This window comes from Nicotiana tomentosiformis, chromosome 4, assembly GCF_000390325.3.
Source record: "Nicotiana tomentosiformis chromosome 4, ASM39032v3, whole genome shotgun sequence".
Taxonomy (NCBI): Eukaryota; Viridiplantae; Streptophyta; class Magnoliopsida; order Solanales; family Solanaceae; genus Nicotiana; species Nicotiana tomentosiformis.
This window is the reverse complement of record NC_090815.1, coordinates 104694719-104814001: the sequence shown is the minus strand read 5'-3', so window position 1 is coordinate 104814001 and position 119283 is coordinate 104694719. Positions and strand designations below refer to the sequence as shown.

General features: G+C 37.2%; 4 protein-coding genes, 1 long non-coding RNA gene and 1 pseudogene across 7 annotated transcripts in view; 4 read left to right on the top strand and 2 right to left on the bottom strand.

The window, feature by feature from the left end:
* Positions 1-20839: 20839 nt before the first annotated feature.
* On the bottom strand, positions 20840-89949 carry LOC138910279 (purine permease 1-like; annotated as a pseudogene).
* On the top strand, positions 86882-88556 carry LOC117275960 (uncharacterized). The gene is made up of 2 exons (XR_011415561.1): positions 86882-87842; positions 87986-88556. It is a non-coding gene; the product is annotated as an uncharacterized lncRNA (long non-coding RNA).
* A 5475-nt stretch (positions 89950-95424) lies between the features above and the next one.
* On the top strand, positions 95425-104596 carry LOC104092956 (protein DETOXIFICATION 27-like). 3 transcript variants are annotated; one of them, XR_004506186.2, is made up of 9 exons: positions 95425-95915; positions 101669-102210; positions 102320-102406; positions 102493-102549; positions 102760-102998; positions 103271-103389; positions 103507-103597; positions 103704-103839; positions 104124-104596. XR_004506186.2 is itself a non-coding variant. In XM_009598646.4 (8 exons), exons 1-7 carry the CDS (start codon positions 95628-95630, stop codon positions 103591-103593), a joined length of 1419 nt encoding a protein of 472 aa, XP_009596941.1. In that variant the 5' UTR covers positions 95425-95627; the 3' UTR covers positions 103594-103597; positions 104124-104596. The 3 variants fall into 3 exon arrangements, 2 of the variants coding, with proteins under 2 accessions (XP_009596941.1, XP_009596940.1); XM_009598646.4 differs by lacking the exon at positions 103704-103839; XM_009598645.4 differs by lacking the exon at positions 104124-104596 and having other exon boundaries at positions 103704-103978.
* A 2840-nt stretch (positions 104597-107436) lies between these two features.
* LOC104092955 (protein DETOXIFICATION 27-like) lies at positions 107437-112013 on the top strand. Its single transcript, XM_009598644.4, has 8 exons — positions 107437-107848; positions 108095-108636; positions 108862-108948; positions 109168-109224; positions 110956-111194; positions 111301-111419; positions 111604-111693; positions 111814-112013. Exons 1-8 carry the CDS (start codon positions 107540-107542, stop codon positions 111874-111876), a joined length of 1506 nt encoding a protein of 501 aa, XP_009596939.1. The 5' UTR covers positions 107437-107539; the 3' UTR covers positions 111877-112013.
* A 2921-nt stretch (positions 112014-114934) lies between these two features.
* LOC117275961 (uncharacterized) lies at positions 114935-115987 on the bottom strand. Its single transcript, XM_070201860.1, has 3 exons — positions 115648-115987; positions 115322-115566; positions 114935-115133 (listed from the first exon to the last, which is right to left on the bottom strand). Exons 1-3 carry the CDS (start codon positions 115946-115948, stop codon positions 115035-115037), a joined length of 645 nt encoding a protein of 214 aa, XP_070057961.1. The 5' UTR covers positions 115949-115987; the 3' UTR covers positions 114935-115034.
* A 1589-nt stretch (positions 115988-117576) lies between these two features.
* LOC138909058 (uncharacterized) overlaps positions 117577-119283 on the top strand; it is a 2994-nt gene continuing 1287 nt past the window's right edge. The window contains exons 1-2 of the mRNA XM_070200099.1: positions 117577-119019; positions 119111-119283. The exon at positions 119111-119283 is cut by the window's right edge and continues 270 nt beyond it. Coding sequence (XP_070056200.1) covers positions 117836-118879 — 1044 coding nt within the window. The 5' untranslated portion in view covers positions 117577-117835 and the 3' untranslated portion in view covers positions 118880-119019; positions 119111-119283. The remainder of the gene's footprint in view (positions 119020-119110) is intronic.

Sequence of the window (119283 nt, the reverse complement as noted above, 5' to 3'; positions counted from 1 at the left end):
AACACTGGGCACTTTAAGGAAACCTGTAAGGCTAAGTTTAAATCTCAACAGAAAAACAAAGTGTTTGCTTAGAAGGTAACTACTGCTAGAGAACCTGGTCCCTCATATAAAATATGCATGATGCCTGCTTGGACCAAAAGAACTCTCATTCATCCCTTTCCTCATTATAAGGGACCCAAACTTGTTTGGGTTCCTAAATCTAATCCTTGATTTCCTTATGCAGGGAGCAGTGAAGGGGAGCAGCCAACAATGGTATATAGATAGTGGTTGCTCAAAGCACATGACTGGAAGTACAATCGATTTCCTTTCACTAAAGGCCCTACAAGGAGGGAGTGTATCCTTTGGAAATGGCAAAAAGGGATACATTCTGGGAGTTGGAAGGATTGGGAAGTCACTCTCTCATTCTATTGAAAATTTGTACTATGTCAACGGATTGAAGTACAGCTTGTTGAGTGTTTCCCAAATCTGTGACAAAGGAAACAAGGTGGAATTTGTGTCAAAGGTATGCACAGTCACAAATCTTGTGACTGGTGAAGTGGTGCTAATGGCAAAAAGATACAAAAATATCTATGTTGCTGATTTTGAGTCCCTGCAGAGTGGTGATCTCAGCTGTCTAAGTGCTGTTGATGATGATGCTGAGTTATGGCACAGAAGGCTCGGTCATGCAAGTTTCTCACTGCTGAACACACTGGTCAAGAAGGACTTGGTTCGTGGTCTGCCCAAGTCAAGCTTCAAGGATCACAAGATGTATGATGCTTGTGCTAAAGGAAAGCATGTCAGATCCTCTTTCAAGCCCAAAAAAGAAGTTAGTACCTCAAAGCTACTTGATCTTCTCCATATGGATCTATGTGGACATATGAGAGTGCCAAGCAGAGGAGGAAAAAGGTACATCTTCGTCATTGTGGACGACTACTCCAGATTCACCTGGACTTTGTTTCTCAGAACCAAGGATGAAGCATTCCAAGTATTTGTTGCATTTGTCAAGAAGATCCAAATGAAGATGGGTAATAATGCAGTATGTATTAGGTCTAACCATAGGACAGAATTTGATAATGCCAAATTCTATGAATTCTGTGTTGAAAATGGCATCACTCACAATTTTCAGCTCCAAGAACACCACAACAAAATGGCGTTGTGGAGAGGAAGAATAGGACTGTTGCAGACATGGCAAGAACAATACTGATTGATAGTGGTATTGCAAAAGGTTTCTGGGAAGAAGCAGTCAACATTGCATTCTACTTGATAAACAAGTGCATAATCAGGTCCCCCCTGAACAAAACACCATATGAACTGTTGAACGGATGGAAACCCAAGCTAACCCATTTGAGGACTTTTGGCTGTAAATGTTTCGTTCTTAACAATGGCAAGGAAGCATTTGGGAAATTTGATGCCAAAAGTGATGAAGGAATCTTTCTGGGATATTCATCACAAAGCAAAGCCTACAAAGTATACAACAAAAGAACTCAATGTGTTGAGGAAAGCATACATGTGATCTTTGATGAATCTCTTCACTCTTGTGAGAAGGACTTGCATGATAAGAATGATTAAGACAAAGAACACTCATCTGTTCCAGGTGAAGTCATTGACATGGCAAATGGAAAGGCTGACATGATGAGTCACATCAAGGAATCCAATGAAGATGGTGCGACTATGTCTCCAACTGATGGAGAGGAACCTGGTCCCACAATCACGACAACTGAAGCTGAGAACAAAGTTGTCGATGCTGTCCAAGGCATCCTATATGCTGAGATGAGAAGCGGCCAAGAACCACAGTCAGATATACCTGGATCTTCTTTAAATGAGATTCAGGTACCAAATTGGAAGTACAAAGGTTCACACCCTCTTGAAAACATAATCACCCCTCTTGATTCAGGAATTCAAACCAGATCAAAGGCTAGAAACACACTTGCCTTCTCAGCCTTTCTTTCTCAAATAGAGCCCAAAAATATTAAAGAAGCATTAAAAGATGCAGACTGGATTACTGCCATGCAAGAAGAGCTCCATCAATTTGAGAGAAACAAGGTATGGCACCTGGTTCCACGACCTGTGGATCGTATTGTTATTGGAACCAGGTGGGTATTCAGGAACAAATTTGATGAGTTTGGAAACACCACAAGAAATAAGGCAAGACTAGTAGTTCAAGGCTACAATCAAGAAGAAGGGGTTGATTATGATGAAACTTTCGCTCCAGTCGCTCGAATGGAGACTATCAGAATTCTTATTGCCTTTGCATCACATATGGAATTCACATTGTTCCAAATGGATGACAAAAGTACATTTCTGAATGGATTTCTAAAAGAAGAAATCTTCGTCAAGCAACCTCCTGGATTTGATAATCATGAGCATCCTGAGCATGTCTTTAAACTTGACAAGGCTTTATATGGATTAAAGCAGGCTCCTCGCGCTTGGTATGAAAGGTTGTCAAAATTCCCTCTAGAAAATGGCTTTACAAGAGGAAAAATTGACAACACCCTTTTTATGAAGAAACACGGGAGGAACCTGCTCATTCTGCAAGTTTATGTTGATGACATTATTTTCGGAGCAACAGTCAACTTTTTGTGTGAGGAATTTGCAAAACTCATGGGAAGTGAGTTTGAAATTAGCATGATTGGGGAATTGAATTTCTTCTTGGGTTTACAAGTGAAGAAATCTTAAAAGGGGACTTTGATAAGTCAGCAGAAGTACATCAAGGAGCTGCTGAAGAGATTTGACATGGAAGCATAAAAAATCATTGACACTCCTATTGCCACAGCCACTCGTCTAGACATGGATGAACCTGGTTTCCCTGTGAATCAGACCATGTATAGCGGTATCATAGGGTCACTATCTCACATCAAGCAGACCAGATATTATCTTCAGTGTGAGACTTTTTGCCAGGTTTCAATCTAATCCAAAGGAATCTCATCTGAAGGCTGCCAAGAGAATCCTGAGATATCTCAAAGGAATACATGACCTGGTTCTCTACTACCCCTCAGGAGATAACTTTGACTTGATAGGATATGCTGATACTGACTATGCTGGTTATCTGGTAGATAGGAAAAGCACTTCTGGTGTGGCACATTTTCTGGGTTCATGTCTAATCTCATGGGGTACAAGAAAACAAAACTCAGTGGCCCTTTCAACTGCTGAAGCTGAATATGTGGCAACTACCTTTTGCTGTGCTCAAATGCTATGGATCAAGCAGCACTCAACATGGCCAAGAATCCAGTTCAACATAAGAGAACGAAGCACATTGATGTGTGACACCATTTCTCAGAGACAATGTTGAAAAAAAGCTCATCTGTATGAAATTTTGCAGCACAGAAGATCAAATTGTAGACATATTCACCAAAGCACTGAGCAGAGAACACTTTAAAAGAAATCGCTTGGCGCTAGGGCTAATAAAACCAAGCTGAGGACCTGGTCCCTCGATGATTGGCTATGATAGAAATGTACAGGTTAAACATCTAAAAAGTGTTTTCTGGCAAAGTATAACTCATTTCTATACCGTTACAGGTAAACACACATGATGATTATAGAGCAAACAAGCAGCTAATGCATCACACGATTGGTCAAAGGATGAGGCTTACATTTGCAAAATCTGTTAGGGAACCTGGTTTTCCTGACACAAGTTAGTAGTTCCTCTGTACTCTCATGCACAATCTTTAAACGGTTGAAACGGTGCCACGTCATTACACTGTCAATTTCTTTTCTTTTCCGATTTGTGAACCCAAATGTCTCGCCCAAATGAAGCGACCCGACTACCCAAATTGCCAGCTATTCTAACTGGTCCCTTACCCCTCTTGAATACATCCATTCACACTCACTTTCACCACTGTTCACATAAAAAAATCCAAAATTCCTCTTTTTTCTTCAAACCAAACTCTCTCTTCTTCAACTCATTGCACTCTACCATGTCTAAACACCAAGAAACATAAGATGTTCCAAGTGTCATCCCCACTTTGTCCTCACCTGTTGAAACGTCAGTGTTAGAACCCACACTCACCACTCCGACCAGTCCAAACCCTAAAACAGAGTCACAACCACCCTATGCTTCCTCCCCAACCCAATCGAGTACTGGTTCTCATCGGAGTCGCAAAACTTTGACTCCTAAGAAATTTGTGGTTGTGACCTCTCCTCTTGCTTCGCCAGAAAAATGGGTTAAAGAAGATACAGTAGAAGACGAAGAGAATCAAGAAATTTCCAGTCTACCAATGGAAGAAAATTCTGGCAAAGACCAAGATATTGGTCCTATCCATGATGAATTGACAACGACAACCCCTAGCCTTGAGTCTACATGTAATACTCCTCCTACTTCTGGGTTTACCATGGGGTTACAAGAATAAGAGGCCATAGAAAATATGTTGTCAATAGCTACTGAGGGATGTGTTATTAAGGTTGGTAAAGGTGTGCCTGAGTCTCAGGGGGGAAGAAAACAGTACACTAGTAGAGAATAGGGAACTGGAGCCTACTGAAACATCAGCACTGGACAATACTACCGGGGCACCAACTGAGGGACCTAATCCCTCCACCCAAAGAGGAGCCAACCCTTAGTTCCTCACAAGCACCCCAAGTCAGTACTGATCTGTCATGACCTAAACATCCCTTCGAGACATGTCGTGATGGCACCTAGTCTCTATGACTAGGTAAGCCTAACAGATTGCGAAAATATAAATAATGTAAGCAAAACTAAATAGCTAACTGCATTAGATACTGAATGACCAATAATAATACCGCTCGGCATATACAATAACCAAAACACTAGACATACACGGTTTCCCAAAACCTAAAATATCGTGAATCACAAAATACAGAAGGAAACTTAGTATCTCTATACATCAGAGTCTAACAAAAGAAATACAGAAGATAATCGACATGGGGAAGAGTAGAAATGGACTCTGAGGTTTGCAGACGTGGAAGATGTACCTTGAAGTCTCCAAAGCTGTCTCGACTCACTGATAATGTGGCTATTAAGAAGTACCTGAATCTGCACACGAAAAAACATATGCAGAAGAGTAGCATGAGTACACCACAATGGTACCCAGTAAGTGCCAAGCCTAACCTCGATCGAGTAGTGACGAGGTCAGGTCAGGCCCACTAGTAAATAATAAATAAGGCAGGAGAATATACAGTGTAATAAGAGACTAGAATTTAACAAAAGGATAACACAACAAGGCAACGGTACAACACATAGGGGTAAACAGCAGGGGATCTCCCGAGATACCGTCTCATAGTCCTAAAATAAATATGCAGGGAGAACTTTCGAGGTACCGCCTCGTAGTCTCAAAAATAAATATACAGGGAGAACTCCTGAGGAATCGTCTCGTAGTCTCAAAAGCAAATGTGCAAGGAGAACTCCCAAGGAACCGCCTCGTAGTCTCAAAAGTAAATGTGCAGGGAGAACTCCCGAGAAACCATCTCGTAGTCTCAAAAGTAAATGTGCAGGGAGAACTCCCGAGGAACCGCCTCGTAGTCTCAAAAGTAAATGTGTAGGGAGAACTCCCGAGGAACCGCCTCGTAGTCTCAAAAGTAAACACAGAGCTCAAACCGATAAATACAAACAGTTAACAACAAGATTTCTATATTTATACTAATAAAGAACAAGAAAATACAGGAAATCAACTAGGCATGCTTCACAGAGTTCAAATAAGCAGTTAAAGCACGTAGAAATGAGATATTAGACTAAACAGGATAACTACACATATTGGGATAGCTCAAATAAGAATGAAAACAGACTAATACTCATTTAAACGGTATAACTCAAATTAAAGAAAAAACAGGTTGCTACTCAGTAAAATTAATCGGGTTTTACAACAAATAGCCCGTGTACGTACTCGTCACCTCACGTATACGGTGCTCACATATCACAACAGTACCAAATCCTAAGGGAATTCCCCCCCCCCCCCCAACAAGGTTAGGCAAGCCACTTACCTTGAACCAAGCTCAAATCAATCCCTAACAATGCTTTTTCCACGAATATCCGACTCCGAATGGCCCAAATCTAGCTAGAATCAATTACATATCATAAATATAACTATAAGAAACTAATCTAGTTAATGAAATCAAAGATAAAGAGAGAAATTAGAAAATTGCCCTAGTCGAAATTGGGTAAAAATCACAAAATACGAACACCCATTCACTCACGAGTCCAACCATACAAATATTATCCAAATCTGATGTCAAAATCTCAATCAAAACCCAAAAATCTCAGTTGAAGAATTCCTTCCCATTTTCCCAACCCAAATCCGAAATTAAATGATGAAATCAACCATAGATTAGTGGAATATAACCATAAAAGAGTTAAGAATCATTACCCAAAAGCTTTCTCTGAAAATCCCTCACATAATCGCCTAATCCGAGCTCTCAAAGTCCCAAAATTGGAAATGAGAAATCAACCCTCGAAATCCTATTTTCTGCCCAACAAACTCGCTTTTGCGAGCCTTCAACCGCACCTGCGGTACCGCACAGTTCCGACTACGGACAAAATCCTAAGACTTAAACTTTTGTTTAGGGACTAAGTGTCCCAAAACACCCCAAAAACCAAAACAAAACCTCCCGACAAGTCACATAAGCTGAAACAGATACGGGGAAAGCAGTAAATAGGGGATCGGGGCTATAACTCTCAAAACGACCGGCCGGGTCGTTACATCCCCCCGCCCCCCACTTAAAACAATTGTTCATCCTCGAATGAGTATAGAGACACACCTGAAATGGTGAAAAGATGAGGATAACGGCTGCGCATATCCTGCTCGGTCTCCCAAGTCGCCTCCTCGACTGGCTGACCCCTCCACTGAACCTTCACGGAAACAATGTTCTTTGACCTCAGCTTTTGAACCCGCCTGTCCAAAATAGCCACTAGCTCCTCAACATAAGATAGATCTTTGTCCAACTGGACTGAGCTGAAATCCAACACATGAGCCGGATCACCGTGATACTTCCGGAGCATAGAAACATAGAATACTAGATGGACCTTTGCAAGACTAGGAGGCAATGCAAGCTCATAAGCAAACTCCCCAACACGTTGCAACACCTCAAATGGTCCGATAAACATTGGGCTCAGCTTGCCCTTCTTCCCGAACCTCATAACGCCCTTTATAGGCGAAACCCAAGGCAAGACCCGCTCTCCAACCATGAATGCAACATCGCGAACCTTCCGGTCTGCATAACTCTTCTGTCTGGACTAAGCTGTGCGAAGTCGATCCTGAATCACCTTCACCTTATCCAGGGCATCCTGAACCAAGTCCGTACCTAATAATCTATCCTTGCCTGCCTCGAACTAACCCACTGGAGATCGACACCGCCTACCATTCAGAGCCTCATACGGTGCCATCTGAATGCTCGACTGATAACTGTTATTGTAGGCAAACTCCGCAAGTGGCAAGAACTGATACCAAGCACCCCCAAAATCTATCACACAAGCGCTGAGCATATCCTCCAGTATCTGAATAGTGCGCTTGGACTGTCCATCCGTCTGAGGGTGAAATGTTGTGCTCAGCTCAACCCGAGTACCCATCTCCTGTTGTACAGTCCTCCAGAATCGTGATGTAAACTGCGTACCCTAGTCAGAGATGATAGATACTGGTATGCCATGAAGCTTGACAATCTCGCGGATATAAATTCGAGTCAACTGCTCGGAAGAATAGGTAGTCATCACATGAATGAAATGAGCTGACTTGGTTAGCCTATCCACAATCACCCAAACTGCGTCAAACTTCCGCTGAGTCCGTGGGAGTCCAACAACGAAATCCATAGTGATCTGCTCCAATTTCCACTCCGGAATCTCTATCTTCTGAAGCAATCCATCTGGCCACTGATGCTCATACTTAACTTGCTGGAAATTTAGACACCGAGCCACAAACTCCACTGTCCTTCTTCATCCTCCTCCACCAGTAATATTGTCTCAAGTCCTGATACATCTTTGCGACACCCAGATGAATAGAGTACCGCTAATTGTGAGCCTCTTGGAGAATCAACTCACGCAAACCATCCACATTAGGCACACATAGTCTGCCCTGTATCCTCAATGCACAATCATCCTCAATAGTGACCTCCTTAGCATCACCGTGCTAGACCGTGTCCTTAAGGACAAGCAGATGGGGTCATCATACTGACGCTCCCTGATACGATCATAAAGAGAAGACCGAGAGACAACACAAGCCAATACTCAACTTGGCTCAGAGATATCCAATCTCACAAACTGGCTGGCTAAGGCCTGAACATCCAACGCCATGATCCTCTCTACTGCTGGTAGATATGCTAAGCTCCCCAAACTCTCTGCCCGGTGACTCAAAGCATCGGCCACCACATTGGCCTCCCCAGGGTGGTATAAAATGGTGATATCATAATCCTTAAGCAGCTTTAACCACCTCCTCTGACGCAAATTAAGATCCTTCTGCTTGAACAAATTCTGCAAACTCCGGTGATCAGTGTAGATCTCACAAGGAACACCGTACAAATAGTGCCGCCAAATCTTCAGGGCATGAACAATAGATACTAACTCAAGGTCGTGGACATGATAGTTCTTTTCTTGCACCTTCAGCTGTCTGGATGCATAGGCAATCACCCTACGATCTTGCATCAACACCGCGCCGAGACCAACCCGCGACGCATCACAATATACAGTATAAGATCCTGAACATGAAGGAAATACCAATATTGGGATTGTAGTCTAAGCTGTGTTGAGCTTGAGAAAGCTCTCCTCACACTCCTCTGTCCATCTGAACAGAGCACCCTTCTGGGTCAGCCTAGTCATAGGTGCTGCAACGGATGAGAATCCCTCTACAAAACTGCGGTAATACCCCGCCAAACCAAAAAAACTCCGGATCTCCATAGCTGATGACGGTCTAGGCCAACTCTACACTGCTTCCACCTTCTTTGGATCCACCTGGATCCCATCACTCGATACTACATGACCCAAGAATGCCACTAAGTCTATCCAAAACTCACACTTTGAAATTTACGCATATAACTTCTTCTCTCTCAAAGTCTGGAGCACAGTCCTCAGGTGCTGCTCATGATCCTCCCGAGTCCGGGAGTACACCAGAATGTCGTCAATGAATACAATGACAAAAGAGTCAATATAAGTCCAGAACACACTATGCATCAAGTGCATAAAAGTTGGTGGTGCATTGGTCAGCCCAAATAACATCACAAGGAACTCGTAGTGACCGTACCGAGTCCCCGAGTCCTGAAAGTAGTCTTCGGGATATCTGACTCCCGAATCTTTAACTGATGATAGCCTGAACGCAAGTCAATCTTGGAAAACACCCTGACACCCTGTAACTGATCAAACAAGTTATCAATACGAGGTAATGGATACATGTTCTTCACTGTAACTTTGTTCAACTGGCGGTAATCAATACACATCCGCATAGAACCGTCATTCTTCTTCACAAATAATACGGGAGCACCCCAAGGTGACACACTGGGCTAAATGAAACCCTTATCAAGCAACTCCTGTAACTGCTCCTTCAACCCTTTCTACTCAGGAAGAGCCATACGATATGGAGGAATAGAGATGGGCTGAGTACCCGATAACAAATCAATGCCAAAATCAATATCTCTATCTGGTGGCATGCCCGGAAGATCAGCTGGAAACACATCTGGAAAGTCCCTCACTACTGGAACTGACTCAACTGTAGGGGTATCAATACTGACATCTCTCACATAAGCTAGATACGCGTCACACCCCTTCTCAACCATTCGTTGAGCCTTAAGAAATGAAATAACTCTGCTGGGAGTATACTCTAAGGTACCTCTCCACTCTAATCGTGGTGATTCTAGCATAGCCAGCGTCACAGTCTTAGCGTGACAATCAAGAATAGCATAATGGGGTGACAACCAGTCCATTCCCAAGATAACATCAAAGTCTACCATACTGAGCAATAATAAATCGGCTTTGGTCTCAAAACCACTAAGAGCAATCAAACACGAGCGATACATGTGCTCCACAACAAGAGAATCTCCCACATGAGTAGACACATAAATAGGGGAACTCAAGGAATCCCGAGATACGCTCAAATACGGGGCAAAATAAGAGGACACATAGGAATATGTAGAGCCTAGGTCAAATAATACCGACGCATCTCTATGATAGACCAGGACAATACATGTAATGACAGAATCGGAAGCAACTGCCTCTGTACGAGCAGGGAGAGCATAGTATCTGGCCTGTCCTCCCCCTCTAGGGCGACCTCGATCTCCCCGACCTCCACCTCGAGCTGGCTGAGTATGTGGGCAGTAGCTGGTGCTGGAATCATAGCCTGAGGACCCGGTGGAGCACGTTGTGCTTGAAAAGTCTGTGGAGGTGTACCCCTCCTAAGTCTGGGGAAATCCATCACCATATGGCGAGTGTCTCCAAACTCAAAACAAGCTCTCAGAGGGCGTGACTGGCTCGGGCCAGGTTCTCTGGACTGGCCGCTGGGAACACCCCGTGTAGGAGGCACACTAGATACCGGCGGTGCATAATAAGGCTCCTAGGGCCTAGAAGGGGATGGAACACCACTGGCGGCTGGAAGAGCTGAATGAACAGGGCGACTCACATAACTCCTACCATGGCGATCTGATGGGGCACGAGCACCATAATAAGAACCAGTCTCTCGAGACCTCTTGGCCTCTTTCTCCTCTCTATCCCGAGCAAGCATGCCCTCCAATCTCCTGGTGATACTCATAACCTACTGATAAGAAATATCCATCTCCAACTCCCTGTCCATACTAATCTGGATACTGGGGTGGAGTCCCTCAATAAACTGACGAATCCTCTCTCGAACTGTGGTAACCAAGGTCGGTGCATGTCGGGCTATATCACTGAAGTGGACTACATACTCTGACACAGTCATAGCACCCTGGCGCAGCTGCTCAAACTCCGCGCGCCATGAGTCCCTAAGGCTCTGAGGAACATACTCTCTCAAAAATATGTCCGAGAACTGAGTCCATATAAGTGAAGTTGCCTCAGCCAGACTATCCAACTCATAAGCACGCCACCACTGATAGGCTGCTCCTCTAAGCTAGAATGTAGTAAAAGAAACCCCACTCGACTCCGCTACACCCATAGTACGGAGAATACGGTGACACTCCTCCAAAAAACCCTGGGCATACTCTGACGCCAATCTACTGAAGGTAGGAGGGTGGTACTTCTTGTACCTCTCAAGTCTGAGCTGCTCCGCCTCAGAAGCTGCTGCCCTAAACTCAGGCTGAGCTGGAGCTACCGGCTACATAGGTATAATCTCTGGAACCTAGTCAACCTGAGCCCACTGCTCTGGAGTACCGGCGACGGGAGTCTGTGCTCCTCCCCCGGCCTGAGATGTGGTAGGACCAAGTGGAATCAATCCAGCCTGAGCTAAGGTACCGAACATGCTCAGAAATTGGGATAGAGTCTCGAGGATGGCTGGTGCAACAATAGGTACCTCAAGTCTCTGCCCTCCAGCTGCAGCTACTGGGGGCTCCTCTGTGGCAGCTCGTGCGGGTGCTCTGGCTGCACCGCATGGGCGTCCTCTACCTTTACCCCGGCCCCGGCCTCTAGCGTCTCTAGCAGGGGCGCGGGTGCCTGGTTATCAGATCCTTCAGTACTGGTCCTCACCATCTTTGAGAAAGAATAGAATACAAAAGTTTAGAATTTTTTATGTCAACAATTTTGCACGACAAGGAATCAAAGATGTGAAATTCTTTTCCTAACAGTTCCATAGCCTCTCGAAGATAAGTACAGACGTCTCCGTACCGATCCGTGAGACTCTAATAAACCGGCTTGTGACTCATGACACCTATGAACCTAGAGCTCTGATACCAACTTGTCACGGCCTACACATCCCTCCGAGACATGTCGTGATGTCACCTAGTCTCTATGACTAGGTAAGCCTAACAGATTGTGGAAATATCAATAATGTAAGCAAAACTAAACAGCTAACTGCATTAGATACTGAATAACCAATAATAATGTCACTCGGTATATACAATAACCAAAACACTAGACGTACACAGTTTTCCAAAATCCGGAACATCGTGAATCACAAACTACAAAAGGAAACCTAGTATCTCTATACATCAGAGTCTAACAAAAGAAATACAGAAGATACTGGACATGGGGAAGAGTAGAAAAGGACTCTTAGGTCTGCGGATGCGGCAGATGTACTTTGAAGTCTCCAAAGCTGTCTCGACGCACTGATAATGCGGCTGGTAAGAAGTACCTGGATCTGCACACGAAAAAACATGTGCAGAAGAGTAGCATGAGTACACCACAATGGTATCCAGTAAGTGCCAAGCCTAACCTCGATCGAGTAGTGACGAGGTCAGGTCAGGGCCACTAGTAAATAATAAATAAGGCAGGAGAATATACAGTGTAATAAGAGACTAGAATTTAACAAAAGGAAAACACAGCAAGGCAACAGTACAACACATAGGGGTAAACAGCAGGGGATCTCCCGAGATACCGTCTCGTAGTCCCAAAATAAATATGCAGGGAGAACTTTCGAGGTACCACCTCGTAGTCTCAAAAATAAATATACAGGGAGAACTCCTGAGGAACCGCCTCGTAGTCTCAAAAGTAAATATGCAAGGAGAACTCCTAAGGAACCGCCTCGTTGTCTCAAAAGTAAATGTGCAGGGAGAACTCCCGAGGAACCACCTCGTAGTCTTAAAAGTAAATGTGTAGGGAGAAATATCAAGAAACCGTCTCGTAGTCTCAAAAGTAAATGTGCAGGGAGAACTCCCGAGGAACCGCCTCGTAGTCTTAAAAGTAAACACACAGCTCAAACCGATAAATACAACTATTAACAATAAGATTTCTACATTTATACTGATAAAGAACAAGGAAATACAGGAAATCAACTAGGCATGCTTCACAAAGTTCAAATAAGTAGTTAAAGCACGTAAAAATGAGATATTAGACTAAACAGGATAACTACACATATTGGGATAGCTCAAATAAGAATGAAAACAGACTAATACTCATTTAAACGGTATAACTCAAATTAAAGGAAAAACTGGTTGCTACTCAGTAAAATAAATTGGGTTTTACAACAAATAGCCCATGTACGTACTCGTCACCTTACGTACACGATGCTCACATATCACAATAGTACCAAATTCTAAGGGGATTTTTTCCACACAAGGTTAGGAATGCCACTTACCTCGAACCAAGCTCAAATCGATCCCTAACAATGCTTTTTACACGAATATCCAACTCCGAATGGCCCAAATCTAGCCAAAATCAATTACATATTATAAATATAACTATAAGAAACTAATCTAGTTAATGAAATCAAAGCTAAAGTGAGAAATTAGAAAATTGCCCCAAAAGTCTCCTCGGGCCCACGTCTCGGAATTGGGTAAAAGTCACAAAATATGAACACCCATGCACTCACGAGTCCAACCATACAAAAATTATCTAAATCCGGTGTCAAAATCTCAATCAAAACCCAAAAATCTTAGTTGAAGAACTTCTTCCCATTTTTTCCAAAATTTCAACTCAAATCCGAAATTAAATGATGAAATCAACCATATATTAGTGAAATATAACCATAAAGGAGATAAGAATCATTACCCAAAAGCTTTCTCTGAAAATCCCTCAAATAATCGCCCAATCCTAGCTCTCAAAGTCCCAAAATTGGAAATGAGAAATCAACCCTCGAAATCCTATTTTCTGCCCAGCAAACTCGCTTCCGCTTTCCTTCAACCGCACCTACGGTACTGCACCTGCGGAAAACTCATCGTAGGTGTGAAAATGGCTGGGACCGCATTTGCGAGCTTTGGGCCGCACCTGCGGCTTGACTTCCGTACCTACGCTCACAGACCTTCTTGACCAACAGCACACCTGTACCCTTCACTCCGCACGTGCGATCCCGCACTTGCAGTTTCCCCATTGCAAGTGCGAAAATACCAGAAACTAGAAGCTTCAGCCATTTGCCTAAGTCCAAATTCAATCCGTTAAGCATTCGAAACACACCCGAGGCCCCCGGGACCTCAACCAAATATACCAACAAGTCCTAAAATATTATACAAACTTAGTCGAGCCCTCAAATCACATCAAACAATGCTAAAAACACGAATCACCCTCCAATTCAAACATAATGAACTTGAAACTTTAAATTTCTACAACCGATACCGAAACATATTAAACCACGTCCGATTGACCCTAAATTTTTCACACAAGTCATATTCAATATTACGGACCTACTCCAACTTCCGGAATCGGATATCAAAAATTCTACTACCGGTCAAAATCTCAAAAAGTTTGACTTTCGCCATTTCAAGCCTAAATGAGCTACAGACCTCCAAAACACAATCCGGACATGCTCCTAAGTCCAAAATTACCGATCGGAGCTAATGGAACCTACCAAACTCTATTCCGGAGTCATCTTCACAAAATTCTAAATACGAACAAAATCCTAAGATTTAAACTTCCGTTTAGGGACTAAGTATCCCAAAGCACCCCAAAAACCAAAACAAAACCTCCCGGCAAGTCACATAAGCTGAAACAGATATGGGGAAAGCAGTAAATAGGGGATCGGGGCTATAACTCTCAAAACAACCGGCCGGATCATTACATCCTGCTCCTCTCCTCATTTTTACGCTGAGTCTCTGTCCACGGTTGTTCCTGAAATGAGATCTTTATCTGAAGAGGAGAATGAGGACAACGAAGATGATTATGATAATGTGGCTATTTTTAGTTTTATCAGGGCTAGAAGTGGACATGCCACTACTCAAGCGCCAACTCCTAAGAGACCGACCACTAGGTTGCAACAGAAGGAGGCTCTTGAGTCTGTTATTAGGAAAAGCCAAGAACACCGAAAGAGGAGAAGATTGGTAAAGGATGGAAAGATTGTGAATAAGAAAGCAGTGCATGTTGTCAATATTGATGATGAAGTGGACGAGGAACCTGATTCCTTAACTCGCAAGTTCTCACAGAAGCACACTATCTCCAAGTCAAAAAAGGAAGTCCTCTGTGAGTACGAAGAGTTTAAAAAAAGTTGAAGGTGACAACTCTGGTAAAAAGGTATTTGAAAAATCAGTTGAAAAAGTGTCTGAGAAGAGATTGTTTGAGAAATCTGCTGAGAAAGGAAAGAGTGCTCGCAAATCAGTAAAAAGGAAGGGTGATTCTAGTGAGGAACATGGTTCCTCCAAAAAGACCAAGATTGATGATACCCAGGATGCTAGCAAGGAAAATTTGAAAAATCAAAAGGTGTTGTGGGGATGTACATTTGCCCCTGATATTCTGGATATGGCTGGCATGCGACAATTGGTGGAGATCTATGAAGGATAAGGCAGTTCAGCAGGGGAAACGGGTACACAAGAAGTCCCTCCTTCCAGTGTACCAATTGCTATTTGAGATGGTGAACAAGGTTTTGCTCCCTCGTGTTGAGAGAAGGTCAATTACATCTCGAGCAGACCTAGTTCTCATGGAACCACTAGATGGCTACACCACCATCAACCTGCCTGGCATTATGATAGAACACATGCAGAAGGTGGCAGAGTTTAAGGATGGTAATCATGGGCTGCCTTATGGGTTGCTTCTAACCAAGGTGTTTGAGTTCTTCAAAGTCCCTTTGGGAAAAACTAAGGTGGGTACTCATAAGCAAACCGTCTCCAAGACCACTCTAGAGGAGTGTGAGTGCATTGATAAAGTTGGAGGGGTTGGTAGCACTTCTACTATCTCCCAGTTGATCAACGCCCAAAACAGTGCCACTGATGAGATCAGGAAGCTGAAGGCAAGGAATGCCATTCTTGAGGGTCAGCTAAGTCAGCTTCAGGAGGCACCTGGTTCTAGTAGCTCTCAAAGCACATAGGTTGCCCGTCTGACTAAGGAGAATGCCGATCTCAAGAAATAGGTTGAGGACCTGAAGGAGAAACTGCTCAATAAGCAGATGTCAGCTAATGCTCGCATGGACATCCTTCTTAAAGCCCTTTCCTATTCATCTAAGCCTTCCCCCTCCAGTGCTCCCTATAAAGTATTCCATTTCCAGTGTTAAATCTTAGTGTCTGTCTTTTGTTTTAGTTCTGATGATGTTTATAACTGGTGCTTCTATTTTTTCTGTTTTTATTTTGTGGATGTGTTGGCAACAATGGAACTGCTCCCTGCTTAATATCCAAATATTAATGAAAGCTTCCTCATTTTGCTATATATGCCTTGCTCATTTGCTCTATTTTTAGTCATGATTGTGTGCACACTTGTGGCATGAGTTAACCAAGCTAGACTTCTTTATGCTTATTGCTTGCTACTGATCTTTTTATGATGCCAAAATGGGGAAAATAATTGAGGGGGAACAGATTCAAGGGGAATACAGGTTATGTGTATGTCATTCTGGTTCTTAGGGGGAACTCCAATTATAAGTTTGTCATCATCAAAAAGGGAGAAATTGATAGGTTATATGTACCTTGTTATGTTTTGATGATCTAACAAACTTAATGACAAGAACCAGATAAGGAACATGATACACATCCTCAAGTATGTAAAAACAACAAGACTTAAGCTAGAATTGTAAATCAACACTTCAGGAGTCAAAGAATCAACACGGGGAACAAATGGACATCAGTTCCCCTGGTGATCATACTAGTCAACTCTCCAACAACTGTAAAGTTACTTCCTGCACATGCAACAGTGCGAAACAGTGCAGCAGTCAACTTCATTGGGAATGATCCTGTACCATCCATGCTTGCATCATTCAAGTTATGTCACCAATGTTATATTAACATTAAACCAAAAATAAAACATCACTTGAACTTTTGAAGAATCCATCAAGCACTCTCTCAAGTGACCCAATCTGGCAAACGATTCTCAAGAGCATCAAGAACAAAGAACAACATAACAACGGACCAGTTCCCTGTATTGAGTTATTATATGTCCTTAGTTGTATTGCACCTTTGTTAAAGTTCTTTACTTGTAATTCCTACTTAGATTAGTTATAAGCATTGTGTAGAAAACTTTTGTAAATCATAAACCCTTATGTTTGTGTCTTGGCTAGAGTTAGTCGAGTTGTAAGTCTTTGTAATAGAGTTATTACAAAGTGGCTTATAATAGAGTTGTTACAAGTTAGTGAGGGATTAAGAGGTTAATTCCTAGATTACAATAGGTTGTAACCAAAGACAAAACATCACTTGAACTTTTGAAGAGTCCATCAAGCACTCTCTCAAGTGACCAACCAATCTGGCAAGCGATTCTCAAGAGCATCAAGAACAAAGAACAACATAACAACAGACCAGTTCCCTGTATTGAGTTATTATATGTCCTTAGTTATGTTGAACCTTTATTAAAGTTCTTTACTTGTAATTCCTACTCAGCTTAGTTAGAAGTATTGTGTAGGAAACCTTTGTAAATCATAAACCCTTGTGTTTGTGTCTTGGCTAGAGTTAGTCGAGTTGTAAGTCTTTGTAATAGAGTTATTACAAAGTGGCTTATAATAGAGTTGTTAAAATTTAGTGAGGGATTAATAAGTTAATTCCTAGATTACAATAGATTGTAATTTAAAGTTTTCTCAGTAGTGAGGTTGAAATCCTACAAGGGTAGGTCGTGGTTTTTAATCTCGTGAGCTGGGAGTTTTTCACATAAAACTTCTTTGTGTCATTTACCTACTGCAGTGTGCGTGTGTTCTGTGGGAACTAATAGTGAACCTGGTTCTCTATATAGTTTGGTGGACCCTTAAATTCTATTACTCTGTGTTCCTTCTATCAACAAAAATTTATTTAGTGTCTCTCAAATTATTATAGATAATAATGTTAGTATGAAATTTCATCCCTTTGTTGTCTTGTGAAGGATCCTCAAGAAATAATATTGCTTCGAGGGACAATTGATCATGACTTATACCGTCTGATTGGCGAGGTTCATGTTGTCTCTTCCAAGTCCTCCTCATCCATGGCTCCTTGCATTTTTGTTTGTTCTCGTGCATCGCTCCAAGTTTGGCAGGAACATCTTGGGCATCCTCACGAGCAAATTTTATGTCGTTTAGTATCTACTTTTGGTCTTCCATTGTCGTCAAATGAAGTGTTAAGTGTTTGTGGATCATGTCAATTAGGAAAGAGTCATAGGCTCCCTTTATCTTCTTCTGCATGTCGTAGTTCATATCCCTTTGATTTGGTGTATTCTAATGTGTGAGGACCTTCTCCACATCTCTTAATTAATATAACTAAGTGTTTTATTCAATTTCTTGATGACACCACGAAATCCGTTTGGATATTTTCTTAGCGACTAAATCTCAAATACTTGATGTCTTCAAATACTTTCATAAAATGGTTGAAACTCAATTTGGTAAGAAAATATAAAATAATTACAAATTGATTGTGGTGGGAGTATCTCAATGTGTTTTCCTACACTTAATCTATTAGCATTAAACTTCGTCTCTCTTGTCCTCACACACATGAAACAAATGGGGCTCCTGAAAGATGCAACCGTACAATTGCTGAAAAAGGGCCCACTCTACTTGCTCATTCATGTCTTCCTTTCCAATATTTGGGACATGATTTTGCCGCTGCTACATACTTAAATAACCGAAAATTCACTCCCATACTGTCTTTCAAGTCTCCCTACTAAGCTTTATACCACCATTCGCCAGACTACATCCTTCTCTGAAAATTTGGTTGTATGTGATATCCTTTTCTTCGTCCTTATAATAATCATAAACTTGATTGTCGGACATACATTACTTGCCATGTGATATCTGACTAAGATAAAATTCCTTATCCTCACTACAACACCTCCACTTCACGTTCCAATGAAGATTCACAGCCACCATCCTTAATAATTTTACAGTCCATCTCAAATTCCATTGGCTCAAATGTCAACTCATCATCTCAGATCCTACCTCCACACCCTCCCTATCCTCTCCCACTACCTACTGAAGCATTGCCCACAACTTTTCCACCAGTAGCTTTCCCATAGCTTCTCCCATGCCAAACACCTCAAACACCTCTACTGCTATCTCGACTCATATTCCTCTACCAAACCCTCCTCCCACGTATTTTTGGCCAGCAACCTCTTCTATTCATTATATGACTATGCGAGCTCAAACAAATTCCCTTAAGCCTAAAGTACTTGTTGTATCTTGTCACCCTATTCCAGCCTCATCTTCCCTCCTGAATGAGCCAAAAACCTACAAGCAAGTTGCTTCCTCCCCTGAGTGGCTTCGTGCCATAGATACTGAATATCAAGCACATAGATACTGAATATCAAGCACTGCTCCGTAACCGCACCTGGATACTCACTACTTGTCCCTCCAATTGTGATGGATTGTATATAGGTGTATCGTATTAAGCATCGAGCCGATGGTTCCATTGAAAGGTACAAAGCTCCCCTAGTTGCAAAAGGCTTTCATCAAAAATAAGGTATTGACTTCCATGATTCCTTTAGCCCTGTTGTGAAACCTTCTACCATTCAGCTTGCCCTTTCTCATACCATATCTAAAGGGTGGGTTCTTAAGCAATTGGATGTCAATAATGCATTTCTAATTTTTTTTTATCTTTCGGAGGTTGTTTATATGACTCAACCGCTGGTTTTTATTGATAAATCCTGGCCACATTTTGTATGTCATTTGTCTAAAACTTCATATGTCAAACAAGCCCCTCGCGCTTGGTTTCTCAAGCTCAAAACATTTCTCATCTCACATGGATATACATTTTGTTACTCAGATTCATTTCTCTTTGTTCATCATACTATCTCTTCTACTACTTACCTCTTGATTTATGTTGGTGATATTATAATAATGGATAGTGACCCCTAATATTAATCCTCATTTACCAAAGCACTCGACCTTCAATTCTCCCTTAAAGATATGGTGAATCTCTTTTTTTTTTTCTTAGGCATTGAAGTTAACCGTGTAAGCTCTGGGATATACCTTTATCTAGCTAATTACATTCGTGAACTGCTCACTCCAACCAAGATGACCGACTGCAAACTTTCTCCTTCTCCAGCGGACAAAACTATCCAATTAACTAAACATAGTAAAACCTTTGCTGATCCTTTCGTATATAGGAGCAATGTTGGAGTTCTTCAATATGTGACTATCACTCGACCAGAAATATCCTTTTCACCGAGTCGTGTATGTCAATGTATTCACAATCCTACATTGGATCATTGGAACACAGTGAAAAGAATTCTTTGCTATCTGAATGGTATCCTTACACATGGCCTCTCCATCACACCATCCACTTTTTCCTCTATGCATATTTATTGTTATGCAGGATAGGCTGTTAATCCTGATGATCGTCGTTCTCATCATGGTTTTGCTATAATATGATAGTCGCTCTCATCATTCCCTCGTGCCCCTATATTTTTTTGTGACAATATCAGTGCTATTTATCTCACAACCAAACTTGTTTTTCATCAATTGTCGAAACATATTATAATTGACTACCATTTTGTCCGAAAAAAGATTGATTGTGGCCAACTTTCTGTTCGACATGTTCCTTCAATAGATCAAACCGCTAATGTATTTACCAAGTCTCTAAGCTCCTCTCGATTTGCTCAGTTACAGTCCAAGCTCAATGTCTCTAAACCCATCATGAGCTTGTCTGGGGTGTTAGATGACCAGCGTATCTCATGGATATATTAAAGATTAGATACGTATCTTTTTAATATATTAGATAAGGATTCAGATTACATTATAAATTTAAATTCCTTCTAAATAGGTTAGTTAGTCTAATTTTGATATCCTGTAATATCGGGTTTCAGTTCCCTCATTGCTGTACATTATTTGTTATATATAATCTATCTACAAACTTGGTGAAAACTTAACCAAAGGATTTACATATTCACTTCCACTTCAATCTTAATTATGTCTAGCGTCACCGTGTCTCATTTTTCCTCCAAGTGATGAATTTGAGTGACTTTTGCAATACTTAGATAAAATTGAAGGAATGTTTCATTACAAAAAATAGCTCAATAACTTTGAAGCAATAAAGTAAAAGTTGAGCGATCATCGATGAAATTATATCGCTTCTCCTTCTTGCTTTCTTCATTTTCACCATAAAAGTAGAAAACAAATCCGCATAGAGCTAGAAAAAGAGAAACTCCTTTTTCAGCTTGAAACTTTTCACCGAGTAAAATTACAGTTAAGACTTCAGTGACAGGAAGTGAAAATGTGCCTATAATTCCAGAGAGCAAAGATGAAGAGTAGAAAATTACTCCAACTAATTGTCACGAGCCAAAATCTGCATGTCGTGATGGCGCCTATCTCAATACTAGGCAAGCCGACAACCTCAATAAAACCCAATATCTTTTAAGCTTGAAAACATAATATTTGAATTCAATAAAAAAACCTCACAATTACAGATACAAAACACTCCCAAAATCCGGTGTCACTGAGAACATGAGCATCTAAATGATAACAAAGTCTAACTGATAAAAACATTGTTTGAAAATATAGAACAGTACAATAACTGAAAGAAAAAGAGTCAAGGTCAACGGACGCCAAGCAGCTACCTTGATGGTCTCCAACTGATAACACTCTGAGATCTAACAGTCGCCCTATCCGGAAGCACCTGGATCTGCACACGAGGTGCAGAGTGTAGTATGAGTACAACCAACTCAATAAGTAATAAGACTAACCTTTGGGCTAAAAGTAGTGATGAGCTCAGCAGGTACAGTCCAGTATAGCAATAACGATACAAAAATGTAGGCATGCTTTCAAGTTCAACAGTTAAACTTAGTACAAGTAAAATAGACCAATTCTGAATAATATGAGGAATATGACATCTCAGTGGAAAAACCTCGTGTACTCACGATCACAAATTACTCGGTCACCCAGTGATATATATGGTCAATCCAGCCCAGGGAAGATCTATCCCATATATATATATACATCAACTGACAGTCAACCACTAGTACCGTATAAGACCAATCCACCACAGGGGTAATTTATCCCCTAAATTATAATGATTCAGACAAAATCCATGTCCAGAAAAATTTATCACAAATATAAATAAGTAAGGCAAGTCCATGCCTTGGGAAGTCCATCCCGAATATAAATCATCTATGCTCATTGTGGGGGGTGTAGACTCAGGAGGGGCTCCTTCAGCCCAAGCGTGATATAAAGCCGATATGGCATGCTACAGGCGGGCAGCCTCGATCCATATAATGATAAAGCCTATAAGGCCTGCTGCAGGCAGGCAGCCCTGATCCCATAAATATCCTCACAATGGATGAACATGACTGAGTATGAAATATATATTTTAAAATAATTAAATTCAACAGCAACACGACCTTGTGGGTCCTAAAATATCAGCACATAGCCAAATCATGATCTTTAATACGAGTCGCAGCTCAATTTCCTAACACGTGGAGAATATGCGAATAATAACATGATTCTTTAATTTTATAACTTCACAAAATTTATTCAAGTCATAATTTCTATGGTACAGGTCCACACACTCGTCACCTATCGCGTGTTCACCTCCAAACAATTTATATAACACCAAATTCGGAGATTCATACCCTCAAAACCAAGTTTAGAAGTGTTACTTACCTCAAACAGTGTAATTCTTTATTTCTCTATGCATTTGCCTCGCGAATTGGCCTCTGAACGCCTCGAATCGAGTCACAATTAATTCCTTTCAGTCAATACAAATCATTGAAATTAATTCTATATGAAAATAATAATTTTCCAATAAAATCCGAAATTTAACTCAAAAATCATCCATGGGGCCCACGTCTCGGAACCCGACAAAGGTTACAAAATATGAAAACACGTTCAACCACGAGTCTAACCATATAAATTTTATCAAATTCCGACATCAACTCGACCTCCAAATCATCAAATCTTATTTCCAAATCCCTAGGTCCAAATTCCCGATTTACACCTGTAAAACACGTAATCTAGTCGGATTATTCGATGATAATTCAATATTATGAAGTGGAAATGATCACAAGTGACTTACCTCAAGTTTTCCGTGAATTCTCTTTGAAAAGCGCCCAAAACACTGTGCTTGAAGGTCCAAAAATGGCAAAACTCGGAACCCCTTCGAAATGTATACTGTCCAGGGGTTCCGCACCTATGACTCACTTAGCCGATTTTGCGGTCTCGCAGGTGCGAGAAACCAACTGCTTCTACGGACAAGAAATCCGCTTCTGCGGACTCGCTTCTGCGATTTTGCCCAGCCTCCCTTGCCTCTGTATCTGCGACCTTGGTGACGCTTCTGCGGACTCGCTTCTGCGAGATTTTGTCTGCTTCTGCGATGCCAGGCTTGCTTCTGCGAGCTCTCACCTACGAGCCAAATTCCGCAGGTGCGATTGCATCAGAAAGCAAAAATTTCCAGATTTCTTCCAAGTCCAAAATTTAGTCTGTTAACCATCCAAAACTCACCCCGAGGTCCCCGTGACCTCAACCAAATACACCAGCAAGTCCTAAAACATCATACGAACTTAGTTGAATCCTCAAATTACATCAAACAACACTAAAACCACGAATCATATCCCAATTCAAGCTTAATGACACTAAGAAATTCTAACTTCTATATTCGATGCTGAAACCTATCAAATCAAGTCTGATTGACCTCAAATTTTGCACACAAGTCAAAAATGACATAACAGACCTATTCCAATTTCCAGAATCGGATTCCGAACCTGATATCAAAAAGTCAACTTCCCGGTCAAACTTCCAAACATAAATTTCTATTTTAGCCATTTCAAGCCTAATTTAGCTACGGGCTTCCAAATAATTTTTCGAGCATGCTCTTAAGTCCAAAATCACCATTTGGAGCTATTGGAATCATCAAAACTTTATTTCGGGGCCGTTTACCCATAGGTCGACATCCAACCAACCTTTTCAACTTAAGTTTTAAACTTTGAAACTAAGTGTTCCCATTCATTCCAAAACATCACCGGACCCGAACCAATTACCCCGACAAGTCATATAACAACTGTAAAGCAAAAATTGAATAGTAAATGGGGGAGCATGACTGTAATACTCAAAACGGCCGGTCAGGTCGTTACACTAACCCCAAAAATGCGAGTTGCCAAAGGATGGCACACCTTACTAGTACCATATAATACTTAGCTTCTCCAATCTGATATTGACTTGCCGCCCTTGGAATCGCCTGTCAAAATCAGTCGTTAATATGTTTTGTTTATTGGTTCTTCCTATCCAAGTTGAATAAATTAACTTTAGGCATGTGATAAAATTGATCAATGAAAGAAAAGGAAGCATGGGAGGGACTATGAAGGAGATATAGAAAAGAACAAACCAAAAGAATTTGTTCACTTATAAAGTTTAACAAGAAAGTATACACTAACAGTTTGTTTGGATGGTTGTTACCCATTGTATCGTATTGTATTGTTATCCCAAAATAATGTTTGTTTTGATTGTTTATTTAAAATTGATTGTATCGTATTGTTAAATCCATTGTTCCGGAACAACCAAAAGCCCTATTTTATGAAACAACCAATTTGGTGTTGTGGGATTGTTTCCTATTTTCTTTTTTAATTATGCCCTTACTTATTACTCCATAATTCTATTTTATTATTTAATTTTTTTTATTTTAACTCCAAATCCCCAACTTATTGACATACTTTGTCTTCTTTCATCTTTTCTAGAGTTGGTTTGTCCCATTCTTTTTATTATTCAAGTCACCGTTTGATTCTTTGTCTCTTTTCATCATTTTAATTTTATTTTTTTCTATTGCTAATATTAGTTAACCTTTTTTTTCTAGGTTTTTGCTCTTATTTCCAACCAATATAATTAATGATAAATTAGTAGAAAAAGGTTTTCTTAAATTATTTTTATGTGTAATTTTTGATAAATTTTATTTAAAATAATTGTGGGTATTTTAGTGAACTTATCAGTTACAGTATTGTACGATACAATCAAACCAAACAACAAAAATATTATTTAACAACAGCAAACGCTACAATCTATTCAAATGTTGTATCCATAAAATAATACAATACAGTACAATACAATATATTATAAAACGATGGATAACAATGATCCAAATAAAATAATTTATTGTCTACTCTTTTAAAAACTTTTTCTTACTGCAAATATCTAAGTGGGCGTTTGGACATAAGATGTCACGACCCAAAACTAACCCCTGTTGTGATGGCGCCTATCGTGGAACTAGGCAAGCCGACTCATTTTCAAAATAAACCGATATTTTTATTTTAAAGATAATTTCAATGTTATATACCATAAAAACCTTCGTAAAGGAGTTCAAATCAAAATAAAAGTGTGGAAGGAAAAGCCCGACATCGGGGTGTCACTAGTCATGAGCATCTACTATAATCTGTCTAACAATATCAAGGCTAACTCAGCCTGAAAAATAGCTAAATACAACTAGAGGAAGATAAGAGGAAGAAGAGCAGGGGCTGTGATCGCCAAACAGCTACCTTGCTATCTCCAAGAAAATCTGCAACTAGAATACTCAATAACCGCTACCGTGTCCAGCTACACCTGAATCTGCACACAAGGTGCAGGGAGTAACGTGAGTACACCAACTCAGTAAGTAACAATAATAAATAAAGACTGAGCAGTAGTGACGAGCAATAAAGCATATAACGTTCATATCATGAAATCTCAGTAAAGTACAACATGCTCTAAAAATCAGTGTTTGAATCAAATCTTCTCGTTGTCACACCTCATTTTTCCCGCAAGGTTAGGGGATAGGGAGTTTTTCCAATTAAGGTGACAATATTCGAAATGGAATTATTTATTTGATCAGAGTCGTCACTTGGGATAATTTATGGTGTCCCAAGTCACCGATGTATTTTAAATCCCAAATTGAGGAAATTGACTCTTATTTATGGTCTGCGAACACAGAAGACCAGGTAAGAAATTCGGTTAACCCGGGAGAAGGTGTTAGGTATTTCCGAGTTCCGTGATTTTAGCACGGTCGCTCAACTATTAATAATTGGCCTAATTATCTGAATTATTACATGTTTTAGAACCTTTTGTGCATTACCGCTTTTATACCGCTTTTAATATTTATGAAATTTATTTAAATAAGTCGCGATGTCGCGCACCTATTATTTTTGTACACATTGTGAATCGCGTCACGTGAAACGCACCCGCGGCTTACAACATGTTTATTTTTATTATTATTGTTTGAAGTTGAGGCCGAGTCACGTGAAACGCACACTCGAATTGGGGTTATGTATCGTGACCATGCCACGGAAACCGTACCCATGGCCACAATGATTTATTAAACGCGCCTAAAGCAAACAACGATGTTCAAGAATTGTTCATATTCCTTAGTCTTGTAAAGTCATTGGTTATGAAGAAGAAGTATGGATAAAGTATATAACGTCTGAGATGGATCCAAAGCCAATTGATAAGAACATTATTGGGATAAAGTGTTGGCTAATAAGTTTACACTTGAGGATTGCAAATTTGGAAAGCCACTATCTTAACTTAGTTTGTTCAAATGCTTTATGAAATATTTTTATATTTTTACAAAACCGACTATATTGTTGAATAACTGGACGGCAATGTTATAACTCAACAAATAAAAGTAAATGATAGAGCGATGAGCTTCTATCAGTTTAAGCATTCATAATTTGCACGAATAGCCATCCAAACAACTATACTGTCGATCATAGATTACCTTGCTAAAATTACAACATTCATATTCCACTAAAGAATACAGCTTTGGATAACATTCACTATGATCTCAATTCTAACTGATGTCTAATTGCTACAAACCCAACAACACTGTCCAACAGAGGTAAAACTTCACTCAGGTCTTAAACTGTAAATCAGACCAACCTGTGGCCAGATCTGCAATTATTGACCTCTGGAACCCTTATTTTGATCATCATTAGACTAGCTATCAGGTGATTACCAAACATTCATCAAGAGAAAAACAGTAAAAGGAAAACTATCATTAAGATATTTTAAGTTACTTTAGTGTACATATACTAATCCATTATGAACCCCGAATCAAACAGATATTTACACTTTCAATTCATATGAATAACCTAGAATATCATCATCCAAATAATCTATGGAAGTATAGAATTGGCATGCGACTTATTCAAATTTGAACAAGCAAAACTCAACAACATCGTGAACTTTATTTAACCAAGCTGAATTACAAAGTTGAAATCGAACAGTACCCTTAAGACGAAAGTGAATGTAAATGCAGAAGATAGAAAGTGATATGAAGCTCAGACTTTAGCTAGAAATTTTGAATTGCAGAAACCTTTCTCAGCTACTCATGAATTTTTCAATTTTTTCCAGATCTCTTAGCTAAACAGAGCAACATGTACATTTTCCGGTACAGAAACAGTAACAAACAGCCATAAAATGCGAGATTCAAACAACCTTTTATAGATCCAAGGAAGAGGAAATAGAACTTTGAAAATTCAGCAATAAACTACTCCCCAAATCTTGTTCGAAATCCCAGTTTTCTATGTGTATCTATGTGTGTGTATCCATGAATCCAAGAGAGAGGTGAGAATTATGTGTATATCCAGATGAGAGTGAGGTCCCTCCCTATTGCGTGAGAATCCGAGAGGTGGGGGTGGTTGCTCTTGTCTGTGTGTTGAGAATGGGTATAGGGATTTTTATTAAAGGGGAGGGGGAACGGTTAGGCCTGGCAGGTGTGGGCTTGGATGGGTTTGGGAGGGTAATAAAGCAATTGGGCCAAGAAAATTGGCCCAGTCCGAATTAGATTCAAAAGTAACCTCTTTTGTTTTCCTTTGTTTGTTTCTTTTCTTTGAAATTAAAATCCTAACTTGAAGTCAACTTTCAAAATTAAACCTAATTTACTAATTAATTAACTTAACACTAATGAAAGAAAATCACTAAATTAAAACTAAAACTAAAAATGTAAAAATGATTTGTATATTTGTTTTTGTGATTTTCTTTTGATAATGCATGTAATTAAATTCTAAATGCAATTAAGGTCTAATATGATATGAGACGAAAAATTAAACATTTTCTTATGATTTTTTATGGTTTAAAACACTCTAAATATGCATGAATAACTCTAAACTATTTTGGAATATTTTTAGGAGTGATTTGCATTAGGGAAAAAATTAGGTGCTCACACTCGTTTAAACCCAGTTCCAGTAAAAATCATTTAAAGATATTTTTTCAAACAAAGGCTCAATGCAAAGGTTAGCAAAAATGATGAAATCATAAACAGCCCCTCGGATAAAACATCACTCATATACAGCCCCTCGGGCAAACCTCACAGTCACTCATTCCACTCGGGCATACCTTACAATCACTCATGCCTCCCAGTCACTCAGCACTCGCCGCTTGTCACTCACACTCAGTAGGTACCTGCGCTTAATAGGGGTGTGTACAGACTCCGGAGGGACTCCTTCCGCCCAAGCGCTATAATCTGCACGGACAACTCACGTGCTATAATAATAAAGTATGTTGTAGGCGGGAAGCCCCGATCCACACTCATCCTCACAATCAGGCCCTCGACCAATATCAACATGTTGCGGCATGGAGCCCGATCCCATAAATATCCTCACAAATCAGGCCATCGGCCTCACTCAGTCATAAACCTCTCAAGCCACTCGGGCATTTCAGTAAAACAGGGCATTCGGCCCAAAAACATTTATATGCATCAAAATAGAGTCACAAAAACTGAGTTATGCGGTAAACAAGTATAAATATGACTGGGTATAGATTTGCAATCGAAAACAATGAAAGAATAGTAAGAAAAAGGCCCTAAGAGTCCAAACAGCACTGGCGCAAGGCCCAAACATGGCATTCAGCCCAATTTACATAAATTCGTTCTAAAACATATAAGTATAATATAATTTTCATAAAATTTGCAACTTTATAGTTGCTACGGGACGGACCAAGTCACAATCCCCAACAGTGCACGCCCACACGCCCGTCACCTAGCATGTGCGTCACTTCAAAATAGTAGAATAATACGAAATCCGGGGTTTCATAATTGTTACTTAATTCAAGCCGCGAAATTCTTATTCTGCAATGTCCTTTCCTCGTGAATTTGTCTCCAAACGCCTCGAATCTGGTCATAAATAATTCGTTTCAGTCAATAAAATTCATAGGAATTAATTCCACAAGATAATAATGATTTTCCATAAAAATCCAAAAATTAGCTCAAAAATTCCCCGTGGGACCCACATATCGGAACTCGACAAAAGTTACAAAATCCGAAAACCCATTCAATCACGAGTCTAACCATACCAATTTTACCAAAATCCGACCCTAACTCGACCCTCAAATCTTTAATTTAAACCAAGAGGGTTTTTAAATTTTCCCAACTCAATTCACCAATTAAATGATAAAAACAACCATGGATTCGGGTAATTTAACGAATATTGAGTTAAGAACTCTTACCCCGTTGTTTCCTCTGAAAATCACCCAAATTCGCCTCAGATCCGAGCTCCAAATCATCAAAAACTGATTTCAGAACTTAAACTCACTGCCCAGGCTTTCCTTCTTCGCGAACGCGGTCAGTGCCTCGCGTTCGCGAAGCACAAAATAGCTCCCGTCCAAATTCCTCCTTCGCGAATGCGACATCACCCTCGCGTTCGCGAAGCACCAAATGCCTCTGCCTCAATGCCTTCTACGCGAACGCGTTCAACCCATCGCGAACGCAATGCTTCGTTCCCCCTCACTACGCGAACGCGACACCCCCTACGTGAACGCGTAGACCAATTGCCTGGGGTCTTTGGCTGCTTCCCTCTTCTTCGCGAACGCGTAACACCTCTCGCGTTCACAATGCACACCCAGTCCACCCTTTGCGAACGTGAGATTCTCTTCGCGAATGCGAAGAGCAAATATTGCCAGCCTCTCAGTTCCTCTTTGCGAACGCGAGGCTCCACTCGCGAACGCGATGAAGGAAACCAGATGGTGCATCAGAAAAATTCCAGCAGAGTTCAAGTCCAAAATCCAACCCGTTAACCATCCGAAACTCACCTGACCCCCTCGGGACCTCAATCAAATATACCAATAAGTCCTAAAACATCATACGGACTTAGGCGAACCCTCAAATCACCTCAAACAACGCTAAAACCATGAATTACACCCCAATTCAAGCCTAATGAACTTTGAAATTTCAAATTTCTACAAACGAATCCGGAACCTATCAAATCATGTCCGATTGACCTCAAATTTTGCACACAAATCATAAATGACGTAACAGAGGTATTCTGATTTTCAGAATTGGATTCCGACCCCGATATCAAAAAGTCAACCCCCGGTCAAACTTCTCAAAAATTAAACTCTCGGCATTCTAAGTCTAATTCCTCTACGGACTTCCAAAATATATTCTGGACACGCTCCTAAGCCCAAAATCATCATACGGAGCTATTGGAATCATCAAAATTCAAATCCAAGATCGTTTACACATTGGTCCATATTCGGTCCACTTTTCTAACTTAAATTTTTCAATTATGAGACTAAGTGTCTCATTTCACTCCGAGTTTCTTCCGGACCCGAACCAACTAACCCAATATAACATAATATAGCAGAATAACACAAAAAGAAGTAGAAATGGGAAAAACAGGGTTATAACTCTCAAAACGACCGGCCGGGTCATTACATCCTCCCCCTCTTAAATATTCGTTCGTCCTCGAACGGGTCTAGAAACATATCTGGAGTCTCGAATAGGCGTGGATATCTGCTCCGCATCTCCCGCTCGGTCTCCCAGGTGGCCTCCTCCACATGCTGACCTCTCCATTGCACCTTCACTGAAGCTATATCCTTTGACCTCAACCTTCAAACCTGCCGATCCAAAATAACCACCCGCTCCACATCATAAGTCATATCACCCTCCAACTGAACCGTGCTGAAATCCAAAACATGGGACGAATCTCCAATATACTTCTGGAGCATGGAAATATGAAACACTGGATGCACACTCGACAAGTTGGGTGGCAAGGCAAGCTTATACGCCACCTCCCCTATTCTCTGAAGCACCTCAAAAGGCCCAATGAACCGGGGGCTCAATTTGCCCCTCTTCCCAAACCTCATAACACCCTTCATGGGTGATACCTTTAGCAAAACCTTCTCCCCAACCATAAAAGACACATCACGGAACTTCCTATCCGCGTAGCTCTTCTGCCTAGACTGCGCCGTGCGAAGCCGCTCCTGAATCAATTTCACCTTATATAATACATCATGGACCAAGTCTGTACCTAAGAGCCTAGCCTCACCCGACTCAAACCATCCAACCGGAGATCTACACCTCCTCCCATATAAAGCTTCGTACGGAGCCATCTGAATACTCGACTGATAACTGTTGTTATATGCAAACTCCGCGAGTGGCAGAAACTGATCCCATGAACCCCCAAAGTCAATGACACAAGCACGCATCATATCCTCCAATATCTGAATAGTGCGCTCAGACTGCCCGTCCATCTAAGGGTGAAATGATGCGCTCAATTCAACCTGAGTACCCAACTCTCGCTGCACGGCCCTCCAAAACTGCAATGTGAACTGAGTGCCCCTATCTAAAATGATGAAAACTGGGACACCATGCAGGCGAACGATCTCTCGGATGTAAATCTCAGCCAACCGCTCTGATGAGTAAGTAGTACCAACTGGATTGAAGTGCGCGAACTTGGTCAGCCGATCCACAATAACCCAAATAGCATCGAACTTCCTCGAAGTCTGTGGGAGCCCAACTACAAAGTCCATGGTGATCCGCTCCCACTTCCACTTTAGGATCTCTAATCTCTGAAGCAAGACACGCGATCTCTAATGCTCATACTTAACCTGCTGACAATTGAGACACCGAGCCACAAACCCAACTATATCCTTCTTCATCCGCCTCCACCAATAGTGCTACCTCGAATCCTGGTACATCTTCGTGGTACCAGGATGGATGGAATACCGCAAGCTGTGGGCCTCCTCAAGAATCAACTCTCGAAGCCTATCTACATTAGGCACACATATCCGGCCTTGCATTCTTAGCATGCCGTCATCACCAATAGTCACATCCATAGCATCACCTCTCCCAACCCTGTCCTGAAGAAAGAGCAAGTGGGGGTCATCATACTGACGCTCCCTAATACGGTCATAAAGAGAAGACCTGGAGACCACACAAGCCAATACCCGACTAGGCTCCGAAATATCCAATCTGACAAGCTGGCCCGCTAAGGCCTGAACATCCCATGCCAAAGGTCTCTCTGCTACTGAAAAATATGCTAAACTCCCCAAACTCTCTGCCCGGCGACTCAAAGCATCGGCCACCACATTGGCCTTCCCCGGATGGTAAAAAATAGTGATATCATAGTCCTTAAGAAGCTCCAACCATCTCCGCTAAAGCAAATTAAGATCCTTCTGCTTTAACAGATACTGCAGACTATGGTGATCAGTATAGATCTCACAATGAATCCCATACAAATAATGACGCCTAATCTTCAAGGCGTGAACGATGGCTGCTAACTCAAGATCATGGACAAGATAGTTCTTCTCATGGGTCTTCAACTGGCACGAGGCATAGGCAATCACCCTACCCTCCTGCATCAAAACACAACCAATGTCTATCCTCTAGGCATCATAATACACGGTGTAAGAACCTGAAGCTGATTGCAGAACCAATACTGGAGTTGTGGTCAAAGCAGTCTTGAGCCTCTGAAAGCTCTCCTCACACTCATCTGACCACCTGAATGGAGCATCTTTTTGGGTCAATTTGGTCAAGGGAGATATAATAAATGAAAATGCCTCCAAAAAGCGACGGTAGTAACCCGCCAAACTAAGAAAGCTCCTAATCTTCGTGGCTCAGGACGGTCTGGGCCAACTGTGCACCGCCTCTATCTTCTTTGGATCCACCTGAATACCCTCACTGGACACCACGTGCCCCAAGAATGCTACTGAACTGAGCCAAAACTCACATTTGGAGAACTTTGCATAAAGCTTCTCATCCCTCAATCTTTGTAATACAATCTTTAAATGCTGAGCGTGCTCCTCCTGGATACGAGAGTACACCAGGATGTCATCAATGAATACAACAACGAATGAGTCCAAATTGGGCTAGAATACACTGTTCATCAAATGCATGAATGTTGCTGGGGCATTGGTCAGCCCAAAAGACATCACCAAGAACTCATAATGGCCATATCGGGTCCTGAAAGTTGTCTTAAGAATATCTGAATCCCGAATCTTTAGCTGGTGATAACCAGACCTCAAATCAATCTTGGAGAACACCCTCTCTCCCTGAAGCTGGTCAAATAAATCATCAATACGAGGCAAAGGATATTTGTTCTTGACTGTGACCTTGTTCAACTACCTGTAATCAATACACATTCTCATGGAACCATCCTTCTTCTTCACAAATAGAACCGGTGCACCCCAAGGTGACACACTAGGCCGAATAAACCCCTTATCAAGGAGTTCCTGAAGTTGTTCTTTCAATTCCTTCAACTCCTTCAGTGCTATACAATACGGTGGAATAGAAATGGGCTGAGTGCCCGACACCAAATCAATACCAAAGTCAATATCCCTGTCAGGCGGCATGCCCGGCAGGTCTGCAGGAAACACATCCGGAAAATCACGTACCACCGGAATAGAATTAATGACAGGAGTCTCTGCACTAACATCCCTCACAAAAGCCAAATAATATAGGCAACCCTTCTCAACCATGCGCTGAGCCTTCAAATATGAAACCACCCTACTTGGTATATAATCTACAGAACCGCTCCACTCAACCCTCAAAATTCCCGACATAGCCGCAACGTCACCGTCTTAGCGTGACAATCTAGAACAGCATGACATGGAGATAACTAATCCATACCCAATATCATATCAAAGTCGACCATACTAAGAAAAAAAAGTCCACTTGGGTCTCTAGACCCCTAATAGTCACCACACATGACCGGTATACGTGGTCCACAATAATAGTATCGCCCACAGGAGTAGATACATGTACATATGAAACTAAAGACTCATGGGGCATATCCAGAAAATGGGTGAAATACGAGAAAACATATGAATACGTGGAACCAAGGTCAAATAATACTGAGGTATCTCGGTGACAAACTGAGACAATACCTATAATCACAGCATCTGAATCAATAGCATCTGGTATGGCAGGGAGAGCATAGAAATGGTCCTGACCACCCCCTGATCTGCCTCTCCCTCTAGGGCGACCCCCTAGCTGACTGGCCTCCACCCCGAGCTGACTGGGCAGGTGGCGAGGTAACTGGTGCTGAAGTCGGAGGCTGACTCCTCTACTGAGATAGACCTCCATTACGACGAGAACACTGCCTCCACATATGCCCAAGCTTCCCACACTCAAAATAACTCCCTGGTGCTAGCGGCAAAAACTGAAGGGAACCCCTGGTACTGGGATGACTGGTAGAAGAACTTGGCATAGAAGAACCCTGAACAGGTAGAGCACGGGACGAACTCTGAACTGGAAGGGCACTAAGTGATGAGTGGCCCTGATGAGAACTGTGAGAACCATGGCCAGATGATGCACCCCGATAAAATGGCCGAGTTGACTGAGCCTGCCTGAAATGATGACCTCTACCGTGCTGGAACAGACCCCCAAAAGGCGCCCCGCAGAATCCACCCTGACCACGAGGCCTTTTGGCCTCTATCTCAACCGTCTCCTGACCACGAACCATCTCAATCTACCGAGAAATGTCGACAACCTCATCAAAAATTGCACCCAAAACCCTCTCTCTGGTCATGAGCAACTGTAGCTGATAAGTGAGACCATCAATAAACCTCATGATCCTTTACCTGTCCGTGGGAACTAACCAGATCGCATGACGGGCCAACTCAGAGAACCACATCTCATACTGTGTCACAGACATATCACCCTGGCAAAGCCGCTCAAACTGTCTGCGCAGCTCCTCTCTGCAAGATCGAGGCATGAACTTCTCCAAAAAGACCTCGGAGAACTGCTACCAAGTAAGGGGTGTTGCGCCAATAGGCTTAAGCCTCTCGTAAGTCTCCTACCATTTGAGTGCATCCCCAAAAAACTGAAAGGTAGTGAATGAGACCCCACAAGTCTCCAGAATACCAGAAGTACGGAGTATCCTCTGACACCTGTCCAAAAAGTCCTGAGCATCCTCCCTCTCTGTGCCACTGAAAGGTGATGGCTGAAGTCTCCCAAACCTCTCCAACCTACGTTGATCATCCTCAGGCATAGCAGGAACCACATAATCGTGAGCAGCAGCAACCGGTTGGGCCGGTGGTGCCTCCGGTGTCTGAAGTCCCTGAATAACCTGCTCGGGTGTGTGATCGACGGGAGTCTGAGTACCTCCACTGGCCTGAGAAGTGGGTACAGCCGTCGAAATAGAGACCGCCTGAGCAAGGCCAATACACGTTGTCAGAATCTAAGCTAGGGCCTCCTGAAGGCCTGGAATCACAATAGGCACAGGGATGCCTAAGCTGGTGTATCAATAACTAGAACCTGGTCCTGATCTGGGACAACCGGTGGATCTGCAGGTACTGCCCCAGCTGTTGTACGGGCTGTACCTCTGCCCCTACCACGGCCTCTACCGTGGCCTCGGCCTCTCGTGGCTCTGGCTGGTGGTACTGGTGGCTGGCCCTCTTAACCAGTAGCACGATTCCTCACCATCTGGGAGAGAATAAGACAACAGAAGTTTAGTTACTAGAATCAACAGATTCGCACGACAAGAATTCAAGAATGTAGAGTTTCCTAAAGGTTCTGCAGCCTCTCGAAGATAAGTACAGACGTCTCCGTACTGATCCGCAAGACTCTACTAAAGACACTCATGACTCGTGAGACCCATGTAACCTAGGCTCTGATACCAATCTGTCACGACCCAAAACTAACCCCTGTCGTGATGGCGTCTATCGTGGAACTAGGCAAGCCGACTCATTTCCAAAACAAACCGATATTTTCATTTTAAAGATAATTTCAATGTTATATACCATAAAAACCTTCGTAAAGGAGTTCAAATCAAAATAAAAGTGCGGAAGGAAAAGCCCGACATCGGGGTGTCACTAGTCACGGGCATCTACTACAATCTGTCTAACAATATCAAGGATAACTCAGCGTGGAAAATAGCTAAATACAACTAGAGGAAGATAAGAGGGAGAAGAGGAGGGGCTGCGATCGCCAAACAGCTACCTTGCTATCTCCAGGAAAATCTGCAACCAGAATACTCAATAACCGCTATCGTGTCCAGCTACACCTGAATCTGCACACAAGGTGTAGAGAGTAACGTGAGTACACCAACTCAGTAAGTAACAACAATAAATAAAGACTGAGGAGTAGTGACGAGAAATAAAACAAATAACGTTCATATCATGAAATCTCAGTAAAGTACAACATGCTCTAAAAATCAGTGTTCGAATCAAATCATCTCGTTTAATCCTGGTTCCAGTAAAAATCATTTAAAGATATTTTTTCCAATAGTTTTTCAAACAAAGGCTCAATGCAAAGGTTAGTAAAAATGATGAAATCATAAACAGCCCCTCGGGCAAAACATCACTCATATACAGCCCCTCGGGAAAACCTCACAGTCACTCGTTCCACTCTGGCATACCTTACAATCACTCATGCCTCCCAGTCACTCAGCACTCGGCACTCGCACTTAGTAGGTAGCTGCAATCACTGGGGGTATGTACAGACTCCGGAGGAGCTCCTTCAGCCCAAGAGCTATAATCTGCATGGACAACTCATGTGCTGCACGGATAACTCACGTGCTATAATAATAAAGTATGTTGTAGGCGGGCAGCCCCGATCCACACTCATCCTCACAATCAGGCCATCGGCCGATATCAACATGTTGCGGCATGTAGCCCGATCCCATAAATATCCTCACAAATAAGGCCCTCGGCCTTACTTAGTCATAAACATCTCAAGCCATTCAGGCATTTCAATATAACAGGGCATTCGGCCCAAAACCTTTATATGCATCAAAATAGAGTCACAAAAACTGTGTTATGCGGTAAACAGGTATAAACATGAGGATTTTTGGAAATCCATGTTGATGTATGGAGTATTATCATAGAGATTACATGTACATGAGTGTATGCATTTAATTGAGACTTTAATTGCTGCAAAAAAAGCCTTTGTTACACTTGATGAATTCGAAAAATATTAAACAAGATCGAAAAGGATATATACCTGGAAATCCTTGTTAATAATTATTAAAAATATGCTTTAGAAGTTGCTCTCAGTAAAATTATTTTACTGTTCCAGCTTAAGAGTTATTTACTGCAGTAATTTAGTTTGAATTTGAAATAATTTTGAACTAGTCTTTAAGAGTGAACTAGTCTTTAGGAGTTTGTTATTTTTAGCAGATTTTGCGCTGATTTTTAGGTCTTTTAAGTTAGTATTTCTCTTATAAATTGTAGTCCAAATGCAGTAAAATAACATAGAATTTTCAGCTTCTGTTCCTTTTACATTTATTCCAGTATACTCTTTTTTATTTTCTTGTCATCTTCCCCTGTTATTTCCCTTAGTTTCTTTTATCAAGAACCAACAATTGGTATCAGAGCCATTTCTTAAGGGACCTAAGTAAAATCTTTGCTTGAGTGAGATGGAGACTGAAACGAGTTTTTCTAAATTGGCTCCTCCAATCTTTGATGGTGAAAATTACCAATTGTGGGCAGTGAGAATGAAGGCTTTAGATATTTGGGAAGCCGTGGAAGAGGATTATGATGTTCTTCCGCTGCCTAACAATCCCACCTTGGCCCAGATCAAGAGTCACAAGGAAAAGAAAACCAGAAAATCAAAGGCGAAAGCAACTTTGTTTGCTGGTGTGTCTGCAATAATTTTCACGAGAGTTATGGCTCTCAAATCAACAAAAGAAATTTGGGATTATCTGAAGGAAGAATATACAAGAGCTGAAAGAATACGAGGCATGAAGGTGTTGAATTTAATAAGGGGATTCGAGTTGCAGAAAATAAAAGAATTTGAGACCGTTAAAGAATACTCAGATTGGTTGCTTGGCATTGTTAACAAGGTAAGGTTGCTTGGTACTAAATTTAAAGATTCAAGAATTGTTGAAACAATTCTTATTACGGTGCCCGAAAAATATGAAGTATCCATAACTACCTTGGAAAATACAAAGGATCTATCCAAGATTACCTTCACAGAATTGTTAAATACATTGCAGGCACAAGAGCAAAGGAGGCTTAAGAGGCAAGATGGTATGGTTGAAAGAGCCTTGACAGCCAACCACAAAACTCAAAGCAAGGGTAATAATGCAAAAAATAATTACCCACCTTGTCAGCACTGTGGCAAAAACGGTCATCCACCATTCAAATGTTGGAAGAAGCCAGATGCAAAGTGTAAAATCTGCAACCAGCTTGGTCATGAAGTTGTAATTTGCAAAGGCAAATCTCCAAAGCATTAAAGTAGATGCCCAAGTCGCCAATGAATAAGAAGATCACTTATTTGTGGCAACTCTTATTTCAACCAAGAAATTTGATTTTATTGATAGTGGTTGTACAAACCACGTGACATATGACAGAAATCTTTTAAAAGAATTCACGTCTATGAGAAATAAGAAAGTTAGAAGTGAGAATGGTGATTACATTCTTGCTAAAGGAAAAGGAACTGTTGCAATTGCAACAAATTCAGGTACTAAGAAAATTTCAGATGTTCTTTATGTTCCTGATATTGATAAAAATTTATTGAGTATTGGACAACTAATGGAAAAGGGATTTAAAGTATCCTTTGAAGATAAACATCGTTTCATTATGATGCAACTGGACTTGAGATTTTAAAGGTTAAAATGAGAGGTAAAAACTTCTCATTTGATCCAACAGAAGATGAAGAATAGAGCCAAAAGAATCTACAAAGTGCAGATAATCCTCCAACTGAGGACATATGTGAAAATGAGGCAAGGAAGAAGTTGTCAATATTTCAGAAAAACAAAATCTAGAAGAAAGTTGACAAGCCTCAAGGGAAAATGCAAATCTGGAAGAAAGTTGACAAGTCTCAAGGCAAGATGCAAATGAAGCCGAAATAAGAGCCAACTTATTTTATTGACAATCATGAGATGCAGCAAAATAGAAAAGTGAACTCGATTTACTACAAGTTCAAAGATCAGTTGGCAGATTTACGTACAAAGTCGCTTCCAGTTAAAGGTTTACAAGGCACAAATTCAGAATTTGTAGCTTCAAAAGCAAGGAGGAGTGTTATTAGAAATATGTTTTAGAAGCTGTTCTTAGTAAAATAATTTTACTGTTTCAGCTTAAGAGTTATTTACTGCTGTGAGCACCTAATTTTTTACCATACTTAAATTTTTTTTTTATCATTTTTAGTATTTAAATAGTTTTTAAGTTTAATTTTGATATTTTAGTTTTTGTTTCACCTTTTTATAGGTTTTATTTGAGAAAATTGGAAACCAACAAAAAATTCACATTTTTAGAATATTAGTTTTTGTTCATTTGCAAAAGAAAATAAAAACTCACAAAAAAATATGTTCTCTTTTAAGAGATACTTTAGCAAATATTTCATCCTTGTATTTTTCGTTATTTGTCTTACAAAGAAGAGAATTTGAAAATGAAACAAAAAACAAGAGCCAATTAGAAATGGCCAAGTTGCAAAGATTCTTTTTTAATAACAAACTTTGCACTTGCACCCTTTTTTTTTTCTCCCCAAGACACACACGCAGCTCACACCCGTCTCCCTCCAACTGATTTCTCTCCCTCGACTCTTTTATATAAACACATACATAACACATAAAAAAGGATAGGGGTGGATATAGATAGGGAGAGGACGAGAGATAGAGAGATAGAGCAAATTGGGGGGAAAACAGATCTGAAAAGAGAGCACAAAAAACGAGCTCACTTCCTCTCCCTCCTCTAAGAACAAGCCTTAAAAATCCCAGCAATTCAGCCACCAACAACCAGCCACCATCCTCCATTAAGCCGGTCTCAAAACCACCACAAATAACCTGAAATCATTCTCCAAAATCCAGTTGTTAAACTTGCTTGAAACCAGCCCAAACAGCCATGAAAACTGACCAAATATTATCGCAAAATCACCCCCAAAAAATAGCTCTAAAGGCAGCTGAAAAATAGCTCTTAAATCCATGGAAACTGGGCTAAAAATAGCCACAAATCCATCAAAATAAGCTCTTTAAATCTCCCCAAAACAGACCCAGAACAGCCCTTTTTTCGCACAAAAATAACAGTTCCAAAGTTGAGTTCGAGTCCGCCGGCAAGTTTAGGTTCGAGCGAGCTTCAGTCTTGGTTCATGAGTCCCGAACAAATTTTGTTGATATGATTGTTGTAGAGACTTTGTACCGATTTTAACATTGGAGAATAGATTGGTTGAAGTTCTCTTTAAAAAGGTCAGTTCCTATTTCTATATTGCCTTTTTGCTTTAGTCATTTTCTCTTTTCAATTAAATGTTCCATTGTTTTTGACGTGTTTGGTCTGTTTGGTCTGTCCCATGTGATCATTCTACTGCCTTGATTTATTTGTTTCATCATCTTTTCTTTAGTTTGATTTAGTTCAGTTTGCTATCTCTCTTTGATTAACTATGGAGATCAAGTGAATGGTATTGATTAATTAAAATTTGAATTAGTCATGAATTGTAAGAATAATAGTTCATCTGTTAAATGGGCAGTATGGGGGGCCAATTAAGAACATTAAATTTGGGCTTTAACGTTTATTTAGGCAATGGTAGTAACTAATAGTTTCAGCAAAAGGATTTAGGCCATAATTTTGTGCAAATGGATTTCAAGGTAGTAGACCATCTAACTTTGGGTGGGCCGCTTGGTTTGGAACTAAATGAGCTGCCAGTTGACCTTTTGGATATAACAACTACTTGGGCTCAATTTGAATCGTGCTAGCCTTTACTTAATTGATATGTTAGTTTATAGTCAAGAATTCAATAATTTGGCTCATTTCTATAAATGGTTAGTCAACTAACTCCTCAAAAACACTTTGTTCATCAAATAAATTCATATCCATAAGTCATGACCTCACAACAAATCTCAAATCTTAGGAAATAAATAGTTCATGAACCTCGTAGTTTACTTTAGGCGCGATCAATAATAAATCATTGTGACTATGAGTACGGTTCCCGTGGCATAGTCATGATACATAATCTCCAATTCGAGTGCGCATTTTACGCGACTCGACCATAACTTTAAATAATAATGATAAACATGTTGTAAATCGTAGGTGCATTTTACGTGGCGCGATTAGCAATGTATACCAAAATGACAAGTGTACGACATCGTAACTTATTCAAAATAACTCCATAAATATTAAAAGTGATTTAAATACATAATTAAAAGCGGTCAAAGGTAAAATACACAACAAGTTCAAAACATGTAATAATTCAAATAATTAAGCCAAGCATTAATTGTTAAGCGACCGTACTAAAACTACTGAACTCAGGAGTGCCTCACCTTTTCCCGGGTTAACAAAATTTCTTACTCGGTCTTCTGTGTTCGTGGACCATAAATAGAGTCAATTTCCTCGATTTGAGATTTTAAAATAAACCGGTGGCTTGAGACACCATAATAATTATTCCAAGTTTCGACTCTGAATTAAATAAATAATCTCATTTCGAACAATGTCACTTTAATTGGAAAAACTCCCTTATCTTCGAAAAAAGGAGGTGTGTCAACTACAGTAATTTAGTTTGAATTTGAAATAATTTTGAACTAGTCTTTAGGAATGAACTAGTCTCTAGGAGTTTGTTATTTTCAGCAGATTTTGTGCTGAATTTTAGGTTTTTTAAGTTAGTATTTCTCATATAACTTGTAGTCCTAATGCATTAATTAACATAAAATTTTTATCTTCAGTTCCTTTTACATATATTCCAGTATACTCTTTTTTATTTTCTTGTCATCTTCCCATGTTATTTACCCTACTTTCTTTCATCAAGACCCAACAATAATCATTCCCACGGTGCAAAAAGCAGAAGCAGAAATGCCAATAATCATATGAATTTCCAGAACTGTAGTATAAGTAATAGTTTGCTTTGCTTTCATGTAAATCAACTTAATAAGCGGCAACATCAACCCAAAACAAACCGCACCTAAAAGCGTCATTACAAAACCCCATCACATAATCTGTAGAGATTGAAAGACAAAATTTAGGAGAATTTTCTGTATATCTTTTTCACCACCCAAAATCACTATAGGTCGTGATGGCGCCTAACGCCATCGTCAGGCAAGCCAACTGTGATTTATCAATTTAATTACTCATTTTATTTCTTTCGAAAATATAGATTTTAATAAGGAAGGAGATTTACACTTCCAAATCTACAGGAACGTACAACATTTGTAGTTTATAAAATAAATGGAAGGTGATAATAACATACGAAACTATAAGCATCAACTAGTATAACTCCAAACCTCGGTGTCACAAGCGCATGGGCATTTTGTAAGGAGTACAATAAATAATACAGCATTTGTCCAGAATATAAATAGACAGGATAAAATACATAGTAAGATAGAGACTATGTGGACTGCGATGCGTAGCCTGGAATGCAGCTCACATAAAGTCCCCTCAACAGGTACGCCTACGCGCCAAGATGATAACCAAATGAACCTGTTAGATTCTGCACATTTAGTGCAGAAGTGCAGCATGGGTACATAAATCAACGCGTACCTAGTAAGTATCTAGCCTAACCCCGGAGAAGTAGTGACGAGGAGTCGACATCGACACTTACTAGAGGTCCAATAAAGCAATATAATAATTCACAAGCAGATATGAAGCACACATCAATAATGGGGTGAATCTGTAAGTTACATAATCTTCCAAATAATTTTTTTAAAGTATCAATTTCTCAATCTTGTACTCTACCTTAATGACTCAGAAAATGTCAAGTGCCAATATCAAATGAATAAGGAATACCATATAAAATGCTGGGCATCAGTGAAAAGATAATCTCGTGAATGTTCGGCCCGATCCAGAATAATGTGTACACTGCCGAGGGTCGAGCGACATGAACCATAAATTCATCTATTATACTACCGAGGTGTCCGGCCCGCTCCACAAGAAAGGAAGTAAGTTATCGAATTACGAGATACGTGCTTACAACAGAGTATATGGGTACAATAATAAATTGTCATGACCCAAAATCCAACTAGTCGTGATGGCACCTAACCCATCCCGTTAGGTAAGCCAATTACCAACTATCCAATTTTAATAATAATTATTAAAGCAATTTAAGTGAATAAAGGTCTTAATCTTGTACAATCTCCAAGAACTGGTAGTACAAATCATGAGTTACTAAGAATAGAGTATACAAAGCGGAAATAAAATAAATACATAGTCTGTTTGGATAATACATAAACAGAGCTTTTATAAATCTAAGGCTACCCTGAACAAGAGGCAGCTACAACAGGAACGCAGGTACATCTTCAAGTCCCGCAACCATCGAGCACATCAACAACAATAACTGACATCTGCACGCAATATGCAGAAGTGTAGTATCAGTACAACCGACCCCATGTACTGAGTAAGTAACAAACCTAGTCGTAGGTTGAAAGTAGTGACGAGCTTCCACCAAGGTCGGGTCCAAAACCAATAGTCCACAACAATCCATAACAACATAAAGCAAATAATACGAGAAGTAACTCGGGGATAAAATACTCAGCCAAATCATGATTTCAAAAATAATAGTTCTTACTTTCAAATCCATCAGTGAAAACTCAAATCTTTTGCCGGAGTTGTCAAAAATATGAATAGTTTGAAAACAATAAATTCCTCCCAAAATCTTGTCTATACTAAATAAAATGTTTCATTTTCCTTCCGGATAACCCATGTAAAAACAAATGCATCACTATGCCTATCTGTCAAAAATGTATAAAAATCATGAATGATGTGATGCAGTACAGCACGAGGAAATACATCTCTATGCCTGTATGTCATGTGTGCATGCCAATGCGATGCAACTCAATGATAAAATCATAAACATCCCCTCTGGCAGAACATCACTCATATACAGCCCCTGGGGCAAACCACACAATCACTCATGCCTCCCAGTCGCTCAGCACTCGGCACTCGCACTCAGTAGGTATCTGCGCTCACTGGGGGTGTGTACAGACTCCGGAGGGGCTCTTTCAGCCCAAGCGCTATAATCTGCACGGACAACTCACGTGTTGCACGGACAACTCACGTGCTATAATAATAAAGTATGCTGCAGGCGGGCAGCCCCGATCCACACTCATCCTTACAATCAGGCCTTCGGCCGATATCAAACATGTTGCGGCGTGCAGCCCGATCCCATAAATATGCAACATGTTGCGGCGTGCAGCCCGATCCCATAAATATCCTCACAAATCAGGCCATCGGCCTCACTCAGTCATCAATCTCTCAGTCTCTCGGGCTCACAATGTCATGAAAAATAGCCCAAAATGATGATATGATGCATCAATAAATAACAATAGAGAATGAGATATGATATGCAATGAAATGAATATGACTGAGTATGAATTTTCAATTTTACAAAACAATTCACAGCAATATGACCTCTGTGGGTCCCAATAATACTGGCACATAGCCTCAACATGATTTTTAATATGCTTTTCAGCTCAATTTCTTTAACACATAAAACCGCATGGAAAATGCCAAGATTATTTAACTATAAAATTCTACAAAAATAATTATGTCACAATTTCTATAGTGCACGCCCACACGCCCGTCACCTAGCATGTACGTCACCTCCCAACAATTAACAAAATACATATATTCAGGGTTCATACCCTCAACTCCAAGATTAGAAGAGTTACTTACCTCGAACAAGCTGAATCCAAAGTCGAGCAAGCTAAACAATGCTCCAGAAATCCCATTATGCGTGTATCAACTCCCAAACGGCTCGAATCTACCACAATTAATTTGATTCAGTCCACACAATTTATAGGAATTAATTCCATATCAAAATGCTAATATTTTCCACAAAATTCAAAATTACGCCCCAAAGGTCACCCGGGGGGCCACGTCTCAAAATCCGACGAAACTCACAAAATACGACAACCATCCAATTACAAGTTCAACAATACTAATTTCACTCAAATTCGACTCCAAATCAGGATTCAAACTTGAAAATTTTGTTTTGTGACATTATAAAAATTTTCTTCTATTTCTCTTGAAGATTCAATAATCTTACACCAAAAATGAAGATTAATTCATGGAATATAATCACAAGGGAGTTAAGAACACCTACCCCAAGTTGTGTGGAAACTTTCCTCTCCAAAATCGCCCAAACCGTGCTCCAAAATCCAAAAAATGAGAAAAATTCTCGGAACCCTCGTTTTAAACACTGCCCATGCATTTCCGCACCTGCGATGCATGGGCTCGCACCTGCGCATCCGAATTTGCGAAACAAATTGCGCGCCTGCGGACAATGCCAACCTCTCAAAATCTCGCATCTGTGGTGCCCTCCTCGCATCTGCGGGCTCGCAGATGCGCCAACCCTTCGCACTTGCGTTCGCCCCAGGCCAGCCCTAGTCCACATCTGCGCCAACACCTTCGCACATGCGGCCTCGCAGATGCGGAAAATTCCTCGCACCTGCGAGCACTGCCCAGTCCCACTCTTGGCCACTTCTACGACTGATCTCGCGCACATGCGGCTTTGCTCACACCAGTAGGCAGCAGTTCCAGCATTTTCTTAAGTCCAAATTTGATCTGTTAACCATCAGAAACTCACCCGAGGCCCCCGGTACCTCAACCAATTGTATCAACAAGTCCCATAACATAACACAGACCTACTCGAGGCCTTAAATCACACCTAACAACATCAAAACGATGAATTACACCTCAATTCGAAATCATTGAACTTTGAAACTTCAAACTCTATAACTTGCACCGAAACACATCAAATCACGTCCGATTGACCTCACATTTTGCACACAAGTCACATTTCACATTACGGATCTATTCCAATTTCTAGAATCGGATTCCAACCCCGATATCAAAAAGTCAACCCCCCGGTCAAACTTCACAAAAATTCAACTTTCGGCAATTCAAGCCTTATTCCACTACGGACCTTCAAATAATTTTTCGGACACGCTCCTAAGTCCAAAATTACCATACGGAACTATTGGAATCATCAGAATTAAATTTCGAGGTCGTTTACACATAAATCGGCATCCGATCACTATTTTAACTTAAGCTTTAAACCTTGGAACTAAGTATTCTAATTCATTCCAAAACCTCACCGGACCCGAACTAATTGCCCCGGCAAGTCACACAATAACTGTAAAATCCAATTTGATCAGTAAATGGGAAAACAGGATTGTAATACTCAAAACGACCGGTCGGGTCGTTACATTCTCCCCCACTTAAACATACGTTCGTCCTCGAACGTACCAAGAGTTGTTTACAAGCCATCAAATCACTGTTCCATCTTACCACACACGTACTCGGGGTGAACCCACGTCACCCTATTCCATATAGGCTTGACAACATAATCCAACTAAATTCATTAATTTAACTCTAGCCCATAAACCTTGAAATTTAATTTCCAACCTTTAGAATTTCTTTCAAGACACGAATCTTACATTTACATACTTTATGAGTTTGAACAAGCTGTATCAAGCCATAACTATCACCATAACCACGAACATAATCACCTAACATATTACACAACTCGCATACTAGTATTAAACCCATATCGAACCAAACCTCATCCCAAAACCTTCGTACACTGTTGATAATAAAAGAAACACGAAATTTCATGACCACTTACCAGATCAACAAGTCACGGAGCCCTCTCGCCCCAACCAGAACCATAATCCCTTTATGAGCCGACTTTCAATATTATACTCCCGAATATACCGAAATCAAACCTGATAGTACCCATTCTAGGTCCAATGACCTTATATTATTAAACACAGATGTTCCATAGACATGCCTCACCAATATAACTCAGAGCCACAACTCGTGCCATCCGTGTACCAATACGCAACAATTCAAATGTACTCAGTCATGAAAATGACTCAAATGAGAGAACTGCCTCGCAAGATTAACAAGTACCGCCACAACGAAATACTGAAAATTCATCATATACCGTAGAACCATCACCCGATTCTAACACAAGGTTCATACCTTAACATAGCTCTGCTGCAATGTGTGTCCCCATCCAAACGTTGGTCCATATTATATACCCCGAGCCACCCTGCTCAAAATCAATAACCACGGAGAGGCAAATGACAAAAATGCTACACAAAAACCTGAAAGAACATAACCATTACCCAATCGATCATGCAATACCTAAATACTCATCACGCTTAAATTACACTATAAATCTCAAATAGAACCGCACCATCTGTGCACATAACCAATGAATCACAACTCCTCGTAGCATACAATAGTAACTCATAGATCATCTTAGAACACAAATAAGCTCAACATTAACCGAATGATACATCCCTTAACAATAGCAGTATGGAGCCAACCATTTCGGCTCGATGTAGAATACACATCTTAATTGGGCCTACCTATGGACCCCAAATCAACTCGGGTTACCCACAAATAGATAAAAAATCCCTCCGAAAATCCATAATGACTGAATCATGACACATTTCATCATCCGGCTAGCTCCGGCCACAACTTCACAGTCCACAACCATGAAATAATCTACTCCTGGGAACTCCCAATCTCCAAATCCATAGAACACATGAATCACCATATTTGATTCTATCTCCACCGCCCGAATGCCTAACACCTCTCGCATACACGATCATCTCACGAGAAATACTTTAAAAGTTCTTCTGTACCACTTGACAAAATTTGAATATCAACAGTCTATCAACCATGTGAGTACCGCAATACTAAGTTATACATCTGTAAGTCAAAATACAATGCGCCTTCTGAAGTCTGCCCCTTTCTCATACAACACCAAGTAGTAATAGTATTCGTCTAGTTATTTGAAACCGTCTATGTTGTACCTTGTCATGAAAATCTAACTTTCGTACAACACATAATATCTATCTTGCCATCATGTGAAAAGCAAAAGAATCTTATTATCAACTTTGAGTCACCAATAATTTACATACCATTTTAGTTAGAAACCTTTCTCTTGCTTCTTTCCAGGAGGAAATCACAATACACAACACATTCTCCACACCGGTAGAAACCATCAAGAATACTTGGGAATCCATTTGCACATAATCAAGCCCTTAAAACTAAATTCCTCTAACTCGACCAAGCCACGCAAGTCGCCAAGTCCAAGTGTATTGCCACAAATCACCTGTAGAAAACCCCCACATCATAAGCACCCAAAGAATATATCATACACATTACCATACTGATCCAACCTACTACCCAGTTGTCCTATTTTCTCCGAGTCCCTTCCGAATTTGTCTTCAGATTGATACTTCTTCTTGCTAAAATACCATGAGCTTTAACCACAACTCACCCTACAAACCTTAGCATAGAACCACAACGCCCTACGACCCATAAGCAATTGTATTCTTCTTAAGCACCTTCAAAAATACCACAACTATATCAATCACTCTGAGAATACCTTATGTAAATTTGAAATTGTTCTCCTTACCTTCCTTACACAAAAATGTAGAATCCATACACAAGTCCGAAAACATTCTCAATTGCTATATATAATTCTCAAACCCACTAGAATTTTCTCGGAAGTCATCCACTTTGCTCCAATCTAAATTGCACTGCCCAAATGGGCCAAAAGACACGTGCCTCATTAGCACCACAACACTCAAAGAAGTAATTCTACTTTAACACCACATATCAAATTCATACTCTGTGCACACTACATCATTCACCAATAACAACTCACTCATCCCGCGAATTTCATTTACTCATACGTGCAATATAATCCTTAACCAGGAATTTCCTTATTCGAGTCATCCTCGATCTCAACTTTTGCAAGTCATAGCTAACCCACAAGTATGCCTCAGACCAAAATTAAAATTTAACACCTAACCATGAAATCAAATTGTCAATAGCAGACTCCCCCACTTGGCTCAAAGCCATAGATTAAAAAATTCCATAACTCACAATACCAATATTCTCTTACTGCCATAATACCACAGTCAGTCCAATGAAACTTCTTCCCAAGTTCATACAACGCCAACCATAAAAATACCTCAATCATCCGCTAAGCTCATATGCATCCTCTTAACACACAAGTCATCTTTCTCAACCGGATTCAGATTCAAATCTCCACCCATACACCCCGTCGGCAGAAAAGAAACTCTTTACTCACATCATAAGGAATACTCCTACGTAGATTACTCCGTAGGGGATAATCCACATGCTTAGCCTCAATCTGGTATCTTGTTATACCCTTTCGCATTCACAATTACTATGCAATCACTTAGTCTATCTGAGTCCAAACTTATTAACCAGACGTGAGAATTTAGTTTTACCCCAAAATTTAACAATGTGAAAGATCCTTCAAAACATTCATACTGGAGACTGTATGCCACATCAATTCGAAAATCAAGCACCCAATAGCCTTTCCTTTACATTTCAAGGAAACACTTCTCTTCATATTCAAATCGTCTTAACGCATCCCGTATTTACATCATACTCATCACAAAGCCATTTCGCCGCTCATCGAGCCACAACTTCCACTCATAGGGATATTATCGGACATATGAGTCCAAATATACAGGTTACAACTGAAGCTACCGAGCCTAAGCTGTGGTCTAAACCTGGCCTCAAGTCCTCCAGACTGGCCCGACACTAAAATACAGAATACATATCTTAAACCTCGTTCATAAAATTACAAGACGGCGATGCATAACTGATACCGAGCGCTCATGTGCGCATACGAATACGTGAAAGGAATTCAAAAAGTTATATTTTAAGCTGAATCAATTCCACACGATAAGGAAGGAAAGATGGGAAGTATATATCCTAAATGCCCTGTAGTCTCTCGAAGATAAGTATGGACGTCATCAGACCGATCCGCAAGACTCTACTAGACACTTGTTCATGACTTGTGGAACCTATGAACCTAGAGCTCTGATACCACCTTGTCACGACCCAAAATCCAACTAGTCGTGATGGCACCTAACCCATCCCGTTAGGTAAGCCAATTACCAACTATCCAATTTTAATAAAATTATTAAAGCAATTTAAGTGAATAAAAGTCTTAATCTTGTACAATCACTGGTAGTACAAATCATGAGCTACTAAGAATAGAGTATACAAAGCGGAAATGAACTAAATACATAGTCTGTTTGAATAATACATAAACAGAGCTTTTATAAATCTAAGGCTACCCTGAACAAGAGGCAGCTACAACAGGAATGCAGGTACATCTTCAAGTCCCGCAACCAACGAGCACAGCAACCAACATCTGCACGTAATGTGCAGAAGTGTAGTATCAGTACAACCGACCCCATGTACTAAGTAAGTAACAAATCTAGCCGTAGGTTGAAAGTAGTGACGAGCTTCCACCAAGGTCGGGTCCAAAACTAATAGTCCACAACAACAACTCACGTGCTATAACAATAAAGTATGTTGCAGGCGGGCAGCCCCGATCCACACTCATCCTCACAATCAGGCCCTCGACCGATATCAGACATGCTGCGGCGTGCAGCCCGATCCTATAAATATGCAACATGTTGCGGCGTGCAGCCCGATCCCATAAATATCCTCACAAATCAGGTCTCGGCCTCACTCAGTCATCAATCTCTCCAGTCTCTCGGGCTCATAATGTCATGAAAAATAGCCCAAAATGATGATATGATGTATCAATAAATAACAACAGAGAATGAGATATGATATGCAATGAAATGAATATGACTGAGTATGAATTTTCAATTTTACACAATAATTCACAGCAATATGACCTCTGTGGGTCCCAATAATACTGGCACACAGCCTCAACATGATTTTTAATATGCTTTTCAACTCAATTTCTTTAACACATAAAACCGCATGGAAAATGCCAAGATTATTTAACTATAAAATTCTACAAAAATAATTATATCACAATTTCTATAGTGCACGCCCACACGCCCGTCATCTAGCATGTACGTCACCTCCCAGCAATTAACAAAATACATATATTCAGGGTTCATACCCTCAACTCCAAGATTAGAAGAGTTACTTACCTCGAACAAGCTGAATCCAAAGTCGAGCAAGCTAAACAATGCTCCAGAAATCCCATTATATGCGTATCAACTCCCGAACGGCTCGAATCTACCACAATTAATTTGATTCAGTCCACACAATTTATAAGAATTAATTCCATATTAAAATGCTAATATTTTCCACAAAATTCAAAATTACGCCCCAAAGGTCACCCGGGGGGCCCACGTCTCGAAATCCGACGAAACTCACAAAATACGACAACCATCCAATTACAAGTTCAACCATACTAATTTCACTCAAATTCGACTCCAAATCGGGATTCAAACTTGAAACTTTTGTTTTGTGACATTATAGAAATTTTCTTCTATTTCTCTTGAAGATTCAATAATCTTACACCAAAAATGAAGATTAATTCTTGGAATATAATCACAAGGGAGTTAAGAACACCTACCCCAAGTTGTGTGGAAACTTTCCTCTCCAAAATCACCCAAAATGTGCTCCTAAATCCAAAAAATGAGAAAAAATCTCGGAACCCTCGTTTTAAACACTGCCCAGGCATTTTCGCACCTGCGGTGCCTAGGCTCGCACCTGGGCATCCACATTTGCGGAACAAATTGCGTGCCTGCGGACAATGCCAACCTCTCAAAATCTCGCATTTGCGGTGCCCTCCTCGCATCTACGGGCTCGTAGATGCGCAAAACCTTCGCACTTGCTTCGCCCCAGGCTAGCCCCAGTCCGCATCTGTGCCAACACCTTCGCACCTGCGGCCTCGCAGATGCGGAAAGTTCCTCGCACCTATGAGCACTGACCAGTCCCACTCTTGGCCTCTTCTTCGACTGATCTCGCGCACATGCGGCTTCGCATCTACGATCAAAATTGTCGCAAATGCGATCACACCAGTAGGCAGCAGTTCCAGTATTTCCTTAAGTCCAAATTTGATTTGTTAACTGTTCGAAACTCACCCGAGGCCCCCGGGACCTCAACCAATTATGTCAACAAGTCCCATAACATAACACAGACCTACTCTAGGCCTCAAATCACGCCTAAACATCGAAATGACGAATTACACTTCAATTCGAAATCATTGAACTTTGAAACTTCAAATTCTATAACTTGCGCCAAAACACATCAAATCACGTCCGATTGATCTCATATTTTGCACACAAGTCACATTTTACATTACGGACCTATTCCAATTTCCAGAATCGGATTTCGACCCCGATATCAAAAAGTCAACCCCCCCGATCAAACTTTCCAAAAATTCAACTTTCGACAATTCAAGACAAATTCCACTATGGACCTCCAAATAATTTTTCGGACACGCTCCTAAGTTCAAAATTACCATACAGAGCTATTGGAATCATCAAAATTAAATTTCGAGGTCGTTTACACATAAGTCGACATCCGGTCACTAGTTTAACTCAAGCTTTAAACCTTGAAACTAAGTATTCCAATTCATTCCAAAACCTCACCGGACCCGAATCAATTGCCCCGTCAAGTCACACAATAATTGTAAAACCTAATTTTAACAGTAAATGGGGAAACGGGGTTGTAATATTCAAAAAGATCGGTCGGGTCGTTACATAAATATACCCTTTTACATTTATCAAATATCTTGGCAACAACTCAAGGTGATAAAACTCGGCCTAATATATTTATATTTTTCTAAATCAATTTCAGTTAAAATTTTAATTAATTAAGCTAGCAAAATGAGTCCAAACAATTCAAATATTACATGATAAAGTCCTAAGTCTACCCAGACCTAAACATGCTTTAGCTACGTACGGACTCTCGTTACCTCATGCGTATGTAGCACCCACAACTAGTTGCACATAACAATAAATATCACCCAGGGGTAGTTTCCACTTCACAAGGTTAGACAAGAGACTTACCTCACTCTGAAGTTCCATAACCGGCTCCAACACCACTCTAACACCTTAAATCGATGTTCGTCACTCCAAAACTGGTCAAACAATGTGCAAACCAATAAAAATATACTCCAATACTCGTAATAAATCAAGTTATAACAATTTTGAACTCCGCTCGAAAAGTCAATAAAGTCACCCCCTGGGACCACAAGCCTGGAACCCGACAAAACTCACAAAATCCAACAACCCATTCCGATGTAAGTTTAACCATACCAATTTTATCAAATTCCGACAACGAATCGACCTCCAAATCTTCATTTTTTTGTTTTTGAAAGATTTTGCCAAAATTCTCATTTTCTTCCAATTGATTCACTAATAATTGATGAATATAACCATGAAATCATGAAATATAATCAATTTAGGATATAGTACACTTACCCAAGTCAAAGTCGTGAAGAACTCCTCAAAATCGCCCAAAACTCGAGCTCCAAAATACAAAACGAAAATGGAAAAATGACAAAGTCTCGATCCTTAAGTTTTCTGCCCAAGTTCGCATTTGCAAATAAACAGTAAACTCTAATGAACAGTATTCACAATTGCGATGAACAGTGTTCGCAATTGCGCATGAACAGTGCCTCGTCAGAAACCAGCAAACCCAAACTTCTCCGAAATGATCCGAAACCACCCCAAAACTCATCCGGAACCTCCAGGACACAAATCATATATAAATTGCAATCATAAAACACGCTTCGGACTTGCTCGCGCACTCAAAACACTGAAAAGAGGTCGTCTTGACCCAATATTGACCATGGTCAAACTCCAAATTTCTTAACTTTACTAGTCTCTCAACCAATTATCCAAAATACACCCAAGCTGGGACCCCGTCAAATCATACCAAAAAGTCCCAAAATATGATAGAAACTTAGTCGATACCCCAGATCACGCCAAACAATATCAAAATTATGAATCGACGATCGAAAACTTTCTTTGAACTTTCAAATTTTAAATTTTGCCGAACGCGTCTGAATTATTTAAATATCCCGAAATGATGCCCAACTTTACGCACAAGTCACAAATCACGATACAAACCTATTACAATGCTCGGTACCCCAAATGGACATCGATAACACCAAAGTCCACCTCAAACTAAACTTAAGAAATTCTAAAACTTTCAAAATGCCAACTTCCACAATAAACGCTAAAATGCTCTCGGGCCACCCGATACTCAACTCGAACATACGACCAAGTGAGAAATCATCATACTAAGCTATTCGAACCTTCAAATCCTAATTTCGAGGTCGTCTACTCAAAAGTCAAACCTTAGTCAATTCCTCCAATTTAAAGCTTCCGAAATTAGAATTTTCTTTCCAAATCAACTCCAAGCTTTCCGAAATTTAATTCAAACCACACATACAATTCGTAATACATAAAGTGAAGCTACTCCAGGCTTCAAACCGCCGAACAACACGTTAGAGCTCAAAATGACCGGTCGGATCGTTATAATCTTATTGATATAAGACTCTAGTATTTATACAAGTATTGTAACATATGAGAGCAAAAGAAAAGATTTACACTTGCACTACCTATTGGATATGAATTATAGCTTTGTACAATATTTGTATACTGTTAGAAATATCCAAATTTGTATTACATCTATCTTTTGTTTCCAATCGGACAACTATTATGGTCCTCATCAGCTTTCAATCTAACAGTTTTGGTGTTCCCACGTGTCCCTTGTCCAGAATCAGAATCTGGGCTTGGGTCTTCAACTTTTGGACCATTTTTCTCTTTCTGGACCCTGTCCCCAAATCCATCTGCCTCTTTCCTCTTCATAGTCGACTGGTCTTCTTTCTTATGAGAAGTGAAAGAAGAAGTAGGCAATTGAGGCTTCATAGATGCTATTCCAACACCCCCTTCCCCTCAAGTTGGAGGGTAGTGTAGCGACGCCCAACTTGCCGAGAATTGAATTGTTGGGTGGCCTAGAGAGTGGTTTGGTGAAGATATCGACTAATTGAGAGGATGATAGCACAAATGACAGAGAAATCAAACTAGAGAGAAACTTTTGACTCTCAAAATGGTAATCAAGTTCAATGTGCTTTGTTCACTCGTGGAATACGGGGTTCCGAGCGATGTGAATTGTAGCTTGTGAATCATAGTCAATAGGAACCAGGAGAGGAGGTGGTGTAGTTAGATCTGTCAGAAGTCAAGTTAACCAAGTTACTTCGGCAACTACCCCCCTCATAGATCGATACTCTGACTCTGCGGATGAGAGAGACACTAAAGCTTGCTTCTTTGATTCCATGAAATTGGAGATCCACCGATAGTGACAAAATAACCACTGATAGATCTTCATGAATCAACACAAGATCCCTAATCCGCATCGCAAAATGAAAGTAGTTTGAAGGAAGGTCAGAGGACATGAAAATACCCTGTCCAGGGTTGGTTCTGAGATATCTAACGACTCATAGGACAACATTAAAATGAGTTACACGGGGCTGCTGCATCAATTGACTGAGGTGTTGTAACGGATAAGAAAGGTCCGGTCTTGTGTGAGTGAGATAGTTTAATTTGCCCAGTAGTCGGCGATAGATAGTTGGATCAGAAAGAAAGTCACCAAATTCACCACTAAGCTTGCATGAAGGGTCCAATGGAGATGTCATAGAGGGCAACCTACTACAATCAAATTTTTCGAGAACATGAAAAGTGAATTTCCATTTTGACTCTAAAAGGTGTCTATGCTTCCTCTCAACAACTCCATTTTGTTGAGGGTTAGCAGTGCATGAAGTTTGATGTATGATCCCTCGAGAAACTAAATATTCAGAGGTTGTTAAACTTGCACCCAATTCTAGTGCATTATCGGATCTGATAATTTTCACTTTGGTGGAGAATTGTCTTTCTACCGTGGCCATGAAGTCCTTTAATACTGAAAAAGCATTACTTTTTGTGCTTAAAAGAAAAGTCAAAGTTCCCCTACTATAATCATCAACTATGGTAAGAAAGTACCTATATTCATTATAGGTAGTTGTCTTATATGCCCCTACGGATCAATATGAATTAATTCAAATATATGTTTGTTGGTGATACTGCTTGAATGAAATGAAATTCTTGTTTGTCTAGCTAAAGAACATATACTGCATTGATAATTAACATTGGATACAGAAGATGAAATAAATGGAACACTAATATTTTTCATTGCAGAAAATGACATATGGCCTAATCTAAGATGCCACAGCCTTAAATTGGAATTAACTTTTACAGGAAAAGAAACTGAAGAGAGGGAAACAACATGACTAGACTGTATTGCTTTAGGTAATGAAACTACATTGTTTCCAGATGACTTCTTAGACCTATGGCTTGAAGAATCTAGCAGATAGATGCCCCATTTTTGTCACGACCCAAAATCTAACCACATGCGTCGTGATGGCACATAGTCTCAAAGACTAGGTAAGCCGATTATAATAACAATTCAAGCCATTTATTTTTATATAGACAAGTGTCAAACTAACAACGAAAATATTCAAACAACCTCCCAAGACTGGTAATACTGAGTCACGAACTCTAACTAAATACGTGAAATAATCTCAAGGATCGAATAATCAATAATGTTTGATTAATAATTAATAGTACAATAAAATGGGAAGACTCCAAGGGACTGCGACAACCAAGCAATCCTACCTTGAATCCTTGCGATCATACTCTAATCTCTGTCCGAATCCAATATCTCCAATACCTGGCTCTGTGCAAAAATATGCAGAAGTGTAGTATGAGTACACCACAGTCGGTACCCAGTAAGTATCAAAACTAACCTCAATGGAGTAGTGACGAGATACATTCAAGACACTCACTAGTCTAATAACCTATGCAATATAGTACATAAAAATAATAGAAAATAAATAACAATGATGGAAACACTAATCAACCACTGATATACACAATAGGGCAACAAGAACACCATTAATATTGCTCAAACAAGTAATGAACATAAGTACAACCAATAATCAACTTCTTCAAAATATACATATTTATCTATAAGTTTTTCAATAGAAATCTCTAGAATATAATCCTTTCCAATAAATATATTTCGAACATACTTCTTTCAATTAAATATCCTTCAAATATGATTCGTTCAAATAATTATCTTTCGAATATAATTCTTTCAAATATAATTCTTTCAAATAAATGTCTTTCGAATATAACTCTTTCAAATAATATCCTTCAAATTAAAGTCTTTCAAATAAATGTCTTTCGAATATAACTCTTTCAAGTAATATCCTTCGAATAAAAGTAACATTGTGACACCTCATCTCATAATCATAAAATACGGGTTTCATCCCACTTTCATATTTTCCCGGCACCTCGTGCAATTATCTCTATCACAACCGCACGAACAACTGACGTGCCAATATCATCATCATATTTTCCCAGGCGCCTCGTACCCACATTTCATATTTGTTGCGGCGTGCAACCCGATCCCATTTAATATTAACCATACATGTTGCAGCATGCAACCCGATCCCATATAACATAATCTGCCTGGCAATAGCGACATGCTCCCAATTTCAACATAGATCAAATCAATTGGCACAGCAACACCCTTCGTGCATTTATCTCTTTCTCACCGTGCATACATATAACAATACCAACTAGGTGGGAGAAAAGTCAATAACAATAAAAGAAATAAAGTGGGAGACACACAGTAAGCAACAACGACTACAAGTCACATAGAAAACCCAGGTGCACAATAACATCTCAAGATTAAGGCCTGAATAAATACACAACGAAAAGATATCACAATATAATGTATGTATCTTATCCTCGCCTAACACCCTTCGTGCCATGAACATATGATAATATAAAAATAATGGTACGGAATCACTCTTCGTGATTTTACTATCATCCTCACCTGATAATATAAATGAAATGGTACGGTATCACCCTTCGTGCTTTTACACTCTCAATGGCACGGCATCTCCCTTCGTGCTTTACACTTTCAATGGCACGGCATCACCCTTCGTGCTTTTCACTCTCAATGGCACGACATCACCCTTCGTGCTTTACACTCTCCCTCACATGATAATATAAATCAATTGGCACGGCATCACCCTTCGTGCTTTACACTCTTCCTTACCAAGCACATGTATATCATTAACAAGCAAGGTAGGAAGCATAAATAACATCAAGGAGAGTGTTTAAGCGACAACACAATACAAGAATTCATATCATAATTTTCCCAATGACCACAACCAATTCCAAAGATATAGAAAAATCAATAAATTTCTCAACAAATAGCCCAAGGATCCGCACAACGTATATATAACCTCAAAACAACAACAGAGATGGAAAAGTAACTCAACATAGGACAACACCTTCTTTAATCCAAAATTTTGATAAAAATATTAACGCCTCTATTCAAGCTTATTTAATAATTATTTGCAGATAAGAATTCCATAATGAATTTAATTCCAAGAAAATTATCAAATAAACCACACACGGAATTCACATAAAAATGCAAGTGACAATAACACCAAATTATCATATAAAGTACAAATTTGACAAACAAGAAATGGGACATGACAATTCAAGGATTTACTAAGTTCCATCAATTTTTCAATCTAATACATAAGGGCGTCTACAAGTTTCAACCAATAATAATTGCACATATAAACCATGTATGTACTCGTCATCTCGCGTACACGGCTTTCACATTACACAAATGGCACATATAACTCAATGCTTAAGGGGTAATTCCCCCACTCAAGGTTAGGCAAGATACTTACCTTTTTGAAGTTATGCCGATATTCCAAAATCGCCTTTTTGCTTGAATTGACCTCCGGACATCTCAAATCTATCCAAATTAATTGTATAACTTCATTAAAATTCATCGAAAATAATTCTGGATACTAAAACGTCAACTTAAAATTTTATTTTAAAAAGTCAACTAAAGTCAACGCGAGGCTCGCCTCTCGAAACCCGACAGAATTTTTACGAAATCCGAATACCCATTCCGATACGAGTCCAACCATACTAATTTTACTCAAATCTGACTCTGAATCAGTATTCAAATCCAAAAAAAATTATTTTATGAAATTTCTATAATTTTCCCCAAATTTCCATCTCAAAATACTTATTAAATGATGAAAACAATGATATATTCATGTATGTTAACCAAATCTGAGTTAGAATCACTTACCCCGATGAATTTCTTGAAAATCCCACGAAATATCGCCACAAACCGAGCTTCCAAAGTCCAAAAATGAAATTTTACCCTAACCCTCGGCTATATAGTACCACGTCTGATCTCCCAATGTGCGGTCCGCACATTTTCAAGTTCTGCGGCCGTACAATTTTGAGTGCGGCCGCACTTCACTGTGACAGATTACCAGGCTTCAGTAAAATTCCCATAACTTTCTGTACAAATGTCCAAATAATTCGTGTTATATCTTTATGGAAACTAGATTCAAAGGAATACAACTTTTATTTTTGAATCATCTCCAAATTCGTTGTGGATTAAAAGATAAAAGCCTTTGAAGTCGGACCATCGAACCTGCAGAACCCCTGAAGTGCGGCCGCACACAAATTGTGTGGTCCGCATTTTTCCTCTGAAGTGTGGGCGCACACAAAATTGTGCGGTCTGCACTTGTTCTCTGCGGTCCGCACTTTTCCTCCGAAATGCAGCCGCACTTAAAATTGTGCGGTCCGCACTTTTCCAAAAGTTCTAGAACAACATTAGAGTGCCGAAATGCCCGAGCTCGCTCAAAACTCACCCCGAAGCTCACCGAGCCACTCGGGATCCCATTCAATTATAACAACCAGTGCTAAAACATAACATGGACTTGCTCGAGGCCTCAAACCACATCAAACAGCGTCGAAACTATGAATGACACTACGAATCGAACTCATAAATTTCTAAATCTTTCAACTTCTAAAACTCATGCCGAAACATATCAAATCAATCCGGAATGACATCAAATTTTGCACAAGAGTCATAAATGACATAATTGAGGTATTAAATTTTTCAGAATCGGATTCTGATCCCGATATCAAAAGTCAACTCCCTGATCAAACTTTCAAACTTAAATTTCTATTTTAGCCATTTCAAGCCTAATTTAGCTACGAGCTTTCAAATAATTTTCCGGACACACTCCTAAGTTCAAAATCACCACACGAAACTATTGGAATCATCAAAACTCTATTCTAGGGTCGTTTTCTCAAAAGTCAACTCTCCGGTCAACTCTTTTCTTTTTAAGCTTCTTAAATAAGAATTGTTCTTCCAATTTGATCCCGAATTATCCGAAAATCAAACTCGATCATACACGCAAGTCATAATACGCATCATAAAGTTGCTTGGGACTTTAAGTCGTTGAACGGGACGCTAATTCACAAGACGACAAGTCGGGTCATTACATTCTCTCCCTCTTAAACATACGTTCGTCCTCAAATGTGCCAAGAATTATTCTGAGGACATTAAATTATTGAGTGTGTTCTTACTCACATAATCGCTGGTGATTCTATGCCACCTCAAATTTAACATGGTCCGACAACACCATCTAAGTTGCGATTATCTCTTTTATCAACATTTAGAAATTTTAAAAATCAATTTCGTACACTCCAAACATCTTCAAAAGGCCTGGATTTCACATCAACACACGGTATTAGTTTCAATCGACTATAGAAACTCGTGCCTACGCACCCATCATATGTATGACCATAACCACATCTCTAGTCATAACAGTTGTTCATAATTAATTCCAGCATCCTCAATTAACCTCATATTAATCAAACTCTTATTTCAAATTTTCGCAATACTGACAGCAATTTACCCGAATTAACGAGTCACATTTAACGCCACCTGGGCACTCACATCGTGGGGCTAAAACTTCAATATTTACAATACAATTATGGCTAAATATGCACAGAAATACATAAATGAATTATCAAATAAGTCTAACAGGCATGACTCCCTATAAGTACTATAGTACAATTTAAATTTCACCACAAGGACCTCGTCCTTATATAACTTCCACCGCTGCTTGTAGCCCAGTTTAAATATTTCTCACCATATAAAAATACGAGGATCTCGTCCTCAACTCCGAATCACAAGTATTTTGCATATCGTGCCAACCGAAATTTTTAATTTCCTCTCTTTCTTCTTTTCAATAAATTTCGTAAACAATTTTCACAACACATAATGAACCCCCATTTCAATAGGGCATATAATTCATAAAACTTAAATCAATTATTCCGAAATCACATCAAAACCCACTGTAGAGAGTATTAGAAAGTCACTTTTGGACTTATAGTCCTCAATGGTGTATAAAATAAAAATGATAGACACGTGCTAACACCATCAAATCTCCCAACAGGGATAAACACATAAATAGGTTTCAGAATTATGAAGCCCACCCATAAGTGGAGCATAATAGGAGGACTCGCCTCGATACTCAAAACCGAATCAAACTAAGGAAAAATATTCCTTTATAACAAATCAGGATCGTAACTGTAACGACATCATCTAGTGTAGAAGCCTCAACTATACCATATCAATTATATCAACGGGTCAGGCCTCCCCCTCTAGGGCGCCCTCTACCCGCCTGTCTTCCACCTCTAACTGGATGTGCACGAGGGGTAGTAACTATATTGGGGCCCATAGCTTGAGTGTTCTGATAAAATACACCCCTCTCAAGTCTGGGACAATATCCCATGATGTGCCTAGTATCACCATACTTATAACAACCCCAATGAGGTCGCGGCTGCTCGTACTGAGTCTATGCCGAATAACTTGAATAACCACTCTAAGAACTCGGTGCCAGTGGTGCACTAAACGTACTAGCTAGAGCACTACGAGTATTCTGAATTGTGGACTGGGCTGACCGAATGTCCGAGCCTCCGCTATGATGAGTCATAGCTGCAGAGTAGAATTCATTGAATCCTCTAGAGTTTCGAGACCTCTTGGCCTCCTTAGGCTCCCTTTCCTCATTCTTAGCACGTTCTAACATTCTGGCAATCTCTACTACTTGTTGAAATAAGGCTGGCAAGTGGGCCGAGCCCGGTCCTAAGTGGGCTGGTCCTATGCGGGCCGGTCCTAAACGGTCCCGGGCTTCGCGGACTTATTGCTGGAACCGGCTCGGGATCGGGACCACGAACTAACGGTCCCGGGTTAAGTGGGCCGGTCCCGGGCCTATGTGGGCCTAAACGGGCCCAACAGAAACTTTCTATTTTTTTTATTTATAGAAGTTAGAGAAAAAAAATAGTAATAAAGATATATAAGCTATATTCGATTTATATACTATATATACATCTTAAAATATATATATACTATATTATATATACATAGTATACATCTTAAAATATACTATATATACATCTTAAGATATACTATATATACATAGTATAATATATATATATATAGTATAGTATAGTAGATCTTAAGATATATATACATCTTAAGATATATAAGCTATATATATATATATAGTAAGATGTATATATAGTATATCTTAAGATGTATACTATCGAATATGACTTATAAACTATGTATATATATTATAGTATATATATAGTATATTATAGTATATATATACATCTTAAGATATATATATATATATATATATATATATATGTCGAATATTTCATATCTATCTTATATATACCATGAAAGTACCTAGGCTCTGATACCATTTTAACAGGATCAAGTGGCGGGCGGTAATCCGCCATGCCTTCTCAATTAAATTAAAACAGAAATCACCGTTTGACCGGGAACTGGACTTGTTTCACACCTCACATCTGGCTTTTATATGCCTGGAAGGTTTCCACCAGTTAAAGATTTCTATTTTAACATATTTGAGAATTCTTAATCTAGCTAATTCAGTACCCTTATATTTAAAGACTGGCGGTAATCCGCACAATCAGTAAGGATAAGAATTGAAATATACTTGAATTTTATATATAGTTTAATGACTGTATGGAAGGTTAAAAACCTTTACTCAAGCAAGGGGTCTGTCATAATATAATACATACTTTTATTGAGCCCATGTGTCTAGCAGTTCTAACCGTGAAAGAAGATGCCCTTTTAACTCCTTTATCGGGCTGAGGTTCACGGCTGGCTAGACGGAGCCACTAAGGCAAAGCTAATAAGAGCAGTGTTATATCAGACTGTACCAACCATCTTGACACCAAGTCAAAACTCTATATATAAAACTCATTTATATTTTAATAGATGCCGTCGCTTTCATAGTGTATATAGGAGAGAAGTTAGATACTCAACATAGATATGAAGTCTCTTAGCCGGACATCGTCACGGCCAGAGAGGAGAGACTAGAAGAAAATCTAAACTAAGAAAGACAGAAGTATGTACCTTGTGGCCAAGAAGCAAGGCCCTGAAGATGAAGAACTGAAAACTTTTATTTATTTGTTCTTCTATTACAATCTACAAACTTCAAACTAACTCTTTACTTACACTTAGAGAGAGAGAGAGAGTTCTAGAGAGAGGAAGTCTTAACGTCTGCCTCCTAAGAATGAATGAATGACTTCTATAAATAGAAAAAGAAAAGGAATCTATGAACAGTAAAAGTGGGTCCCCGTGGGTCCCTGTAACAGTGTTTCTACTGTTGAAACAGTGTATTTACTGTTGATGAACAGTGTATCTACTGTTCGAGTGGGTCCGGCGGCTTCACTATTTGAGTGGGGTTCAGCTGTTTCACTGTGCTGGTTTCTTTTTCGCTTTTTTCAATTTGCGGATGAATTCTTCTGTATCACGTAAGTCTTCTTCAGATAATATCCTTTCTGCTTCAATGGGCTGAGAATCTTCAGCAATATCATCGTTGCTTGTTTCACTTTGCATTGACGTATCTGACTTTTCATATTGATTAATGGAAGACAGTAAATTTCTTTTAACCTCTTCCAAGTAACTGTTAATCATCTCTGTTTTATCTTCTTCTTGAAAGGAGATCCTTCTGGCAATATGCCTCACTGAACTGTCATCAATTACCTCTTTCTGAGGTTTACTGGAATATTCTTAGATCTTCATCTCGATTGAATCCAAGAGCTCTTGACCATATAAGGTCTTTGTTTTGGGATCCTTCTTCATTAACTTGTCCCAAAAATTGTTGTAAAAAGTCCTATATAAGCAGGGGACTTGTTCTTCAGTGAATCCGACTTCTGGATTCCATTTGTGTATCCAAGGGATAGAAAATTCCAGAAAGAAATATATTTGGTTAATTTTTTCTGGGTAGCAGATATGATCTGCGTGATATAAATCGTTAATAAAAGGAGAAATTTTTATCCATTCTTTGTATAACATGAGAAATGGATCTGGTAAAATCTTTATTGTTGGACCGTGGTATGACCACCAGTTTAGAAACCAATTAGGAACAGTTGTTGCAAATATCTTTGCACATACTTTTATAAACCAAGTATGTTTGTGTCTATCATTATTGTAGTATAATACTTTATCAAAAGCTTGGATATAATCCCAATAAGTAAAATTCATTTTATTTTTGTTAAGGCTTATCTGCCTTTCCTTCATTGTGGATATACCCCAGTCTTCAACAGATATAATCTGTTTAATTATAATCTTCGAGAAGTTATAAACGTTCTCGTCTGTGCTATACCCAGAAAAGTGCTGAAAATCTGCACTTCCAGTACTGGTCAGTATCGTTTCATAGTAGGAACGGGTTTTGTATGACTCACCCGGATAATATAACCCATTTATCAAATACCTTTGGAATATCTTCCATGGTTCTTCTTTTCTCTGAATGTCAGAATTTTCTAAGAGAAATATCATTTCTCTTTTTGGCACTTTCTCGTATGACTTGATATCATCATTGTCATCTTTAGTAATGGAAGCAAAAGTATTACTTTGCTTAACAGAAGTATCTTTCTGTTTTTGAGCAGTCAAATATGCCTGCAAATGTGCGTATAACGGACTATCTTCTGGAATATCTTCCAGATGGACGGATGGTCCAATCGATGATTCTTCTCTGAGAGATATCCTCTCATTGACTAAACTCCTTCTTCCCATTTGTATAACTGGGGAGTTTGATGAGGATCCGTATGACGATCCCGAAGGTGATGACCTTCCTTTGGACTGTGGGGATGATCTTCCCCAACCTCTACCTCTTCCCCTACCCCAGGGGGGTTCCATCCTGTAAATATTCACGAGATAAGAAATCTGGCAGAGAATTATCAATTCCCTTTTTATATTGTATTTCAAAATCAAAAGGGGCTAATTGAGCTTGCCATCTTGCAAATATCATTTTTGAGGCATCATGTTTAAAATCTTTATTAAACATATATTTAACAGATTGTGCGTCAGTTTTTATCAAAAACTTTTGATTGTATAAGTCGTCCTGAAATTTTAAAACACATTTTACTATGGTTAACATTTCATGTGCCACAGTAGCGTATTTTCTCTGGGCTTCAGACCATTTACCAGAGTAAAATCTAATCAGATATTCATGTTTATCATTGGGATTTATCTGTTTTAATATCCCTCCATAACCAATATTAGACGCATCAGTCTCTATAATTTTTTGCCATGTAGGATTAGCAAGGGTTAAGCAAGGTAAAGATTTAACACGTTGTTTAATATTTTTTACCAAAGTAGTGTGACTATCAGTCCAAGGGTTTTTATAATTCTTTTTTAACCTATCATATAAGGGGGCTAAATCACGTGACAGATCTTTATAAAAAGGTGAAATATAATTTAAACTTCCCAAAAATCTTTGTAACTGAGTTCTATCAGTAATAACATCGGGAAATTTTGAGGCAAAATCAATCGATCGTTGAATAGGAGTAATCTTCCCCTGACAAATATAATGTCCTAGGAATCGAATGTTAGTTTGAAATAAGCTCATTTTTTGTTTTGAGATTACCAAACCATTTTGTATAACAATTCTTTTGAAAATATCTAAATGCTTAATATGCATTTCAAGTGTTTTGGAAAATACCAAAATGTCATCGATATATACAATGACGAAGTCTAGATAAGGGTTGAAAATATCATTCATAATTTTTTGGAATTCTGAAGGGGCATTTTTTAAACCAAAAGGCATAACATTCCATTCATATTGCCCAAATGGAACATTAAAAGCAGTTCTATAAGTATGCTCTTTAAATATTTGAATCTGCCAATAACCAGATTTTAAATCAAATTTTGAAAATATATTGGCGTCATATAATCTAGACAATAAATCTCTTTTATTAGGAATAGGATACCTAACCCATTTCAAATATTTATTCAAGGGCTTATAATTAATGACTAATCTAGGAACACCACGTTCCTTTTCAGCTGCGTTATTAACATAAAAAGCTGTACAAGACCAAGGAGATTTTGAGGGTTTTATCAAACCCTTTGATAGCAGACTATCAATCTCTTTTTTGCAAAATTCTACCAATTCTGCATTCATCTGACAAGGTCGAGATTTAGTAGGAATATCATCCTCAGTGAAATTATCTTCATATGGAAGAGTAACAATATGCTTTTTTCGATTCCAAAAAGCACTAGGATGCTCGGCACAAATATCAATAGCAATCTGCTCGGAAATCAATTTGATTTTTTTCTGTACTTTAGTAGAATTCAGAGTATCAAATATATTCATACTAAATATTTTTAATTGTAAAGAATCAACATGTTTTTGCTTCATATCAATTAAAGCATTAATATCTCTAGTTACTGGATCTGTAACAAAAGTATAACTTATCTCTTTATCCTTATAAGTAGCAGTAAAACCTTTCGAGTTTATGCTAGTAAAAGGATAAACGGCGTTAATAAACGGTGTTCCAAGTATAATTGGAGGGTATAACTGGTTTTTTACCAAGAAAAAGAAGTGAGGAATACAGACTTTATTCTGACAAATACCCGTATTAGGAAGTTTATACTTTATATCTAAAGCATGTCCGGATGCAGATCTAACCATATGAGTAGTTTTTTGAAAATATTTCGTAGGTACTAAACCTTCTTGAATGCAGCTAACATCTGCTCCACTATCAATCATGGCAATGTTTGTAATTGAGAAACTATTATCAATGAGAATAGTACATTTGATGTACCATTTATGAGCAGTAATAATTTGCATCATTCCTAGAAACATATCATGTTTAGGATTAAAATTAATAGGTTTTTCTTCAATATCATTTTCAAAAATACCTTTATTTTTATCATTAGATTTCTCAGCTGGAGAATTGATTTTCTCAATCTGAGTAATCCTATGATCACAAATCATTTGATTTTGTTTAAGAGATTTGATCTCTCGTTTTAAGTTTTCAACTTCAATTTTTAAATCATCGAAAGAAGAATCTCTTGCTGGAGATGCATTTTTGTTTAACAAACGGTTATTAACCTCTAGTAAGGAATAAGGCGGGGAATATTCAAATTCTTTTTCAAAAGGTTTTGCAAAACCAGAACTTGAATTAGAACTTGAACTAGCAGCCAAATTAATAATTTTTTCACGAAGTTTTTCATCATTAACTTCTTTTAAAAGTTCTATTACATTATCAGAAGTAATAGTTTTCATGTTTAGGTCTTGAAACTGTGATTGTAATTTATAAAATTCATCATCACAAGTACATGTATCACCTTTGCAAGTTGTACAAGTATTATCAATATTTTTATCACTATCAGATAAATCAAGCAAATCAATTTCAGCTTCGGATTCTGATTCAGAATAATAATCAGATTCCGATCCAGAAGTGTATAACAAACTATAAACCTTATCACGTAGTTCATCTTCTAGTCCTAAGGTTTTCAGCTTTTGAAGCTTACAATTTGGAGCTATATGGCCAAATTTACCACACTTATAACACTTAATGTCAGCAAGATCTCGCTTAGACCTATTTTTGGTAAATCTAGTAGACTTGCGATGTGCTTTCTTGGCTTCTCGTTCTTCTTTGGATCTATATCTAGATCTCTTTTTCCTATAAGGACTGTCTTGGTTGGGGTATCTATGATACTTATGTTTCTTTTTCCTATGAGTAGAAGTCTCGGGTAAACCGAACTGGGCGCAAAAGTCCCCTAACTGGTTTCTTTCTTTAAGCTTATCCATCTTAAGTTGTCTGGACAATCTTAATTCATTGCACAGGTTTAATCCTTCCTGTGTGCAAATTCCTATTAATTTACCATAGGTATAGTCTGCGTAAGGAATTTCTCCATAACTACCTCTTAAAACCTTTCTAACTCTTTCGGCAAATAAAGAGGGAAGGCCATCTATGAACTTAGCTTTCCAATGTTCAAACTTATTTTCTGGTAGTTCCATCACTCTACTCATAAAGGTGTCTTTATACCACCTAAACTCACTTAAAGTCTTACATCTAAGGCTATTAAGGAGAATACGAACAGTTTCATTTTGGTTGGTAAATTTACCATTAAAGTATTCTAATATAGTAAGAATAAGGGTATAAACGGCATCTTCTCTATTTGCCACTAGGGCCATGCCTAAGTTATCAAGTCCTTCGTCAACGGCTTTAGCGTTAATAACCATTGCCCTTTCGTCGACAGACAAATAATTGTCCCACCAGCCACGAAGTTGGCCAGTAAAACCTGCAACAATCATTCTGCAAATATTCCTATCTGTATTTTTTACACTTTTACAGATAGTTGCATACATAAGCATTCTATGTACTAGAATAGTTAACTGCCTATCAGTCAAACCATCAAGATTCCATTCGTAAATTTCGGAACCACTGTAAGATGTATTAGTCTGATTCCAATCACGTTCCTCTATTAAAATATCTTGAGGAATAGGACGATTGTAATAATAAGTCTGCATTCTAGGTTTATCAGCATATCTGCTATCTGCAAACTTACTATTCTTTTTGGGGTAACTTCTGAGTTTATTAAACTCTGACAAAACATCCTTTTTATAGTCAAAAGTAGAATCTAATTTATCAGCAAAATCATTTGATAAATCAATGGGTTTGATATTCAAACCGGATAACTTTTTATCAAGAAGTTCTTCTAAGTCTCCAAAAGATTTAAATTTAAAATCCTGAATATCAGGAGGTCTTTGAATATGAGTAACAACAATCTGAGGTTCTGATTTGCTTCCTGAAGAAGAGGCAATATCAGTCAAAGTCTTTTTCGTATTCATCTCCTTAATCAAGACTGTTAAATTATCAAGTTTTTTATTAAGAAAACTAACGTTTTCACCCAAAACTTTAACATATAAACTCAAATAATTATTTTGAGAAATTAATTTATTAATTTCTGCGATGCTGACTGCAGCAACATCTTAATCAATAAATTTTTGAAATGCAGTAAAAGTAATACCTATATTATTAGGTAAAACAAAAGATGATTGAGGAGGGTAAATGGCTTTAGTAATATTGCCACTCCCGTCTTTATAAGATCTTTCCAAAACTTTTATAAAAAGTGGTAAATATGTGGTTATAAACCAAGGAACAAAATACATAATTTGATTATGTAAAGCACAAGTTTCATAAAACTCTTGTAAAATATTGTTTAAATCTTCCTTACTATAAGTATCAAAAAACCAAGTTTTAAACTGGTTCCATTTATCAGTAAAAAATTCTTTTTGAATATAACCTCTAGCTTGTGACCCTGGACTAAAATCAATTTGGTGTGGAATCATTAAGAATCATTGGGGTCAAAATCCATTTCGGACGCAGAAGGAATATCCTTATCAGAAATATTATCACTATCCTGAACAATATTTGTTTTGGGGTTAATCTTAACCCTTTCAACAGGTTTATCACCTACTTTAGTAGAAATTGTGTGTAAAGATGCAGCACGATTTCTAGCTGGTCCATAGACTGGTTCAATAGGAGAAATGTGTTGAATATCAGGCAACAGTCTACGACTAGTAAAGGAATGTCTGTTATAACTAGAACTAATAGTAGGCAACAGTCTATTATTAGAAAATGACTGTCTACTATAAGTGAAACTATTATCGTCAAACTGAATGCAAATCCTACTATCCGGATTTTGAGTAATATGAGAATACTCAGTATTACTAACAGTATCAGTTATCTGACTGGGGGATATAACCGAATCCAAAGTCCATGTGGTTGGAAAATTAATTTCTTCCCACTTAATAGGTCTTCTCGTGGTGACCTTAGACTTTGCAAAATTCGTTTCCACTAGAATAGTCTGATCAGATGTATCATATAATTTACATCTGGGGTTTAACGTAGATAGTAATTTAAAATATATTCTATATGATAAACATATCAGTTCAGAACCAGGCGCATAATTATAACCATGCGTTTTCACATTTAATGTTAATGCATCAAGTATATTAACATCAGATAAAGATAATTGCAAATTGGGTTGAGTATTAAAATATACTGGGCCATAGGCGACAGTAGATTCAATAGAACCCATCAGAGACTGTCTAAAATTCAAATTTCTGGCATCTCTGAGAGCAGCCAAAAATGTCTCTGGTAACCCTTTAAGGGTTAAAGGCTTAAAAGCAATTTGAACCATACCAATATGCAAATAATTATACTGGTGTTTATAAACATCTACATCATGCTTGTTTAACAAACGAATAGTCTGTTCAGACGAATTTAAAGCTAAAGATTGCTCAGTTGTTTTAACAAGTTGTTTAGAAGAGAGTTTATCAAACCATCCATAATCATAGATTGTTCTAATAGGGACTTTAGGAATAGTCCATTTGTTTAACAAATCAAGGTTTTGAGGTATATCTACCTCTTCCAATCTAGTATTTTTCATACTAGTTTCTCCTAAATCCATATTTCAGAAATATATCTATGTCGAATATTTCATATCTATCTTATATATACCATGAAAGTACCTAGGCTCTGATACCATGAAAGTATAGACTATAGTATAGTATAAATATAAGCTTATATATATATATATATATATATATATATATATATATATATATATATATAAAATCTACACTTCCAGTACTGGTCAGTATCGTTTCATAGTAGGAACGGGTTTTGTATGACTCACCCGGATAATATAACCCATTTATCAAATACCTTTGGAATATCTTCCATGGTTCTTCTTTTCTCTGAATGTCAGAATTTTCTAAGAGAAATATCATTTCTCTTTTTGGCACTTTCTCGTATGACTTGATATCATCATTGTCATCTTTAGTAATGGAAGCAAAAGTATTACTTTGCTTAACAGAAGTATCTTTCTGTTTTTGAGCAGTCAAATATGCCTGCAAATGTGCGTATAACGGACTATCTTCTGGAATATCTTCCAGATGGACGGATGGTCCAATCGATGATTCTTCTCTGAGAGATATCCTCTCATTGACTAAACTCCTTCTTCCCATTTGTATAACTGGGGAGTTTGATGAGGATCCGTATGACGATCCCGAAGGTGATGACCTTCCTTTGGACTGTGGGGATGATCTTCCCCAACCTCTACCTCTTCCCCTACCCCAGGGGGTTCCATCCTGTAAATATTCACGAGATAAGAAATCTGGTAGAGAATTATCAATTCCCTTTTTATATTGTATTTCAAAATCAAAAGGGGCTAATTGAGCTTGCCATCTTGCAAATATCATTTTTGAGGCATCATGTTTAAAATCTTTATTAAACATATATTTAACAGATTGTGCGTCAGTTTTTATCAAAAACTTTTGATTGTATAAGTCGTCCTGAAATTTTAAAACACATTTTACTATGGTTAACATTTCATGTGCCACAGTAGCGTATTTTCTCTGGGCTTCAGACCATTTACCAGAGTAAAATCTAATCAGATATTCATGTTTATCAATGGGATTTATCTGTTTTAATATCCCTCCATAACCAATATTAGACGCATCAGTCTCTATAATTTTTTGCCATGTAGGATTAGCAAGGGTTAAGCAAGGTAAAGATTTAACACGTTGTTTAATATTTTTTACCAAAGTAGTGTGACTATCAGTCCAAGGGTTTTTATAATTCTTTTTTAACCTATCATATAAGGGGGCTAAATCACGTGACAGATCTTTATAAAAAGGTGAAATATAATTTAAACTTCCCAAAAATCTTTGTAACTGAGTTCTATCAGTAATAACATCGGGAAATTTTGAGGCAAAATCAATCGATCGTTGAATAGGAGTAATCTTCCCCTGACAAATATAATGTCCTAGGAATCGAATGTTAGTTTGAAATAAGCTCATTTTTTGTTTTGAGATTACCAAACCATTTTGTATAACAATTCTTTTGAAAATATCTAAATGCTTAATATGCATTTCAAGTATTTTGGAAAATACCAAAATGTCATCGATATATACAATGACGAAGTCTAGATAAGGGTTGAAAATATCATTCATAATTTTTTGGAATTCTGAAGGGGCATTTTTTAAACCAAAAGGCATAACATTCCATTCATATTGCCCAAATGGAACATTAAAAGCAGTTCTATAAGTATGCTCTTTAAATATTTGAATCTGCCAATAACCAGATTTTAAATCAAATTTTGAAAATATATTGGCGTCATATAATCTAGACAATAAATCTCTTTTATTAGGAATAGGATACCTAACCCATTTCAAATATTTATTCAAGGGCTTATAATTAATGACTAATCTAGGAACACCACGTTCCTTTTCAGCTGCGTTATTAACATAAAAAGTTGTACAAGACCAAGGAGATTTTGAGGGTTTTATCAAACCCTTTGATAGCAGACTATCAATCTCTTTTTTGCAAAATTCTACCAATTCTGCATTTATCTGACAAGGTCGAGATTTAGTAGGAATATCATCCTCAGTGAAATTATCTTCATATGGAAGAGTAACAATATGCTTTTTTCGATTCCAAAAAGCACTAGGATGCTCGGCACAAATATCAATAGCAATCTGCTCGGAAATCAATTTGATTTTTTCCTGTACTTTAGTAGAATTCAGAGTATCAAATATATTCATACTAAACATTTCTAATTGTAAAGAATCAACATGTTTTTGCTTCATATCAATTAAAGTATTAATATCTCTAGTTACTGAATCTGTAACAAAAGTATAACTTATCTCTTTATCCTTATAAGTAGCAGTAAAACCTTTCGAGTCTATGCTAGTAAAAGGATAAACGGCGTTAATAAACGGTGTTCCAAGTATAATTGGAGGGTATAACTGGTTTTTTACCAAGAAAAAGAAGTGAGGAATACAGACTTTATTCTGACAAATACCCGTATTAGGAAGTTTATACTTTATATCTAAAGCATGTCCGGATGCAGATCTAACCATATGAGTAGTTTTTTGAAAATATTTCGTAGGTACTAAACCTTCTTGAATGCAGCTAACATCTGCTCCACTATCAATCATGGCAATGTTTGTAATTGAGAAACTATTATCAATGAGAATAGTACATTTGATGTACCATTTATGAGCAGTAATAATTTGCATCATTCCTAAGTGCAGATTTTCAGCACTTTTCTGGGTATAGCACAGACGAGAACGTTTATAACTTCTCGAAGATTATAATTAAACAGATTATATCTGTTGAAGACTGGGGTATATCCACAATGAAGGAAAGGCAGATAAGCCTTAACAAAAATAAAATGAATTTTACTTATTGGGATTATATCCAAGCTTTTGATAAAGTATTATACTACAATAATGATAGACACAAACATACTTGGTTTATAAAAGTATGTGCAAAGATATTTGCAATAACTGTTCCTAATTGGTTTCTAAACTGGTGGTCATACCACGGTCCAACAATAAAGATTTTACCAGATCCATTTCTCATGTTATACAAAGAATGGATAAAAATTTCTCCTTTTATTAACGATTTATATCACGCAGATCATATCTGCTACCCAGAAAAAATTAACCAAATATATTTCTTTCTGGAATTTTCTATCCCTTGGATACACAAATGGAATCCAGAAGTCGGATTCACTGAAGAACAAGTCCCCTGCTTATATAGGACTTTTTACAACAATTTTTGGGACAAGTTAATGAAGAAGGATCCCAAAACAAAGACCTTATATGGTCAAGAGCTCTTGGATTCAATTGAGATGAAGATCCAAGAATATTCCAGTAAACCTCAGAAAGAGGTAATTGATGACAGTTCAGTGAGGCATATTGCCAGAAGGATCTCCTTTCAAGAAGAAGATAAAACAGAGATGATTAACAGTTACTTGGAAGAGGTTAAAAGAAATTTACTGTCTTCCATTAATCAATATGAAAAGTCAGATACGTCAATGCAAAGTGAAACAAGCAACGATGATATTGCTGAAGATTCTCAGCCCATTGAAGCAGAAAGGATATTATCTGAAGAAGACTTACGTGATACAGAAGAATTCATCCGCAAATTGAAAAAAGCGGAAAAGAAACCAGCACAGTGAAACAGCTGGACCCCACTCAAACAGTGAAGCCGCCGGACCTACAGCATAGTGAAGCCGCCGGACCCACTCGAACAGTAGATACACTGTTCATCAACAGTAAATACACTGTTTCAACAGTAGAAACACTGTTACAGGGACCCACGGGGACCCACTTTTACTGTTCATAGATTCCTTTTCTTTTTCTATTTATAGAAGTCATTCGTTCATTCTTAGGAGGCAGACGTTAAGACTCCCTCTCTCTAGAACTCTCTCTCTCTCTCTCTCTAAGTGTAAGTAAAGAGTTAGTTTGAAGTTTGTAGATTGTAATAGAAGAACAAATAAATAAAAGTTTTCAGTTCTTCATCTTCAGGGCCTTGCTTCTTGGCCACAAGGTACATACTTCTGTCTTTCTTAGTTTAGATTTTCTTCTAGTCTCTCCTCTCTGGCCGTGACGATGTCCGGCTAAGAGACTTCATATCTATGTTGAGTATCTAACTTCTCTCCTATATACACTATGAAAGCGACGGCATCTATTAAAATATAAATGAGTTTTATATATAGAGTTTTGACTTGGTGTCAAGATGGTTGGTACAGTCTGATATAACACTACTCTTATTGGCTTTGCCTTAGTGGCTCCGTCTAGCCAGCCGTGAACCTCAGCCCGATAAAGGAGTTAAAAGGGCATCTTCTTTCACGGTTAGAACTGCTAGACACATGGGCTCAATAAAAGTATGTATTATATTATGACAGACCCCTTGCTTGAGTAAAGGTTTTTAACCTTCCATACAGTCATTAAACTATATATAAAATTCAAGTATATTTCAATTCTTATCCTTACTGATTGTGCGGATTACCGCCAGTCTTTAAATATAAGGGTACTGAATTAGCTAGATTAAGAATTCTCAAATATGTTAAAATAGAAATCTTTAACTGGTGGAAACCTTCCAGGCATATAAAAGCCAGATGTGAGGTGTGAAACAAGTCCAGTTCCCGATCAAACGGTGATTTCTGTTTTAATTTAATTGAGAAGGCATGGCGGATTATTGCCCGCCACTTGATCCTGTTAAATGGTATCAGAGCCTACGTATTTTAATGGTATATATAAGATAGATATGAAATATTCGACATAGATATGTTTCTGAAATATGGATTTAGGAGAAACTAGTATGAAAAATACTAGATTGGAAGAGGTAGATATACCTCAAAACCTTGATTTGTTAAACAAATGGACTATTCCTAAAGTCCCTATTAGAACAATCTATGATTATGGATGGTTTGATAAACTCTCTTCTAAACAACTTGTTAAAACAACTGAGCAATCTTTAGCTTTAAATTCGTCTGAACAGACTATTCGTTTGTTAAACAAGCATGATGTAGATGTTTATAAACACCAGTATAATTATTTGCATATTGGTATGGTTCAAATTGCTTTTAAGCCTTTAACCCTTAAAGGGTTACCAGAGACATTTTTGGCTGCTCTCAGAGATGCCAGAAATTTGAATTTTAGACAGTCTCTGATGGGTTCTATTGAATCTACTGTCGCCTATGGCCCAGTATATTTTAATACTCAACCCAATTTGCAATTATCTTTATCTGATGTTAATATACTTGATGCATTAACATTAAATGTGAAAACGCATGGTTATAATTATGCGCCTGGTTCTGAACTGATATGTTTATCATATAGAATATATTTTAAATTACTATCTACGTTAAACCCCAGATGTAAATTATATGATACATCTGATCAGACTATTCTAGTGGAAACGAATTTTGCAAAGTCTAAGGTCACCACGAGAAGACCTATTAAGTGGGAAGAAATTAATTTTCCAACCACATGGACTTTGGATTCGGTTATATCCCCCAGTCAGATAACTGATACTGTTAGTACTACTGAGTATTCTCATATTACTCAAAATCCGGATGGTAGGATTTGCATTCAGTTTGACGATAATAGTTCCACTTATAGTAGACAGTCATTTTCTAATAATAGACTGTTGCCTACTATTAGTTCTAGTTATAACAGACATTCCTTTACTAGTCGTAGACTGTTGCCTGATATTCAACACATTTCTCCTATTGAACCAGTCTATGGACCAGCTAGAAATCGTGCTGCATCTTTACACACAATTTCTACTAAAGTAGGTGATAAACCTGTTGAAAGGGTTAAGATTAACCCCAAAACAAATATTGTTCAGGATAGTGATAATATTTCTGATAAGGATATTCCTTCTGCGTCCGAAATGGATTTTGACCCCAATGATTCTTAATGATTCCACACCAAATTGATTTTAGTCCAGGGTCACAAGCTAGAGGTTATATTCAAAAAGAATTTTTTACTGATAAATGGAACCAGTTTAAAACTTGGTTTTTTGATACTTATAGTAAGGAAGATTTAAACAATATTTCACAAGAGTTTTATGAAACTTGTGCTTTACATAATCAAATTATGTATTTTGTTCCTTGGTTTATAACCACATATTTACCACTTTTTATAAAAGTTTTGAAAAGATCTTATAAAGACGGGAGTGGCAATATTACTAAAGCCATTTACCCTCCTCAATCATCTTTTGTTTTACCTAATAATACAGGTATTACTTTTACTGCATTTCAAAAATTTATTGATGAAGATGTTGCTGCAGTCAGCATCGCAGAAATTAATAAATTAATTTCTCAAAATAATTATTTGAGTTTATATGTTAAAGTTTTGGGTGAAAACGTTAGTTTTCTTAATAAAAAACTTGATGATTTAACAGTCTTGATTAAGGAGATGAATACGAAAAAGACTTTGACTGATATTGCCTCTTCTTCAGGAAGCAAATCAGAACCTCAGATTGTTGTTACTCATATTCAAAGACCTCCTGATATTCAGGATTTTAAATTTAAATCTTTTGGAGACTTAGAAGAACTTCTTGATAAAAAGTTATCCGGTTTGAATATCAAACCCATTGATTTATCAAATAATTTTGCTGATAAATTAGATTCTACTTTTGACTATAAAAAGGATGTTTTGTCAGAGTTTAATAAACTCAGAAGTTACCCCAAAAAGAATAGTAAGTTTGCAGATAGCAGATATGCTGATAAACCTAGAATGCAGACTTATTATTACAATCGTCCTACTCCTCAAGATGTTTTAATAGAGGAACGTGATTGGAATCAGACTAATACGTCTTACAGTGGTTCCGAAATTTACGAATGGAATCTTGATGGTTTGACTGATAGGCAGTTAACTATTCTAGTACATAGAATGCTTATGTATGCAACTATCTGTAAAAGTGTAAAAAATACAGATAGGAATATTTGCAGAATGATTGTTGCAGGTTTTACTGGCCAACTTCGTGGCTGGTGGGACAGTTATTTGTCTGTCGACGAAAGGGCAATGGTTATTAACGCTAAAGCCGTTGACGAAGGACTTGATAACTTAGGCATGGCCCTAGTGGCAAATAGAGAAGATGCCGTTTATACCCTTATTCTTACTATATTAGAACACTTCAATGGTAGATTTACCAACCAAAATGAAACTGTTCGTACTCTCCTTAATAGCCTTAGATGTAAGACTTTAAGTGAGTTTAGGTGGTATAAAGACACCTTTATGAGTAGAGTGATGGAACTACCAGAAAATAAGTTTGAACATTGGAAAGCTAAGTTCATAGATGGCCTTCCCTCTTTATTTGCCGAAAGAGTTAGAAAGGTTTTAAGAGGTAGTTATGGAGAAATTCCTTACGCAGACTATACCTATGGTAAATTAATAGGAATTTGCACACAGGAAGGATTAAACCTGTGCAATGAATTAAGATTGTCCAGACAACTTAAGATGGATAAGCTTAAAGAAAGAAACCAGTTAGGGGACTTTTGCGCCCAGTTCGGTTTACCCGAGACTTCTACTCATAGGAAAAAGAAACATAAGTATCATAGATATCCCAACCAAGACAGTCCTTATAGGAAAAAGAGATCTAGATATAGATCCAAAGAAGAACGAGAAGCCAAGAAAGCACATCGCAAGTCTACTAGATTTACCAAAAATAGGTCTAAGCGAGATATTCGATAGTATACATCTTAAGATATACTATATGTACATGTATATCTACTATACTATACTATATATATATCTAGTATACTATGTATATATAGTATATCTTAAGATGTATATATAGTATAGTATAGTATATATATATATATATAAGCTTATTATATATATATATATATATATATGTATATCGAATATAGCTTATATATCTTATGAGATGTATATATAGTATAGACTATAGTATAGTATAGTATAAATATAAGCTTTTATATATATATATACTATACTATATTATACTATATGTATAGCTTAAGATATATAAAAAGACAAAAATATTGTAAAGAGATATTCAAATCAATGCGTTATATTTTTATTATAGCATTAAAAATCATGGCAATATCTTTTTTAGTCTTGCTCCCCCCTATGGAATGAGCACAACAAGGTGCTAATACCACCATTGAAAAGAAAAAGAAACTAATCAAGATGTGCCAAAATACAAGTTACATATTAATTTACATGGTATCTCTTACAAATTTCATAAATCCTTCAAGGTCCGGAGGAATTTCCGTTTGTGGTGGCGGAAATGAAGCTTGGTCATCATCGCTTCCAGGCGAAGCATCATCCTCCGAAAGTTCAGCTAGCATTTCTTCGTAAGCTTCGTCTACCTCTGGTTGTGATTCAGCACGTCCAAAATTTTTTCTTTCCGAACGGATCCAATCTCTGAAAAGTACTGATTTTTCCAAGCTCTCCCTCATAGACGCTATATAATCACCGAGTTGAAGTCTTACTTGACTGAAAGCGCTCTCTGATACCACTGTTGAAGCTTGAATAGTTAAAATATCTCGGGCCATCCTTGAAAGAATCAGAAAGTATTTTTCTTTATCCTTCCACCATTCCAAAATATTAAAGGAGCCGTCGGGATTCACTTCCTCAATTCCCTGTGACAAATAAACTTCAAGCTCATTTAGTTATGAAAAATCACTAGTACTAGAACCTTGAGAACCCCTGAACCCTACCCAAGCACTAAGTGCTCTTACTCTCGCAGTTCTTTTAGATGATTGAGAACTGGAAGAAGAAGAAGTTGGAACATTTGGTCTAGCATGATCTAATGCAACTTGATAAGAATTATAAATAGTTTGAACATTTTTTTTAATTGAGGATATTGCGTTCGGAAGTTTAGACAACTCCTCATCTTCAAGTGCTAAACCATTATAAATATTTTCATACCAAAATTGAGGACCTCCTAATTTCATAGTAGGATTTAACAATGCAGCAATACCATAAATAGGGAAAATAGGGAAAAAATATTTTTTAAACTTTTTTCTCATGGAATCAATAGCAAGTTGATAAATTTCCCCACCCTCTAAAAATTGATCAAACAAATTTGCAAGTTCTGCAATATAAACTAAACAGTTAGAAATAGTCGGATAATATTGCCCAGAAAATTCATTTGTAGCAATATGGAATTTTTCTAAAAAATCTACAAGCATTTTAACATTAGCCCAATCCGCATTCGTAAGGTACTCATCATCATCACTTACATGAGCATAAAACGTTGAGTTTATGGGGTTTCTATATTCATATGCAACAACTAAACTTTCATACATGTAATTCCATCTAGTTGGACAAGGTTTAGGAACCTTTCTTTCTCTTAGGCCAAATTTATCACATCTTTTAAAATATTCTCTAAGTCTACTTCTACGGTTTGAATAAAAAAGTCAATTAAGAGCCATTTTAACCTTTTCAATTTTAACATTTAAAATTCGCATACTATCACCCACAATTAAATAGTAAATATGACAAATACATCTAACATGAAAAATGTTACTAAATACAGGACTTAGTGTAGTGGTAAGCAAGGCTACAACATTTTTGTTACTAGTAGCATTATCCATTGAAACTGACATTATTTTATCTCTAATGCAAAAATATCTACAAATATCCGCAATCGTGCTAGAAATAAACTGCCCTGTGTGACGTGAATTAATTATTCTATAAGCAATAATGCGCTTTTGCATTATCCAATGCTCATCAATCCAATGACTGGTAACAGTAAGGTAATCACAGTCATTACCACTTCTACCAATATCAGTTGTAATAGCAAGACGACAATTTATATCAGTAAATAAATAGCGCAAATATTGTTCATATTCATGTTTATATTTATAAATATCACTCTTTACGGTTGTGCGAGGAAAACCTTTATAAGTAGGATTATAAACTTTTCTAATATAATGCACAAAGTGGGGGTTAGAAGAAAAACTATAGGGTAAGCACATAACAGTAACTATTTTTGCCAATTCTTCCCGATCTTTTTTTGGATCATAATATAAAATACCACCGGTAACAGTGTTAATTCTCGGTTAAAATTGATTTGACCCGGTACTAAGGTCAGCCTGACTAGGTGCACTTGTCCCCTCAGCCAAAGCTTTCATACGAAAATATCTAGCTTTATCTTGAGGGTGTAGCAATATGTGTCTAGTCAAACTTTCCGTCCCTCCCCCGACTTCCAACATATTGAAAAACTAACTCTTTGCCACAAGTTTTACACTTAGCCCTATTTTTTCTCTTAGTTGAGTAAAAAATTTCCAAACAAGAGATGTTTCTGCCCGTTTAGAAGGTTGTCTAGAAAAAGTAGGGGCACTAATAGGAGGGTCAGACGGGGGATCATCTGGATTATTATTAGTTGGGTTAACTTCAGGAGCAGGACTAGTGGGTGTATCGTCATCCGGTTGCGTTTCATCAAAATCTATTTCTTCATCATCATTTTCATCAATAGTTGGATTACCATAAAGAGCATTCATATATTCATGGTTTAATTGTTCACCGGGTGCAATATTATGGAAAAATTAACTCTCGGTAAATTGTAATAAACTATTATCGCTATCAAGAATAGGAGGTGTAGGACGGGTAACAGGTTTGGATCGGGGAGCCGGGGGAAGTGGAGGAGGAACAGATTGGCCACTAGATTCACCACTCTTCGATTTTCCCTTATTTTTACTAAACATATTTTTTAAGGAATAAGTCATCTTAATTAATCAAGCAAAGTAAATAAAATAAATAAAATTATAATATTGAAACTTAAGAGTTGGAACGAGTTTACCAAATTGACAAACAACTTGTTGGAAATTGATTATCGTTGAAGACTTCAATTCACCAACTTCACAATTGTTTCACAAATTGTAACAATAAAGTAAGCAATAGTAGCAATTATAGAAAGAGATTGTGATAGATTGATGATTTTGTAAGAAAAAATGAAATAATGAAGGGGTATTTATAGTTGAAAATAGGGAAAAAGTGTAATTATAAAAAGTTTGGGATTAAAACAAAGTTGGGGGGAGGGGGGGATTAAATGGCTATTTTATAAATAGCCAACGGCTATTTTTGACAGCCCAACGGCTATTTAAAAAAAATAGCCGTTGGGACCGTTTGGCCCGCTAAGGGACCGGGCCGGTCCCGGGCGGGCCAAACGGTCCTGGGCCTGACGGGCCCAAATCATAGGACCGGCCCACGAGACCGGACCAGGCCCGCTAAAACCAGGCCAAACTGTCCTGGCCCGCGATCCCGGGCCTAGACCGGCCCACTTGCCAGCCATATGTTGAAATGGAGTATCAGACTGAAATTCTCGAGCCATGCGTATTTTAATATCATAATCGAGCCCCTCAATGAATTTGCAGACTCTCTCTCTCACTGTAGGAACCAAAACAGGTGCATGACGGGTTAACTCACTGAACCTGATGGCATATTCTGACACGGTCATGGTTCCCTGACGCAACTATTCAAACTCTGTGCGCCACGCATCCCGGAGAGTCTGGGGAACAAATTCTTTCAAAAACGTCTCTACAAATTGAGCCCAAGTTGGTGGTACTGCATCGGCTGGTCTACCTTCTTGATAAACTTGCCACCATTGATACGCTGCTCCTGACAATTGAAATGTAGTAAAGGCAACTCCACTCACTTCCACAATACCCATGGTGCGGAGAATACGGTGATACCTTTCTAGAAATCCTTGGGCATCCTCGGTAGATGTGCCACTAAAGGTAGGTGGACTATACCTCTTAAATCTTTCAAGTCTCTTTTGTTCTTCTTCTGATGCCTCTGGCCTGACCTCAGGCTGAACCGAAATAACAGGTTGTACCGGTACTATACATAGATCCTGACCAATGTAGACCTGCTGCTATGGAGTACGAGCGGTAGGAGTCTGAGCTCCTCCCCCAATCTGTGAAATATGTGGTGCAACGGAGATCAATCCTACCTGAGTTAATATACCAAACATATTCAGGAACTATGCTAAAGTCTCCTGAAGTCCGGGGGTAACAACAGGTGCTTTCGGTACCTGTCCCCCAACCGGAACTATTGGCGGCTCCTCGATTGTTACTCAGACAGGTGCTTTAGCTATGACATGTGCCCTTCCTCGGCCTCTACCTCGGCTTCTACCTCGGACCCGGCCTCTTGCGGCTCTAGCAGTATGCGCGGGTATTTGCTCAGCTGACTCGGTAGCACGTGTCCTCACTATTTGTGAGAGAATAGATATACAAAGGCTCAAATTTCAAAATCAACAAATTCCGCATGACAGAAATGAAAGAAGTGGAAATTTCCTAACAGTTCTATAGCCTCTCGAAGATAAGTACAGACGTCTCTGTACCGATCCGCAAGACTCTACTAGACTCGTTCGTTACTCGTAGAACCTATGAACCTAGAGCTCTGATACCAACTTGTCATGACCCAAAATCCAACCACATGCGTCGTGATGGCACTTAGTCTCTAAGACTAGGTAAGCCGATTATAATAACAATTCAAGCCATTTATTTTTATATAGACAAGTGTCAAACTAACAACGGAAATATTCAAAAAACCTCCCAAGACTGGTAATACTGAGTCACGAACTCTAAATGAATACATAAAATGATCTCAAGGATCGAATACTCAATACTATTTGATTAATAATTAATAGTACAATAAAATGGGAAGACTCCAAGGGACTGCGACAACCAAGCAATCCTACCTTGAATTCTTGCGATCATACTCTAATCTCTGTCCGAATCCAATATCTCCAATACCTGGCTCTGCACAAAAATATGCAAAAGTGTAGTATGAGTACACCACAGTCGGTACCCAGTAAGTATCAAGACTAACCTCAGTGGAGTAGTGGCGAGATACATTCAAGACACTCACTAGTCTAATAACCTGTGCAATATAGTACATAAAAATAATAGGAAATAAATAACAATGATGGCAACACTAATCAACCAGTGATATACACAGTAGGGCAATAAGAACACCATTAATATTACTCAAACAGGTAATGAACATAAGTACAACTAATAATTAACTCCTTCAAAATATACATCTTTCATCTATAAGTTTTTCAATATAACTCTCTAGAATATAATCATTTCCAATATATATATTTCGAACATACTTCTTTCAATTAAATATCCTTCAAATACAATTCTTTAAAATAATTATCTTTCGAATATAATTCTTTCAAATAATATCCTTCAAATATAATTCTTTCAAGTAAATGTCTTTCGAATATAACTCTTTCAAATAATATCCTTCAAATAAAAGTCTTTCAAATAAATGTCTTTCGAATATAACTCTTTCAAATAATATCCTTCGAATAAAAGTCACCTTGTGACACCTCATATCATAATCATAAAATACGTGTCTCATCCCACTTTAATATTTCCACAGCACCTCGTGCCAATATCTCTATCACAATCGCACGGACAACTCACGTGCCAATATTATCATCATATTTTCCCCCGCGCCTCGTGCCCATATTTCATATCTGTTGTGGCGTGCAACCCGATATCATATAATATTAATCATACCTGTTGCGGCGTGCAACCCGATCTCATATAATATTAATCATACCTGTTGCGGCGTACAACCCGATCCCATATAACATAATCTGCCCGGCAATAACCACATGCTCCCAATTTCAACATAGATCAAATCAATTGGCATGACAACATCCTTCGTGCATTTATCTCTTTCTCACCGTGCATACATATAACAATACCAACTAGGTGAAAGAAAAGTCAATAACAATAAAAGAAATAAAGTGGGAGGTACACAGTAAGCGACAACGACTACAAGTCACATAGAAAACCTAGGTGCACAATAACATCTCAAGATAAAGGCCTAAATAAATACACAATGAAAAGTTATCACAATATAATGTATGTCTCTTATCCTCGCCTGCACGGAAACACCCTTCGTGTCATGAACATATAACAATATAAAAATAATGGTACGGAATCACCCTTTAGTGATTTTACTCTCATCCTCACCTAATAATATAAATGAAATGACACGGAATCACCCTTCGTGCTTTTACACTCTCAATGGAATGACATCACCCTTCGTGCTTTACACTCTCAATGTCACGGCATCACCCTTCATGCTTTTCACTCTCAATTGCACGACATCACCCTTCGTGCTTTACACTCTCCCTCACATGATAATATAAATCAAATGGCACGACATCACCCTTCGTGCTTTACACTCTTCCTTACCAAGCACATATATATCATTAACAAGCAAGATAGGAAGCATATATAACATCAAGGAGATTGCGCGACAATACAATACAATAATTCATATCACAATTTGTCCAATGACCACAACCAATTCCAAAGATATAGCAAAATCGATAAATTTCTCAACAAATAAGCCAAGGATCCGCACAACGTATATATAACCTCAAAACAACAATAGAGATGGAAAAGTAACTCAACATAGGATAACGCCTTCTTTAATCCAAAATTTTGATAAATATATTAATGCCTCTTTTTAAGCTTATTTAATACTCCCTCCATTCCAATTTATGTGAACATGTTTGACTGGGCACAGAGTTTAAGAAAAAATGAAGACTTTTGGAATTTGTGGTCCTAAACAATTCAAAAAGGGGCCCAAAGTATTTGTGTGGTTATAAAAGCTTGTCATTAAGGGTAAAATTATAATTTTAAGGAAAATTATTTCCAAATTTAGAAAGAGGTCATTTTTTTTGGAAAATTATAAAAGAGGTCATAATTAATTTAATTCCAAGAAAATTATCAAATCAATCACACACGGAATTCACATAAAAATGCAAGTGACAATAACACTAAATTATCATATAAAATACAAATTTGACAAACAAGGAAGGGGGCATGACAATTCAAGGATTTACTAAGTTCCAATAATTTTTCAATCTAATACATAAGGGCGTCTACAAGTTTCAACCAATAATAATTGCACATATAAACTATGTACGTACTCGTCACCTCGTGTACACGGCTTTCACATTACACAAATGGCACATACAACTCAATGCTTAAGGGGTAATTCCCCCACTCAAGGTTAGGCAAGATAGTTACATTTTTGAAGTTATGTCGATATTCCAAAATCGCCTTCTTGCTTGAATTAACCTACGGACAGCTCAAATCTATCCAAATTAATTGTATAACTTTATTAAAATTCATCGAAAATAATTCCGGATAATAAAACGTCAACTTAAAATTTTATTTTAAAAAGTCAACCAAAGTCAACGTAGGTCCCGCCTCTCAGAACCCGGCACCCATTCTGATACGAGTCCAACCATACTAATTTCAATCAAATCCGACTCTGAATCGGTATTCAAATCCCAAAAATTTGTTTTATGAAATTTCTATAATTTCTCCCAAATTTCTATCTCAAAATACTGATTAAATGATGAAAACAATGATATATTCATGTATGTTAACCAAATCTGAGTTAGAATCACTTACCCCGATGAATTTCTTAAAAATCCCACGAACAATCGCCACAAACCGAGCTTCCAAAGTCCAAAAATAAACTTTTATCCTAACCCTCGTCTATATAGTACCACGTCTGATCTCCTAATGTGCGGTCCGCCTATTTTCAAGTGTTGCCGCACATTTTCAAGTTCTGCGGCCGCACTTCACTGTGACAGCTTACCAGGCTTCAGTAAAATACCCATAACTTTCTGTACAAATATCCGAATGATTCGTTCTACACCGTTTTAGAAACTAGATTCAAATGGCTACAACCTTCGTTTTTTAATCATCTCCAAATTCGTTGTGGATTAAAAGATATAAGCCTCTGAAGTCAGACCATCAAACTTGCAGAACCCCTGAAGTGCGGCCGCACACAAAATTGTGCGGTCCGCACTTTTCCTCTGAAGTGCGGCCGTATTCAAAATTGTGCGGTCCGCACTTTTCCAAAAATTCTAGAACATTAGAGTGTCGAAATATCCGGACTCGCTCAAAACTCATCCCGAAACTCACCGAGCCACTCGGGATCCCGTTCAATTATACCAATCAGTCCTAAAACATTACATGGACCTGCTCGAGGCCTCAAACTACATGAAACAACGTCGAAACTATGAATCACACCACGAATCGAACTCATAAATTTCTAAATCTTCCAACTTCTAAAACTCATGTCGAAACATATCAAATCAATCCGGAATGACATCAAATTTTGCACACGAGTCATAAATGACATAATGGAGTATTCAAATTTTCAGAATCAGATTCCGGTCCCGATATCAAAAGTCAACTCCCCGGTTAAACTTCCAAACTTAAATTTCTATTTTAGCCATTTCAAGTCTAATTTACCTACGGGTTTCCGAATAATTTTTCGGACACGCTCCTAAGTCCAAAATCACCATACGAAGCTATTGGAATCATCAAAACTCTATTCCAGGGTCGTTTTCTCAAAAGTCAACTCTCCGGTCAACTCTTTTCTTTTTAAGCTTCTTAAATAAGAATTGTTCTTCCAATTTGATCCCGAATAATCCGAAAATCAAACTCGACCACATACGCAAGTCATAATACATATCACAAAGTTGCTTGGGACCTTAAGTCATTGAACGAGATACTAATTCATAAGACGACAAGTCGGGTCGTTACACTTTTTCTTTACCAAGACCCTGAGGGATCCTCACTGTAAGGCCTTGTATCATGCATGCATTAGCAGAGAAGATTAGAAGACAATTGTATTGTTTGTAAATTTTTTGAACTGAAAGTAGATTGTATTTGAAACAAGGCACATATAGGACATTTTTAAGAGTCAGATTATCGGGAATAGATACATCTCCAATATGAGTTACTCTTATTCTATATGAATTAGGAAGATTTACCATTAAAGGTTTTGGAAGAAGTGTGATTGTTGAAAGAATTGTAGGGTCTGAAGACATATGTTCAGAAGCTTCTGAATCCAATATCCAAGAGGTGATTTTAAAATGAGAAGATTTAGAAGTTGAACCATTAAAGGCTATACCTGCACAATTGGCAACATTTGCAACAACATCTGAGCTTGAAGACACTATCTGACCACCCTTCACATGTTGAAGAAATTGAACTAGCTGAGAAACTTGATCTTGTGTGAGTTGTTGATTTCCATCAACAATGCTTTGCGCTCCTGCTTCACTCACAGAATATGTTGCATTGCTCTTAACATGTGCTTGGAACTTCTTTGACCTTGTGAACTAGAAGTCTGCTGGAAATCCAATGATCCTGTAGAATTTGTCCACTGAATGCCCAGGTTTTTTATGGTAAGAGCAGCTCAAATTGTTTTTCTTTCCCTTGAAATCAGAGTTTCCAAACTTCTGACTTGGATGATTTTGATTTGCATCCATGAAGGATGAAGAATCTCCAGGGAATTGAGAGTTGATATAAACTTCCCTTTGCTTCTCATCTTGCATCAACAGGGAATATGCATGTTCCACAGTTGGAAGGGGTGACAACATCAAGATATTGTTATTCACTGAGGCATAGGTGTCATTCAACCCCATGAGAAACTTAATTAACCTCTCATCTTGAAGTGATTTGGCCATTTTTATCTTTCCTCCACAGCTACATTCACAGGAGCACTTGACATGAGTATTCAAGGTATCTTGCTATAGCCTCATAATCTTAGTGAAATACCCTGCTACGTCACTTGACCCCTGAACCAAATTACTCAATTCTTTTTGTAAATGATACATTTTTGCACCATTTGATTGATCAAATCTATCTTCCAAATCATCCCACAGATCTTTGGCTGTTTTGGAGTAGATGACACTTTCACCAATCTCTCTGGAATGGGAGTTCAACAATCAAGATATGACCATGTCATTACACCTACTCCATAACTTGAAGTCAGGTATTTCTGAGCTTGGTGCAAGGCAGGTTCCATCTATGAACCTCCACCTTGTTTTTGGCAAAAAGAGCAATAAGAATGGACATGTGCCACCCTCCAATGCATCTACCACCAAAGCTTGTATTTACCAGGTTCATTCCTGGTAAATCTGAGGGGTGAAGGAAGTAGGGATGACTTGAGTCCTTCATTCCATATCCATTATTTTCAGAAGTGGTGACACTTGCTGAAGTGGCCTCAGTTGTTTCAGAAGTAGAACTCATTGAAGATAGTAGAATGAAGATGAAAATGAACTGGAAAAAAAAAACTAAAGGATCGATTATTTAGAGCTACTGCTCTGATACCATGTAGAGATTGAAAGACAAAATTTAGGAGAATTTTCTGTATATCTTATTGATGTAAAACTCTGGTATTTATACAAGTATTGTAACAGATGAGAGCAAAAGAAAAAATTTACACTTGCACTACCTATTGGCTATTAAATACAAACAAATTACAGCTTTGTACAATATTTGTATACCGTTAGGCATATCCAGAGCTGTATTACAACTATCTTTTGTTTCCAATCGGACGACTATTATGGTCCTCATCAGCTTTCAATCTACAACTTTGGTGTTCCCACGTGTCCTTTGTCAAAAATCAGAATTTGGGCTTGGGTCTTCAACTTTTGGACCATTTTTCTCTTTTCGGACCCTATCCCCAAATTCATCTGCCTCTTTCCTCTTCATAGTCGACTGGTCTTCTTTCTTATGAGAAGTGAAGAAGAAGTAGGTAATTTAGGCTTCATAGATGCGATTCCAACATAATCCACAACTGACTCACCGGCCAGTTAGTCACCATTCGGTCGGAGAGCCAGAGTTGCAACTCTGGCGATTAGCAAAATAATAGAAAATGTTGAATACACGGTCAATTTTTGCTTAACTATAAGCACAAAAAGAGTGTAGTAACGCAAGTTAGTTTGCAAAAATAAGAGTAGAAGTTGAAACGGGTAGTTTTGCGGGGCCCCAAGATATTAAATAAGCATCAAGACCGGCGATGATTCCGACGCTGGCAGCTCCGATGAATTCTTGACGAGTTATAAAGAATATTTTGGCCTACGGTCCCTCAATTGTCAGGAGTTGAAAATATGAGACGGCTAAAGCAGAGGCAGATTTACGTGGAGGGGGTGGGGTACATGCACTCATGCTCCCCTCCCTAGGCTATGTATAAACAGCACCAATTTTGTAATTATCTATATAAATATGTTTGTGACCACCCATGCTCAATTGACTACCTTGGTGCATTGGTAAGTTGGTGCCCCTTTGTACCCCGAGGTCAAGGGTTCGATCTTCTGTCCCTTCACATTTTTTATATTAAGTTTTTTTTAAAGTTTCTTTTGGTTAAAAATATGGTTCACGTTTTTAGGAGGAATTTGGGTATATACTAATATATCAAATCCCTATTCCTAAAAGCAAACTTCACAGTCTGTCTCCCTCTCCTTTGCTATATTAATTTTTTTTTAAAGTTCCTTTTGGCTAAAAATATAGCCCATATTTTTAGGAGGAATTTGGATATATACTAATATATCAAATCCCTAATTTCTAAAAGCAAACTTCACAGTCTATCTCCCTCTCAACTCTCTCTCTATCAGCTCTAGCCTCCGTGAATGGATTCTTCAAGAAAGCAATATTTTTTCTTCACGACCACGTTCCTTTAAAATTCTCAGCTTCAGGTATCTAACTACTCTCTCCTTGCTCTGTATTTTAATTCTCTCGCTACAACTTTATTGAAGAACTTGTTCAAATCCAAACACAATTAAAGTGCCAAACATACATGTACAGAACTACAAATGCCTAATTTTTGTGCTATTAACTTCTTCATCTGTTGACTGACATGCTTTAATATGATTGATTTGAATTTAATAATTTATTTGAATTAAGATAGATTAAATAGAAGTGTGAATATTTAATTTTGTAGGAACGATCCATAAGATTAAAATGGATAGATTTCTCACCAAGCCGAAAAATGGTGAACCAAGTTCTAGTAACAAACTTCGAGAACTCGGTTTCCAACTTGATAGTTTCATCGTCTATGCTCAAAAGTGTGATAGTAGATTTCTTAACCTGAAGGGGATTAAGGATTTTGCTAGAGCGATGAGAGTGACAAAATTGGATCTTACTTGGCCACTTATTTATTTGCTTGTGAAGTTGACTTTGCTTATACCCGTTGCTACCGCAAGCATGGAAAGAGCATTCTCATCAATGAAGTACATCAAAAATGAGCTACGTAATAAGATGGATGATGATTTTCTCAATGATTGTTTAGTTTGTTATACATAGCGTAAGATATTTAAAACTATAAGTAATGATGCTATTATCGACCGTTTTCAAAGTATGAAAACTCATCGAGGACAATTGTAAAGTGAATGATATTTTTTGTGAATACAATATTAATATAGTTTGCTCGTAAACTTGTTATTACCATAAATTTTATATAATCGAACCAAAAAGTTATCTTAAAGATAATGATGCACTCATGTTGTTAAAATCCTGAATACGCCGCTGGGCTAAAGGGATAGGATTATGGGACAGGCAACAGTTTGCAACCAACTAGAAAGCCAAAGTCCTTGACCACCATTGATGTAGTAGAGACGAAGGATCAAAGGGCCACCGCAGTTGCCTATCGCAAACATAATTATGTTCAAAATTAATAGGACAAGTTTCTTCATTTTTGCTGCTCTACTGAGTTTTTTTATTGTTGACTATTTATAACATGCTACATAACCAAATACTACATGATTTACAACAGTAATTAAGCCTTTTGCCTTAAATTAATGTTGGCACGTGAACGTATTTTATACCATACTTAGGTTGTTACCATTTTCTATAATGCATACCGTGTATATAATAGACTTTGGTAAGCGCTTGGCCAAAATAACTTAAAAGTTAGTTTGCATTAATGCTTTCCATATCCCAAAGATTATGGCGCCCTCTAAGTAGGGGTGGGCATAATACCGATCGAACTGAAAAAATCGATCGAGCCGTAAAAATCGATCGAATCGTAAATTTCGATTTATTCAGTTTCGATTTTTCGACTTATTCGGTCGATTTGCGGTTTATGTTTTCTATAATTTCGATGTTCGTTCGGTGCTCGGTTTTCGGTTAAACCGAAAAATTGAAATTTTCTAATATGGGTCGTAGCTTCGGGGCTCCTCTTAAGTTATCTAGTCCAATTTTTCTACATATTTACATTATAAAATATGAAGCCCAAAATTAAATAAAGTCCCACGTTCTGTAAATTGTCCATTCCGCCTGATCCTTTACTTTTGGTACCTTCTGGAGTCATATCTTTCTAAGAATGGAAAATCAAGTACACCAACACCGTCAGTTAGTTCTTTTTTCTTTTGTTGTACGAGAAGAAAAATTAACAATAACAACATGTTTGTCAATGCATCTTTATCTTTGTTTTACTCCGTCGATATTGCAATCTACGAGATAGTTATATTGTAAGTAACTTTTGTAAGTAAATTTATATTTCCTATATCAACTAAATGATTTGGCTAATTATATTATAAATATTAGTTTTAGTTGCACTGAAACATAAATTAGTCATATTTTTCCGGTAGAGGCTCTAAGGGCAAATTGTATCGTGATTCATGACACGTAGTTTAGAGAATTTATCTCAAAATTTGTTTTGGCGCTATATATGCTTTCTTCAATTCGTTTGTGCATTATACTAAAAATATGTTCACTTTTATTTGTCCACTATACAAAAAAATCATATTTTATCTTTATAATTAATTACTTATTTTTCAAATCATTTCTCAAAACTTTTGAAAATATTATCATTATTATGGATATAATTGTAAAATATAATATTTTATTTATTTTTTCTTAAGGGGCGTGAAAAGTTCCAAAGTGAAAAATTAAAAGTGAACATAGCGAGTAATTGAACCTTGGTTAATTCAACGACTTATCTCAATGGTATATTTAGTAATCATAATAATGAACAGTAACGCTTCAGCTAGCTGTCTTTCTCCAACCTTGAAACATTAAAATGAGATGACATATCTGATGAAACGGGATTCTTTTATTAATTATCACAATGTTTCTTATAAAAATAATCAATGACAGTTAAAATAAGAAGAGTCAACTCTGCTAGCGTCATTCATAAATATACCCCGCAGTCATTCTCAAATATATATATATTTTTCGGGTATGAGTAATGAGTCTTTTTAATTAATTATGAGATATTTAAAATTGACCAACATGGCGATGATACGTGTTCCTCTGTTTAAGTTAGGGGTATATTTGAACCCAAAGTATGACTGAAGGGGTATAGATAACCCAATAATATAATGAGGGGTATTCTTAGACCATTTTCGAAAGTAGATGGGTATATTTGGCCCTTCGCCGTAGGGAAAATAACATTGTGCTGTTGATATATATATATATATATATATATATATATATATATACATACAAATTTTATACATTTTTGCAGCTATCGAATATAAATAATTTTGGCCACAGGCTAAAAGTAATTTTTGCCCATGCTATTAACCAGGGTTGCAAACAATACTAGAAGAATTAACCCAAGTAGCCGCCCATCCAATCACTTAAACTAAAAATAACCGGTGGAGGTATAATATATGTATAATTTATGTATTATATTTGAATAATTATGTATAAATATTATATAATCTATGTATATGGCTAGAAAAGGTAAACAGTAAATATGATCGGCTATATGTGTAAAATCCCAAAATACTACTCTTCCTGACTGACCCAATAATCGCCTTCTTAGCTGGCCCAATTCACCTTCAAGCCCACTTGTCTTTTCTATCGTAAGTCGTAACAAAGTTCCTGTAGGAGAAAATGACATAAATAGGATATTATCGATGTTATTTGATTTTTTTATCTCAGTAACAAAAGTTTTAGGAAAAAAACTTCATGCTAGAATATTTAGGTTTTCTCGGCAGGATTATTCTCGATCATTAGAACTTTAAAGCATATTAGATTTTAAAGAACGCAACAGTTATGGTGATCGTCAAGATTTTGGCATAAAATCTGACGGATTACTAGAACTTTTCAACATTGTGATTAAAAATTTCGGTGATAGTCATAGTTTCTTGTGCTTCAAAATTTTGGTGCTGAAAATTCTATTGATCGTCAGAATTTCTAATGCTTTAAAATACTGGCGAGCACGTTTTAAAACACTGGCATGGGACTATTTTTTTAAAATATTTTTTAACAACGTCAAAAGATAAATAATTATTTAAAAAGGTCTATCTGGCGTCATTTTCAGTTATTGTAATCTTGTCTCATTGTCTTTAATCTCTGAGATTCTTTTATTAGGAGTATTTTTTTTTTCAAAAATAAAAAATAAATTATTGCTATTGATGTGCAAGCACTTAATTTTGTTGGTGCATAACAGCTTAGACATTTCTAATTAATGGCAGCTTATAACTGAGCTGTCACTTTATATCTTAAATCGTAGGGAACTTTACATAATTGTCACAGTTTAAAAGAAATATAATAAATTCTTAGCATGAAACCCAATATTACAGTTGTGGCAGGAAAATATTTATATTTGTAACACATAGTTCCATTAAAATAGGAATATTAATTATTAATCCGTAAACATAAGCAATTTGAATGGAAAGTAAATAATTCTTTGCACAAAAATCATGCCTTTTTTTCTCTTTATCTATTAGCTTTCCTTCTTTTTCTTCATCTTCTTAATTTTATTTTCTGCCGAAACCAATAAATTTTCTAAATTTGTTCCATTCGTTTTCTTTTTAATTATCTTTCTTGAGTTTTTCTCTTCCTTCTTTCTTCCTTTCTTAACATAAAGTTCTTACTTCGATAATAATATATGTTGATATATATAAAACGTATATATAAAAAAATATACATTGAATTAACACTTATAAAATATACAAAAGATATACATAAAAAATACATCCTCAATTAAGATGACACTTAGACATGTAAAATATACATAAAAATATATATATTAAATTTAATTAAGATGGCATATAAATATACAAAAAAATATACATAAAAAATACATCTTGAATTAAAATGGCACTTGACATATAAAATATATTTAGAATATACATTAAAAATACATCTTAAAATAAGATGGCACTTCATAAATAAATATTCAAAAATTATATATAAAAATATATTTTGAATTAAAGTGATACTTGATATACAAAGTATAAAAGACATATAAATCAATACATCTTGAATTTAGGTGGCATTCACATATGCATCAGTTTTTAAAAAATGGAGTGAAGAAGATGAATGTTGGAAAGGGAGAATGGAGATGAAAAAAAAAGTACTTCATGTAATTAGTGAGTCAGTTAACTTTTTAAATATTAAACTTATTTTTATAATATTCTAATAATAAAAAAGTTCTCTTTATGAAATAAATAATAAATGATGCTATTTTTTAAAATAATAGTTAAAAAGGGATCAAGCGTGAAAAAAACTCAAAATGATATCATATGAAATCTTCAATTATATAAAGTGATGAAGTAAAAAAATGAACTCTTTTTGTCCTTAAAGTTAAACAGTAAGTTCATCGGAAAAAAATATAAAGGTTATATTTGAAAATTAAATGACAACATTTTTACTGAGCTGCCACTTTGTATCTTCGGTAGATGTGGGACTTTCCGACGCGAATTCAGATTTAGTCGGGCCCCAACGTAGATACAGGACACCGAGTGAGAAACCAAAAAAAGATATTTGAATAATATTTTTTTGAAGCTCAAAGAAAATTATTTGAAGTTAAAGTTATAAAAAAGTATTTGAAAGTTGAAGTTGTGCTTGAACGTAATTTTACTTTTAGAAAAAACCGAAAGATTCTGATTAAAGGCATAATTTAACTTAAAATAAATCTTGAATAATTAATATTTCATTAGTATTTCAAAGACTAAAGTTCAGTACGTGTTCGAAAACAATGAATCCAATATTAAAATATAGCTAGCGTTTGGATATAAATTTGGTTGAAATTTTAAAAAAATAATTAAAGTTGTGTTGGAAAATAATTTTGAGAGTTTATGTGTTTTGATATATATTTTATTTGAATAAAAGTTGAAGTTTTTTTATTAGAAGAAAAATTCACGAAAAAACTATACTAAACTAATTTTTAGGAACTTTATAATTTTTTCAAGTTTTTTTTTTAAAAAAACTAATCACATTCCATGAATAAATAATATTTTTAATTTTTCTTAAAAAATAATGGCCGCATTATTTATGGATTTCTCTTCTCATTTCCCGACCTTGACATTTTTTTTTTTTTTTTTTTTTTCTCTTTCTCAGTAAAAACGGGTTAGGAGGCAGGTTTGCGTGTTCGAGACTTAACATAATTTTGTCTGTAGCTTACTAAAGATTTTAACTGGGTTGTCTATTAATTTTGATAAATAATTTTGTTAATTATATTTTATTTAATTTCCCAACCTGGCTTTTAATTTATATTTTTGGATCGACATTGTTGTCTTTCTCAACCTTCCGATCTACCGTACATTTAGTTCGACAATTATCGTTGCGATGCTGTTACTCAACAGAAGAATGAATTCAACCACAGGAAATGAGCCCCTTTTACACTTCAAAGACAGAGCAGAAGAAGAAGAATCAAAAGCAGATAACTTAGTCAAAAAAACATGCCAAGAATCAAAGAAGATATGGGAAATAGCTGGACCTTCCATTTTCAGCCGATTGGCCATGTTTTCTCTCACAGTTATCAGTCAATCCTTCGCCGGCCACTTGGGTAATCGTGACCTCGCCGCCATTTCCCTTGCCACCACTTTCTTCATTCCCATTACTTTCGGCTTCTTGGTATGTCATTCTTTTTGGATTAAAAGCAAAAGGATTGTTAAGTTATATGCACTAATAGTGTGTAATTTGTGAAGGAGTTAGCTACATGCCTTGATGTACCATAGTTAGTTGCATGTACCATAGTTAGTCGCTGGATCAGTTAGTTAAAGTAGTTAATTATGTAGTTAGTGGAAGTTTTACACGTTTTTGTACACAATTCATTTCATACAGAAGAATAGCTTTGAGCTCTGCATGTGCTCTCAATTTTCGTCCCCTGTTCTTCTCCTCTTCTTTCGTTCTAGAGTTGGTGATTCGATGTGTTTTGTCATGGTATCAGAGCTTCCCGTCGATGGGATCTAGGGATTGTTCTTCGCAGATTGAAGACGATCGATAGATTCATCGACATTTCTCGTGAAAATTCGAATCCTAATTCGTAGCTGCAACGAACCCTAGATTTGTTCGTTATCTTCAATTTTGTTCATAATCCTTTGCTATTTCTTCAAATTTACAGTTCTATATTCTGTATAATTGAGAATTTTAATGGCGATTGATGAGATATCTTATTTGGGGACATCTGCTCCAGCTCCAGTGGCCATTGACCACAACCATCCCCTGTATCTTCATCCTTCTGATGCTCCTGGTTCACTATCTGTTGGCATTCAGTTCGTAGGTATGGAGAATTACACTATATGGGATAAAGTGATGAGAGTTGCACTCCTATGGAGAAATAAGCTGGGTTTTATAGATGGCACGATCAGTACGGACACATTTGGGCCAACCTTAGGGCACCAATGGGATAGGTGCAATGCCATAGTTGTTTCATGGCTTACTGGAAATGTGAGCAAAGAATTGTTGAGTGGAATTCTTTTTCGTTCGAATGCATATTTGGTCCGGAAGGAATTGCAGGAATGATATAATAAAGTGAATGGATCACGTCTGGATTCTCTTCACAAAGAGATCTTCACTTTGACTCAGGGTACATCATCAGTATCTGTGTATTATTAAAGGTTGAAAGATTTATGGGATGAATATGATTCAATGAATGCCACCTCCTTCATGTGATTGTGAGAAGTCGAAGGATTTTGCAGTGCATCTGCAATATCAACGCTTACTGCAGTTTCTAATAGGATTAAATGAAGGATATAGCCAGGCAAGGAGTCAAATCCTTATGAAGTCGAAGGTGATCAATGTGAATCAAGCATATGCCCTAATTGTTCAGGATAAGAGTCAGAAAGTTGTGGCAGGAAGTAATCATGTCACTGCAGAAGCCATGGAGTCAGCCGCTATGTTCACAACTAGAAACAATGTGCCAAAGCAGAAAAGAAATTGGAATGTTGAATGTGACTATTGTCATGGAAAAGGGCATACAAGGGATGGCTGTTTTAAACTAATGCATTGTGGTTACTGCAACAAGAAAGGACACCACAAGGAGAGCTGTTACAAGTTAATTGGATACCCTCCAGGTTTCAAGCATAAAGCTAGAGCCAATGTTGCTGGTGGTAGTCCCTTGCAATCTGAAACAAATGCAAACAGTCAAGCCAGCACTGCTGCTCCAATGATCACTCAGGAACAATACAATATGCTGCTTAACATGCTCAGTAAAGCTTCCACATCTGAGACAAGTGAACTCATGGCACTTAAGTGTCTCTTGGTTAAAGAAAATGTAGTTTGTTGGATAGTAGACACAGGGGCCACAAATCATATGACAGGAAATGAATGCTTATTGTTGAATGATGGTAAAGTAGGCAGTGTAGGGAATGTACAGATGCCCACATGAGACTCTGCTAAGGTCACAAAAATAGGAAACAATCCATTAACAGGAGGTGATGTCTTTAAGGATGTACTTTGTGTGCCAAGGTTTAAGTTCAATCTCTGGTCAGTGTCCAAACTGATCAAGGAACTAAATTGTTGTGCTATGTTCTTTCCTGAACATTTTGTGTTTCAGGACATCTGCACTGGGAGAGTGAAGGCGACTGGTAGTGAAGAAGAGGGTTTGTATGTGCTGAGGACACACTGTAAAGAGGCTGGATTAAATGGAATAAAATCTATGGCAGTAGAACAAATGATGGAACCTGTAGTTTGGCATAGAAGATTAGGTCATGTGCCTATGACAGTTATTAGAAGAATTTATGCATTTAGGAATAAAGAAGCCTTTCATTTACAACATTGTGATGTATGTCCTTTATCTAAACAAACAAGGCTACCCTTTCCAGTTAGCACTAGTAGAGCAGAAGCACCTTTTCATTTCATACACATGGATGTATGGGGTCCTTATAAGGCCACAACTTACAATGGAATGAACTACTTTTTGACTCTAGTTGATGATCATACTAGATGGACATGGCTGTTTCTAATGAGGGTGAAGTCAGATGTTTCTGAAATTCTTAAAACCTTCATTGCAATGATACTTAACCAATTTGGAAAAATGATTAAAGTTTTCAGATCAGATAATGGATCTGAGTTTTTTTAACATGACTTACAATGAGTTGTTCACACATCATGGGATCTTGCATCAAAGCTCTTGCCCATACACTCCTCAACAAAATGGAGTGGTTGAGAGAAAGCATAGACATGTTCTAGAAACAGCAAGAGTAATCAGATTTCAAGCCAATTTGCCAATTCATTTTTGGGGATCCTGTGTCGAAGCAACAACATACATAACAAACATAATTCCATCTACTGTCCTGAAGGACAAATTACCTTTTGAAATTCTATACAATAGACCACCATCTCTGTCTCATATGAGAGTGATTGGATGTCTTTGTTATGCAACTGCACTACCAAAGCAGGATAAATTTGGTGCAAGAACAATAAAATCAGTTTTGCTGGGATATGGTGTTTATCAGAAGGGATACAAGCTTTATGATTTATCTAACAAAGTGTGTTTTATCATTAGAGATGTTGTGTTCCATGAAAGCATATTTCTCTTTCAGATTTGTCAAACAACTCAAAATAATCCAGTCACTGATGTAACAAAGTTGCAGAGATTTTTGTGTAGTGGATGATCCAGATATTTCAAGCAGAAGCATTTTACCTGCTCAACACACTGAAGCCATCACGACACCACAGAATCAGATGCCACAAGAAGATCACAGTACTTCAGAAGATCTTGATAAGGAGAATGCTGAGATTTCTGAGCCTCATGGAAATATAGCAGATCATGTTGATCACTTAGAAGAAGTTGAAGAATCACATGCAGCAGGTTTGACTAAAAGAAAGTCATCAAGAACAACTAAGCCCCCAATATGGCTTAAGGATTATGTGAGGACAGACAAGAAATCAGGAGCACATACATGCCTATATCCTATTTCAGATGTCATAAGTTATGACTACTTGTCTCCTAAGTATCAAAGTTTCATCACCAAATTTTCTACAACTACTGAGCCTAAGTCTTATGCAAAGGCATCTAAGGATCCCAGGTGGATAGAGGCAATGCAGACAGAGATCCAAGCACTGCAAGACAACAAAGAAATGAACTGTGGTTTCTTTACCAAAGGGGAAGAAAGCTATTGGTTGTCGATGGGTTTATAAGATCAAGTACAAGTGTACATGAGAAGTGGAAAGGTTTAAGGCACGATTGGTCGCAAAAGGATATAATAAGAGAGAGGGGTTAGACTATCAAGAAACATTCTCCCCAGTTGTTAAAATGGTGACAGTAAGAACTGTCCTTTCCTTGGCAGCTATGCATAAATGGAACATTCACAAGATGGATGTTTATAACGCTTTTTTGCAGGGTGATTAAACTGAGGAAGTATATATGGAATTACCACAGGGCTTCTCTTGTACAGGAGATCAACAAGTTTATCGACTACTTAAATCACTTTATGGGCTTAAACAAGTCTTTAGGCAGTGAAATATCAAGCTCACATATGCTTTGACAGCTTCTGGTTTTGTTCAAAGCCACTTGGATTATTCCTTGTTCACCAGAAAAGTTCAAGGGAAAATAGTGGTAGTCTTGATTTACGTCGATGACTTACTCATCATAGGAGATGATGCTGACTTGATCCAACAGACTAAGGAATACTTACAATATGTTTTCAAAATCAAGGACTTAGGTGAACTGAAATTTTTCTTAGGCATTGAATTTGCAAGGAGTAAGGAGGGAATTCTAATGCACCAAAGGAAGTATGTTTTAGAGCTCATTTCAGCTATGGGGCTGTCCGGATCCAAACCAGCTAAAGTACCTTTAAAAGTCAATAAGAAGCTTACAACACTTGAGTTTGATACTCAATTTGGAGTTGGTGATGATAGAGTTCTTGATGATCCTGGTGAGTACCAAAGGTTGATTGGGAAACTTTTTTATTTGACTATGACTAGGACAGATATTGCTTTTGCAGTGCAATGTCTCAGCCAGTTCATGCATTGCCCCAAGATGTCCCACATGGAGGCTGCCATCAGGGTGGTCAAGTATGTGAAACAGTCACCTGGCCTAGGGATTTTGTTGTCTGCAAAGGCTTCTTCTCAGCTCACACCCTTATGTGATGCTGATTGGGGTTCCTGTCCAAACACCAGGAGGTCCATCAGTGGGTACTTAATCAAATTCGGCAATTCCATCAGTTCATGGAAGTCCAAGAAATAGATAACCATATCAAGAAGTTCAGCAGAAGCTGAATATCGCAGCTTGGCTTCAACAGTAGCTGAGGTTGTTTGGGTGGCTGGCTTATTGAGGAATTGGGAATGCCCATCCACTAACCTGTATCCATGTTTTGTGACAGTAAATCTGCCATCCAAAGAGCTGCCAATCCAGTATTTCACGAACGCACCAAACATATTGATATCGTCTGTCATTTCATTCAAGAGAAGGTGCAAATTGGCTTAGTTCAGCTCTTCTATGTTTCTTCCTCAGACCAACCAACTGATATTCTCACCAAGGGGCTAGGCGTCACACAACATCATTACTTATTGTCCAAGCTAGGCATGAATAATATCTTCATAGCGCCTAACTTCGGGGGGGGGGGGGGGGAGTGGTGAAGGAGTTAGCTACATGCCTTGATGTACCATAGTTAGTTGCATGTACCATAGTTAGTCGCTGGGTCAGTTGAATAGGAAGTTAGTTAAAGTAGTTAATTATGTAGTTAGTGGAAGTTTGAGTGAACAGTTGGTTACAGCTGTCAGTTGGGTAGAGTAGTTATATACATGTATATATAGTGGCTAGCCTACACGTTTTTGTACACAATTCATTTCATACAGAAGAATAGCTTTGAGCTCTGCATGTGCTCTCAATTTTCGTCCCCTGTTCTTCTCCTCTTCTTTGGTTCTAGAGTTGGTGATTCGATGTGTTTTATCATAATTTTTAATGTGATTAGTGTAGCTTAATCAAAATAGAGATATCTACCTGTAACTACAGTAAAGGGGAGCCTTGGAGCGATCAAGTAGTCTTCGTGTAACCTATAGGTCACGTGCCCGTGGAATCAGCCACTAATGCTTACATCAAGGTAGGCTGCCTACATCATACCCCTTGGGGTGCAGTCCTTCCCGGGATCCTGCATAAACGCGGGATTGTTCGGGCTACCCTTTTACCTGTAACTACAGTATAAGTAATCAGATTGTTTAAATACCTTTTTATTTACATCGCATGTATATAGAATTTAAACTCGAAAGAAAGAAAGTACTCACCAAATGATTGATTTTTGTAAAATGAGAAAATAAGAAATGAATAATGAGGTTTAGTTAATTTAAATCCAGGTCTGATATGGAGAAAACTATCAGCTTCTTTATATAAATTTTTTGGTTGAAATTTTGTTGATGTTATTGAAGTATTACTGATTGGTCAGCTGGGAATGGCCAGTGCTCTGGAGACATTGTGTGGCCAGGCTTATGGGGCAAAGCAATACCACATGTTGGGTGTATACTTGCAACGTTCTTGGATCGTGTTATTTATCAGCTCGATATTACAGTTGCCTCTTTTTGTTTATGCTGCACCTATATTGGAGCTATTGGGGCAGCCAGAAGCAGTGGCTAAATTGACTGGAAAAGTGGCAATTCTGCTGATCCCTATGCACTTGAGCTTCCCTTTTCAGTTTACTTTGTTAAGGTTCCTGCAGTGTCAGCTAAAAACATCGGTAATTGCTTGGGTTTCTGGTGGGACACTTGCTCTTCATGTGGTCTTGAGTTGGATTTTTCTATATGAGCTGGGAGTTGGAATTGTTGGGACTGCCCTCATTCTTGATTTCTCTTGGTGGATTTCGGTGTTGGGATTTCTTGCTTACATTGTCTTTGGTGGTTGCCCTCATTCTTGGACTGGTTTCTCTATGCAAGCGTTTGTTGGTCTTTGGGATTTCTTTAAGCTCTCTGTGGCTTCTGGGGTGATGCTATTGTATCCTTCCTTGTCCCTTATTTCTCTCTTTTATCAGGAACATATTCACATTTGCATATGTCTACATACAGATTAATCTTTTAAGGCATAGAAATGTTTGATATTTCAGGTTGGAGCATATTTATTTTAGAGTGCTAGTTATTGTGTCGGGATACATGAACAATACTGAGGTTGCAGTTGATGCGCTCTCTATCTGGTTTGTTTATTTTTATTGTATATTCAGCTCTACTAAATGCTATTTTGTCCTTGATTTTGCGAATAGTGATGTTCTTTCTTCTCCAGTGTTACAATCATCGGGTGGGAATCCATGATTCCACTAGGTCTTTTGGCAGCAACAGGGTATGTTCATCAAATAGTTGAATTTATTTCTACCGTTTAAATCAAGTTTAGCTTATGGTGTGTTTATCTTTCCTCTTCTGGTACATGAATGCTTACTAATAATAGAAAAGAGCATATGTCACTTCTTATTTTCTGCCACTGAAGTTTTATTGGGCTATAGTACCATAAGAAAGTTTCATCCGGTAACTATACATTTTTCTTTAAATACAGGGTACGTGTTGCAAATGAGCTTGGAGCTGGAAATGGGAACCGTGCAAAGTTTGCCACGAAAGTTGCATTGTTAAACACTTTAGCATTGGGCATTTTATTTTGGTCAATAGTTATGGCCTTTCCTGATAAGCTTTCAATGATATTCACGTCAAGTACTCCTGTCACTAAAATGGTGTGTGGATTTGCATTCTTGTTGGCAACCACAATCCTTTGTAATTGCATTCAACCAGTTCTTTCAGGTGAGGAATCTTAAAGGAGTTTAACTTTTATATATTGACAGTGTAAAACAATTTTTGCTCTATCATGTACTAAAAGATAATTAGAGATAACTTTTCATAACAATAGAATTAGTAGCCTAGAAAATAAGGTAAGATACCTACTACAACAGGTTAAAATACATCGATAATGTAAAGATTCTTTATAAGTTAATTCCATCTCAAAGTATTAGATGCTACATATATATGAAAAACCATGTATTGTAGTAGTTAATTATTTGCTACAATGTTTTCAGGCGTAGCAATTGGATCTGGTTGGCAGGCACATGTGGCATATGTCAACTTAGGCAGCTATTATTTAGTAGGAGTGCCCCTCGGAATACTTTTTGGATGGTCACTAAATTTTGGATTGACGGTATGTAAAACAGTAGACCATGATATTTTAGAATCTTTCTCCCTTTGTAATATTAACTGTGGTAAAACGACTACTCAAGCATATACTGGAGATGACATGTAGCAAGTAAATTTGCAGGGCTTATGGTATGGCATGATCATGGGGACAATAGTTCAAACCTTGATTTTAACAATTATGACGATCAGATGTCAATGGACCAGATAAGGAGGTAAAATATCGAACTAGATAATTCTCCGGTCAATTTGGCTGTGTAGATAGAAATCTTTCTCCCTTGCCTAAATTTTCCAACTTTTTCTACTGGACATTCAACTTAGGTATGAGAAGCTGAAATTCGAGATGAATGTCAACGACATTATTCTTGATTCATTAACACTCACTAACAAAGGGTCTCACACGCAAGCAGAAAACTCGGGGTCTGCTAATGTTGGAAGATAGTTGTGCTATTTGTTGGTATAACATTTCCGTCACATATAATGTCTTTGTTCCAGTAGCTTTTGTATGTATTTTTTTAACTATTCGATGTTCACTGGTCTACTAATCTAGATTTGCATCAAGTAAGTTTATTAAAGAAAGTAAAGCGCTCCGATCACTTGATCTTGTGCATGGTGTTGGTAGCTATTATTGTAGAGACAGAAACTGATGAGGTCTTAGATGTAGCTAAATGCTTATTATCATGTGGACTCTGCAGCAGTCTGACCGTGATCATACTATCTTTTTCTTTCATCCTTTTACAGGAATGAATCAAAAGACCAGAGGATTAGCATCAGTTTTTCATTATATTTCAGAGAAATCAGAGCTTTCAACCAAATTTATGTCCAAACTCTGGCTATATTATGGAGTTCGGTTTTATATAAATTTTCTTAAACAACTTTGCTTCTTCTTTTTGCCCCTCTATTATTTCTGGTTCTTTAGCTTTAGGAGAGCAGGGGAAGGGAATTTGAATGATATAGACATTTAACAGGTTAAATTCGTCCAATCACTTGCTATTGCAGGAGTAATATACAACATTTTTTCCCTACCAAAAATAGTTTCGTAGATGGCTTGATGATGATGGAGATGAAGAAGGGCAAAGATAACTTTTTGCCCGCGGCTGAAATTATTTGTATCCGGTAGAGCCGTAAAAATGTATAAAATTTGTATATTTTTTGTGTATAACATACAGAAATATATGCATATACAAAAATTATATATTTTTCGATTAGTACTTCGAGAGCGGCTATACAATGTCATTTCCCCGGTAATCATTTACACAAATTTATGATCTTCTAGCTAGAAAGCTGATATATCTCCACCCACATACCAAAATCAAAGAGAAACAAAAATTATACAGTTGTGACATGGCTCCACCTTTGAGCTTGCTAAGAAGGGTGTGGGAACAACAAGATCAAATATTTGAGGTATGAAAAGCTATAACTTTCTTATGAGTTTAGGCAACTGAAAGGATGAATACAGTCCGCCACAACTCAGCTTGCACCAAATTAGAATGATATGGTCATTTATCTTTGTCAATATTATCAATTTTAAAAGAAAGTTCAAGTTACCAAAGTACTATGTCTGGTGGTATATTAGCTAAAATACATTTTGAAATTTCTCAAACTGTGGCTGATGGCCCAGTTGGTTCCACATTAGTGAAATATTTACAAATTTCAGGAAAATTTTCCTCTAATTCGGGGCCCTGGTTCATACCAGGCGGTACGTGTATTTTAATTTAAGCACATGTTCTAATGCATATTTTTGTGATTTAAGTAGTTGTCATTTATATTACTTTCTGATGTATAAATCTCATTTGTCGGGTTCAATTTGTTACTAATCTCTAACGATCATTCCAAAAAATTCGTTATCTTTTTATTAATAAATCTGTGTTAAGTCTCATTTGTCATATGCATTTTTCAACATACACTTTTCTTACAATTTTAAACCAAAAATTACATATTTTGGTCATAGATTCTAAATAAATTTCACAGCGGAATAGAAAAAAAGAAGGCAACAAAATTTTCCTGGAAAAGAAAATGGTTACAAATTTTACTAGTAGCATTTAATTGCTCTTTAGCGTGAAAAGCAATTATTGAAAAAAAGTGCTATAACCACACATCTAGCATTAATGTGTAAAGGATAGAGCAGTCGAAGTTTGCTTTTGCCCTATATTTTGTTATCAAGTCATGAATCATGAAAAAAAATAAGTCATGAATCACGATTATAATCAAGTTGGCATTCAATTGCTTGAGAAGGAGCCATTTTTTATTTTGCTAGTTGTCCGTTTCATTTAATACTACGTTTGCTTTTAAAATCGTTCAAATATATATTGAATGAAACGGAGAGTAGAACAACAATTTTTGAATCTAGTTAAGTACATTGATATAAGTTAAAATGGAGAGAATATATAATCATAGCTACAAAACCGCACAGTGTTAAGCCGTGAAGTTCCTTATCTTAAATGAAATCCCATTGAAATTAAAACAACACAACCGACTTAAGACAGCGGAGCAGAACAATTACTAGCCTCTACAAATTCGAATTGGCTCAACCGAGGTAATTACCTTATTAAATAATCACATTGATATTTTATTTGTTGAATGAATGCAGGTTATTGACGAGGCGTTATATATGTTGTTGCGGATTCCAATAGCCGCACGAACCCTTTATTTATTTAGTAACAAGAAAAGAAAATTGATATTGACCAATTTTTGAAAGCAAAACAGAAAATGAAACAACAATTGCAATCCAACAAAATGGAAAATGAGATTATTTAATGGCATAAGATATAATTGTGTGAATTAAATCTGCCAACTCTATTGCAACTTACTCTAGGATTTCATCCCGCATTGCTGGTTTTGTTCCAAAAATAATATATAACAGTGATGTTTTGCACCGGTAAGAAAACAGAAGATTATCACTATATCTAATGGAGCGAACAAAAAATTAGATACCACTGATATTTAAAAAAAAAGCAAGCACGTAAATTTAATAATAACAAATTAACAATGGAATTGAAAACGGGAAACCATGAAATCCACTAACAAATACAGAGTCAAGGTAAAGGATGAGTGTATATATAGTGGTGTACTCGTGCATTATGTTTAATAATGAAGAACCTGTTTAAATTCCTTAATTAAGTGATAGACCGTTTTCAGTTTCAAAATTTACTTATGATATGTAATAAAGAACAATTATGGTGGAAGGTCATTAATTGCATTTAAAGACTTTTTGAACTATTAAAATAAGATAAATGGAGAAATAAAGGGGGAAGGTCAAAAAAAGAGAAAAAAAGATACTCTCTCCGTTCACTTTTACTTGACATATATACTAAAAATAAATTTTTATTTCTACTTGTCACTTTACGCATATCAAGAAAATATAATTTTTTTTCTGTTATACCCACAGTATTTATTACTCAGTTCAAATCATTTTCTCAAATCCAATAAAATATGCATCAATAAATATGGGTATCATGGTAAATTATACACTTTATTTATTATTTCTTAAGGAGCATGAAAAGTCAAAACATGCCAAATAAAAATGAACGAAGGGAGTAATTGAGTTTCTTGGCCAAACAAATGTGCCAAGTGAGCATTCTTTTTCCCTATTTTATATAGAGATATAGAATATTGATATAGATAGACAGATGATGCATAATTTATGATAATTACTACTTTTTTAACCAAAACAGAAAAATAAAAAAAAAAAACAGAACGGTTTTCAATTATCTATTGCTCTTGTTTACTTCACAAGCTCTAATCACATGGATAGATCTGTCTAAGACAAGTGTAATTTCGATTATACGATTCATTCAGATTACTGTCTGTTAATGTAATTTTAATTAGTACTACTGACTGTAAATGTGATTTCAATTAGTATTAAAACGAGTCCAAACAAACAACCGGTAACAATTCAAATGGACAACTACTTAGCTGGCATTAATTAAATTTTCTAAACCATTGGATTGCATGAGTAATTTAAAACAGAAAAAAAAAAATCAGTCCAATTACGCTGAATATAATACTTTAGGCCGTCATCGTATAATACTTTGGTTCTTCTATAAACTTCCCTACAAAATTGCCCCATAGTTTTTCATACAACTCTCCTTTTGGCAACCACCTACTAAATTTTACACCTTCCTCTGCCTTAATTATTCTAGTATATATATTACAAAATGGGCAGCGTTAAAAATAAGGAGGAAAACATGCAACCGTTGCTGGCGGAGGCAACCTCCGCGGACTGGTTGCTGTCGCAAAATAAAGTTGAAAGAGTTGATGAAGATGATGATAAAGATCTAAAAACAAGAGTATGGATCGAAACCAAGAAACTATGGCATATCGCTGGTCCATCCATCTTCAGCCGTATAGCGACTTATACCATGAACGTAATTACTCAAGGTTTTGCTGGACACCTTGGTGAAGTTGAACTTGCTGCCATCTCCATTTCTAACACCGTCATTGTTGGCCTCAACTTTGGCCTCCTTGTATGTATATCCCCCTTCAATATTAATTATATATATACAAATTGTGATAATTAAGTTTCTAGTGTAGTAACAAAGGTAGTTCAAACAAGAAATATTTTTAGGTTACATGTTTAATTCTTCTCTACTAGTAGATTATTTCTTGTACTTTTCGGTTTTCTTGTTAGAATTTCTTACTCGGTTACCAATCAACGAAAGTGAGTGAGTAACTTCTGTTTTTTGGGTATAATTTTTGACATGGAAATGTAGCTAGGAATGGCGAGTGCATTAGAGACGCTATGCGGACAAGCTTTTGGAGCTAAAAAACACCACATGTTAGGAATATACATGCAAAGATCATGGATCGTTCTATTTCTATGTTGTTTCCTATTGCTGCCGCTGTACATATTCGCCACCACAATTTTAAAAGCGTTAGGCCAACCGGATGACGTGGCAGAACTATCAGGAGTAGTGGCGCTGTGGTTTATTCCGCTGCACTTCAGCTTTGCGTTTCAGTTTCCGATACAAAGGTTTTTGCAGAGCCAGCTGAAGATGGCGGTTCTCGCTTGGGTTTCACTGGCGGTGCTGGCGATTCACACGGTGGTTAGTTGGTTGTTCGTGTACAAAATGAATCTTGGGATAGTCGGAGCCGCCGTGGCACTGGATATATCGTGGTGGTTGTTGTTTATTGGGTTGTTTGGGTACACCGCATGTGGTGGATGTCCAGAAACGTGGACTGGTTTCTCTACACAAGCATTTTCTGGACTTTGGGAATTCATTCGACTCTCTGCCGCTTCTGGCATAATGCTTTGGTACAATTGACATTATAGCTTTTAAAATAATAATTGAAATAGTTTTTAGCGTGGACGAAAGTAAAAAAAAATTAAATTAATACCACTCTTAAATAAAAATATTTAATAGTTTTAATTATAAAATCTCCTTGAATATCTGACTTAATTATAGTATTTGATGACAAGATATGGGAATAAAAATTGTGATTACAATCTTATAATTATGTTTTGAACATTTATTTGTAGCTTGGAGAATTGGTACTATAGGATATTGATGTTGATGACAGGGTATTTGGGGAATGCAACGTTGGCTCTTGATGCATTGTCCATCTGGTAAGCCATTCGTCATTTCTTTGGTTTCCTTTTCAGTTTTAGTTTCCCCACGTAATTTATTGAATTGAACTAAAGTAGCTACACATATGACATAATAATCAATTCGAGTTTCACGTACATTTCTTTTCTTTCGAATCGCCTTCTTCCATTTTTATCTTTCGCCTTTTTCTTTTTTAACTTTCTTATTTTAATACTATATATTGACATACTCTATTGCAGCATGAATATTAATGGTTGGGAGATGATGATACCACTTGCTTTCTTAGCTGCCACCGGGTAATTAGTATTTTTCTTTACTTTTATATATATATATATATATATATATATATATATATATATATATAGTCTTGTTCTTATTTTTAGTGACAAGTAAGATACTCTCTTCGTTACAATTTATGTGACGTTATTAGTCATGTAATTAAAAAAAACAAATACTTTTGAAATATGGTCTAAAATAAATTTTAGATATTTATGTAGTTATAAATCTTCTTATATACGTGAAAGAAATTTTTAAAGTTAAATTACTCCTAAATATAAAACTGTGACATTTCTTTGGGACAGACTAAAAAAGAAAGAAAATTATGTGATAAAAATCGAGACAGAAAGAGTAATAAGTAAGAGATTCTTGCAAGTAATAAGTCTAAACTAGAGATAAATTAATTTATGATAATAATCTAAATATTATTTATTATATATAAAAATGGTTTGAAAAATAAATATATTTGCATAAAGTAAGGTCTATTTTAATAGAATAAAATTAAGAAGGTTCATGTGCTTTATTTATAAGAAGAAATAATTAATGAAGTTAACAAGCGAATGTCTGTCCTTGATTTTTAAACAGGTAGAGAAGCAATATTGAGTCTTTTCGACCTGAACATGTGTGATGCATCATAATTGACACAAAGACGTATACTATAAACATCCTACACCATTCATTTAGAAAATGATGTCCTCGTCTCTTTTTGTACCATTTGAGTTGTGGAATAGACAAATGGATAGTGACGATTAGACAAACGATTGTCATTCGTTTGGTTTGCTTTTGAAGCTTAATTCACATTAGAGTTTGAACTGATAAGTTCAATGATTGTCCTCATATTTTAGTTTTTATAAACCAGAAAGGAGGAGGAAATGGATGATTACGATCATCTATTGAAAATACCAGATGGTTTAATTTTATTCCACCAGGAATTTCTAATTTTTTCACATAGGTTAGTGTATATAAAGTAAATAGTCGATTGAGCATGAAAGGTACAAACAATGTGTTAGGTGTACAATTATGTAACCTTCTTTGTATCTGCTTTTAATCCCTTAGGCAAAATTAAAGCTTTCTTTTAGAAGTCTACCTACTCCTCCATTTCAACTTATATGTGCATAGGAAGACAAAAGTGGAAGTAAATACGATACAACTATATAAAGACAAGAATTCTTGACACATATTCGAGTCTACGAGATAGTATATTTTTCTTCATCAATCACACCCATAGCAGCTACATCTATTTGTATTCCTTTAAGGACTTTAGCTTATGTTAAGTGATTGTTTCCACGTTAAAAGTACCTACGCACCTATTATAAATAAGCATTCAAAAAACATTAAAGTACCTTGAGCATTGGTTAAGTGGATGACTATTTACTTGGACTATCATATTAAGTTGAAAAGTGTTTGCATGCTTGAGCTATATATATATATTGGTATTCCCTCCGTACCAATTTACGTGATACCCTTTCATTTTTAGTCCGTTCAAAAAAGAATAATACAGTTTTATATTTGGTAACATTTAACTATATATACTTCCCATATTACCCTTAATAAGATAGATTTATAGCCACAAAATTCTTTTTGGATTGTTTTAGACCATAAATCTTTCGCTCTTTCTTTAACTTCGTTCTCAATAAAACATGATCACATAAATTGGAATAAAACACATCACATAAATTGAAACGGAGGGAGTATTCACTTGCTTACTTGAACAAATGAAGAACCTGGTAATTATTATTTATTTTTTTCAGAGTGCGAGTAGCAAATGAACTGGGTGCTGGAAGAGGAAAGGCAGCAAAATTCGCAACAGTGGTATCAGTGGCACAATCCACCGTGATTGGGTTAATCTTTTGTGTACTAATAATGATATATCAAGATAAATTTGCTCTAATCTTCTCATCAAGCCTTGACGTCCTAAATGCTGTCAAGAAGATATCTTACCTTCTTGCCGTTACTATTCTTCTAAACAGTGTTCAACCAGTTTTATCCGGTAATTACATTACTTTTTTGTTTTATGTAAAATATATAAGAGTTTAACTTTTATATAATGTCCGTGTTAAAGAACTTTTAATAGAGAGATGCAATATTTGTTACAGGGGTTGCAGTTGGATCAGGATGGCAATCAAAAGTGGCTTATGTTAATCTAGGTTGCTATTACCTTGTTGGAGTCCCTCTTGGAGTTCTTATGGGTATGGTTCTCAACACTGGTCTTGAGGTATGTTGGTCTCCTTATTTGTTTCTTAGCAGTTATTTATCATTTTTATTTTTTATCATGTTACAAAATTAATTATAAGTAATTTGATTGTGTAAATACTTTTTAAATCATGCTGTATACATGGATGACTGACAATTTTTATTAAAGTTTTTTTGTGCTTCTAAATGAAAATTGGAAACTGCAGGGCATGTGGGCAGGAATGATTTTCGGAGGGACAGCTTTGCAGACGATAATACTGGCTTTTATAACGTATCGTTGCGATTGGGAAAAAGAGGTAATATCTTTTTCCAGGAAAATGCAAAACTCTGGGACTTGTTTTCCATTTTTCCCCCCCTTTTATCAAAACCCTTCATCTTAACAATAAAATTATATATTGTTGTGCATTTCTTGGCAGGCTGAAAAGGCTAGAATGCATGTGGAAAAATGGTCGGAGCCACCTCCAGTTAGTCAATCGTAGATGGTCATTTCCTTTTTTAGTCAACGTTGAGTCGTTGACAACTTCTATTTTGGTTTAGTTTCCTGTCCTGTTTATTCTTTAAGAACATTAAGAACAAGAAGAATAAACATTAAGCAATAACATGCTGTTTTGTGCAAGGGTAATTTGTTCAATGAACATTGTAGATAAATCAAGATTCAGTGAGTAGTCAGTCAAATATGACATCAAAAGTGTGGGGTCCAACTTTTTTCACCCTTGTAAAAAAAGAAGCACTAAACATGGCATAATTGAAGAAAGAAAATGACGCTTATTACCTTATCAAACTAATGGTGGAAAATCAGCCCAGCCTTGACTTTATGATCAAGTGCTGAGCTCGAAATTATTTCTCGCTTGAACAAAGAATGTCCGTATTTGATCTCTAAGTAGTTGAACTTGAGGCAAACATTCTGTAGATCCCTACTTGCACGAGAATTTAGAAAAAATGGCATGTATTCAACGGTTTGTGTCACAGACCTAAAATTCAACTAGTCGTGATAAAACATAACCCTACCCGCTAGGTAAATCAATTATCCATAAACACAATCCAAATGAGGTTAACAGGAAATAAATGATAAAATAACTGAATTCTTATACAATAATCTAAAAATTGGTAGTACAAATCATGAGCTTCTAAAACTTAGAGTTTACAAAGCTAGTATAAAATAAATACATCATCTGTTTGAAATATACATAAACAGATTTATAAATCTAAAGCTACCAAGAACAAGAGGCAGCTATAACCGGAACGTAGGTACATCTTCAATGCCAGCTCCTGCCATATACAGCAACATCAACTCCAAAATCTGCACGCAAGGTGCAGAAGTGTAGTATGAGTGCAACCGACCCCATGTACTAAATAAGTAACAAACCTAACTTTAGGTTGAAAGCAGTGACGTGCTCGAAAAAACGGTCAGAGTCCAACACCAATAGTCAAGAACAACTCGTAACAATATAATAAAAGAAGTACAAGTAATAACTCAAAGATATTATGCTCAGCTCATTCATAGTTACAGAAAATAGGCATGCTTTTCAGGTATAACAGTAAAATCCAAATCTTTCACCGAAATCACCTAAATATGAGGGTATATCAGAAAACTGTGAATTTTTCCAAACTTTCAACAACATATAAGATATTTCACTATCAAATAACATGATGAAAGTACATCTCTATGCTTACATGTCAATATGCATGTCAAGCATCAATTATCATATACCGTCTATCATGAGGAATGTACATCCCAATGCCTACATGTCAAATGTACATATCAGATCATGAATGTCACAACACCGTATAACATGAGGAAAATGCATCTCTATGCCTGCATGCCAAGTATGTATGCACTACAACATTATGTATATATTGCTATAAAATATATTGTAGCTAAATATAAAAATTTACGTAGCTAAACACTTTAGCCACAAATATTTTTTTCGTAGCATTCGTAGCAAGAAGTGGCGTAACTAAAAGTTAGCTACAAACTTTACATGATCCATGGCTAAGGACTAATACTTATTGCTATGAAAATTTTATGTGTTCTAGCTGTGATGATAATACATTCTTGCCACGAAAGAGAAGATTATAGCAATAATTTTATTCTTTTGCCATGACAAATAAAATGTATAGCTATCTTTATTTTGTAGCTACAAAGTGTTGTATTGTAGCAAAAGATTTGATTTGTTTGCCACGTAACTTTATATTTTGTTGCTATTGCTATAGCTTAGTTTCGTAGCAATATTCAGCTACGGATAAAAAATTCATAGCAATGAATTGAAGTATTAGCCACAAATATTTTCTTATTGCAGCTAAAAATTCATACTTTTAGCCATGTAATATATCTTATTATAGCAAAATATTTTCTTTATTTGCTACGAAAAGTAAAAAAACGTAGCCATGTTTAACTACAAATTCAAAAGTGCATAGCTAAAATTTCATTCTTTTTTGCCACAAAGCATAAAATTGTTGCAAAAGATTCTTCATTTGCTATGAAAATAAAAACGTATAGCCATGTTTATACTATGTGACAATTGTACATATGTTTTGCTACGATTCAAGAATTCATAGCTACTAATTGATAATTTTACCTCAAATACTGTTAGCCACAATAATTCATATAACGTAGATAAGAATCATTTTTTGGCATGAAATATACCTTCAATTGTAATTATTCAATAAATGCAATATTAAAAAAAATTAATAAATGTTCAATAATATCATTCAAAACAGTGGAATATTACGTTATTCAAACATATCAGTACGCTTTTACAAAAGAAATAATAATTATTCATCTCCCCCTCAATTTTGATACTCCATAACTATTCCATAACCTGCAACAATAATTAAAAAAATATATAAGAAAATAGTACAACAAAGTATTTTCGTTGAAAAAGATAAACTTTACTTGTTAATAAGAATAATTTTTTGAAATGATAACATAAAAAGATATTAGTAGGTAGTATACTTACGATCTGATTTGCATCATTTGGCCGTCGATTTCGAGCAGCAAGCATTATTTGAAAAAATAATTCCCATCGTTTTTCCATCTCCACTAACTTATTATCAGTGTTTTTCTTGACTTCTTCAACTTTTTCATCAGTTTCCCTTTTAACTTCTTCGACTTGTTTCTTAGCTTTCCTTTTAACTTCTTCCACACACTCATTTGCTTCTTTTCTGGTCAATTCTATTTGTTTTATAAGTTGTATCTTTGTTGGTCTACCTCCAAAATATTCACTGATATTCTTTCCGGGACCATATGCTCGAAGATATTCATGTTTTTCTGCCCCAAGTACTTTTTCAAAGATATCATCATCATTTAAAGAAATTTCTCCTTCTTTTTGCTGCTCTTTTAATTGGTCAAATTGAACCTACAATCAATAATACAAATTAATCATACATAAGAGCAAATGTATACTCTAAAAGGAGATAAAGATAAAATAGAACACATTGACATTACAATGACATCTTGTTGGAAAGCATCAACTTGTTTTCCTTTTTTTCTCTTGCGAGATTCCAAAAAAACTTCAACACGGGATGGAGCTTTTCCATGTTTTTTCTCCTGTGAAAATATTAATCATTTTCATTAATTGAATAAGATATGCGAATATAATTCTTATAACTTTATTCTAAAAAATTATCATGTTGTTCATACCATTTCATATCTAAGTCTTGCATAACTTTTGGTCCCACTATATGGAGGCAAGGAACGTTTTGATCTATTTGTCTTGTTTTGCGTGCTTTTCTTCTGCACGAAAGTTTAAAAAAAAAATTAATAATATTAGTTTCTACGGTATATAATAATTTAAAAAGACCAAACAGATTAAATAAAATACCTGAAAGTCATCACCGCTCCAAAGGTTGACCAAATATTTTCATTCATCTACCAAAAATTAAAGAAAATTATAAATTTTAATAGTTTACTAGTTTTCTTACCAAGATAATGTCCCACATGTGGTCGATCTTGTCTTGCTCTATTTCTTTCCAACCATTTACTTTTAATGGGCAACAAGTTCGGCTTCTAACTGTTTGACCCAAAAACCAAGTAAAATCGGTTGCATTCTCGCCAACAGCTTGATGATCCTCATCAAATTGAACGACCAATTTTTGTCCTTCCTGTAAATTGATTATCTTCACGCATCGTGTAGGCCCTCTGGTTTTTCTTTTCACAACGTTAGTTCCTACATTTAAAGATTACATAAATATACTTCATGTAAAAATATCAAAAGAATTGACAAAGATCAATAAAAGAAAAAGAATACCTATTGAATTTGCTGATTCATGTTCTTCCACAATTGTTTCACTCACTTGTTCAGACGAGTTCTCCCTAGAACTATTTTCTCCGAGAAAAGAACTCATAAAAATATCATTTTTTCTGAGGGTATAAATATCAATTGACTTATCCTTATGCCTCTCATAACTTAGAAGCATATTCTTAATATCTGAATCGTCACGACATTCCACTAACCCATCATAATCACTGATAACTTTATCACCTCTCAAACAAACAAATTTATCTCCCTCAAGAATATTGAAGTTACAAAGCTTTTTCATTTCATCCATCAGATCAAAGAAAGCTATGAAATCAATATCAATACTTGCTTTCACCAACTGCCCACTTACATATTTTCTAGAAGGAGAAAATATAAAATGGCCACCATAATGGAAGCTAAATTCCAACTCTCTTGTCATATTCATGTTTCCTAGAAAATTTATAATATAGGTTAGCTAGATGATTAAACAAACACAAAATGTTTCTTTCTAGTTGAAGGTTCTCTTTCTCTGTTTCTCTCTAGTTGAAGGTTCACTGTTTGAGCTGTTTAGAATGTTGATTGTTGTGGTGAATATTGATTTAGTATTGAATGCTGATTGTTATTGTGTTGGAGCAAAAATTAAAATTTTGTTTATTGGGTTGCTATGGCATATGCCCTGCAACGCTAAAAAAGTACACGAAAATCGACCCGATAATTCTAAGGTGATTTTAGTAGCAATTGTAATAGATTCTTTCATCCAGTGCATAATACCTTCCAATTTTTCAGTTTTCACTATCACAAACATCTTACTGTAAGAATTAGTACTGTGGTTATGGATTGCTTTCAAATTATGTATTTGGAAAATGTTTCTTTTTTTTTCCTTTCTCTTGGCACTTTTTTTTCTTGTGCCCCAAAATTTATTTGCTTTAGATTTATTCTCTATCTTGTATAAAAGTTGCTACCTAATTCAAGATATATAAGTGAGTAACTGATAACTTCAGTTACATTTATTTTCCAAATTGCACGTTGTAACTTTCTGAATGTAGCAAAATTGGCCTCTAAATTGTATAACCGTGGTTAATTGATCTTTCTTTTTTAAGCATCTTGATCTTTTTTTTTTTTTGTAGGAAATTTTGAAATGGACAAGACTGGGATGCGATGTAATAATAGATTGAGCGATGTGTATTTAAAAGGAGTTGAAGATTTTCTTCAATTTGCTTTTAAGCACACAGAACTAGAAGGTGAAATTTCCTGCCCTTGCAAAAAATGCAACAATATTTTTCACAAAATTAGAGACGAAGTAAAGGAACATTTAATAATTTTTGGGATAGTCAAAGAGTACACTCGTTGGCTTTTTCATGGAGAATTTGCACCCAAAGAGCAAATCACCAACAATAATGAAGCAAGACAAGAGGAAGTAAGAAAAGAGCAAGGTGAGGATATATTTGAAATGATTTATGATGCCACTGGCCCTGATATCATGAATTATTCTGGTGGGGTAGATCCTTCTGAACCAGCTTCGAAATTTTCCAAATTACTAGAGGATGCTGCACAACAACTTTATCCTGGTTGCGAGAAATTTTCCAAGTTGTCACTGATTGTGGAGCTGTTTCAAATTAAGTGCCTTTATGGATTGAGTGATAAAGCAACTGACTGCATAATGAAGTTAATTAAACGAACACTTTCTTCTGGTGAAACTTTACCGGAATCATTCTATGGAGCAAAAAAAGTGATTCGAAGTTTAGGTCTTCGTTATGAAAAAAATACATGCTTGCGAAAATGATTGTATGCTGTTTTGAAAACATAATGCAAAAGCTGAATCTTGCTTGGTTTGTGGCGAGTCTAGGTGGAAATCAAGAGAAGGTCAAAAAGCTAATGGGGCTAATACAGAAAAGAGTGGGAGCAAAATTCCTCGGAAAGTTTTACGTTACTTTCCTTTGAAACCAAGATTGCAAAGGTTGTTTACGTCATCGGAAATAGCTTCGGACATGACATGGCATCATGATCAATGGGGTTCTTAGACATCCAGCCGACTCAGATGCATGGAAATATTTTGATACATGTAACCCGGGTTTTGCCAGAGATCCTCTAATGTTAGACTTGGATTAGCATTTGATGGGATAAATCCTTTCGGCAATTTAAGTGTTTCTTATAGCACGTGGCCAGTAATTATTACTGTGTATAACCTACCCCCTGGATGTGCATGAAACAACCATATTGCTTCTTGTCTTTGTTGATACCTGGCCCTAAAGCTCCTGGAAATGATATCGATGTATACTTAGAACCTTTGGTTGATGAGTTGCAAGAATTGTGGTATTATGGAGTCAATACATATGATGCTTCGAGAAAGGAGAACTTCTGTATGCGGGCAGCACTCTTATGGACTATAAATAATTTTCCAGCCTATGCCTACTTGTCTGGATGGAGCACAAAGGGAGCTTTGGCTTGCCCTTCATGCAACAAAGAGACTCCGTCTACTCGATTAAAGTATGGCCGTAAGTTCTCTTACATGGGTGCTCGAAGGTTTTTATCGTCTAATCATAAATGGCGGGGAAATAAACGTAATTTTAATGGGGAAGTAGAAAGAAGACCTACTCCAAAAATTCTCTCTGGAGATGAAATTTTAAACCAGCTGGATAGCTTGGAAGACATTAAATTTGGTAAGACCCAAAAGAGAAAAAGACACGAAAAAAGTAAAGGCATTCATAATTGGAGGAAGAAAAGCATCTTTTTCAAACTTCCTTATTGGAAAAATAATCTAATACGCCACAATTTAGACGTCATGCATATTGAAAAAAATGTGTGTGACAATATTATTGGAACGTTATTAGATATGGAAGGAAAAACGAAAGATAATTTGAATGCTCGTCGTGATTTGAAGGAAATGGGTATAAGAAAAAATTTGCATCCAACTCAAAGAGATGGAAAGTGGTATTATCCAGCAGCATGCTATACTTTATCACCAGATGAGAAGTCTAAAGGATGCAAGTTCTTGAAAACTATTAAGGTTCCAGATGGATATTCTTCCAATTTATCACGGTGTGTAAAGTTAGAGGATCGTAAAATTTATGGAATGAAGAGTCATGACTCTCATATTTTTTTGGAACAACTGCTCCCTTTTGCAATCTGCGGAGTCCTGCCGAACCATGTCTATGATGCTATTACCGAGTTAAGTATTTTCTTCAGAGAGTTATGTTCAAAAACTGTAAGAGTTGATGTATTGGATCAACTTGCAACTTAAATTCCAGTTACGTTGAGCAAAATAGAAAAAATATTTTTGCCAATATTTTTTGATATTATGGTACACTTGGTCATTCATCTTCCAAGAGAGGCTAAGCTTGCTGGACCTGTACAATACAAATGGATGTACCCAATAGAGCGGTATATTTTTGTATTTTATAATTTCGATTTAATTTTATATGGCTTGTTAATTTTTCAAGCTAAGCGTTTAACTGAATGTTATATTATGTAGATTCTTGCGGAAACTGAAATGTTATGTTCGCAATAGAAGTCGACCTGAAGGATCTATTGCAGAAGGGTATATTGTTGAAGAAAGTCTAATATTTTGTTCAAGATATTTATATGGAAGTGAAAAATGGTATAATCGAGTGGAAAAGAATGATGAAGATGATCATGTTGAGTAAT

What these genes read in the sequence shown, in the direction of transcription:
- LOC104092956 (XM_009598646.4), top strand. Translation starts at nt 95,628, where the DNA reads ATGCTGTTACTCAACAGAAGAATGAATTCAACCACAGGAAATGAGCCC. An exon ending in CCATTACTTTCGGCTTCTTG is followed by an intron (nt 95,916 to 101,668) that starts GTATGTCATTCT and finishes CTGATTGGTCAG; the next exon opens with CTGGGAATGGCCAGTGCTCT. An exon ending in GGTCTTTTGGCAGCAACAGG is followed by an intron (nt 102,550 to 102,759) that starts GTATGTTCATCA and finishes CTTTAAATACAG; the next exon opens with GGTACGTGTTGCAAATGAGC.
- LOC104092955 (XM_009598644.4), top strand. Translation starts at nt 107,540, where the DNA reads ATGGGCAGCGTTAAAAATAAGGAGGAAAACATGCAACCGTTGCTGGCG. An exon ending in CTTGATGCATTGTCCATCTG is followed by an intron (nt 108,949 to 109,167) that starts GTAAGCCATTCG and finishes ACTCTATTGCAG; the next exon opens with CATGAATATTAATGGTTGGG. An exon ending in GTTGCGATTGGGAAAAAGAG is followed by an intron (nt 111,694 to 111,813) that starts GTAATATCTTTT and finishes ATTTCTTGGCAG; the next exon opens with GCTGAAAAGGCTAGAATGCA.
- LOC117275961 (XM_070201860.1), bottom strand. Translation starts at nt 115,948, where the DNA reads ATGGATGAAATGAAAAAGCTTTGTAACTTCAATATTCTTGAGGGAGAT. An exon ending in TGAATCAGCAAATTCAATAG is followed by an intron (nt 115,567 to 115,647) that starts GTATTCTTTTTC and finishes CTTTAAATGTAG; the next exon opens with GAACTAACGTTGTGAAAAGA. An exon ending in ACATGTGGGACATTATCTTG is followed by an intron (nt 115,134 to 115,321) that starts GTAAGAAAACTA and finishes ACTTTCGTGCAG; the next exon opens with AAGAAAAGCACGCAAAACAA.